Raw genomic sequence first — 144,179 nt, 5'->3', positions numbered from 1 at the left:
CGCAGCACCCCATCACTCTCCTTCATGGTCAAATAGCCCTTACTTTCAAAGTTTTCCCAATTTTTCGGCTGACTGACTGACCTTCATTTCTTAAAGTAATGATGGCCACTCGTTTTTCTTTACTTAGCTGCTTTTTTCTTGCCATAATACAAATTCTAACAGTCTATTCAGTAGGACTATAAGCTGTGTATCCACCTGACTTCTCCTCAACGCAACTGATGGTCCCAACCCCATTTATAAGGCAAGAAATCCCACTTATTAAACCTGACAGGGCACACCTGTGAAGTGAAAACCATTTCAGGGGACTACCTCTTGAAGCTCATCAAGAGAATGCCAAGAGTGTGCAAAGCAGTAATCAAAGCAAAAGGTGGCTACTTTGAAGAACCTAGAATATTACATATTTTCAGTTGTTTCACACTTGTTTGTTATGTATATAATTCCACATGTGTTAATTCATAGTTTTGATTCCTTAAGTGTGAATCTACAATTTTCATAGTCATGAAAATAAAGAAAACTCTGAATGAGAAGGTGTGTCCAAACTTTTGGTCTGTACTGTATATATATATATTCAGTGAGGTGTAAAATTGGCTACAATTTTTTGACTTGACTATTGGACTGACACTTCTGTCTATGACACTGCGGTGATGGGGCTTTTTCCTGTATCAGGGACTCCGTAGGGTGATCAGGTGGTTCCTGACACGGGGTCGTCCCTATCGGGGAAGCTATTCCGTTTTTAGGCAGAGATTAAATAGTAATAGGGAAAGAAATAGGGAAAGATATTTTCTTTTCTCAAAAATCTAATACATGTATAAAAGCAAGTGATCTTTAAGTATTTTAGTGAGTATCATTAAAAGTTATGTTTTAAAGAGGACCTTTCACTAGAATAAAAAATGTAAACTAAGCATACAGACATGGAGAGTGGCGCCCAGGGATCTCCCTGCACTTACTATTATCCCTGGGCGCCGCTCCGTTCTCCCGGTATAGGCTCCGGTAGCTTCATATGTTCAGTTCAACTGGGTGGAGCCTGCCAGCGTCTCCTTCTCCCAGGCTGTAGCGCTGGCCAATCGCAGCGCTCAGCTCATAGCCTGAGAGAAAAAAAAAACTTTCAGGCTATGAGCGGAGCGCTGCCATTGGCCAGCACTACAGCCTGGGAGAAGGAGACACCGGCAGGAGAATGCCAAGAGTGCAGGGAGATCCCTGGGCGCCACTCTCCATGTCTGTATGCTTAGTTTACATTTTTAATCTCAAAAGTTTTTTATTGTCAAATATGCATATCAAACGAGTAATATATTCTGTGGACGCAGCCACTCAGCGCGTATTTAAGACAATGCACAAGACTACAATATACAGTGGTCGCGGCCACCTACAAAAATACATCGACAAATTTTGTATATTAAGGACGTTCTACGGCACCCGCTCGGGTGCTGCCAACGTAGAACCGCGACAATTAAAAAGAAGAAAAAAGAACAAGACAACAAAACATAATGAATAACAGGGGAGAATAATAAAAAATAAAAATAAAAATAAAAATGAATAAAAGGGAATACCAATGGAAGGAGGTATATATATCGGTGTGCCTTAGTGGAATATCTGTTGAAGAACCAATCCAGCTTGTAGAGCTTACTCGGAGACAAGTCGATAAATTTCGATTAACTAGGTATAGGGAATTTAACGAGCCAAGATGACCATGCTGAATGGAAATGCTTCAACCTGCTGGTCCTCTGGGCTGAAAGATGTTCAAATATAACATGTGTGGACACTTTTTCAATGAGGTCAATACGGGAGGGAATCTTCACCGATTTCCAATGTTTAGCAATCAGGAGTTTAGCTGTCAGCAGAATATGACAGATTAAGAGTCTAAATTTCTGTGGTAACAAGTCAAGGTCTAATGAAAGGAGCGCCAATGCTGGAGAAAGTGTTATGTTAAAGCCTGTCACTTCTCTCACCAGACCCTCAACCGCACCCCAAAAGGGATAGATTCCCGCGCATTCCCAAAATATATGAAACAGATTACCAGGTGTCTTTTGGCAGCGCCAACATACATTTTCAACGTTGGGAAAGAATCTGGAAAGTTTGGCTGGGGTAAAATACCATCTAGAAAGCAATTTAAGGTAACCCTCCACCAGATTGGAACATTTTGTAGCCTGTAGAGTAATTCTAATAGCTGTTTGCCATTTATTCGTAGGATATGAGACTTTCAGATCCTTTTCCCAATTCAGAAAATGAGCTCTTTTTGAAAGGAGTTCATCACCTATAACTGTTTTGTATATTGAGCTGGTAGGTATACGCGTATCTCTTTGAATATAAAGTATAGCGTTAAGAAGAACTACTGGAAGTTTGGCAATTCTTTTTGGCCCTCTAGCTAAGCAGTGAACAATCCTAGTGTATTGATAATAATATGTGTCTGGGAGTTTGTATGAGGTTTGAAGGCTTGTAAATGATTTAAGAACATCATTGTCATAAAAATCATTCAACTCTTGTATGCCAGCTTTTCGCCAATTATTCACCGAGAAATCCGACATATAGTATTGTAGGATTTCTATAGGTAATTTTATGTTTCTCATTGGAGACGTCGGACCCACCCCATGTAGCAGCAATTTCCATGTCTGAATTGACGCTTTCAGAGTCAATGCTGTAGGTAGTGGAAAGTCGTCGTCTATGGCATGCACTAAGAGAAGAGAGTAAAGAGATCTCCCTTTGTTAAGATCCACTTCTACCTTTTGCCAGCTAGGGGTTTGTTCCTGACTGCACCAAAACTTCAACTGCTTAAAAACAAACGAATTGTAATATCCTTGGAGATTCGGAACCCCTAAACCTCCATGCATCCTATGGCTGTAAAGAATAGAGGCTGCTATTCTGTGAGGGCCTTTGTTCAAAATAAAGGAGAGCATTTGGGCTTTAAATCTTGCAAAGACCGAGACAGGAATAGGGATAGGGAGAGTGCGAAATAGATACAGAATCTTTGGAAGCACCATCATTTTATAGATTACTACCCTCCCTAACCAGGATAGGTCCAATTTGGAGTATTTATTCAGGTCGGCTTGAAGAGAGTTATAAAGCGTATCGTAATTAGCTTTGACTAAGTGTGAAAGCGGGAAGCAGATTTGAACACCCAAGTAAGTGATAAATTCAGCTGCCCATTGAAAAGGGAATTCATCTTCCAGCACTCTCCTCAATGATGGGGGGATTTTGATAGCTAATATCTGGGATTTAGATTCATTAACTTTGTAATAGGAGACCTCTCCGAATTCCTTTATAATCTGCAATGTAGCCCGAAGCGAAGACAAGGGGTCAGATATGGTCAGTATAACATCATCGGCGAATAAACCAATCTTGTGTTGTCGATTGCCTGCTGGAATACCCCGAATCTTGTCTGCCATCCGTATCATTTCCGCGAAGGGCTCCATTACCAGTAAAAAAAGGAAAGGGGAGAGGGGGCAGCCCTGACGGGTACCATTAGTAATGGGAAAAGGGGAGGAGAGGGATCCATTCACTAGTACTCTAGCGGACGGGGAAGAGTAAAGAGCAAGGATCGCGTTTTTAATAGGACCTTGAAAGCCAAATTTTTCTAATACCGCTGATGCAAATCCCCAATGAATTCGATCAAACGCCTTCTCAGCATCTAGGGTAAGAAGCAGAGAAGGCGCTGTCAAACCTCCAGCTTTTTGTAGAAGACCCAATATCCTACGAGTACCATCTGGTGCCTCCCTTCCCTTTGTAAATCCCACCTGGTCACTATGAATTAGTTCAGGTAAAATTTTCAAAAGTCTATGGGTCAATAGTTTTGCATACAGCTTTACATCGCAGTTGAGGAGGGAAATAGGGCGAAAATTGGCAGGTGAATCGGTTGATTTTCCCGGTTTTGGTATAGTGACAATCGTAGCTTGCAGCATTTCAGATGGAAATTGATCTCCATTTAACACCTTATTGAAAAGTTGCAAGAGATAAGGTTGCAATATCGGGGCAAATAGATGATAATACTCATTTGAAAACCCATCAGGGCCGGGTGATTTATTTGGTTTAAGAGATTTAATTGTGGTTTCGACTTCTAAAGCCGAGATTGGGGCGTTCAGACCCTCCAGTTGCTCAATATTCAAAGCAGGTAAGCTAACTTTTTGTAGAAAGGCAGCAATGCTCTCTATAGATGGTTGTAACGTGGTGGGATCTTTGTCAAGGTTATATAACTTTGAGTAATATTGGTTGAAGGATTCTGCTATCTCATTAGGATGAGTGATTCTAGACTTTTTATCGGGAGCAAGCACATAGGGAATGTTAATTTTTTGAGTCAGGGGTTTGACTTTCCTCGCCATTAGCCTACTCGGTTTATTGTAGGATTTATAGTATAACAGTCTCATGGAAGTTAGTTGATGATCATATTCTAACTGGAGAGTGGCGTGAATTTCATTTCTCAAAGACATTAATTTCCTATGAAGCATGACAGATGGATCTAACCTTATTTGTTCCTCCATTTTTGCCTCCTCTTCCAGGAGAGATGAAAGTTTGGCCTCTCGTGTTTTTTTATAGTGTGAGCTCTGTTTTAGCAGTTCTCCCCTAATAGTCACTTTATGGGCTTGCCAGAGGGTAAAAGCACTGATATCTCCTGTATCATTGATAGAGAAGTATTCCTGAATAGCAGCTTCTGTGCGCGGCTTATATTTCGGGTGACGGAGGAGAAAAGTGTTATTTCTCCATGTTTTTTGAGCACCCGTTGGCAATAACTGGGAGATCGAACATGAAATTGGTGCGTGGTCAGACCACGACGTAAGTCCTACTAAGGATCTAGATATCCTAGATAATAAAGATCTGTCCGCGAGAAACAGATCAATTCTAGAGAACGATCTATGCCTAGCGGAGTAAAAGCTGTATTCTTTCGAATTCGCGTTTAAACAACGGAATGTATCATATAATTGATTTTCCCTCAGCCATCGCCCCAAGGATGGAGCCAAAGTTCTGCCTGAACTTGAAGAATCCATACACCTATCTGGAACTATGTTAAAGTCTCCACATATCATTAGGTGACCCTTTTGCACACTACGCGCTTTCCTCAGAACTTTGTTTAGGAACCTTACAGGAGATTTGTTGGGGGCATATATGTTAACTAGGGTCAGCGCGACTGATCCAATAAGAGCTACAAGGATAATGTATCTCCCACCCACATCAGTTATCACTTTCTCAACCTGCATAGCCAAAGAATCTCTGATCGCAATAGCTACCCCAGCTTTCTTTTTGTTAGAATTAGCAAGTAGAACAGTAGAGAAACCTTTGTTGGAGAGATCTGGATGATTATCCTGCATGAAATGTGTTTCCTGAACACATATTATATCAGTCTGTGAGGACCGCACATCTTTCCAAAGTGAGGATCTCTTATAGGGGGAATTTAGTCCCTTTGCATTAATGGACATTATTCTAACCGCCATCATAAATACTAGTACTGCGATGTTGATTGCATGCTATAACATCTACAACCCAAGACCTTGGTGGTGGACAATAGATTGACCCGGGACCATTGGCAAAAAGAAAAATAGAAATGAAGGGGACAAAAACATCAAATAACAATTCCAATGTAACCTGTAGAGAAAACATAGGTTATTCAATAATAACTGGGACTGTCTGGTCTAAGAGGTTCTTAGAAGAAACCTGTACCAGAGAAATTGGGGGTGAACAGTCCGGCCTTACACCGCCATCCCTTCTAATGATAGCAACTTGGCTAAAGGGAAATAAATGCAGTCTAGGTGCTTTTTTTTTTTTTTTTTTTTTTTTTTTTCGCATCAGTCACCCACTGTGGACCAATCCGGGGTCACATGGGTAGAGGATTTCTGTCTAGCTGGAACCGGCGATGAAGATCTTCCAATGTTCCACTTTTTAAGCAATAACTCTCCTTCTTCAGGGTTCCTGATAATAAAAGTTTTCCCATCTTTATGAATCAGGAGTTTCAGCGGAAAACCCCACTTGTATGGGATTTGGAGATCCCTCAGAACTTTGGTTATTGGTGAAAGCTTCTTCCGAGCTTGTAATGTCACCTGTGACAAATCAGAAAATATTTGAATGTCCTGGAACGGCTCTGGTAAGCTACTATTTTTCCTGATGTAGGAGACCAGCTCTTCCTTAATACAGTAGAAGTGAAAGCGTGCAATGACATCTTTGGACGCAGAAGCTGGAAGATGTTTAGGTTTAGGCAAATGATGCGCCCTGTCAATCAGGAGCATTTGTGGATCCTTGTCTGGGAATATCAATTTGAGCATTTCACCCAGATATTGCTGCAAATTAGCCGGAGCAATGGATTCTGAAATCCCTCTGAACTTCAGGTTATTTCGCCTGTTTCTGTCCTCCAAGTCAGCTAACTTAGCTCTCAGCCCTGCTACTTCATCTTCCAGGGTATAATGTGCATCTATTAACTCATTATGGGAGTTGGTTAGCTCCCCCATCTTATGCTCAATATGATTCACCCTGGAGCCCAGGGCATCCACTGCAGATGTAATGGAGGAGGCTACTTGTTGCAGCTGTGAAGTGAGGGATTGATGTACAGCCGTCATCATAGCTTTGAGTGCGTTTTCAGACACAGTCTGATCCGAGCATACAAAGTCCTGCAGGGGATCTGATGTCGCGACCCCCGATGTGGGTGTTGTGACTACTGCGGTGTAACGCGTTATATTTGCGGGGGAAGTATCGCCACTCCTTGGGCCGGCTATGGAGTCACTCACCGGCAGCCTGGTCATCATGGCTTCCCCTCGGTCTGCATCGTCACGGAGCTCACTCCCTCTGGGATCGGGTCTGTACGGTGTGTGCACACGCTTACCTCTCGTCTCTGTGTCTCCCCGGCTAGCCGTAGGAGGAGAAGAGGAACCCTTGGTTGCAGGCGCTGCCGCTGAGCGGTCTTCCTTCTCCTGTCGCGCTGGAGGAGAGACGGGTCTTTGTGGCGGGAAACCGCCATCAGGCTCCTGGGCTGAAAAAAATTCAGTTAAACGTCTGAGACCCGGGCGAGACGCTTTCTTCCTGGTCATCATGTCACTGTGGAGGTAGGAGATGAATCGGTGACTCTAAATCTCCTCTGCCAAGATGCTTGAGGTCGCTTTGCAGGGATGGTGGAGCGGAGCTCTTTCACTGAGCAGCCATCTCCGTCGGCCTTAGTTTACATTTTTTATTCTAGTGAAAGGTCCTCTTTAAGTGGTGATCTCGGCGATACTCAAGAACATATTTGTCAGTAATCAGACTTTGTGTGCCTTTATGTAACAGGGAAAGCACCTGTGAATCCCACATTTTCAATCACATTTCCTTAAAGGGGTTCTCCAGGAATTAAAGGGTTGTTCGAGTTATGAAAAAAAATAATATAGCACTGAAAATCTGATATATAACTGAGCTAAGCAAGTTTTATGCAAAAAAATAAAATATATTTCCTCATTTCCCTGATTCTTTTCTGGCCCTTTGTTTACATGCAATAAAAACATCTCCTCCCCTCCCCCTGCACTGCTAAGGGAGTGAATACAAGTGCTGCCTTGAGTGACATGTCTGCCTGCTGGGAGACTCTGCAGCATGTTGTATGTGTAGGACTACAAGTCCCACCTGTATAATGACACTACTAAGGGAGTGAATACAAGTGCTGCCCTGAGTGACATGTCTGCCTGCTGGGAGACTCAGCAGCATGTTGTATGTGTAGAACTACAAGTCCCAGCTGTATAATGACACTGCTAATACACACAGGATCTTCCCTCTACCTTCTTGTGCAATACTCTCTCTAGTATGTCAGCTCCAGTGCCCAGCATTGTCTCCTCACTGCCTGCAGAGGAAGGGCAGCTGAAGGGGTTAAGAATCCTAGCAGAGAGTAGACGCAGTGAAGGGGGGCGTGGCCAGCGCAGTGACTTCTCATTTACAGGCTTGTAAACGACCTTTATCAGAGCAGGGAGAGAAGCTGACATCACAGGTCATGTGACCCTCAGTGAAATCTGAGAAACCAGCCACTGGAGATAAAGTGAGTTATTGGAAAGCTGTTACATTTGCTTAGTTAGGAACATAGAAAGAACAAAAAAATAACTCAGACAACCCCTTTAAGAAAATGAAAATACTTAAAGGGAATCTGTCACCTATTTTGACCCTATTAAACCGTTAAAATAGCAATGTGCAATAAAGAACCTTCTTACCTACATGTCTTCTTTCTTCTATTCAACTATTCATTCTTATAAAAAAGCGATTTTTCTGATATGTAAATGAGGTTCCAAGGTGCCCAGAGGGGCGTTATTACTCTGCTCTGGTGCCCAGTAACGCCCCTCTTTAGTGCCCAGCCGGCCTTTCTTCCAAGCCCAGCACGCCTCCTCATAAATAAATGTCCTCCCACATACTGGCCGAACGGCGCCGCCCCCTCCCCACTACGTCATTTAATTTATTCATTGCACCATCTTGCTTCCTCCTCTCTTAGCCTACGGCGCCGCCCCCTCCCGATTACGTCATTTAATTTATTCACTTCATCGGGCGTTCCTTCCTCCTCTTTTGGCCTACGGCGCCGCCCCCTCTCATTACGTCACATGTATTCAGAGCACCGGCCCTCCCTTCCTCCTCTCCTGTCCTCAGAAATCCTGCGCAGGCGCAGTATCGGTGAGTGTCTGCGCCTGCACGATTCTCCTGTTCCAGAGGGCAACAGCTTCAATATTGTCACTGGGCATGCGCCGAGCCCAGTGACATAATCCGAGCGCTGTTGCCTCTGAGACAGGAGAGGAGGAAGGGAGGGCCGGTGCTATGAATACATGTGACGTAATGGGAGGGGGCGGCGCCGTAGGCCAAGAGAGGAGGAAGGAACGCCCGATGAAGTGAATAAATTAAATGACGTAATCGGGAGGGGGCGGCGCCGTAGGCTAAGAGAGGAGGAAGCACGATGGTGCAATGAATAAATTAAATGACGTGGTGGGGAGGGGGCGGCGCCGTTCGGCCAGTATGTGGGAGGACATTTATTTATGAGGAGGCGTGCTGGGCTTGGAAGAAAGGCCGGCTGGGCACTAAAGAGGGGCATTACTGGGCACCAGAGCAGAGTAATAACGCCCCTCTAGGCACCTTGGAACCTCATTTACATATCAGAATGAAAAGTTGAATAAAAGAAGACACATGTAGGTAAGAAGGTTCTTTATTGCACATTGCTATTTTAACGGTTTAATAGGGTCAAAATAGGTGACAGATTCCCTTTAAATATTACTTTATTTGTACACTGTGACTTGTTTCTGTTGCAAGGTTCATTACAAAGCAGCTGAGAATATACTGTGATAAAAAAAACAAATTCTCTCTTCTCCATGGTGTGTAATTAGGGTGTGGCTGTCTAATTAGGAGAGGGTAAAAAGCCAGCCTTGAGAGCAGCCCAGTCCTTTTAATCCAGAGGAAACAAAACAGGCTGGTTTTGAGAGCTCCATTTATATAAGCAGGAATATAATGCGAGTTTGCACGTCGCGTGTTTGATTTAAAGGGATTCTGTGATCTCTTTTCAGGTTATAGAGATGCGGACATGTAAGGCTAGATTGCTGCTAGCATGTCCGCAATATACCTGTCCTATAGGGCTGTGTCCTTTTATTTCATTTAAAAAATGATTTAGAGATATGTAAATGAGTCTTGTAAGGTGCCCAAGGGGCTGTACTAACCTTCTTGGTGCCCAGCCACACCCCCTGTGAAGGAGCCCCGTGCCGCCTGCGTCCTCCGAATCTCCTCCTTTCTTCACAGTTAGATTGCCGTAATCTCGCGATTTACATATTTCTAAAATCATTTTTTAAACAAAATAAAAGGACACAGCCCTATAGGACAGGTATATTGCAGAGATGCTAGAGGCGATCTAGCCGCGCATGTCAGCATCTCTATAACCTAAAACGAGGTGACAGAATCCCTTTAACCTCCTCAGGACCGCCGTACGCAGGATTGCGTCTTTGCGGCGGTCCTGTTGTTCTGGGTGGACGCGCCGGTGCGTCCTCTCGCGAGACGCGAGATTTCGTGCATTGCCGGCCCGCGCATGCGCATCGCGGGCCGGCAAAAGTTAAAGAAGTATTTCGTCACCAGCCTGCCAGCAACGATCATTGGCTGGCAGGCTGGCGATTTTCAAAAAATCAAATCAGAAGCCAGATAACAGATCATATTAGTAAATATGATCTGTTATATGGCTTCTCTGCTCCTCTGCTGGTCCTTTTCGTCGGTTGGATCCAGCAGAGGAGCAGACTTCACTGTGAGTACCCACCAACACTACACCTTAGCCCCAGATCACCCTCCATCACCCCCATCACCCGAATTAACCCCTTGATCGCCCCCTGTCAATCACTTAGTGAAAGACAAAAAGTGATCAGTGTAAACTGTCACTTTTTTTTTTTCACTAGTATTGGCTGTTAGGTTTTAGGATTAGTTTAGGCCCCTTGGTTAGGTAGTTAGCGTCAGTTAGCGCCCAGCCCACCGCACCGCAGTCACTTTTATTCGCTGATTAGCGTATCGCTAATCAGCATTTGTACTTTTATAGTATCTGTAAGTGATCAAAACTGATCACGGTCAGATCTATAATAGTATTAGTGTCACTTTAGTTCGCCCTCCACCCAAAACGCAGTGTTTGCCCGATCAGGCCTGATCGGTCGCCCACACGTGCGTTCACCCACGCCCGCCCCACCGCAGTGACAAAAAAAATTTTGTTTTTTGATCACTGCACATTCACTTTACACGCACTGCGGCGATAAAAAAAAATCCGTTTTGATATTTTTTATCAACCGCAGCAGCCTCCGGTACTTCGCTAGCCTCCCCTTTGTAAGACAGGTTTGCTTTTTTTCTTGGGTAGTCTCAGGGAATACCCCTAAATTTAGTAGTCCAAATGGCAAACAGGGGGTATTCTTCTGAAGAGGCCTACAGGATTCTGACCCAGTCGGATGAGGAGTGGGAACCCTCATCTGACGAATCTAGCAGGTCAGAATATGAACCTGTGGAAAGCAGTGGTTCTCTGACCCAAAGTTCGGACGAGGAGGTTGAGGTCCCTGGCAGCACCAGGCGTACCCGGCCCCGTGTCGCTAGACCACAGGTTACGCAGGATCCGCTTCAAGAGCAGCAGAGTGGGGCTGTCGCTGCCGGATCACGTGGTGAGGCATACACCAGCAGCGCAGCCCTTCCTGGACCTAGTACCAGCACTGCCGTACAACATGGTGAAGTGGCGAGCACCAGAAGGGCAGTTGAAGCTGGTGCGGTGGCACGTGCACTAGTTACCCCGTCGCAGCCACCGCGCAGACAGGCCCGTAGAGCCCCTAGAATCCCTGAGGTGCTGGCAAACCCTGATTGGCAGTCACCAACTTCAGCCGCACCAGTAGTTCCCCCTTTCACCGCCCAGTATGGAGTTCGGGTTGAGACGGCTAAAATCGGTTCGGCCCTGGGATTTTTTGAGCTGTTCTTGACTGCGGAACTCTTGGACTTAGTCGTGGCAGAAACAAATCGGTATGCCACACAATTTATATCCGCCAACCTGGGAAGCTCTTATGCCCAGTCTTTCCGGTGGAAACCAGTCCAAGTTTCCGAACTTAAAATTTTTTTGGGCCTTCTCCTCAACATGGGTCTAACTAAAAAGCATGAATTGCGGTCATATTGGTCCACGAACCCAATTCATCACATGCCCATGTTCTCTGCTGCTATGTCCAGGACACGATTTGAGACCATCCTACGTTTTCTGCATTTTAGCGACAACACCACCTCCCGTCCCAGAGGCCACCCAGCTTTTGACCGGCTCCACAAAATTCGGCCCCTCATAGACCATTTCAACCAGAAATTTGCAGATTTGTATACCCCCGAGCAAAACATCTGCGTAGACGAGTCCCTAATACATTTTACCGGGCGCCTTGGCTTCAAACAATACATCCCAAGCAAGCGTGCCCGGTATGGGGTCAAATTGTATAAGCTCTGTGAAAGGGCCACAGGCTATACCCACAAATTTCGGATCTATGAGGGAAAAGATCAGACCCTGGAGCCGGTCGGTTGCCCTGACTACCTGGGGAGCAGTGGGAAGACAGTCTGGGACTTGGTGTCACCCTTATTCGGCAAGGGGTACCATCTTTATGTGGACAATTTCTACACAAGTGTGGCCCTCTTTAGGCATTTGTTTCTAGAACGGATTTGCGCCTGTGGCACCGCGCGAACTAGTCGCGTGGGCTTCCCCCAACGGCTTGTAACCACCCGTCTTGCAAGGGGGGAGAGGGCTGCCTTGTGTAATGAAGAACTGCTCGCGGTGAAATGGAGAGACAAGCGTGACGTTTACATGCTCTCCTCCATTCACGCAGACACGACAATCCAAATTGAAAGGGCAACCCGTGTCATTGAAAAGCCCCTCTCAGTCCACGACTATAATGCGCTCATGGGAGGGGTGGACTTCAATGACCAGATGTTGGCTCCCTATTTAGTTTCCCGCAGAACCAGACGCTGGTATACGAAGGTGTCTGTATATTTAATTCAATTGGCTGCATATAATAGTTTTGTTCTCTACAGTAAGGCTGGGAGAACAGGATCCTTCCTCAAATTCCAGGAAGAGATCATCGAGAACCTCCTTTACCCAGGAGGTTCCGTGGCCCCATCCACCAGTGTAGTTAGCCGTCTACACGAGCGACATTTCCCCAGTGTCGTTGCTGGTACCTCAACCCAACCGCCACCCCGAAAAAAATGTCGTGTCTGTAGCAGGAGTGGAATAAGGCGTGACACCCGCTATTTCTGTCCTGACCACCCTGCCCTATGCTTTGGTGAGTGTTTCCGGAAGTACCACACACAGGTACACATAGCATAGGGATTGCATCTCACAGGACAGGCACACAGGGCTATTAGGGCCCTTTTACTCACAGCTGCTGCAAACCTCTCCTTTCACCTGGGATAAAGTGCATAACGTACTTCGCCACATCTTTGGGCGATTTGCGCTTTGCACATTGTCCCATGGGGAAGGAGAGGTTTGTTCTATAAAGGTAAAAAAAACTAAACAAAAAAAATTACCGGTAAGTAAAAAAGTTAAACGTTCAGTTAAAAAAGTTTCTATGTTCTCTTCAACAGTTAATAAATTTATTGCGTTGCGGCCTGGTTTTTTCTTTTTTGTTTTGTTTTTTTTACCTTTCAGGTGGACCAACCGATCGACTAGCTGCAGCACTGATGTGCATTCTGACAGAAGCATTGCGCTGCTGTCAGATTACACGCAAGTCGGTGTATGCGGCGCTGCAAGACGAGATTTCTCCTCTGCAGTAAAAGATACGTTTGCCGAGGCATATGAGCTGAGGAGGTGGCGGTGTTCATATACTTTGGCAAACACTTTGTATATATATAAAAAAAAAAAAAATCCCGGCAATGATTTATTCATCCACATCGATTGATGTGAATGGAGAAATCGGGTTTGCCAGGGCATACGAGCTAAGTGGGTATGGATGTTGGGCGGAGCTCCTATGTCCTGGCAGACGCCTTTCCCCTCCTTTTTCTTTTTTTGGCAGAGATTTTTTCATCCACATTGATCGATGCGAATGAAGAAATCTGTGCCGTTAATTTTTTTCTTTCAGCCCAGAGGCTGAACGGAAAAAAAAAATCTCATTACCCGTATGCTCAATATAAGGAGAATAGCAGAAACTCCTAATGCTGGCCATACATGTAATGATTGCGGAGACCCTCAAATGCCAGGGCAGTACAAACACCCCACAAATGACCCCATTTTGGAAAGAAGACACCCCAAGGTATTTGCTGAGGGGCTAATTGAGTCCATGAAAGATTGAAATTTTTGTCCCAAGTTAGCGGAAAGGGAGACTTTGTGAGAAAAAAATCCAAAAAATCAATTTCCGCTAACTTGTGCCAAATTTTTTTTGTTTCTATGAACTCGCCATGCCCCTCATTGAATACCTTGGGGTGTCTTCTTTCCAAAATGGGGTCACATGTGGGGTATTTATACTGCCCTGGCATTTTAGGGGCCCCAAAGCGTGAGAAGAAGTCTGGTATCCAAATGTCTAAAAATGCCCTCCTAAAAGGAATTTGGGCCCCTTTGCCCACCTAGGCTGCAAAAAAGTGTCACACATGTGGTATCTCCGTATTCAGGAGAAGTTGGGGAATGTGTTTTGGGGTGTCATTTTACATATACCCATGCTGGGTGAGATAAATATCTTGGTCAAATGCCAACTTTGTATAAAAAAATGGGAAAAGTTGTCTTATGCCAAGATATTTCTCTCACCCAGCATGGGTATATGTAAAATGACACCCCAAAACACATTCCCCAACTTTTTCTGAATACGGAGATCCCACATGTGTGACACTTTTTTGCAGCCTAGGTGGGCAAAGGGGCCGACATTCCAAAGAGCACCTTTCGGATTTCACAGGTCATTTACCTACTTACCACACATTTGGGCCCCTAGAATGCCAGGGCAGTATAACTACCCCACAAGTGACCCCATTTTGGAAAGAAGACACCCCAAGGTATTCCGTGAGGGGCATGGCGAGTTCCTAGAATTTTTTATTTTTTGTCACAAGTTAGTGGAAAATGATGGGTTTTTTTTTGTTTTTTTTTCTTACAAAGTCTCATATTCCACTAACTTGTGACAAAAAATAAAAACTTCCATGAACTCACTATGCCCATCAGCGAATACCTTGGGGTGTCTTCTTTCCAAAATGGGGTCACTTGTGGGGTAGTTAGACTGCCCTGGCATTCTAGGGGCCCAAATGTGTGGTAAGGTGTTTGAAATCAAATTCTGTAAAAAATGACCTGTGAAATCCGAAAGGTGCTCTTTGGAATATGGGCCCCTTTGCCCACCTAGGCTGCAAAAAAGTGTCACACATCTGGTATCTCTGTATTCAGGAGAAGTTGAGGAATGTGTTTTGGGGTGTCTTTTTACATATACCCATGCTGGGTGAGATAAATATCTTGGTCAAATGCCAACTTTGTATAAAAAAAATGGGAAAAGTTGTCTTTTGCCAAGATATTTCTCTCACCCAGCATGGGTATATGTAAAATGACACCCCAAAACACATTCCACAACTTCTCCTGAGTACGGAGATACCAGATGTGTGACACTTTTTTGCAGCCTAGGTGGGCAAAGGGGCCCATATTCCAAAGAGCACCTTTCGGATTTTACTGGTCATTTTTTACAGAATTTGATTTCAAACTTCTTACCACACATTTGGGCCCCTAGAATGCCAGGGCAGTATAACTACCCCACAAGTGACCCCATTTTGGAAAGAAGACACCCCAAGGTATTCCGTGAGGGGCATGGCGAGTTCCTAGAATTTTTTATTTTTTGTCACAAGTTAGTGGAAAATGATGATTTTTATTTATTTTTTTCATACAAAGTCTCATATTCCACTAACTTGTGACAAAAAATAAAAACTTCCATGAACTCACTATGCCCATCAGCGAATACCTTGGGGTCTCTTCTTTCCAAAATGGGGTCACTTGTGGGGTAGTTATACTGCCCTGGCATTCTAGGGGCCCAAATGTGTGGTAAGGAGTTTGAAATCAAATTCTGTAAAAAATGACCTGTGAAATCCGAAAGGTGCTCTTTGGAATATGGGCCCCTTTGCCCACCTAGGCTGCAAAAAAGTGTCACACATCTGGTATCTCCGTACTCAGGAGAAGTTGGGGAATGTGTTTTGGGGTGTCATTTTACATATACCCATGCTGGGTGAGAGAAATATCTTGGCAAAAGACAACTTTTCCCATTTTTTTATACAAAGTTGGCATTTGACCAAGATATTTATCTCACCCAGCATGGGTATATGTAAAAAGACACCCCAAAACACATTCCTCAACTTCTCCTGAATACAGAGATACCAGATGTGTGACACTTTTTTGCAGCCTAGGTGGGCAAAGGGGCCCATATTCCAAAGAGCACCTTTCGGATTTCACAGGTCATTTTTTACAGAATTTGATTTCAAACTCCTTACCACACATTTGGGCCCCTAGAATGCCAGGGCAGTATAACTACCCCACAAGTGACCCCATTTTGGAAAGAAGAGACCCCAAGGTATTTCGTGATGGGCATAGTGAGTTCATAGATCTTTTTATTTTTTGTCACAAGTTAGTGGAATATGAGACTTTGTAAGAAAAAAAAAAAAATCATCATTTTCCGCTAACTTGTGACAAAAAATAAAAAGTTCTATGAACTCACTATGCCCATCAGCGAATACCTTAGGGTGTGTACTTTCCGAAATGGGGTCATTTGTGGGGTGTTTGTACTGTCTGGGCATTGTAGAACCTCAGGAAACATGACAGGTGCTCAGAAAGTCAGAGCTGCTTCAAAAAGCGGAAATTCACATTTTTGTACCATAGTTTGTAAACGCTATAACTTTTACCCAAACCATTTTTTTTTTACCCAAACATTTTTTTTTTATCAGACATGTAGAACAATAAATTTAGAGCAAAATTTCTATATGGATCTCGTTTTTTTTGCAAAATTTTACAACTGAAAGTGAAAAATGTCATTTTTTTGCAAAAAAATCGTTAAATTTCGATTAATAACAAAAAAAGTAAAAATGTCAGCAGCAATGTGTCACGGAACCATGAACCAGACGTACAACAAGAGATAAGTGAAAATAAGAAGGCTTTATTGAAAATAAAGCTGTAAAGCAAAAGTCCAAACGGATGGTGAAACCGAGCAGAGTCTTTGCGAAGCCAGAGGTCAGGAACCAGAAGGGTAGTCAGACGAAGCCAGGATCAGGAACCAGCAGGGTAGTCAGACGAAGCCAGGATCAGGAACCAGCAGGGTAGTCAGACGAAGCCAGGATCAGGAACCAGCAGGGTAGTCAGACGAAGCCAGGATCAGGAACCAGAAGCAGCAGCAGTCTTAGAAGCATGTGAACACAAGAGGACCAAGCAAGGAACTGAAGCCACAGACCTCCTATATATATGAGCTAGGCATCCAGCTCCTCCCAGGGGAAGGAGGAGCCGCAGGGTGGAAGGCTACAAGAAACCCAGGACCCAAGATGGCCGCCAGCACATGTCAAACGAAGGAGAGCAGCAAGCAGGTAAGACCATGACAGTACCTCCCCCTCAAGGGCCCCTCCTCCGCGGAGCACAAAACGGTTTCTGAGGGAAGCGTGCGTGGAAGGCTCGGAGCAAGGCAGGAGCATGGACATCTGCGGAGGGAACCCAGGAACGCTCCTCTGGACCATAACCACGCCAATGGACCAAAAACTGCAACCGACCGCGGACCAGGCGTGAGTCCAGGATATTGCTCACCTCATATTCCTCACGATTGCCCACTTGGACCGGACGAGGCCGAGGAACCGAGGAAGTGAAACGATTACACACCAGTGGCTTCAACAGGGAGACATGAAACACGTTGGAGATCCGCATGCCAGGAGGAAGCGCAAGGGCATAGGCTACCGGGTTTACCCTGCGAAGCACTCGGAAGGGACCAACAAAGCGAGGCGCCAGCTTGGGAGTGGGCACTCGAAGGTTGAGGTTGCGGGTGGACAACCATACACGGTCTCCGACCTGGTAGGAAGGAGCAGGCGCTCGTCTGCGATCAGCCTGGAATCTCTGGCGCTGCGCAGAGACCTCAAGGGACTTCTGGATCTGTACCCAAGAAGCACGTAGGACGGAAAGGTGATCCTCCACAGCCGGAATATCCTGGGGAGAGAATACCTCCGGTAACACGGCAGGTTGGAACCCATAATTGGCCATGAAGGGAGACGTCCCAGAGGAAGAGTTCACCGCCGTGTTCCTGGCAAACTCAGCCCAAGGCAGGAGGTCAACCCAATTGTCTTGGTGATCGGAGACATAGCAACGAAGGAATTGCTCCAAGGCATGATTGGATCGTTCTGCGGCCCCATTGGACTGAGGGTGGTAGGCCGAGGAGAAGGAGAGATGAATCCCCAACTGGGAGCAAAAGGCGCGCCAGAACCTGGACACAAACTGACTCCCCCGATCCGACACAATCTCCTTAGGCAAACCGTGCAACCGGAAGACCTCCCTGGCAAAAATCGTGGCCAACTCTTGTGCAGAGGGTAACTTCTTGAGAGGAACACAGTGGCACATTTTGGAAAACCGATCCACAATCATGAGAATGACCGTATGGCCTCGGGATGCAGGGAGGTCCACAATGAAATCCATCCCCAGGTGTGACCATGGGCGCTCCCCGGTGGCTATGGGTTGCAGAAGGCCCAACGGAAGGTGCCGAGGGGACTTACTCTGGGCACAAACGGAGCATGCCGCTACATATGCGGCGATGTCGGAACGTAGGGAAGGCCACCAGAACAGACGTGAAACAGCCCAGGACAGCTGATTCTTTCCAGGATGCCCCGCGGTCTTGGAGTTATGGTAGGTTCGCAACAACCGAGTGCGCAACTCCTCAGGCACAAAACATCTGCCGTTGGGTCTCCCAGAGGGAGCACCAGATTGAGCCGCCAAAATCTGCTCACCCAGGGGAGAGGTCAGGCTGGTGCGAATGGCGGCCAGGATCTGATTCGGAGGTATGACCGAAGTCGGAATCGACTCCTCCCTGGACAGCTCGGAGTACTGCCGTGATAAGGCATCCGCCCTGATGTTCTTGGAACCGGGTAGGTAGGAGACCACGTAATTAAAACGTGACAAGAACAGAGCCCATCTGGCCTGACGTGGTGTCAATCTCTTGGCCTCAGAAAGGTAGGTCAGATTCTTGTGGTCCGTCAGGATGAGAACCGGAACCACCGAACCCTCGAGCAAGTGCCTCCATTCTTTAAGGGCCTGCACGATGGCCAATAACTCCCTGTCACCAATCTGATAGTTGCACTCCGCGGAAGACAGTTTCCGGGAGTAAAACCCACAAGGAAGCAGAGGACCCTCTGGTGTTCTACGCTGAGACAGAAGGGCGCCTACTCCCGTCTCAGACGCGTCCACCTCGAGGACAAAGGGCAACCCAGGGTTGGGATGCGACAGAATCGGAGCCGACACAAAGGCGGACTTTAGGGCCTCAAAAGCTCGGATGGCCTCGAGCGGCCGGATCTGGGAATTACTGCCCTTCCTGGTCAGATCCGTGAGAGGCTTGGCCAGCATGGAAAAGTCCCTGATGAACTTCCGATAATAATTGGCGAAGCCCAAAAAGCGCTGCAGGGAACGAAGACCACTGGGCTGGGGCCACTGTAAGACAGCCGAAACCTTCTCAGGATCCATGGAGAACCCCTCAGCGGAAATGATGTAACCTAAGAAGGTTACCTGGGATCGGTGAAATTCGCATTTCTCAAGCTTACCGAACAGCTTGTTCTCTCGTAACCGTTGCAACACTCGTCTGACATCCAGAATGTGGGCCTCCATGGATTCAGAATATACCAAGATGTCATCCAAATAGACTACCACACACTGCTGCAACAGGTCACGGAAAACATCGTTGATGAATTCCTGAAAGACTGCGGGCGCATTGCACAACCCAAAGGGCATAACCAAGGATTCGTAATGACCGGTCCTGGTGTTAAACGCGGTCTTCCACTCATCGCCCGCCTTGATCCTTACCAGGTTATATGCCGCCCTCAGGTCGAGTTTGGTAAAGACCGTGGCCCCTTTAAGGCGATCGAACAGCTCGGAAATCAAGGGTATCGGGTAAGCGTTCTTGATCGTGATGCGATTGAGACCCCTGTAATCGATGCAAGGCCTCAACTCACCGCCCTTCTTTTTCACAAAGAAAAATCCAGCCCCTGCCGGGGACGAAGATTTGCGAATGTGTCCGCGTGAAAGCGCCTCCCTCACGTACTCCTCCATGGCCTCATTCTCCGCTACCGACAGTGGATAGACTTTGCCACGAGGAGGAACGGCACCAGATTGTAACTCTATGGCACAATCGTATGGGCGGTGCGGAGGTAGGGCAACCGCGCGCACCTTATCGAATACATCCCGGTACTCCTCGTATTCAGGAGGCAACAGAGAGTCCGAGGAAGTACACAGCAACTTGACAGACCCATGGATGCAACTAGCCCCACACTGCGGTGACCACGAGAGGATCTCGACCGATCTCCAATCGAAAGTCGGATTATGCTTCTGGAGCCAGGGGTACCCCAAGACCACCGAGTAGTGTGGAGACGAAATAACCTGGAGGCAGACCGACTCTCTGTGAACGGCACCAATGGCTATCCCCACTGGAAGGGTCTCATGAGTCACGTGTGGCGGCAGAAGGGGTCTGCCGTCTATCGCCTCAAGAGCCAGTGGGGAACCTCGAGCCTGCAGAGGAATGGAATTGGCGGCAGCGAACACACTATCAATGAACAAACCACCAGCACCAGAGTCCACCAACGCCTGGGTCGTCACCGAGCCCCCGACCCAGGAGAGGACAACAGTGATCAGTGGTTTGTCAACACGGGAAACCGGGGACGAGGAGACTCCACCCAAGATCTGCCCCCGACAGGATCTCAGGGTACGAGCGTTTCCCGGACGGTTCGGACATGCCAACCGAAAATGCCCACCGAGACCACAGTACATGCATCGGCCCTCGCGTCTCCGGAGTGCCCTCTCCCCCTCGGACAGGCGAGCAAACCCCAGCTGCATGGGTTCACCCCCAGACAAGTCATCCCCAGGAGGCGTGGGAGGAGAGGGAGGCACGGGTGGGACAGCAAACGTAGGCACCAATCTGTTAGAAGACCTCCGCAGGTTCTCCTTAAAGGAAGGTCTCTCCCTGAGTCTGGTGTCAATCAAAATCAGGAAAGAAATAAGAGACTCGAGCTCAACTGGTAGGTCCTTAGCTGCAACCTCATCCTTCAAGGCATCCGAGAGACCATGAGAGAAAGCAGCGACCAGAGCCTCATTATTCCAGCCCACCTCTGCTGCCAGGGTACGAAACTCAATGGCGTATTCAGCTACGGATCGTGAACCCTGTCTGATGGACATAAGGAGCTTCGCAGCAGAGGCAGCACGAGCCGGCACATCGAATACCTTCCGAAGAGAAGCAACAAAACCGGAAAACTCGGCAACCACCGGATTGTTGTTCTCCCATAAAGGGCTGGCCCAGGCCAAGGCCTTGTCCGAGAGCAGCGAGATCAAGAAGCCCACCTTTGATCTCTCAGTAGGAAAGGCATGTGGCAGCAACTCGAAATAAATGCCCACCTGGTTAAGGAAACCTCGGCACTGAGTTGGCTCTCCCCCAAAGCGCTGTGGAAGAGGGGCAGAACCGGTCATACCCCGAAACACCGCAGGCGCAACAACAGGTGTCGGGGTAGACTCTGGCGCAACAACCGGAGCGGCAGTAGGAGCGAGCCCAGGAGCGACAACCGACCCATCGGCAACGGGAGCGAAATGAGCCGTGCGTTCAAGCAGGGTTTGCAACGCCACAGCGAACCGACCCAACAGGTGATCCTGCTGATCAAGTCTGGCAACCAGCGTGGGTAGCGAGGATGGCCCTGTACCGTCAGAATTCATGGCTTGGTCCTAATGTCACGGAACCATGAACCAGACGTACAACAAGAGATAAGTGAAAATAAGAAGGCTTTATTGAAAATAAAGCTGTAAAGCAAAAGTCCAAACGGATGGTGAAACCGAGCAGAGTCTTTGCGAAGCCAGAGGTCAGGAACCAGAAGGGTAGTCAGACGAAGCCAGGATCAGGAACCAGCAGGGTAGTCAGACGAAGCCAGGATCAGGAACCAGCAGGGTAGTCAGACGAAGCAAGGATCAGGAACCAGCAGGGTAGTCAGACGAAGCCAGGATCAGGAACCAGAAGCAGCAGCAGTCTTAGAAGCATGTGAACACAAGAGGACCAAGCAAGGAACTGAAGCCACAGACCTCCTATATATATGAGCTAGGCATCCAGCTCCTCCCAGGGGAAGGAGGAGCCGCAGGGTGGAAGGCTACAAGAAACCCAGGACCCAAGATGGCCGCCAGCACATGTCAAACGAAGGAGAGCAGCAAGCAGGTAAGACCATGACACAATGAAATACCACCAAATGAAAGCTCTATTAGTGAGAAGAAAAGGAGGTAAAATTCATTTGGGTGGTAAGTTGCATGACCGAGCAATAAACGGTGAAAGTAGTGTAGGTCAGAAGTGTAAAAAGTGGCCTGGTCTTTCAGGGTGTTTAAGCACTGGGGGCTGAGGTGGTTAAGTGTGTGACTTTAGATTAAGTGACTTCAGATTCAGGGATTGCAGTGTGGGACTGCAGTAAATCAGGTACTTATTACTGCATTATATTGTATTTTTCGCTTTTTATTGTGTAATCCCCATTAGTATGTGTTCCATAATTGACAGCGCAGTCCAGTGCACATCTTGTCTGATGTATGCAGTCCTGGAACAGCTGTTCGAGGGTGTATATCATTGTTCAAAATGTGAGGAAATTACCCATTTGAAATCGCAAATTGAGTATCTAAAAGGGCGAGTTTCAACACTGAGAGGCGTTAACAATTTGGAAAAGAGTTTGCTGCTCACTGAGCAAGCACTCTATGGGGTAGATGATTGGGAGGGTGACAGAGAGGAGGCTGAGGAAAGTGAGGGCGCTAGCTGGGTAACAGTTAGAAAACGGGGTAGAGGGAAGAGTGCCAGGGAGGCTAGCCCTGATCTGACACACCCAAACAAGTTTGCACGGTTGGCAGATGAGGGGGATGTCGGTTCAGGGAGAGCACTGCTGCAGCCAGACACTTCCTCTGCCAGTCAGGGGAATGTCAGCTCCAGTAAGCAGGAGAGCAGGGCAGGCCAGACAGGTGCTGGTAGTGGGAGACTCTATTATTTGGGGTACAGAAAGGGCAATCTGTCACAAAGACCATGATCGCCGAACAGTGTGTTGTCTTCCTGGCGCTAGAGTTCGACACATCGCGGATCGGGTTGACAGATTACTGGGAGGGGCTGGAGAAGATCCAGGGGTCATGGTCCATATCGAAACCAATGACAAAGTTAGAGAAGGTGGAGAGTCCTTAAAAATGATTTTAGGGATTTAGGTCAAAAGCTTAGGGCAAGTACCTCAAAGGTAGTGTGTTCTGAAATACTGCCTGTACCACAAGCCACACAAGAAAGGCAGCGGGAGATTAGGGAGGTTAACAAGTAGCTTGAGAACTGGTGTAGGAAGGAGGTGTTTGGGTTCCTGGAGAACTGGGCCGACTTCTCTGTCAGCTACAGACTCTATGATAGGGATGGGCTGCACCTCAATGGGGAAGGGGCAGCTGTGTTGGGGGGAAAAGATGGCTAGAAGGATGGAGGAGTGTTTAAACTAGGGACTGGGGGGAGGGTAATTACGTTATAGGATAGGAAGATAGTGCAGATAGAGACCGGGGGCAAGGTAATGGGACTGCGGGAGGAATGGAAGGAGGGACTACAACAGCTCAGAAGGAAAGGTGTAGGGTAAAAAAATATCCATAAGCCTCTTAATTGTATGTATACTAATGCCAGAAGCCTGACTAATAAAACTGGTGAACTGGAATTAGTGATGTGTGAGGAGGACTATGACATAGTGGGAATAACTGAGACATGGCTGGATGATAGCTATGACTGGGCAGTTAATGTACAAGGTTACAGTCTGTTTAGAAAGGATCGTCAAAACCAGAGAGGGGGAGGGGTCTGCCTTTATGTAAAGTCTAAAGCCCACAGTCCGAGAAGATATAAGTGAGGGACATGAACATGTGGAGTCACTGTGGGTAGAGATACATGTAGCTAAAAACAACAATAAATTACTAATAGGAGTTTACTATAAACCACCTAATATACCAGAGTCCACAGAAAATCTACTACTAAACGAGATAGATGAGGCGGCAAATCATAATGAGGTGGTTATTATGGGGGACTTCAACTACCCAGATATAGACTGGGAAACTGAAACTTGTATATCTCATAAGAGAAACAGGTTCTTGGCAATAACCAAAGACAATTACCTTTCCCAACTGATTCAAGACCCGACTAGAGGGATGGCCATACTGAACTTAGTATTAACCAATAGACCTGACAGAACAACAGATGTGCAGGTTGGGGGACACCTGGGAAATAGTGACCATAAAGTAATAACCTTCCAATTATCCTTCAAACAAGCGTTTCTACAGGGAGGAACAAAAATACCAAACTTCAAAAAAGCTAACTTTAGCCAATTAAGAGAGGCCATAGGTCTAACTAACTGGGACAAAGTCCTCAAAAATAAAAATACAGTAACAAAGCGGGATATTTTTAAAAGCATCCTAAAATCTAATTGTGAGAGGTACATACCTTATGGGAATAAAAGGTTAAGGAACAAGAAGAAACCAATGTGGGTAAATAGAACTGTAAAGAAGGCAATAAATGACAAAAAGAAAGCATTTAAATCACTAAAACAGGAGGGTAGCGAGGAAGCACTGAAAAACTATAAGGAAAAAAATAGAATATGTAAAAAACAAATAAAAGCCGCCAAACTAGAGACCGAGAGATAAATTGCCAAAGAGAGCAAAACAAACCGCAAAATGTTCTTCAGTTATATAAATGGTAAAAAGTATAAATCTGAGTTGCAGAGAGCGACGAGGAGAAAGCAAAGCTATTAAATATTTTTTGTTCTCCACTGTATTCACTGAGGAAAATAAACTGTCAGATGAAATGCAGAATGTAAAAGTAAATTCCCCATTAAAAGGGCCCTGTCTGACCCAAGAAGTACAACAGCGACTTAAAAATATTAAAATAGACAAATCGCCAGGACCAGATAGCATACACCCCCGTATCCTAAGAGAATTAAGTAATGTCATAGCCAGACCCTTATTTCTGATATTTACAGACTCTATACTGACAGGGAGGGTTCCACAGGATAGGTGCATAGCAAATGTGGTGCCAATATTCAAAAAGGTGTCAAAAACAGACCCCAAAAACTATAGGCCGGTAAGTTTAACATCTGTTGTGGGTAAACTGTTTGAAGGTTTTCTAAGAGATGTTATCTTGGAGGATCTCAATGAAAACAAGCAAATAACATTATATCAGCATGGCTTCATGAGGGATCGGTAATGTCAAACTAATTTAATCAGTTTCTATGAGGAGGTAAGTTCTAGACTTGACATCGGCGAATCAATGGATGTCGTATATCTGGACTTCTCCAAAGCATTTGACACTGTACCGCATAAAAGGTTAGTATATAAAATGAGAATGCTCGGACTGGGAGAAAACGTCTGTATGTGTGTAAAGTAACTGGCTCAGTGATAGAAAACAGAGGGTGGTTATTAATGGTACACACTCAGATTGGGTCACTGTCACTAGCGGAGTACCTCAGGGGTCAGTATTGGGCCCTATTCTCTTCAATATATTTATTAATGATCTTGTAGAAGGCTTGCACAGTAAAATATCCATTTTTGCAGATGACACTAAACTGTGTAAAGTAATTAACACTGAAGAGGACAGTATACTGCTACAGATGGATCTGGATAGATTGGAGGCTTGGGCAGAGAAGTGGCAGATGAGGTTTAACACTGACAAATGTAAGGTTATGCACATGGGAAGGAATAATGCAAGTCACCCGTACATACTAAATGGTAGAACACTGGGTAACACTGACATGGAATAGGACCTAGGAATTTTAATAAACAGCAAACTAAGCAGTGAAAAACAGTGTCAGGCAGCTGCTGCCAAGGCCAATAAGATAATGGGTTGCATCAAAAGGGGGATAGATGCATGTGATGAGAACATAGTCCTACCACTTTACAAATCACTAGTCAGACCCCCCCAGGCGTTCCCATGGTGACGGGGACGCTCGTCAGGGAGGAGTATGCAAATATAATGAGGCAGTAAGGTGTCCAGAGCGGTGTTAGGTAGGCGGGGTTATCGGCTACTAGAGACGTAACCGGGATGGGGGGGCGTGACAGCAATGGCAAGGCTGGGGGCTTTTGAATGAAAATTACGCCTCACCGGCAAGCGTCCCTGTCGTCAGCGGAACGCCTGGGGGTTAGAATATACAATCGGATCTGAGTTTTCACGATCTCACTGAGATCGTGAAAACTCAGATCCGATGGTATATTCTAACCACCAGGTGTTCCCCTGGCGACGGGGACGCTTGTCGAAGAGGAGTATGCCGGAACAACTGTACAGGATAAAAAATAAATAAAAAAAAAGACGAATATTCTAAAAAACAAATATATTCGATATAGTGCTATATACTGTATATTCGTTTTGTAGAATATCCTTCATTTTTTTCATCTGAAGTCCTGATTCCTCCCTGCTTAAGTTGCTTGTGGGCCAATGACTCATTGGCCCACAAGCAAGAAGAAGGGAGGAATCATGTGTTCAGATGGGAAAAAATGACGAATATTCGCTATAACAAATACTGTATTTTTCGCTTTATAAGACGCACCTGATGATAAGACGCACCTATGTTTTTAACCACCTCAGCCCCCAGTGCTTAAACACCCTGAAAGACCAGGCCACTTTTTACACTTCTGACCTACACTACTTTCACCGTTTATTGCTCGGTCATGCAACTTACCACCCAAATTAATTTTACCTCCTTTTCTTCTCACTAATAGAGCTTTCATTTGGTGGTATTTCATTGCTGCTGACATTTTTACTTTTTTTTGTTATTAATCAAAATTTAACGATTTTTTTGCAAAAAAATGACATTTTTCACTTTCAGTTGTAAAATTTTGCAAAAAAAAACGAGATCCATATATAAATTTTGCTCTAAATTCATTGTTCTACATGTCTTTGATAAAAAAAAATGTTTGGGTAAAAAAAAAATGGTTTGGGTAAAAGTTATAGCGTTTACAAACTATGGTACAAAAATGTGAATTTCTGCTTTTTGAAGCAGCTCTGACTTTCTGAGCACCTGTCATGTTTCCTGAGGTTCTACAATGGCCAGACAGTACAAACACCCCACAAATGACCCCATTTCGGAAAGTACACACCCTAAGGTATTCGCTGATGGGCATAGTGAGTTCATAGAACTTTTTATTTTTTGTCACAAGTTAGCGGAAAATGATGATTTTTTTTTTTTTCTTACAAAGTCTCATATTCCACTAACTTGTGACAAAAAATAAAAAGTTCTATGAACTCACTATGCCCATCACGAAATACCTTGGGGTCTCTTCTTTCCAAAATGGGGTCACTTGTGGGGTAGTTAGACTGCCCTGGCATTCTAGGGGCCCAAATGTGTGGTAAGGAGTTTGAAATCAAATTCTGTAAAAAATGACCAGTGAAATCCGAAAGGTGCTCTTTGGAATATGGGCCCCTTTGCCCACCTAGGCTGCAAAAAAGTGTCACACATCTGGTATCTCTGTATTCAGGAGAAGTTGAGGAATGTGTTTTGGGGTGTCTTTTTACATATACCCATGCTGGGTGAGATAAATATCTTGGTCAAATGCCAACTTTGTATAAAAAAATGGGAAAAGTTGTCTTTTGCCAAGATATTTCTCTCACCCAGCATGGGTATATGTAAAATGACACCCCAAAACACATTCCCCAACTTCTCCTGAGTACGGAGATACCAGATGTGTGACACTTTTTTGCAGCCTAGGTGGGCAAAGGGGCCCATATTCCAAAGAGCACCTTTCGGATTTCACTGGTCATTTTTTACAGAATTTGATTTCAAACTCCTTACCACACATTTGGGCACCTAGAATGCCAGGGCAGTATAACTACCCCACAAGTGACCCCATTTTGGAAAGAAGAGACCCCAAGGTATTTGCTGATGGGCATAGTGAGTTCATAGAACTTTTTTTTTTTGTCACAAGTTAGTGGAATATGAGACTTTGTATGAAAAAAAAAAAAAAAAAAAATCATAATTTTCCACTAACTTGTGACAAAAAATAAAAAATTCTAGGAACTCGCCATGCCCCTCACGGAATACCTTGGGGTGTCTTCTTTCCAAAATGGGGTCACTTGTGGGGTAGTTATACTGCCCTGGCATTCTAGGGGCCCAAATGTGTGGTAAGGAGTTTGAAATCATAAAGATATTTATCTCACCCAGCATGGGTATATGTAAAATGACACCCCAAAACACATTCCCCAACTTCTCCTGAGTACGGCGATACCAGATGTGTGACACTTTTTTGCAGCCTAGATGCGCAAAGGTGCCCAAATTCCTTTTAGGAGGGTATTTTTAGACATTTGGATACCAGACTTCTTCTCACGCTTTGGGGCCCCTAGAATGCCAGGGCAGTATAAATACCCCACATGTGACCCCATTTTGGAAAGAAGACACCCCAAGGTATTCAATGAGGGGCATGGCGAGTTCATAGAAATTTATTTTTTTTGGCACAAGTTAGCGGAAATTGATATTTTTTATTTTTTTCTCACAAAGTCTCCCTTTCCGCTAACTTGGGACAAAAATTTCAATCTTTCATGGACTCAATATGCCCCTCATGGAATACCTGGGGGTGTCTTCTTTCCGAAATGGGGTCACATGTGGGGTATTTATACTGCCCTGGCATTCTAGGGGCCCTAAAGCGTGAGAAGAAGTCTGGAATATAAATGTCTAAAAAATTTTACGCATTTGGATTCCATGAGGGGTATGGTGAGTTCATGTGAGATTTTATTTTTTGACACAAGTTAGTGGAATATGAGACTTTGTAAGAAAAAAAAAAAATAATTCCGCTAACTTGGGCCAAAAAAATGTCTGAATGGAGCCTTACAGGGGGGTGATCAATGACAGGGGGGTGATCAGGGAGTCTATATGGGGTGATCACCCCCCTGTCATTGATCACCCCCCTGTAAGGCTCCATTCAGATGTCGTATGTGTTTTGCGGATCCGATCCATGTATCCGTGGATCCGTAAAAATCATACGGACATCTGAATGCAGCATGACAGGGGGGGGTGATCAATGACAGAGGGGGGGTGATCAATGACAGGGGGGTGATCAGGGAGTCTATATGGGGTGATCACCCCCCCTGGAAGGCTCCAGGGAGACGCCTGTATGTGTTTTGCGGATCCGATCCATCTATCAGTGGATCCGTAAAAATCATGCGGACGTCTGAATGGAGCTTTACAGGGGGTTGATCAATGACAGGGGTGTAATCAATGACAGGGGGGTGATCAGGGAGTCTATATGGGGTGATAACCACAGTCATTGATCACGCCCCTGTAAAGCTTCATTCAGACGTCCGTATGCGTTTTGCGGATCCGATCCATCTATCAGTGGATCCGTAAAAATCATGCGGACATCTGAATGGAGCTTTACAGGGGGTTGATCAATGACAGGGGGGTAATCAATGACAGGGGGGTGATCAGGGAGTCTATATGGGGTGATAACCACAGTCATTGATCACGCCCCTGTAAGGCTTCATTCAGACGTCCGTATGCGTTTTGCGGATCCGATCCATCTATCAGTGGATCTGTAAAAATCATGTGGACATCTGAATGGAGCTTTACAGGGGGTTGATCAATGACAGGGGTGTAATCAATGACAGGGGGGTGATCAGGGAGTCTATATGGGGTGATCACCCCCCCTGGAAGGCTCCAGGGAGACGCCTGTATGTGTTTTGCGGATCCGATCCATCTATCAGTGGATCCGTAAAAATCATGCGGACGTCTGAATGGAGCTTTACAGGGGGTTGATCAATGACAGGGGTGTAATCAATGACAGGGGGGTGATCAGGGAGTCTATATGGGGTGATAACCACAGTCATTGATCACGCCCCTGTAAAGCTTCATTCAGACGTCCGTATGCGTTTTGCGGATCCGATCCATCTATCAGTGGATCCGTAAAAATCATGCTGACATCTGAATGGAGCTTTACAGGGGGTTGATCAATGACAGGGGGGTAATCAATGACAGGGGGGTGATCAGGGAGTCTATATGGGGTGATAACCACAGTCATTGATCACGCCCCTGTAAGGCTTCATTCAGACGTCCGTATGCGTTTTGCGGATCCGATCCATCTATCAGTGGATCTGTAAAAATCATGTGGACATCTGAATGGAGCTTTACAGGGGGTTGATCAATGACAGGGGTGTAATCAATGACAGGGGGGTGATCAGGGAGTCTATATGGGGTGATAACCACAGTCATTGATCACGCCCCTGTAAGGCTTCATTCAGACGTCCGTATGCGTTTTGCGGATCCGATCCATCTATCAGTGGATCCGTAAAAATCATGCGGACGTCTGAATGGAGCTTTACAGGGGGTTGATCAATGACAGGGGGGTAATCAATGACAGGGGGGTGATCAGGGAGTCTATATGGGGTGATAACCACAGTCATTGATCACGCCCCTGTAAGGCTTCATTCAGACGTCCGTATGCGTTTTGCGGATCCGATCCATCTATCAGTGGATCCGTAAAAATCATGCGGACATCTGAATGGAGCTTTACAGGGGGTGGATCAATGACAGGGGGGTAATCAAGGACAGGGGGGTGATCAGGGAGTCTATATGGGGTGATCAGGGGTGATCAAGGGTGAATAAGGGGTTAATAAGTGACAGGGGGGGGGGTGTAGTGTAGTGGTGCTTGGTGCAACATATTACTGAGCTACCTGTGTCCTCTGGTGGTCGATCCAAACAAAGGGGACCACCAGAGGACCAGGTAGCAGGTATATTAGACGCTGTTATCAAAACAGCGTCTAATATACCTGTTAGGGGTTAAAAAAATCACATCTCCAGCCTGCCAGCGAACGATCGCCGCTGGCAGGCTGGAGATCAACTCTCTTACCTTCCGTTCCTGTGAACGCGCGCGCCTGTGTGCGCGCGTTCACAGGAGATCTCGCGTCTCGCGAGAGGACGCGCCGGCGCGTCCACCCAGAAGAGCAGGGCCGCCGCAAAGACGCAATCCTGCGTGCGGCGGTCCTGAGGAGGTTAAGGAGGAAAATAAGAAATAAATATTTTGAACCAAAAGGTGTGCTTTTGGTAGGTTTTGAACTAATGGTGGTCTGTGGATGCAGCACTGTTATGAGGGATTTGTGGATGACGCACTGTTATGGGGGATCTGTGGATGACTCACTGTTATGGGGGGGATCTGTGGATGATGCACTGTTATGGGAGGATCTGTGGATGACGCACTGTTATGGGAGGATCTGTGGATGACGCACTGTTATGGGAGGATCTGTGGATGACGCACTGTTATGGGAGGATCTGTGGATGACGCACTGTTATGGGAGGATCTGTGGATGACGCACTGTTATGGGAGGATCTGTGGATGATGCACTGTTATGGGGGGGGTCTGTGGATGATGCACTGTTATGGGAGGATCTGTGGATGAAGCACTGTTATGGGAGGATCTGTGGATGACGCACTGTTATGGGAGGATCTGTGGATGACGCACTGTTATGGGAGGATCTGTGGATGACGCACTGTTATGGGAGGATCTGTGGATGACGCACTGTTATGGGGGGATCTGTGGATGATGCACTGTTATGGGGGGGATCTGTGGATGATGCACTGTTATGGGGGATCTGTGGATGACGCACTGTTATGGGGGATCTGTGGATGATGCACTGTTATGGGGGATCTGTGGATGATGCACTGTTATGGGGGGATCTGTGGATGATGCACTGTTATGGGGGGATCTGTGGATTACACTGATGGGTGATCTGTGGATTACACTGATGGGGGATCTGTGGATTACACTGATGGGGGATCTGTGGATTACACTGATGGGGGATCTGTGGATGACACTGATGGGGGATCTGTGGATGACACTTATGGGGGATCTGTGGATGACACTTATGGGGCTCTGAGGAGGACACTTATGTCATCCACAGATCCCCATAATTGTCATCTACAGATCCCCCATCAGATGCATCAGTGTGGAGGGAGGAGGCGGAGACACTCATGGCGGGGCCTGGTGCAGTGATTCTACTCTAATACACTGGGCCCCGCAACTGTTAAATACATTCAATCCGAATGGGTCCGCAATTACTGTACTTACTGTAGCACCTTATGTATAGCATTAAGACGGCACAGACCGGCAGCTCCCTCGGTCCTGCGCCGCATGCACCGCCTGCCGCAGCTCCCTCCTCATGCGCCGCCTGCCCGCTTATCTCACTTTATGAATGAACAGGCAGGCGGCGCATGAGGAGGGAGCTGCGGCAGGCGGCGCATGAGGAGGGAGCTGCGGCAGGTGGCGCATGAGGAGGGAGCTGGGTCTGGCGGCGCATGACTGAGGGAGCTGCAGGTCTGCGCCGTATTAATGTTATACATAAGGTACTACAATAAGTACAGTAATTGCGGACCCATTCGGATTGAATGTACTTAACAGCTGCAGGGCCCTGTGTATTAGAGTCAGAGTCACTGCACCGGGCCCCGCCATGAGTGTCCCCTGCCTCCTCCCTCCACACTGATACTTCGCTGGCCGCGCTGTGCAGCATAGCGGCCAGCAAAGTATCCGCTTTATAAGACGCATGGCCATTTTCCCCCCACTTTTGGGGGGGGGAGAAAGTGCGTCTTATAAAGCGAAAAATACGGTATATAGCACTATATTCTAAATATTCGCGAATTCTCGAAGTTGCGATATTCGCAAATAATATTCGCTATTCAAATATTCACGCTCAACACTACTGACAAGCAGAGCAGAGAAGAGGATGAGGCAGCTCTTTATCTGAGTATTGTAAAGTAACTTGTCCTGCTGTATGATTAGGACAAGTTTTGTGTGTACTAATAGGACGGCAGCCATTTTGTTTCTCCTAATGATTGCTCTGGACGGCGCTGCCATTTGGCAGATTCACTTACCCTTTCTGGTCTTCTTCCTGCCGCGCTATACTGTGACCTGGCAGGGGGCTGCCAGAACATATTGCTTTAGTCAATGCTCAGAAAAAGTGCTTTTATTCTGCTGAAAAACAGCTTCCAAGTGCCCAAAGCAAACCAGACTTAAAGGGATTGTCTCACCTCAGCAAATGGCATTCATGATGTAGAGAAAGTTAATATAAGGCACTTACTAATGTATTGTGATTGTCCATATTGTCTCCTTTGCTGGCTTAATTCATTTTTCCATCACATTATACACTACTTGTATTCAGGGGTTACGGCCACCACTGCAGCACAGATACGAGGTGGATGGGATGGAAGCTGCTGTGCATGTGTGACTATGGGTACTCCCATGGTCCTGGCCGGCCCTTTCTCCTACAGTGTGCAAGCATTTTTCCATCACATTATACAATGACCGTTTCCATGGTTACGACCACCATGTAATCCAGCACTGGTGGTCATAACCATGGAAACAAGCAGTCTATAATGTGATGGAAAAATGAGTCAAGCCAGCAAAGGAGGCAATATGGACAATCACAATACATTAGTAAGTGCCTTGTATTACCTTTCTCTACATGATTAATGCCCTTTGCTGAAGTGAGACAACTGAGGGGAGGGCTGCTTTAGCTGCTTATATCTTGGGATTGGTAGAAGCTAAAGATATGGTCTTGTTTAAAAGCTGGCATTCCAAGCTTTCAAACAATACCCAAATCACAGCATTGTATCCACTACAACAGAAGATATAGCTGTTAGAAATTAAGTTGGGAGTGAAAGCAGTGAAACCTGTTTTTACTTTCACTTTCAGCTGTATTCACTGTCATCCCAATTTCTAACAGCTTTATCTTCTGATAATACACTGCTCAAAAAAATAAAAGGAACACTTAAACAACACATTGTAACTCCAAGTCAATCACACTTCTGTGAAATCAAACTGTCCACTCAGGAAGCAACACTGAGTGACAATCAATTTCACATGCTGTTGTGCAAATGGGATAGACAACAGGTGGAAATTATAGCAATTAGCAAGACACCCCCAATAAAGGAGTGGTTCTGCAGGAGGTGACCACAGACCACTTCGCAGTTCCTATGCTTCCTGGCTGATGTTTTGGTCACTTTTGAATGCTGGCGGTGATTTCACTCTAGTGGTAGCATGAGACGGAGTCTACAACCCACACAAGTGGCTCAGGTAGTGCAGCTTATCCAGGATAAGGTTTGCTGTGTCTGTCAGCGTAGTGTCCAGAGCATGGAGGCGCTACCAGGAGACAGGCCAGTACATCAGGAGACGTGGAGGAGGCCGTAGGAGGGCAACAACCCAGCAGCAGGACCGCTACCTCCGCCTTTGTGCAAGGAGGAACATGAGGAGCACTGCCAGAGCCCTGCAAAATGACCTCCAGCAGGCCACAAATGTGCATGTGTCTGCTCATATGAGGGCCCAACGTCCACAGGTGGGGGTTGTGCTTACAGCCCAACACCGTGCAGGACGTTTGGCATTTGCCAGAGAACACCAAGATTGGCAAATTCGCCACTGGCGCCCTGTGCTCTTCACAGATGAAAGCAGGTTCACACTGAGCACATGTGACAGACGTGACAGAGTTTGGAGACGCTGTGGAGAACGTTCTGCTGCCTGCAACATCCTCCAACATGACCGGTTTTGCATTGGGTCAGTAATGGTGTGGGGTGGCATTTCTTTGGAGGGCCGCACAGCCCTCCATGTGCTCGCCAGAGGTAGCCTGACTGCCATTAGGTACCGAGATGAGATCCTCAGACCCCTTGTGAGACCATATGCTGGTGCGGTTGGCCCTGGGTTCCTCCTAATGCAAGACAATGCTAGACCTCATGTGGCTGGAGTGTGTCAGCAGTTCCTGCAAGACGAAGGCATTGATGCTATGGACTGTCCCGCCCGTTCCCCAGACCTGAATCCAATTGAGCACATCTGGGACATCATGTCTCGCTCTATCCATCAACGTCAAGTTGCACCACAGACTGTCCAGGAGTTGGCAGATGCTTTAGTCCAGGTCTGGGAGGAGATCCCTCAGGAGACCGTCCGCCACCTCATCAGGAGCATGCACAGGCGTTGTAGGGAGGTCATACAGGCACGTGGAGGCCACACACACTACTGAGCCTCATTTTGACTTGTTTTAAGGACATTACATCAAAGTTGGATCAGCCTGTAGTGTGTTTTTCCACTTTAATTTTGAGTGTGACTCCAAATCCAGACCTCCATGGGTTAAAAAATTTGATTTCCATTTTTTTAAATTTTTGTGTGATTTTGTTGTCAGCACATTCAACTATGTAAAGAACAAAGTATTTCAGAAGAATAAATGTGGGGGATTCAGTCAGCACAACCCTGTATGCAGGTGCACATCGCTATGGCGAAATACACATACAAAAGTAAAAACACAAATGCAATAGCACTCTGCAACCAGCACTCTGCCCTGCCTCTATGCTGGATGTTGAATGAGGCATTGGTGTACATTTTGGCCAAAGCGTAATAAGCCACTCACCACGTCAAGGTCGCCTCTATGAGTGGTCCCTAACATTAGTACCTACCTGTTATGGGCCATGATAGCCACACAAAATCCACGGAGCGCAGGTACAGCTTGCACACCAGGCACACTCTGCTTTTAACCCGGTCCGGTGCCATTACAGCTTTCATCGGATCCAGGGATGCAAGTACTAACATGCATGCTGAGCCCACTATATACTTCTCCTGGAGCCAAATGGCTACTGGTAGGCGCTGTAGCAGTAGACTCAGTTTTATACTGACTTTAAAACCAGCCTCCAGGGCAGACTAACTGGTCAGGTGTGCATGACTGCATGGAGATCGCCACGCCTCCAATATATACTACAAAGAAAAAATGTGGGGGATTCAGTCAGCACAACCCTGTATGCAGGTGCACATCGCTATGGCGAAATACACATACAAAAGTAAAAACACAAATGCAATAGCACTCTGCAACCAGCACTCTGCCCTGCCTCTATGCTGGATGTTGAATGAGGCATTGGTGTACATTTTGGCCAAAGCGTAATAAGCCACTCACCACGTCAAGGTCGCCTCTATGAGTGGTCCCTAACATTAGTACCTACCTGTTATGGGCCATGATAGCCACACAAAATCCACGGAGCGCAGGTACAGCTTGCACACCAGGCACACTCTGCTTTTAACCCGGTCCGGTGCCATTACAGCTTTCATCGGATCCAGGGATGCAAGTACTAACATGCATGCTGAGCCCACTATATACTTCTCCTGGAGCCAAATGGCTACTGGTAGGCGCTGTAGCAGTAGACTCAGTTTTATACTGACTTTAAAACCAGCCTCCAGGGCAGACTAACTGGTCAGGTGTGCATGACTGCATGGAGATCGCCACGCCTCCAATATATACTACAAAGAAAAAATGTGGGGGATTCAGTCAGCACAACCCTGTATGCAGGTGCACATCGCTATGGCGAAATACACATACAAAAGTAAAAACACAAATGCAATAGCACTCTGCAACCAGCACTCTGCCCTGCCTCTATGCTGGATGTTGAATGAGGCATTGGTGTACATTTTGGCCAAAGCGTAATAAGCCACTCACCACGTCAAGGTCGCCTCTATGAGTGGTCCCTAACACTAGTACCTACCTGAAGAATATTTAATTAATTCAGATCTAGGATGTGTTATTTTTGTGTTCCCTTTATTTTTTTGAGCAGTGTATATAATGCTGTGATTCTGGAATGCCAGCTTTCAAACAAGAAGCCCATATCTGTAGCTGCAACCAATCCCAAGACATGAGCAGCTAAAGCAGTCGCCCCCCTCCTCTTCAGTCTGGTTTGCTTTGGGCACGGGGAACAGCAAAGTCCGCCATGGGCACTTGGGTGCTGTTTTTAATCAGAAAAAAAAGCACTTTTACTGAACATGGAATAAGGACACAAAATACACACAGGTATGTTTATAATGCATTTGTAATCTAATGCGAGGCAATGCAAGTTAGGGATCATGCACACGACCGTATGTATTTTGCTGTCCGCAAAACACGGATCCGAAAAAAATATGGATGACGTCCGTGTGCATTCCGTATTTTGCGAAACGGATCAGCTGGCCCCTAGTAGAACAGTACTATTCTTGTCTGTAATGCGGACAATAATAGGACAAGCCCAATTTTTTTTTGCGGAACGGAGATACAGAAACTGAATGCAGACTGAGTAACTTTTTGCGGACCCATTGAAATGAATGGTTCTGCATACGGAAAGAAAATACGTTCGTGTGCATGAGCCCTTATATTGGTGACAATGATGTGACACTCCATTGCTTATCACAAAACTTCTCGGAATCTCTCAGATGTTACAAGTCAGAGGTAGTGAAGCATGGTGTGTATATAGACATACAGGTGAAACTGGAAAAATTTGTTTATTTATTTTAGTAATGCAACTAAAAATGTGAAACTGACATATGAGATCGACTCTTTACATGCAAAGCGAGAAATTTCAAGCCTTTATTTGTTATAATTTGGATGATTATGGCTTTTAGCTTATGAAACCCCAAAGTCACAATCTCAGGTACCCTTTGCTCAGGGGGCATGGATTAATTAGCTGACTAGAGTGTGACACTTTGAGCCTAAAATATTGAACCTTTTCACAAAATTCAAATTTTAAGCTGCATTAAGGCAATTCCTTTTAATTTGCATTACCGAAATAAATGAACTTTTGGACGATATTCAAGTTTTTCGAGTTTCACCTGTATGTGCTCTACGGTAGCGAGTGTACGCCTGTCCCATAAGTGTTACGGCTCTTTCACAAGTCAGTGATTTCTATTTATGATTGAGAGCCAAAACCAAGAGTAGAGCCTACAAAGAGGTAAGGTATAATGGAAGGCTTTGCACCTCCTCTTTGTTTTTTACCCGCCACTTGATTTTGACTCACAGTCACTGATGGAAATCACAGATGGGTGAAATAAGTCTACAGGTGCATGCACACGGCCGTATGTGTTTTGCGGTCCGCAAACTGCAGCCCTACAAACCACAGATACCGCCAGTATGCACCTCGCATTGCGATCTGAACCCATTGACTTCAATGGGTTGGAGGCCCATATGTCCTATCTTTTGCTGCACAGATGCAGAAGCAAGGGGCTTCCGTGTGCTTCTGCACCCATGGCGTCAATTCCGCAGACAGGACATGTCCTATACTTTGCCGCAACATGCGGACCACAGACCCATTGAAGTGAATGGGTCCCCATTGTGATGCATTATGCACATGGCCGGTATCCATGTTTTGTGGATCTATCGTTAGCGGAAAGCAAAACACTTATTGTCGTGTGAATGCCCCCTTAATGACAGGTACTCTGGTTTACTCCCATACTCCATAAACAAATCAATAGGTTTAGAGGCTCTAGTGGGATTAACTAATAATGTCTAATATTTTTTTACACAGAGTAAACAGACTAGACAGTCCTAAAATGTGCCAGATTTTCCGTTTACGTTCCTGCAGATTCCATTTGCGGAACCATTCAATTTAATGGTTCCGCAAAATAAACCGAATGTACTCCGTATGCATTCCGTTCCGCTGATAGAACTTGTCCTATTATTGCCCGCAAAAACGATCTGTGGCTCCATTTAAGTCAATAGTTCCGCAAAAAAAACTGAATGCATCCGTATCCATAAAATTTTTGCGGATCTATTGAAAATATTATGCCCAGCCTAATTTTTTTTTATGTACTTACTGTTTAAACATTATTGTATGTATAAAACGGAACAGAAGCGGAGACACTAATGAAACAAAAAAAACAAATCCGTTTAAAATGGACCGCAAAACCATACGGTCGTGTGCAAGAGGCCTTAGGCCTATTGCACACGGACGTTTTTTTTTCCCGTTTACTGGACGTTTTTTTTGCGTTCCGTATACGGAACCATTCATTTCAATGGGTCCGCAAAAAAAAACGGAATGTACTCCGTATGCATTCCGTTTCCGTATTTCCGTTCCGTTTTAACATAGAACATGTCCTATTATTGCCCGCAAATCACAGTCCGTGGCTCCATTCAAGTCAATGGGTCCGCAAAAAAACGGAACACATACGGAAATGCATCCGTATGTCTTCCGTTTCCGTTCCGTTTTTTGCTGAACCATCTATTGAAAATGTTATGCCCAGCCCAATTTTATCTATGTAATTACTGTATACTGTATATGCCATACGGAAAAACGGAACAGAAACGGAAACACAACGGAAAAAAAAACGGAACAACGGATCCGTGAAAAAACGGATCGCAAAACACTGAAAAAGCCATACGGTCGTGTGCAATAGGCCTTAGACTTTCTAGTCAGTATATACCACCTATTAGTTGGCTTTCTACACTGCGTGCAGAATTATTAGGCAAATGAGTATTTTGACCACATCATCCTCTTTATGCATGTTATCTTACTCCAAGCTGTATAGGCTCGAAAGCCTACTACCAATTAAGCATATTAGGTGATGTGCATCTCTGTAATGAGAAGGGGTGTGGTCTAATGACATCAACACCCTATATTAGGTGTGCATAATTATTAGGCAACTTCCTTTCCTTTGGCAAAATGGGTCAAAAGAAGGACTTGACAGGCTCAGAAAAGTCAAAAATAGTGAGATATCTTGCAGAGGGATGCAGCACTCTTAAAATTGCAAAGCTTCTGAAGCGTGATCATCGAACAATCAAGCGTTTCATTCAAAATAGTCAACAGGGTCGCAAGAAGCATGTGGAAAAACCAAGGCGCAAAATAACTGCCCATGAACTGAGAAAAGTCAAGCGTGCAGCTGCCAAGATGCCACTTGCCACCAGTTTGGCCATATTTCAGAGCTGCAACATCACTGGAGTGCCCAAAAGCACAAGGTGTGCAATACTCAGAGACATGGCCAAGGTAAGAAAGGCTGAAAGACGACCACCACTGAACAAGACACACAAGCTGAAACGTCAAGACTGGGCCAAGAAATATCTCAAGACTGATTTTTCTAAGGTTTTATGGACTGATGAAATGAGAGTGAGTCTTGATGGGCCAGATGGATGGGCCCGTGGCTGGATTTGTAAAGGGCAGAGAGCTCCAGTCCGACTCAGACGCCAGCAAGGTGGAGGTGGAGTACTGGTTTGGGCTGGTATCATCAAAGATGAGCTTGTGGGGCCTTTTCGGATTGAGGATGGAGTCAAGCTCAACTCCCAGTCCTACTGCCAGTTTCTGGAAGACACCTTCTTCAAGCAGTGGTACAGGAAGAAGTCTGCATCCTTCAAGAAAAACATGATTTTCATGCAGGACAATGCTCCATCACACGCGTCCAAGTACTCCACAGCGTGGCTGGCAAGAAAGGGTATAAAAGAAGAAAATCTAATGACATGGCCTCCTTGTTCACCTGATCTGAACCCCATTGAGAACCTGTGGTCCATCATCAAATGTGAGATTTACAAGGAGGGAAAACAGTACACCTCTCTGAACAGTGTCTGGGGGGCTGTGGTTGCTGCTGCACGCAATGTTGATGGTGAACAGATCAAAACACTGACAGAATCCATGGATGGCAGGCTTTTGAGTGTCCTTGCAAAGAAAGGTGGCTATATTGGTCACTGATTTGTTTTTGTTTTTGAATGTCAGAAATGTATATTTGTGAATGTTGAGATGTTATATTGGTTTCACTGGTAAAAATAAATAATTGAAATGGGTATATATTTGTTTTTTGTTAAGTTGCATAATAATTATGCACAGTAATAGTCCCCTGCACACACAGATATCCCCCTAAAATAGCTAAAACTAAAAACTACTTCCAAAAATATTCAGCTTTGATATTAATGAGTTTTTTGGGTTCATTGAGAACATGGTTGTTGTTCAATAATAAAATTAATCCTCAAAAATACAACTTGCCTAATAATTCTGCACTCCCTGTATAGACTAGAATTGTGCGCCTTGGAGTGTTTTTGGCACCTCTTTCCACAACTGGACCACACCTAAGCCACACTATATTGTTGAAAAAAAGTGTCTGAAACACTTCATAAATGTGGTGCAAAGCATCTTCTGGTGCATTTTTATTTGTAAATGTACCCCAGTGTGTGTATGACAAAGGGAAATTGGAGGCACACTGAAGGCATTTTATAAGCAACATGAAAAAATATGTGCGAGTTACATCTCCATTTGCTTCCAGAAGCTTCCCATTTATAGGCTGCCGACTTTAGCTGTAGTGTAGTGATAGACCCACGGATTTAATACTTTGGAGAACTTGCATGTTAAAGAGGTTGTTCATCTTCTGAGGAAGGGGGGAGGGTGTGCCGCTGTGTCCCGGCGCCTTCACTCCTCCAGCGCTCAGGTTCCTCGCTGTCAACATCCGGTTTGATGCAGCTGCAACAGTGACCTGCCCCCATGGTGTCATGTGACAAATTGATGTTGACAGCAGGGAACATGAGGGTTGCATCAGCAGTGGGGGAGCGAAGGTGCTGAAATCCAGCGGCAGGGAGCAAGTAAATATGTTCCCACCTCAGGGTATCTGTCAGCAGATTTGTACCCATGACACTGGCTGACCTGTTCCATGTGCTCTTACCAGCTGAAGGCATCTGTGTTGGTCCCTTGTTCATATGTGCCCGCACTGCTGGGAAAAATGTTTTATATATGCAAATGACTTTCTGAGCACCTGTCATGTTTCCTGAGGTTCTACAATGCCCAGACAGTACAAACACCCCACAAATGACCCCATTTCGGAAAGTACACACCCTAAGGTATTCGCTGATGGGCATAGTGAGTTCATAGAACTTTTTATTTTTTGTCACAAGTTAGTGGAATATGAGACTTTGTAAGGGGAAAAAAAAAACAAAAAAAAACATAATTTTCCGCTAACTTTTCCGCTAATTTTCTTTCCAAAATGGGGTCACTTGTGGGGTAGTTATACTGCCCTGGCATTTTCCAGGGGCCCTAATGTGTGGTAAGTAGGTAAATGACCTGTGAAATCCTAAAGGTGCTCTTTGGAATGTGGGCCCCTTTGCCCACCTAGGCTGCAAAAAAGTGTCACACATGTGGTATCGCCGTACTCAGGAGAAGTTGGGCAATGTGTTTTGGGGTGTCTTTTTACATATACTCATGCTGGGTGAGAGAAATATCTCAGCAAAAGACAACTTTTCCCATTTTTTATACAAAGTTGGCATTTGACCAAGATATTTATCTCACCCAGCATGGGTATATGTAAAATGACACACCAAAACACATTGCCCAACTTCTCCTGAGTACGGCGATACCACATGTGTGACACTTTTTTGCAGCCTAGATGCGCAAAGGGGCCCACATTCATTTTATGAGGGCATTTTTAGACATTTGGATCCCAGACTTCTTCTCACGCTTTAGGGCCCCTAGAATGCCAGGGCAGTATAAATACCCCACATGTGACCCCATTTTGGAAAGAAGACACCCCAAGGTATTCAATGAGGGGCATGGCGAGTTCATAGAAATTTTTTTTTTTTGCCACAAGTTAGCGGAAATTGATATTTATTTATTTTTTCTCACAAAGTCTCCCTTTCCGCTAACTTGGGACAAAAATTTCAATCTTTCATGGACTCAATATGCCCCTCACGGAATACCTTGGGGTGTCTTCTTTCCGCAATGGGGTCACATGTGGGGTATTTATACTGCCCTGGCATTCTAGGGGCCCTAAAGCGTGAGAAGAATGCTGGAATATAAATGTCAAAAAATTTTTACGCATTTGGATTCCGTGAGGGGTATGGTGAGTTCATGTGAGATTTTATTTTTTGACACAAGTTAGTGGAATATGAGACTTTGTAAGAAAAAAATATATAATTTCCGCTAACTTGGGCCAAAAAAAATGTCTGAATGGAGCCTTACAGGAGGGTGATCAATGACAGGGGGGTGATCAGAGAGTCTATATGGGGTGATCACCCCCTGTCATTGATCACCCCCCTATAAGGCTCCATTCAGATGTCCGTATGTGTTTTGCAGATCCGATCCATGTATCCGTAAAAATCATACGGACATCTGAATGCAGCCTGACAGGGGGGTGATCAATGACAGGGGGGGTGATCAGGGAGTCTATATGGGGTGATCACCCCCCCTGGAAGGCTCCAGGGAGACGCCTGTATGTGTTTTGCGGATCCGATCCATCTATCAGTGGATCCGTAAAAATCATGCGGACGTCTGAATGGAGCTTTACAGGGGGGTGATCAATGACAGGGGGGTGATCAGGGAGTCTATATAGGGTGATCACCACAGTCATTGATCACGCCCCTGTAAGGCTCCATTCAGACGTCCGTATGCGTTTTGCGGATCCGATCCATCTATCTATCAGTGGATCCGTAAAAATCATGCGGACCCCTGAATGGAGCTTTACAGGGGGGTGATCAATGACAGGGGGGTAATCAATGACAGGGGGGTGATCAGGGAGTCTATATGGGGTGATCAGGGGCTAATAAGGGGTTAATAAGTGACGGGGGGGGGGGGGGGGTGTAGTGTAGTGTAGTGTAGTGGTGTTTGGTGCTACTTTACTGAGCTACCTGTGTCCTCTGGTGGTCGATCCAAACAAAAGGGACCACCAGAGTACCAGGTAGCAGGTATATTAGACGCTGTTATCAAAACAGCGTCTAATATACCTGTTAGGGGTTAAAAAAAATCACATCTCCAGCCTGCCAGCGAACGATCGCCGCTGGCAGGCTGGAGATCCACTCGCTTACCTTCCGATACTGTGTGCGCGCGTTCACAGGAAATCTCGCGTCTCGCGAGAGGACGCATATATGCGTGACTCTGCGCAGGGCTGCCGCCTCCGGAACGCGATCCTGCGTTAGGCGGTCCGGAGGCGGTTAAACTGTGCAGCACCCAGCCAGCACTCCAGCAAGGAGTGTAATGATTTGCCGGTTCCTCCCTCCAGCAACTGATTTTATTCAATGCACAGTAAGGGCTCATACACGCGAATGTATTTTTTTTCCATGTCCATTCCGTTTCTTTTGCGAACCGTATGCAGAACCATTCACTTCAATGGGTCTGCAAAAAAAAAAACTGAAGTTTCTCCGTGTGCATTCCGTTTACGTATGTCCGTATTTCCGTTCTGACAAAAAAAAAAAAGGACATGTCCTATTATTGTCCGCATTACAGACAAGGATAGTACTGTTCTATTAAGGGACAGCTTTTCCGTTCCGCAAAATACGGAATGCACATGGATGTCATCCGTATTTTTTGCAGATACATTTTTTGCGGACAGCAAAATACATGCGGTCGTGTGCATGAGCCCTAATGGAGAGAAACCTGTCAATCAGTGGCTGTAAGGAGAAGAGGCCCCCATATCATCGGACTCCTTTCTGCAGCGTTGCCCACATTAACATGCAAGTTCTGTAAAACTACTACATAAAGACACATACATAACAAGTGACTGAAATCATCTTGTCTGTCACTACATTATTCTGCCAGCAGAGAACATAAGGGGGACCTCTTGAAGGTGTGTCCACTTTGTTCTATATAATTTCTCTGTAGATAGGATCAAGAGTTCTCTCCACCCTTGTATAATCTGTTCATTGATGCACTGGGGTGTGCAGGTACATGTGTAAATTACCATAGGTCTATATTACAATGTTCTCCAAAGCCCAAAGTGAATTTGGGAAAACATGAGTAAAGCAACGGGGTGGTCATTTCATTTATTAAAATAGGTTTGTTCCTTTTTTCGCAAACACTTGAAGGCATTTGAAAAAGCATGATCAACCCTATTAAACTAGACATATAACCAGGTAGGGTTGATCATGTTGACAAAAACAATACCCTGTGTATTTTTGGTTTCCCATTCCCGAAAAAGCACATCTTTAGTGATATGTAAATGAGCTTACTGGAGCACTGAGAGGCTGGCCGGAGCCCCCCCCCCCCGCCCCTTCTCCCAGATTAACTGAATCTGCTGCTGCTCTACAAGAAGAGCAGATTCCAACTGAGCAAGCGCAGAGACTGGGAGACACGGTGCACGTACACGAAGAGAGAGCTAGACCAGATTCTAGCCTCGTCAATCCAGGAAAAGGGGTGGTACTAATTGGTGCTCCAAGGGCTCTGGCTCGCCCCTCGGTGCTTCAGTAAGCTCATTTACATATCAATAAAAACACACTTCTCTTCACAATGGTAAACCAGAAATACATAATCAGGATATCGTTTTTGGCAGCATGATCAACCCTACTAGACTATATGCCTGGTTTAATAGGGTTGATCATGCTGACATATGCTCTTTAAGGAAAGAAAACAAAAAATGGAATGTATCAGTGACATTCAAATGCATAATAAAGTTTAAAAATGAGAGAGGTCCGAATGTCCTGATATCACTGTCAAGAAACAGAGACTTCCCAAAATGGCAGCAAAATTACCACAAAAAATTAAAGTCATTGCTTGAACTGTGTGAACTGTCCTGGAGTGTATGTCCCATATCTGTTGGCAACATTTGTAAAACCAGTCCTCAAACCCTGTGTGCTGCCAATGCCAGGCACTCCAAGTCCTTGGGTAAACGTGGCACCATATGGTGCAGAACCATACTGAAGTCCTAGGCCATATGGCCTTGCTTGTGCATTTGAAAGAATGACAGGATGGATATTTTTGCCTGGCGTATTAAAGGCAAATTCAGGAGGTGGGCTGCTGGGTTTTGAGGGTGTTGAAGTCAAAGGACTTAATTCATCAGTTACAGACTTCAGAGACGGCATCTGAATTACGTGATGGTCTTTGTTCAGCATGTTTGGTGGCATAGGACTAGAAGACAAGACAGGCCTGGCCCATTCGTCCTTGAAGATCTGAACCGTCAGGGTAGAGACCAATGTACTGAGTCGGTTTGTAACATGAGCCAGCACCAACTGCTCGTTGGCGTCTCTTCTAATCCGGACATGAACTGATCCAGCCTAAAATGAACAAAAAAAAGATAGCTAGTAACCATAATTGTAAATTTTGATAAACAATTAATAATAAACACAACCTCTGTTCATAGACACTTACAGCTCTGCCTAAATTAAATACTAGGTAAAGCGAAGAAACGGAGCCACCAGCTGCCCCCACAGTTCTCAATGGATACCTCCTTCTCTTGTCATATATCCCCATTTCATAATAGTGGGAGAAAGAGATGAGAAAACTATTTGAATGGATTAGGGTTTTAAAGGGTTGTCTGGGAATAATTGAAAAACTGCCTGATAGGAATGTTAAAATAAAATATTTTATTTTAACATTCCTATTTTAACAATCCTATCAGGCAGTTTTTCAATTATATATCCAGGGACATATACACACGTACAATTGTTGAGTATTTCAGACTTACCTGCTCCCCATCACTATCAGCACAGCAAAGGCATAGTCAAGTTCTCTGCTACAGCCAATGGCTGGTTTCAACGGTGACATGGCCACAACTGGCACATCACCACTGAAGCAGTCATTGGCTACAGTGGAACATGTGACCATGTCTATGCTGCACCGGAAGTAAACAATGCTAGGGGCCAGAACATGGACATAGCGAAGTGCTGGGGAGCAGGTAGTTATAAATCTTCTGTCTACTGAGGCAGGCTACTGGCATTAGCTAAAAATTAATCATTACCGGACAACCCCTTTAAAGGGGTTGCCCGAGTTATTTTTTTGTTCTTTGTATGTTTCTAACTAATCAAATGTAACAGCTTTACCATGCACTTACGGCATCGACAGTTGCTGCTTTCTTAGATTTCACTGAGGGTCACATGACCTGTGATGTCAGCTTCTCTCCCTGCTCTGATAATGTTTCGTGCACAAGCCTGAGAGAGCAGATATATGCCTGTACATGTCACTGTGCTGGCCACGCCCCCCTGCACTGGCTGAGCTGCTGCTGTCTGCCCTGTGTCTCCCTCCTACTGGATTATTCAGGAAAAACTTTAACCCTTTCAGTAGAACAGACTCGGGGCTAAAGGCTTTACTGAGTAGCTGCAGTCAGTGAGGAGACAAATGCTGGGCACAGGAGCTGACAGACTGGAGGAGTTCTGCAGATCAATGCACAAGAACAGGTAGGAGGAAGATCCTGTGTGTATCAGCAGTGTCATTGTACAGCTGGGACTTGTAGCCCCACACAAACAACATGCTGCTGAGTATCCCAGCAGGCAGGCATGTCACTCAGTGCAGACTTTTATTCACTCCCTTAGCAGAGCAGAAGGAGGGGCACAAATATTCATGAGGAAAACCTCAGAGATTGTTGTTATTGCGGGTAAACAAAGGGCCAGAAGAGAACCAGGGAAATGAGGAAATATAAAAAAAAAATTTGCCTAAAACTTGCTTAGCTTAGTTATATATTGTTGACCATCAGATTTACAGTGCTATATATATATATTTTTTTTATGTCTCGGACAACCCCTTCAAAGCCCCACTAGGAGTAAATGGGGCAGGGGACGCTCATGTGCTCTACCACTCTATTCTCATGTTGCAGTTCGATGGGACTTGCAGACCCCCGTTCTCGTGATTGCTGGCAGTCTCAGAGGTCATTCCCCCAATGATTCAACACTTATCCCCTATCCACGGGACAGAGGATAAGTGTTAATAGTGGCACAACCCCTTAAAAACTGACCCCTATAGAGCATATAAAGTGAGCCTGTCTGAAATAGCAAAACCCAATCTAAAAAAAAAAAAAAAATAGCTAAAATATATTTTTGTAAATAACACATATCCCAGCATCACACGTACCATGGTCCCAAATCCCAGAGTCCAAAAATGCTCATTTCTGACTTCAAGAACACCGTCTAATGTAGACACCTAAGTAATGACAACACAAAGATAATGCATATTATAAAAACTTCATTACAGATATTAAAGAGGACAGGTCAGCTTTACTAAGAACAAATAATTGTGTTCCTCATGAAATTACAATTCTGGGGCATCTTTTCTTTTAACTGTGTGTTGTGCAATCAATCTCTTATTTATTATTTCTTCTAAAAAATGTTCTATAACTAGTAACATATAAAAAGTGTTTTCCAGGAGAAAAATATTGATGACAGGATAGGTCATCAATATCTGATTGGAGGTACCGGGTGTTGGAACCCCACCATCAATCAGCAGTATGAAGAGGCTGTGGTGCCTACACAGCATACTAAGCACAGTGCCATTTATTGTATAGTGGCTGTGTTTGGTATTGCAGCCCAGGCCAATGAATGGGGTTAAGCTGCACAAAGGTCATATGACTGGTAAAGTGACATCATTAGCTTAGGAAGACGCTGCAACACTCGCTATAGCATTCCCACCTCTTCAAACAGCTGATCGGCATAAGGTGCCGGGAGTCGGACCATCAAGCATCAGATATAGATGACCTATCCTGAGGAGGGGGTCATGAATATTTTACTTCTGAAAACCCGTTTTGTTTAAATACATTTTCTAGTCCAGTGGGAGGGCCTACTTAGTGACTGATCTCCGTATGCACACTCATACAGCAACGGCTATCAATCACTGTATAGGACCGTCAACTGGACTCCTTTGCCAGGCTGGTTAATGCGCAAAGAGGGGGTGGGCAGGATATCAGCACTGGGTGGCTTTGCTACCCAAAGCAACCAGCAGAATTGTTCACCAATGCAAAAATTTTACTTTAAATGGGTATTCTCATCTAGGATGATGATGGAATATCACTAGGGCAGGGATGGCCAACCTGCGGCTCTCCAGTTGTTGCAAAACTACAGCTCCCAGACTGCCTACAGCTATCAGCCTACAGCAGGGCATGAAGGGGATTGTAGTTTTACAACAGCTGGAGAGCAGCAGGTTGGCCATCCCTGCACTAGGGTATGCCATCAAAGTCAGACATTTGCGAGTCCCACATCTGGGACAAGCTCCTATCTTTAGAACCTGACCTCACAAGTGAACAAAGTACAGCTATTTCGAGCACTTCCATAGCAGTGAATGGAGAGGTGGGCGCGCTCAGAAAAGAGCAGCGCATGCTCACTTGGCCATTTTCAGTACTTCAATAGCAATAGATGGAGAGCATCCTGCGCAGTGTGCTCTCCTTCACTTTGGGGAGCCGTTCTCTAGACAGGAGCAGGTCCCAGATGGGCCAACCCCTTAACCACCTAACTGTTTTGCCCCAGTCCAGCTCCAGCAGAGGGAAAAGTAGCTAACTGGAGGGGGGAGGGCAGCTTTAGATGCAGATATCTCTTGAATGGTAGCAGCTAGAAACATGGTCTTGTTTGAAAGCTGACATTCCAGGCTTTCAGACAATACCAGAATGGCAGCAATATGTACAGTACAGGGGAAGATATCACTGATAGAAATCGGGATGCTGTGGATGCAGCTGAAAGTGAAAGTAAAAACAGGTCTTACCTGCGATTTTTCCCGACTCTATTTCGAACAGTGATTTCTCCCCTGTTGCTTGGACTTTAGCTGTCATTTTGGTCTTGTATAAAAGCCTGGAATGTATGTCAGCTTTCAAACAAGACCAGTTGCTATCTTTCCATTCAGGAGATAGCATCTAAAGCAGCCCTCCCCCCTCCAGTTAGCTACTTTTCCCACTGCTCGAGCTGGACTCAGACAAAACAGTTAAGTGGTTAAGAAGCCCCTCTTATACAAACATTTTTCCCTCAGTGATCATTGGCTCATATGTACACTTTTCAAAAGAAAAACGATTTATGTGAATAACTCAAAGTATGATTTTTTTTATTTATTTTTTCTTACCTCTCGAAGCAGTTTATCCAGTTGGCCAATGACATGCGGTGGTGTAGTCTGAGGGAAAACAGAAAAACACAAAGGCATTTGTTATATAAACACATGAACAGTTCACCAGCATGTCCTATAGACTGCAGAAGGATGGTGACACTCAGACAATATTACATAAGTGGCAATATCCAGAGGCCACAATATACAGAAGTGCAGATGTGCCAGAATCTGATTTATGTGCTCTTGTGCTGTATTTGGCGACGTTTCACGTGAGAAGTGTCTGTCAGACCTATCAATTACTGCTACAGCTAACTACACCAACAAGTGATACATAGTTGTGCTGGACACAGAAGTACATGTGACATTAACAACTCGTTTGGAACAGTAGTTATACCTTGAATTTAAGAGATTTCCATTGTGAGAAATACAAAGTTTACTAAGGTTACCAGCCACTCAGGACACTGCGGTGGAATATACTGTACTAGTCAAACACACAGGCACACCTACCTATATACAGGGTCATTTTTTAATTTCTTAGATTCAGTGACCAAAAAAGGTAATTCAAAACTATGTCACATTTTAGATTCTGCAAAGTAGTCAACCACTGGCATTCTATTAAAGGGGTCTTCTGGACTTTTCTTTTCTCTAACATGTGGAAGAAAGATCAACAGGGCCAGGCAGTGAAAGCATCATAATGCTGGGCCCTGTCAATCAAAGTGGAGAGGGTGCGGCAGTTGCAGAGAAGAGGAGCCTCAAAGTGGAGAGGGTGCGGCAGTTGCAGAGAGAGCAGCGCCTCTAGTTGTAACAGCAACGCCCCAGTTGCTCCTAGAAGCTCATTTGCATATATTAAAAACTTCATTTTTCTCAGCAATGTAGGCACATATGAAAATAGGACCAACATAGATGCCTTCAGCTGCCAAGCGCACATTCAGCAGGTCAGCCAGTGTCATAGGTACAAATCTGCTGACAGATGCCCTTTAAGGGGTTAAATTCACTTTTGAGCAGCTAGAGTGAGGTCCGAGCACTGGAGTTCTGGTGGTAACCCCCTTCAACGGATAACCGACATAGGAGCCGGCAGTGCACGAATAACAAGGACCCAGGGGGCACACACATCACTGAGGGAACTTCAGCCCTCGGGTCCTGTTGTTGCTGAACAGCGATTTTATGAAAGCTACAGCGTGAAAAAAAAGGGATAGACCCGATGTCTGAATCAGGGTCTCTGCCACTAGTTCATGCTGCCCAAAATCTGGTGACACACTGAATTTAAAGGGATATTCCCATGCTGAATTTTATGGCATATCCTTCACTTCTGTACAAATCCCCAACAGTGTCACCTGCAAACCACACATCACAGCCTCTCCCCTATGCTTCATGATGGGAACCACACTTCCAGACATTATCCCTTCATCTTATATATGTCTAGTGTATACACGGCAGAGACAAAAACCTTAAACTTTGACTCAACAGACTAAAAGACAGATTTCCATGGGTCTGATGTCCACAGCCTGTGTTTCTTGACCCAAGTCTCTTTCTCCCCTAGAAGAGGTTTTCCTTTCAGTCCTTCATCTTTGAAGGCTTGTTTCATGGAGTGTCCTCTGAACACCTGATGCCAAGATCGGTCTGCAGCCATGTGTCATTGGAGGTAATGTATCAAGTGCACTGCACTAGAAAAGTGTAGTGACTGTCTGTTTTATCGACAAATTTATGATGTATTTGCGCCCTGCAGTTTGCATTTACTAAGGGGGTGGCCAGATGTTTTTTTTAAAGAGGAGCTACATTTTTAGTCAGATTTATTATTGCAACTTTTTGCAAAAAGTTGCAAGTGTACTCGGGTACAAACTCGAGTACAAACTGCCGAAACCTTTTTACATTACCCGCATTTGGCTGGTCTACAATCTGAGGGGCTGTTCGCTTATGATTTCTGAGGCTGATGACACCAATATACTTGGAACTCTAGGTCTACCTTTCTTAGGGTTGATCCTCAATAGAACCCGTTTCAAAATAATGCTTAATGAACATTACCACTGCCCTTGATGAATTTTTACAATTATCTGTATTTCTTAAAGCTGGCTATACACATTAGATATATGTGTGGCAGATGTCAGGGGAGAAAAGGATTGGGCTGTTGGACCTCTACATGCCTGATCCTTTTGTGCACAGATCGGGCCACCACCAGATGACTCTCCCTATTGAGACAACCATGCTCGGCCAAGCGGAGCATGCATGTGTATGGCGGTGATAGCTTGTTCAGCTGAGAGCTATGTAATATGTATGTAAGCCTAAATGTAACGAAGGCTTGTGTCTTCTCTACCTAGTGGAGTTGTGTCATCCATATTGTGGGCTACTACAAAGACCCAAACAGGACTATTTTAGACCCACCCATACTTGTAGACACAGCCGATTGGCATTAGACATGAACGAAGTGAAGACATTCCACAAATTTGGAATTACAAATTATGTACACACTTATCAAGCAAGTTATACCTAGATTTATGATATACATTAGGGACACACTTTTCTACACTATTTATGCACTTATGATGTGCCGTATATTTTGCATATTATACGTATACTTATGTGAGCCAATGGATGCACTAAAAAATATTCAACATTTTTCTGATAAAATTTTGTTCCTATGTAGGCAATTACATAATTTCCTTTGTTTTGTTAAAAAAAAAAAATTGATTTTTTGTACTCACCGTAAAATCCTTTTCTCGTAGTAGGCATTGGGGGACACAGCACCATGGGTATATGTCCAACTACCACTAGGAAGCGACACTAGACATAAAAAGTGTTGGCTCCTCCCCGTTGGGCTATACCCTCTCCACAGACACTAGGCAGCTCAGTTTGTACCAAAAGCAGTAGGAGAGAGAAGAAAGGCAAGGAACCAACAACTCCCGTACCGGGAAAGATCAAGAGACCAGCCCGGAGAAGCTGAAGTAAAACAACATAGGGAGGGATCTGTGTCCCCCAATGCCTACTACGAGAAAAGGATTTTACGGTGAGTACAAAAAATCCAATTTTCTCGTGCATGGCATTGGGGGACACAGCACCATGGGACGTCCCAAAGCAGTCCCCGAGGGTGGGAAGAACAACCATGCCACCTGTGGGCATACAGGTGCGGAAGAACCATGTGACCCAACAGGAGAAAAGCACGGAATAGGCAGGAAGCCTCATAACAAGGGAGAAACTCCAAGGAGGCCACAGTGACGACTGCCAGCACCCCAGGACAAATGCCTGGGAGAAGGTCCCAAATGCAAGAAGAAAGCAAAGGAACACCCAGCTCAGCCGAAGGCTGGAGGGAAAGTAGGACAGCGTCGCGTATCGGATCTACCAAACATCCCAATTGCCTCAGGCGAAAGCACAGACACCCTGAGGAGAACCCCTGAAGGGCCAGGGGAGCAAGGGAAATTGGAATCACTGAAGGCCAAACGAGAGAGTGAAGCCATAGCAAGGCTCACATGTGAGTGGAGCGGGTCTCCTCTCACCTCAAAGCAGGTGAAAAAAGTTAAGCGCCCTATTGAAAGGAAAAGATCCTAAAGGCGCTAAGGGAAACCGCCAACCCCTTGAAGGGGAGGGGGTTGTAAGTAAAAACCAGGAAAAGAGAAAAGACAAGACCTGAATCCCCAACCAGGAGACGAGGAACGAGCCTCTGAAAACAAAATATCGCTGAGAAGTGCAAGGCCGGAGAAACTCTGGCGAAACTAATTATCAGGGAAGAAGGAAACCAGATGCAAGCCCAGGAAATCTCAGCAGGGGCACACTGGAGTGAGGGAAGCCATAGCAAGGCTCACATATGAAGGGAGCAGGACTCCCCCCACCGCAAAGCAGGTGATGAAGTTAAACGTCCTATTGGAAAGTGAAAACCCCCAAAGGCGCTAAGGGAAACCACCAACCCTTGGAAAGGGAGGGGGTAGGAAGTAAGGGCCAGGTAAAAAGAAAAAAATAAGAGAAGACCTGCATCCCAAAACCAGGAGACGAGGAACGAGCCTCTGAAAACAAAATATCGCTGAGAAGCGCAAGACCGGAGAAACTCCGGCCAAATGAAGTATCAGGGAGATGCAGGGCAAGGAAATCTCAGCAGGGACACACTGGACTGAGAGACATGGGAGGAGAAGGAGAGTACTCCCAAAAGTCTAAGGAGGAAGGCTCTACAAACAGGAGGAGTCCCTTCCGAAGGATACCATAAGGTGGAAATGCAAACCACTAGCACTAAACCACTCAACACCAGGTACTTGAAGTGGGAGGATGGGAAGACAGACATGAACCCCATGAGGTCCAAAAGGCTATTTGAACCCGCAAGGGGAACAATCAACCCAGGCCCCTCCCAAACAATGATAATCCTACAGAATCTGTGTGGTCAAATGAACGGGGACAGGGACTCCAGAAAGGAGTACCCGCAGTGGGCTCACAAGGAACCGAACCACCAGAGGACAACAAAAAACAGAATATCCAAGAAAAAATGAAAAGAACCACCCTATGGGAAGGAATTGGCCATGGACAACTAGCCATTCAAAGAATAGTGGCTAGCAATCAGCATACATTGTCCCGGGGAAGGCAAATACAGCGGCTTGGGTTGTACCACTAAAACAACAGACACCCATATGCATAAGGAATGGTGAAGTCGCTATAAAAGAAGCGGGAATGACTACACAAAATGTAGAAACCAGCTGAACCAGGATGGCCGAAAGGGGAAGTAACCAACATCCGCAGCACAGATTAGAGCCCGGGGAAGGAAACACTCAGTAATACAGAAACTGTATGGGCCACAGAGTGTCCCATATGCATAAGGAATGGTGAAGTCGCTATAAAAGAAGCGGGAATGACTACACAAAATGTAGAAACCAGCTGCGACCGACATACAGAAGGCTCCCAGGGGGAGAGAGTACCGGATGGGCGCAGACAATAGCAAGGTCCCGATGGACTGCCCTCTGTTAGATAGTTCAACTAAGCAGAGAATATAAGGGAACACCCGGACCCAGAAGGAACTACGGAACCCTGTCCTATGTCAGAGCAATCAGCAGAAAATTCACCTACAAGGCAGGTGTGTGGCGCTCAGCGGTTCTGTCCCCGACTCATCAGAGAGGACGGCCAGCGAGGATAATGTCGCTGACCCCAGGAGGATTCCGTGTGGCGGAGGACATCCAGTGATGGCCGAAAACTGCTGCAGCGGCCGGTGCTCAGCAAGCTACGTATCCCAACAAGGAGAAGATCCAGTGGAGATCACTGTACTCCACCAGGAATGGTCCGCCCTGTAATAGAAAACAACGCGGAACTCCTTTATAATATGGGGAACGCGGAGTGCAGCCGAAAGTAGTATTTGATAGGGATGGCAATAGCAACCCTAGCACAAAAACCAACAACCACCAGGCCATGGTGTAGGGAGCGTGGTTGTATGTGGACCACCCACCAGATCAGAACAGATCAGTCATATACTGGGTACACCAGAAGTAGTAATAGACCGACAAGGAGGAGGTTGGGCTGGCCCACCCCTGCCAGATATGGCTACCATGTTCGTGCTGAACCAGGATGGCCGAAAGGGGAAGTAACCAACATCCGCAGCACAGATTAGAGCCCGGGGAAGGAAACACTCAGTAATACAGAAACTGTATGGGCCACAGATTGCACCATAGGGCCCAGCACGTGGGTACTAAAAATACACACCCAAAACCAAGGTAAAGTGGCTGCATGTTGCACACTAAGGAGGGTGGAAACAAAGCCACAGCATCCATGAATGCGACCGCATTTGGAGGGTACAGGTCCTCAACCTGTAAGGTAGAAATAAGGCTGTGTAGTGCAGAGATACGACCAGAGAGGTGCAATGGGTACAGAATCTGGAGATGGCAGAGGTACTAGGTCTAAGATTAGAGCGAGGTGGCCACATGGAGCACCCTAGGACCAGAGAAGTGCAACGGCTGCCACGTATATTTCGCTCGGGAAGGGAAAAATAGGGCCGCACGGTACCACAAGGAACGACAGGTGCACACCACAACTAGGTAAGTGCAATGGCAACTGAAGAATGCCCTCTATTTCACCTAAAAGAGGGAAACAGGGCCGCATGGCACACCATAGAGCCCGACAGGTGTAATGGCTGCAGCATCAGAGAAAGTGCAGGAACTCACCCAAGAAGGGAGTAAGATGGCTGTTTGGTGCACACTAGATGAGGTTGCAGTGGCAACGGCACTACAAAGTGGCCTCAATATCTTGTCCAGTAAGGGAGAAATAGTGCAGCAAGGTACACCATAAGGCCAGACAGGAGCAACAGCAACAGCCCCTGGAGGTAGAGACGGTAAATAAAAATGAGGGGCACAAGGTGGCAGCCTGGTGCCCACTAGAACCAAACAGAGGCAATTGCACAACAATTGAGAGTGGCCTCTAAATCTCGCCGAGAAGGGAGAAATAGTGCCGCACGGAACACAATAGAGCCCGCCAGGGATATTGGATACAGCATCAGGAGATGGTGTAGGGACTCTACCCATGAAGGGAGCAAGGTGGCTGGAAACAGACAGGTGCAATTGCTACGGCAATTGAAGGCGGCCTGTGTATTTCGCCCGGTAGGGGGAAATAGTGCCGCATGGAACATCTAACCAGTCAGCAGGAACTCTACCTATGAAAGTAACAAGGCAGCTGGAAACAGACAGATGTAATCGCCACGGCATAGAAGCCGGCCTGTATTCTCTGGTACAGGCACTACAAAAGAACCTTTAGAGGCCGAGAAGGGGAGCCAACCCTACAAGTGGCGTTTGCCTGAATTATCAGCTTGCCTAGAACATAGCCCCTGGATAGGGGAACCAGGAAGGTCTGTCGCGCACAGCCTACGAGGGCGTACATACCAGAGACACCGTGTAGGTGTCCCAGTTGCTAAGCATGGTGACGGCTGCCTTACCAGTGCGGAAATTACCTGTGCAGACAGGAGAGCGCCATCCGAAAGTCCACTAGAGGGGCACCAAACCTGGTAGGGTAGGTACCACCATGCACGTTTGACTTGACCACGCAGAGGGATTCTGCACGGTGGAAGACCGCCTGATGCTCTGTTCCGAGGGAATCGGTGCAGAGGTGTCCCCAGAGGCAACTGACAGAGAAGGCTTCGTCACCAGCCTCCGGCCTGTCCTGGGGGACCCGAGGATGCCGAGGAGGGGTGGAAGCTAGTTGAGACCACCCGAGGTTGGTCCATGGGCTACTCCTTGCGTGACCCTGTATCTGAGCGTGAGCGTGGTTCAGGGGGGGGAAGGAGACCGCAATTTGTAGGTAGACCTCCAGCGACTCCGCCAGGGATTGGGCGAGTCAGGCAAGGTTCCCATGGAACGACATGGAGGGAGCCCACTCAGGGGGGACCTACACACAAAAGGGTGGGAGGGGGGACAAGGCGACCACGTGGAAACCTCTGAAGACAACGGACGCACGAAAAATACGTGGCGATCCGATAGGGAGGCTGGGAGAGGAGGCCCCATAGAGCAGCAGGGCTGTCCTATCTGACCCCGGATGTCACGTCCCCCAAGAGGTGCTGCAGCAGCTATAGAGCAGTGGAAGGGCTGCAGGAGAATGCAGCAATAGAGAGGGGAGGTAAGGAAAAGAGCCTGTGGAGAAATTCAGCCAGAGGCTGCCTACCAGACCCCAGTAACTGTGCAGCGCACCCCAAGCTGGAGACCAGAAGATGGCGACCGGAGAGTGCAGGAGCCGACAGCCGGAGGAAGAAACGCCCCTCAGAGAGAGAGAAGGAACCTGGGGCTGGACTGGCAGGCAGGCGAGGCCCCTCCCAGGCTCCCCCCACGGAGCGGAGGTGACAGAGTAAGCCCGGGAAGGTCAGAAAGTGGGCGGGAAGTTGCGGCCTAGTAGGCCCGAAAAGCCGAGGACTAAATTAGTGGAGCGCGGCCCGAAAAAACGGCCGCGATCGCGCCCCAGAGAAGCCGCGACGAACGGGGCCAGGTGGGGGGGGGGGGGGGGGGGGAGAACAGAAGAAGCGACCCCCGGAGAGAGAAAAACGGAAGGCCAGGGGGCTTCTGGGGCCAGGATACAGCAGAGAGTTAAAAGTGACTGTTGGGGCCTGAACCTACAACCTGCAGTATCAGAGGCAAGGCACTTAACTCACTTAACAGAGGCAAGGCAGTGTCCCACACAGCAATGGAGCTGTATCAAATATGGGGGAAGGGGAGAGAGGAGGGAATGCGCCCAGTCCCGGGAGGGAGGGTGGGAGACCCTAAACTAACATACTCACCCTCAGACGTCTTCAGGCGCAGCAGTAACCACCCCCTCGGCGGACTCAACACGGGAACCGTGGGACTACCGGAATTCCACTGCGGAAGCAGATTTGGGGACTGGGTGGCTGCCAGGTACCTGAGTACGCGCACGCAGGGGGGCAACTAAAGTGGAACACGATGGAGCCACCCCTGCAGCAGGCCGAAACCTGCAGAGAAAGAAAAAATGATTAAAGAAAAAATAAAATAAAAAAGTAGCAGGATGACCTGCACAAAAAAGCAGGTCAGGTCTGCCTCCTACGGACACTAGAACAAAACTGAGCTGCCTAGTGTCTGTGGAGAGGGTATAGCCCAACGGGGAGGAGCCAACACTTTATGTCTAGTGTCGCCTCCTAGTGGTAGTTGGACATATACCCATGGTGCTGTGTCCCCCAATGCCATGCACGAGAAATGATAATTTCAAGCAAGCCGGTCAAATGGTCTCTGAATCAAGAGAAGCCAGCATCCAGTCAGCTGTGTCCAAACTGAAAAATGGTCCTGTATTAGTCGTAAAGACAAGGTCACATCTGAAATGTCTGTTTGATAACGGTGTTCCACATGAGTTAATTATGGAACATCTTTTCTTCTTGCTGTTCCTCTGTTATTCTTCCAAGAAATGTATGCATAAATTGACATCTGGGCGTTCACTATTGGGGGGGTGTCTCTACAAAGTCTAAAATCCGATTAGTGGGCCAGTATCAGACAATGTAGGGACATAACTGTTTGACAAGGGGAACGGCAACACCAAGTCTCCAAATTAATCATTCATTTGCAGGAGGAATATGTACCAATGCATAGTTCTAAGAAAAGATGCTCCAAAATTTTTATTTTATCAAGCATGGGTCCAGAGAGTGACAGATCCTCTAATACTGAAACATCAGTATGTTTGAGTCAGTCAAAATGAAGTGACACATGCCCATCTATTTTCCTAATCTGAAATAGGTGTACATATACAGCACAACCCAGCCAGGTACATAGGAAGGAAATAACCCTTTCAGTATTTACTTCTAAAAGCAGGAGGAAACTGAAATACATGTAAGTAACTAGAGTAAGCATGGGCATGCGGATGTCTACCCACTCCGATTCCAACCCAGGACCTGCGCGTCAACACTACTAACCACTGACTCTGGCAATCTACACTTCATATGATTATAAACATGTCTTAAAGGGGTTGTCTCGCTTCAGAAAATGGCCTTTATCATGTAGGGAAAGTTACTACAAGACACTTACTAATGTATTTTGATTGTCCATATTTCTTTCTTTGCTAGAATCATTCTTCCATCACATTATACACTTCTCATTTCCATGGTTACGTCCACCCTGTAATCCTGCTTCGGTGGCCGTGCTTGCACACTGTAGGAAAAAGCGCCAGCCTATGTGCACTCCTATGGTCCGGTCCACCAGAGAGGTGCGTGCTTTATTTCTATATTGTGCAAGCATGACCATTGCTGCTGGATTGGAGGGTGGTCACAACCATGGAAAACAGTCCTGAAAACTGTCAAAGATGGTGTCAGCCTTAGTTATCAAATAACTGTGCCACTGTCACCTAAGACGCTGAATTTTGTCTTTAAGGTTTGTTATGTTCGTCACCACCGTTCAACATTTTAAAAAGGGAATCTGGCACGTTTTACACCCTGGTCTTAATAACCCCTATAACTGACGGTGGATCCACAGAAGCTATAAAGTGGCGCCGGCCTCTCCATAACTTCCGCATATTCAGTGCCAGTCTAAATGTGAGACAGCTTCCGAGCGGTCTTACATTTAGACCTTTTTCTAAAACAGGCGTAGAAAATGCGCCTTTTTTAGACCTGGTGTGAGCGGGGAAAAGTCGCAGATTGCAGGGCAAAAGGTTATTTTAATATACGGCTAATATAGGCGTATTTCTGGGGGGGGGGGGGAGAGATTTATGAAACTGATGTAAAGTAGAATTGGCTTAGTTGCCCATAGCAACCAGATTCCACCTTTCATTTTTCAAAGCTCCTTTGGAAAATGAAAGATGGAATCTGATTGGTTGCTATGGGCAACTAAGCCAGTTCTACTTTACATCAGTTAAAAAAAAAAATATAATAATAATTATCACCCCCTAAATGAACCCCAATGTCTTGTAGGGCTAGCTCACCTTAATGTAATGATACCTGTCACTTAGTGATCCACTACTTCATTCTGGATAGAAAGCAATTTTAATCCATATGCAAATGAGCATTTAAATGCACTGAGGGTGGGCCCAAGCCAGGATCAGGTTCCTGCAAAGTCACCTCATTTGGCGCTGCCAATCAAGGGGGCGGGGGGGGGGGGGGGGGGGGGAAACAGGAGCAAGGGTGCACGGAGTGGCTTGGTCCCACCATCTGTGCACCTAAATGCTCATTTGCATAAGAAGTGCATCCGACACCGATTTCACCCTTTAGATTGCAATGTCTGGATAAGGTTAAATAAACTCTCAACTACATGCGACCATGACAGGATTCATCAATCTGAAGCATAAAGAAAGCAATATTACCATTAGACCACCGTAGTAGCCAAGTGTGTCTATATGTGAAAGAATTACCGTACATTTTTACTGCAACACCACCATTCATACACACTTTTCTTTAATCAATGATACTGTAAAATATCTAGATTTGATTCGCTCTTTTCCTGCAGGTTAAACGTTTCTGGCCCCGTTTGTGACCCCTCCCCCATTGCAAAATGCAGCTACACCAAGGAAGGTAGAATGTGAGAATGTGCAATCCAGCCAAAGATTCTCCACATTCTGCATAATAATAATAATTTCTTACCGTAGATGTTTAACAGACACCCCCTACCCACGTTTCCTATTTTGGAAGTAATAGAAGAGACCCCTGACTATTAGCCATAGAGGAGAACTACTGCAATCTCAGTCTAGGGGGACCCTACCTCTTCATGGTTTTACCTAGGGAAAGTATCTCAGTCTTCACATATATCAGTTGTGCCCGGCCGGGAGCCAGATACAACTAATTTAGATATAAGTGTACCTCACTTCAGTGCACCGGTCCAGCATCTATAGGCTGATCTACAGTACGGACCAAAAGTTTGGACACACCTTCTCATTCAAAGAGTTTTCTTTATTTTCATGACTATGAAGGCATCAAAACTATGAATTAACACATGTGGAATTATATACACATAACAAACAAGTGTGAAACAACTGAAAATATGTCATATTCTAGGTTCTTCAAAGTAGCCACCTTTTGCTTTGATTACTGCTTTGCACACTCTTGGCATTCTCTTGATGAGCTTCAAGAGGTAGTCCCCTGAAATGGTCTTCCAACAGTCTTGAAGGAGTTACCAGAGATGCTTAGCACTTGTTGGCCCTTTTGCCTTCACTCTGCGGTCCAGCTCACCCCAAACCATCTCGATTGGGTTCAGGTCCGGTGACTGTGGAGGCCAGGTCATCTGGCGCAGCACCCCATCACTCTCCTTCATGGTCAAATAGACCTTACTTTCAAAGTTTTCCCAATTTTTCGGCTGACTGACTGACCTTCATTTCTTAAAGTAATGATGGCCACTCGTTTTTCTTTACTTAGCTGTTTTTCTCTTGCCATAATACAAATTCTAACAGTCTATTCAGTAGGACTATCAGCTGTGTATCCACCTGACTTCTCCTCAACGCCACTGATGGTCCCAACCCCATTTATAAGGCAAGAAATCCCACTTATTAAACCTGACAGGGCACACCTGTGAAGTGAAAACCATTTCAGGGGACTACCTCTTGAAGCTCAACAAGAGAATGCCAAGAGTGTGCAAAGCAGTAATCAAAGCAAAAAGGTGGCTACTTTGAAGAACCTAGAATATGACATATTTTCAGTTGTTTCACACTTGTTTGTTATGTATATAATTCCATATGTTTTAATTCATAGTTTTGATGCCTTCAGTGTGAATCTACAATTTTCATAGTCATGAAAATAAAGAAAACTCTTTGAATGAGAAGGTGTGTCCAAACTTTTGGTCTGTACTGTATGTCCTGCAGGACAGGAAAATGTAGCATGTACTAATTTTCTGTCCAGCGCTGCTTGACATCTGGAATCCAAAGTGATCCTTAGCACAGGTCATCAATATTAGATTGGTAGGAGTCTGACTCCCAGAATCCCCACCATTTTCCTGTGTTCACAAGAGTCATAACTACAAGGCTTTGTACACGGTGCAGTGGTGGTGCCTGTTTACTGCAGCACTGCTCCCATTCTCTTGAATGGGAGCTGCGCTAGAGTAATCAGGCACAGCTACTACACAGTGCATAGAGCTATGCAAGTCCAGCTTGGAAAAAAGTTAATTTGGGCGCCAGGGAGTAGGACACTGGCCAATCTATCCTAAAGATGTGTCATCAATTAGTACCTTATGTTTCCGACTAGAAGACGCACTCTTTTCCCCGAAGGTGAGGGAAAAATGGCAGCGCATCTTATAGTCCAAATGTTAATGTTGACTGTTTCTATTACGGAAGCAGTCATTAGTATAAATCTGCCGGCACTCGACCACGGCGTTCGCGCTGCAGCGGGAAGGAGTACAACGTGTAATTCAAGAAGGGATCCCGGCAGCCGGCAGTTACTATTCAGAGTATTCTTTTATTTTTGTCATAATAGTATGTCTTATGACGCGTTTTGGCTCAACAGCCTTTATGAACAAAGTTACATGCAAGTGTTCCGTACTTTTCTTATATAACAATTGCAAGTGATACACTGGTGACGTCAGACGCCCAGCTACGGGAGCGAGTGAAATAGCACCAATCAGCAGCTTGGTTTCACTATGTGCATACAAAAAAGTACTGACAAATCAATGAACAAATAGACAAATAAACTGAAAATTAAATAAACGGAGATACAGTGTCATTCATCCGCAGGGTCAGCGAGAAGATGATGTCTATAAAACAATGATACAATGATGAGAATCAGGGATCGAAACAATGTTACAAACGCATAATCTCCTAATCACGATTCAAACCTCTAGGGTGCAGGGTGTCCAAGGTATGAATCCAGTATGCTTCTCTCTGTAAAAGGAGCTTTTTAATGTCACCACCTCTCCTAGGTCTCTTGATTTGCTCTAATACCTGAAACCTTAATTGTGACACTGTGTGTCCGTATTTGTCAAAACGATGCGGTAATGGTGATTCTGTAATGTTAACTGTTAGGATGGATGAAATGACTGATAGGTTCATTGAGAGGGGATACCCCAGATCAGTCTTAGAAAAGGTGAAATCAGACTTACAGTCCCCAACCACGGCAAGGGTTAAACAAAAAAGGATCCCATTTGTGCGGAAATTCCATCCATTCAATACAGGCTTTGACAGAATAGTGAGAAAACACTGGCATATACTGACTGAAGCATACCCAGGGTTTGAGGAATTTAAAAATCCTCCCCTGATCCTCCCCTGATTTGCAATAAAAACAAAAAGAAAAAACAGTTTTTGCGACAAATTGGTACGTGCGGATCTGGGCAGTCCCAGAGGGACTACGAGATAGAGCACATTGGGAACAGTGAGGAGGGGCACGTTCCCCTGGCTCCACTGTTTCCAATGCTCTAATATTATGAAGGGCACAGAATTTTACCATCCACATACAGGACAAGCCTTTAAAGCAAGGGGCTTCTTTACATGTGAATCCTCTACCGTTATTTATATGATAAAGTGCCCTTGTGGTCTAGCATATATAGGCGAAACTATACAGGCAGTCAGGGATCGGATAGGGAAACATAAGTCCACTATTAGAACAAAGAATTTATTGTTACCATTACCACATCGTTTTGACAAATACGGACACACAGTGTCACAATTAAGGTTTCAGGTATTAGAGCAAATCAAAAGACCTAGGAGAGGTGGTGACATTAAAAAGCTCCTTTTACGGAGAGAAGCATACTGGATTCATACCTTGGACACCCTGCACCCTAGAGGTTTGAATCGTGATTAGGAGATTATGCGTTTGTAACATTGTTTCGATCCCTGATTCTCATCATTGTATCATGATGTTTTATAGACATCTTCTCACTGATCCTGCGGATGAATAACACGGTATCTCCGTTTATTTAATTTTCAGTTTGACTATTTGTTCATTGATTTGTCAGTACTTGTGTTTTGTATGCACATAGTGAAACCAAGCTGCTGATTGGTGCCATTTCACTCGCTCCCGTAGCTGGGCGTCCGACGTCACCAGTGTATCACTTGCAATTGTTATATAAGAAAGGTACTGAACACTTGCATGTAACTTTGTTGATAAAGGCTGTAGAGCCGAAACGCGTCATAAGACATACTATTCTGACAAAAATTAAAGAATACTTTGAATAGCAACTGCCGGCATCCCTTCTTCAATTAGTATGCATTAGGTAAGGGGAGCGTTGAGGGAAGTGCTGCGCTGGCTGTACTCATCCCTTCCAACGGTCTACTTCCAGGCGCGGCACTGCACTGTGACCTGACTTCGTACAGCGCCAGGACGTAGTGCATGTAGGCGTGTACTATGACCTGACGCTGTGGATGGTCAGGTCACAGTGCAGCGCTGCCTGGAAAGAGGAAAATAAATAAAGGGGGGCGGGTGAGTGTTGAATCTGCAGGGTAGCGGTGTTGTCCAGAGCAAGCGAGGTACTGCTCTACCAGAGGTAACCTTTAAACTCTTAACTCAAATTTGAAAACTCATCATGATATCCTGTAACAAAACTCAATGAAAAACAATTGAAGGTGTCGGCTTAACACAACTAGTTTAGCTAACGCATCTAGTTAAGCATGTTTGTTAACTCTACTACATCTGCAAGTTTAGGTTATTTTTTTTAATGTCTTGCTTGCGGTCTGATCTGAAGTGTGATGGAGCTTGGGGGCCTGATCTGAAGTGTGATGGAGCTTGGGGGCCTGATCTGAAGTGTGATGGAGCTTGGGGGCCTGATCTGAAGTGTGATGGAGCTTGGGGGCCTGATCTGAAGTGTGATGGAGCTTGGGGGCCTGATCTGAAGTGTGATGGAGCTTGGGGGCCTGATCTGAAGTGTGATGGAGCTTGGGGGTCTGATCTGAAGTGTGATGGAGCTTGGGGGCCTGATCTGAAGTGTGATGGAGCTTGGGGGTCTGACTTTAGAGTCTGATGAAAAATATATATATTTTTTATTTTCCTCCTCTAAATCCTAGGTGAGTCTTATAATCTGAAAAATATGGCAAGTCCTGGAAAACCCATTTAAAAGGAATTTTCCAGTGTAACAAATTCTTTAAGAGATGTTCTACCAAACTCTCCACAGCAGTCCATGCACCAAAAAGCACTACAGATATCGGCTGATGACAGCCACACGCAGCTTTATACCTACTCCACTATTTTCCCAAGATGGCTGGACCACTGTATAAAACAAACACTTTTACCTTTTGTGTCACCCCTTTCCCCTCATAGATTTTTAGCTCTATCGAGCAGGACTTGTCTGTTACTATGTTATTTATGACTGTTTGTACATGAACCTCTGAAAGCGCTGTTGGCGCAATATAAATAGATTATTAAGTGTACCGTTATTTTTTTTCCAAGTCAGCTAAGTCCAACATTCTGTGGTGAATAATGTTATAATGTGGGTGATTGAGTCAGCACAACCTGTATGTAGGTGCACATCACTATGGCGAAATACATATACAAAACGCAAAATACAAATGTGATAGCACTCTGCATCCAGCATTCTGCCCTGCCTCCATGCTGGATGAGGCATTGGTGTACATTTTGGCCAAAGCGTAATAAGCCACTCACCACGTCAAGGTCGCCTCTATGGAGTGGACCCTAACAATAGTTCCTACCTGTTTATGGGCCATGATAGCCACACAAAGTCCAGGGAATGCAGGTGCAGCATGCACGCCAAGCACACTCTGCTTTTAACCCCGTCCGGTGCCATTACAGCTTTCATCGGATCCAGGGATGCAAGTACCAACATGCATGCTGAGCCCACCATATACTTCTCCTGGAGCCAAATGGCTACTGGTAGGTGCTATATAAGCAGACTCAGTTTTATACTGACTTTAAAACCAGCCTCCAGGACAGATTGACTGGTCAGGTGTGCATGACTGCATGGAGATCGCCACGCCTCCAATATATACTACAAAGAAAAAATGTGGGTGATTGAGTCAGCACAACCTGTATGTAGGTGCACATCACTATGGCGAAATACATATACAAACGCAAAATACTGTTATAATGTGTCTTTAGATGGGTCTCTGTTTCAAATCCCAGCTTAACCTCAAATAGCTACAAATTTCACTAAATTCTGTAGTCTATGATTTAAAGGGTAATAGTTTATCAAGAAAACACTCCTTTAAATGGACCATTAATGAATGTCCAGATGCTTTCTATTGGACGGTGGCTGGATCCAACTGAATAAATCATGCAGAGCAAAAATCGAAAAATCCAGCTTAGTTGCCCGTATAGCTCAATTTATCTCTACATACAGCCCATATTGCTGGGGGATGTGGGGAGAGGGGAACCCCATCACATATGTGGTGGAATTGTCCTACCATATTTCCCTTTTGGAAGGAAGTCTTTGACCTTATGTCTAAAGTTGCTGGATTTCCCTTTCCCCCCGTCGCCGGCATTAGCTATACTCTATTAGGTTTGCGACCCTCCCATGCACCCATCCTTGGGTAGTAGCAGGGATATTAACGGCGGCAAGGAAACTAATTGCTACCTATTGGAAATTACCTGTCACTCCTAGTTTTTCAGAATTGATAGCCTTTGTTAATAAATATATGCAGCATGAATGTATATATGCTGCTTCACACCGCAAGTGTTGCAGAGAGGGGATTTATGGTGCATGTCCTCGTATGCATCCCATATTCCACAGACCGTCTTATGAGAAATATATCATACAAAAACAAATGAAGAGTGTTTGGGGGAGAGCTAGGTGAGCGGTTCTGGCATATCACGATTACTGGGGTTGTTCCTTAGTAAAGTGCCTTGTAGCACAACAACTATGTTCACTATTTTCTCATGGATCACCGTGTCCTATTATCTGTTAATAATATTGATTGTTTAATATAGCTCTTAACATTGTACAAACTAAAAAAATGCTAAATGCTTTCTCTTTTGTTCATTGTAATGTTTGAAACAGCATCTCGTTAATTGTTGTACTGAAAAAAATAATAAAAATCTAAATCCCAGCTTTCCCTCAAAAATCTGTCCACCAAGAATTTTGGTGTGGCTTAGTGGAAAGAGGAGTGGTTTAATTGTGTGCGTGTACAAAAAAAAAAAAAATGCAACAAAATTTTGGCGTAAAACAAAAACGTGGTGTAAAGTTAGACTAGACAGTCTATAGCAAGGATGCTCAACCAGCGGCCCTCCACCTGTTGCAAAACTACAAATTCCAGCGTGCCCTAATAGCTGTAGGCTGTCCAGTCATGCTGGGAGTTGTAGTTTTGCAACATCTGGAGGGCCGCAAGTTGAGCATTCCTTGTCTATAGGTACACTAGATTTATCATTCAGCATCAGGCACTGTCAAAAGGCTACTTTCACATATGCGATTTCCTTTCCGGTTTTGAGATCTGGCAGAGGGATCTCAAAATCGGAGGAAAACGATATGCCCACATTGTCTGAGATAGGACAACCCCTTTAACAAAATTAGATAACCCCTTTAACACAACATATCTAGAAACAAAAGAGTAAAGTAACACAATGTTATAACAATCTGTATATTGTAACAAAAGACAAAACCTTACTTGAAGCAGAACTTTTCCACTGTAAACACTCATTGGATACATGGTGCCAAACGTCATGAGAGCAATGGCGACAGCGGATGCAGTGTCCACCGCAAAGTAGTTGCTGCAAACACAACATGAGTATTAATACTTTGTAATATTATCCATATTTATTATATCATTTATTATTGCCAACAAGTATTTTAATCAATGAAATGAAGGTGCTGTCCCACTTACACAGTCTCTTCATGACAATAAGTACAATTCCATTTTTCTGGCAGCCACCAATTTTAGATAGAGCATTAAGGTCAATATTTAAAGAAGCACTCAAGATTTTTTATTTATTTTTTTGTCTGTATAGTGCAGGATAGGCAAATATTAAAGAATAAGATAGAGCAGGGATGACCAACCTGCGGTTATCCAGCTGTTTCAAAACTACAACTCCCAACATGCCTCTACTGCCTACAGCCATCATCCTACAGCAGGGCATGGTGAGAGTTGTACTTTTAAAACAGCTGGAGAGCCACAGGTAGGCCATCCTTGAGATAGAGGCTCTTGTGTATGCCTTGTGTATACCTGTTTTATTTGATGTGCCATTTCTAGGTTGCCTGCCATCTTGATTCCTTCTTTCCCTTAGATATGGTTTTGCTAATGAATCCTACATTTCCCATCATGCCTGGCTTTGCAAACACATACTCCTATAAAGTGTGTAAGGACAGCCATGACAGATCAGTGACTGCTGTCCCCTCAAACAACAGGGTTTCCATGTTTTTCTATGTGATACAGTTTGAGCCTATCTGCCCTCTCAGCTCTTAAATGCAGAAGGAAGGGAGACCAGTGGGTAGCTATATCTCATAGGACTACACTGGAGAGTCAGCACACACAGAAAGTACAGGCAGTGTGAGTAAAGGCTTTCGCACGAGCGGATTCCGTGTGGGTAATCCGCTGCGTGAAAAAGAGCCAAGCCAAGCCAAGCCCTGCGTGAAAAAGAGCCAAGCCTCCTCTCTGTGACCTTTTTACTGCAAAATCACAGCAACATAAAGTTGTCACTGTGATTTTGTAGTAAAAAGGTCACAGAGAGGCACGGATCATTATTAATCATATTAAAGCTCTCTGCTGTCCAGAACAGGGCTTGGCTCTCTTTCACGCAGAGGATTCCACGCACGGAATCCGCTCGTGTGAAAGAGCCCTAAGGAGGTTTATATAACTGCATCTAATCACTGTATGCACTTACCTGCTATATATATGTACTTCTTGTCCTTTAGATAGAGGACACACTATCTTCATCTTTAGAGGTTATATTAGGGGACTGCATAACTACCAAATAAAATTATCAGAATAACTCTGGGCGATCCAATTAGAACTCAGCCGTTCCCCTATATGTTCACATAATGCTCGGCCCAAATGTCACACTTTTGTATATCATAAAAGTGATTGGATACCATTTTAATGGTACGGAACAGCATAGCCTACTTGCTATAAAATGTGACAATGCTTTTATTTGGATTACTTTTTTGGAGTAGACATCAATGGGCTGGTTGATTGTGTTTTTTGTTTTTAACAAGCAGCATACTTACTTCATTTCAATCAACATGTAAGTAATGCAAAGGGACAGCGCTCCAGCAATGTCAATCAGCACAAAAGGGTTCATCCGAGGTAAGAAAACACTGCTCAGTCCTGGGATAATTCCGCATAAACTGCAGGAACACAATAAAATAGGGAATTGCTGGTCGATCTGTGCTATTCCATATAAATATATAACAGGTATATAAAAATGCTAAACAATTATTTCAGCTTGCACTGTGTTTCAGCTGCCATCTAGAAAGGTACTGATAAAAACACTATATAAATATTTTTTATACCTATATATTAATATTTTATCTACATAAATCAGTCTGTATATCTATACAATTCATATGAATGAAACTGACCGTAAAATTATTGATACACTTCTGGCACCCTGAAGGGACTGCGGTGCTCCTGTAAGTGTGGTGTGCGAGTGTCTATTGTAGCGGTGGTGCAGTGTAATTATCTGTTTGTCTCATTCACTTGAATGGGAGAGAAAGCTGTAATTACACTGTTCCACTGTGACAAGGACGACCTGCGTGCAAGGTAAACATTTAGGCCTGGGCTACACCGCGACTTGTTGCAGCGCGACTGATTGATTTTAACTATTGAACTACAGCTGCAGTCTAAATGAATGTATTCAGTGGAATGCAATTTTGTGGACTGCAGTTGTAGTTCAATAGTTAAAATCAATTAGGTCGCACTACAAAAAGTTGCAGTGTAGCCCAGGCCTTAGGGGGCGAATCGCTCGCAACAGCACCGGAATCCCTTCAAACAGATGATCAGGGGGTGCAAGAGTTGGATCTGAAATTGATGACCTACCCTGAAGATAGTTCATCAATATCTGTAGCTCAGTCCCATTAACTCTGCAGTCTCACTAAACCCTCAAACTGATTTTAAAATTGAGAGATTAGTCAACATGTCCTACGGTGTACAGGGAGTGCAGAATTATTAGGCAAGTTGTATTTTTGAGGATTCATTTTATTATTGAACAACAACCATGTTCTCAATGAACCCAAAAAACTCATTAATATCAAAGCTGAATATTTTTGGAAGTAGTTTTTAGTTTGTTTTTAGTTTTAGCTATTTTAGGGGGATATCTGTGTGTGCAGGTGACTATTAATGTGCATAATTATTAGGCAACTTAACAAAAAACTAATATATACCCATTTCAATTATTTATTTTTACCAGTGAAACCAATATAACATCTCAACATTCACAAATATACATTTCTGACATTCAAAAACAAAACAAAAACAAATCAGTGACCAATATAGCCACCTTTCTTTGCAAGGACACTCAAAAGCCTGCCATCCATGGATTCTGTCAGTGTTTTGATCTGTTCACCATCAACATTGCGTGCAGCAGCAACCACAGCCTCCCAGACACTGTTCAGAGAGGTGTACTGTTTTCCCTCCTTGTAAATCTCACATTTGATGATGGACCACAGGTTCTCAATGGGGTTCAGATCAGGTGAACAAGGAGGCCATGTCATTAGATTTTCTTCTTTTATACCCTTTCTTGCCAGCCACGCTGTGGAGTACTTGGACGCGTGTGATGGAGCATTGTCCTGCATGAAAATCATGTTTTTCTTGAAGGATGCAGACTTCTTCCTGTACCACTGCTTGAAGAAGGTGTCTTCCAGAAACTGGCAGTAGGACTGGGAGTTGAGCTTGACTCCATCCTCAACCGAAAAGGCCCCACAAGCTCATCTTTGATGATACCAGCCCAAACCAGTACTCCACCTCCACCTTGCTGGCGTCTGAGTCGGACTGGAGCTCTCTGCCCTTTACAAATCCAGCCACGGGCCCATCCATCTGGCCCATCAAGACTCACTCTCATTTCATCAGTCCATAAAACCTTAGAAAAATCTGTCTTGAGATATTTCTTGGCCCAGTCTTGACGTTTCAGCTTGTGTGTCTTGTTCAGTGGTGGTCGTCTTTCAGCCTTTCTTACCTTGGCCATGTCTCTGAGTATTGCACACCTTGTGCTTTTGGGCACTCCAGTGATGTTGCAGCTCTGAAATATGGCCAAACTGGTGGCAAGTGGCATCTTGGCAGCTGCACGCTTGACTTTTCTCAGTTCATGGGCAGTTATTTTGCGCCTTGGTTTTTCCAAACGCTTCTTGCGATCCTGTTGACTATTTTGAATGAAACGCTTGATTGTTCGATGATCACGCTTCAGAAGCTTAGCTGCATCCCTCTGCAAGATATCTCACTATTTTTGACTTTTCTGAGCCTGTCAAGTCCTTCTTTTGACCCATTTTGCCAAAGGAAAGGAAGTTGCCTAATAATTATGCACACCTGATATAGGGTGTTGATGTCATTAGACCACACCCCTTCTCATTACAGAGATGCACATCACCTAATATGCTTAATTGGTAGTAGGCTTTCGAGCCTATACAGCTTGGAGTAAGACAACATGCATAAAGAGGATGATGTGGTCAAAATACTCATTTGCCTAATAATTCTGTACAGGGTGTAGAATGCCAACCTGTCTTCTTAGTTTGTATATATAGAATCCTGGAGGTGTATAAACTCCAATTTAAATGTGCCTGTTTTCCATTTACAGGCCACATCTAGGTGCACCTGTAAAGCCTGGGACATATCAGCCAGTCTTGAGTGGGACTTGCAGACTCCTCCCTCCTCCCATTGCAAGCATGGCTACATGCTGGAGATAACTAGGTGAGCTGTTTGTGAGTCGGCCTGATGCTCCTGTAATTTGCCCACTGGCTCCTGGTATTGCCCAAACGGCTCAGGTAGGAGAGTGCTAGGTCCCGGGCTACTTGAGAAACCTTGGCGTGGTGCCCGGGCTTAGACATGTTCTACACCGTAGGACATGTTGACTAATCTCTCAATTTTAAAATCAGTTTGAGGGTTTAGTGAGACTGCAGAGTGCACCTATCTTTGTTATTTTGTTATATTAATTATTATCACATCCGCACTTGTTACCTTGTGTAGGATGTCTATTGTGGTACTTGTGGTTCGCCGCGGACCTCCTCCACCGTATGCATTTTGCTGGGGATTGCCATTAGCAACGGGCCACAAGTGCAGGATTTGCTCCCCTATATATATGCACAACTGCATGTGGGTTTGAGCACCTCTTGCGAATGCCAATCTGTCTTCTTAGTATGTTTTTTGCCTGCCTTTATTTTGAGGCAGGTTAATCACTCTTGCACTGGGTGGGGCTGGGGTACCTGGTATGCTGGCTGCTCAGTGCACTAATGCACACTGACTCTGGGACTGGGGCCCAGGCTGACACTGAGGAGGACAGGAAAGTACAGGACACTCAGGAGGAGGCTGCTCCTGCCGTTCGCCGAGCTCACTAGCTCAGACGGCGCAGCAGTTTATTCCCTCCCCCATCCCTTCTCCTGCTTTAATTAGCCGCACATTCATTGGTGGCAGTGGTGTGGGCAGCTTCAGAGCCCACTCTTTTTATTGGTTTCAGTGGCGGCCGCGTCATAAGAGGGAGGGACTCCCTCCCTCCTTCTCCACTGTCTCGCCGGAGAGAACATAACGCGCACTGAGTGCGGCACACGCCATGTTCTCTTGTAAGAGGCCTAGTATCGCAATAATGCAAATCCCAGTACCGAATCAATAATGGCACAAAAGTATCGATTGGGTATCGAAATTTCGATACCAGATGCAACCCTAAGGCTAATTTCACAGTAGCGTTTTAATTTTGTCCCCATTCATTGCCAATGGGGACAAAACTGAACTGAACAGAATGGAATGCTCCAAAATGCATTCCATTCCGTTTAGTTGCCTTCCCATACTGGAGAGCAAACCGCAACATGTTGTAGTTGGCTTTCCGTCCCGGGATGCAGAGCAAGACGGATCCGGCATGACCCCCAATGCAAGTCAATGGGGACGGATAATTTTTCTCTGCCACAATAGAAAACTGATCCGTCCTCCATTGATTTTCAATGGAGTTCATGATGGATCCGTCTTGGCTATGTTAAAAATAATACAACCAGATCCGTTCATAACGGATGCAGACGGTTGGATTATCAGTAACAGAAGCTTTTTTGATGGATCCTTCCAGATCCAGTAAAAACGCTAGTGTGAAAGTAGCCTAAAACAGACGGGCAGAAGCGTACAGCCGAGCAGTGTGCCCCTTTGTTTCCATTTTACTGTCCTCGGGGAGGGAGGTATAGGAATTTAGACAAAGGCTATGGATGTTTTAGGATCATGTAGAATACCCCACAGATTGACAAACAGTATCGGCAAGTTCACCCACTGCTTACTTTCATCCTTAATTGGCGTCAAAGCTAGTTTTGTCCTTGATGATAGGGTGATTTTATTTTTTTATTTTTAGGAGGGGGGGGGGGCTTTTTGAGAGCCATAACTCTTAAGTTGACATTGCTGTAGGGTGGTTTGTGTTATGGTTGGTTGGTTGAGCTGTATTTTTAATTCTGGAAGGTGCCAAGCGTATTCGCCCCTGTATGGTTGGAAATAATAGGGCAGTAGCCCTAGAAGACCCTATGTGAGGGACAGGGGATATTACGCCCTACCTATCTATACGAGGAACTTGCCCCACAAGGGGCGTCCCCGTCCGAATACCTAACCCTATGGGGGCGGAATCCCTGATAAACCCTATATGAGTACTCCCGACGTGTCACGTTTCATTCCGTGAGTGAAATCTTCAGGGGAGAGTAAAGTAATAACAAGACTATGGATGGGGCTTGTATTACAAAGAACGATGGTAGAAGGAGAGTTTGCTTAAGGTCAGTCACTATAATCGCAGGTGGAGGTCAGTCAGACAAAACACCAATGAGTGGCCGTAGCAAACCTCTTAGCTAGCTAGAGTACAGGTTCACCAGTGGGTGATACCTGTCAGAGTCAAAGTCTGACCCCAGGATACATGTGATCCAGTTGGGCTGTCGGCAGGGAATGCCCACCTGTCAGCGCCTTTTAAAACGTGCCTAAAGTCGCGCCAGTTTACCTGTGCCGCCCCACTTCCGGTCACGTGACGCCGGTACTAGGAAGTCACGTGTCCGGTGAAACGCACGGAAGTGAGCCAGCGTACCACGGCGATGCGATCCGTTGTGTGCGGCGCCAGGCAATGACGTCACACATCACGTGACAGGGCACATGATCGGAATACAACCGACTGTAGAGCGCATCACCCACAGCACGCCAAGCCCACAGACAATGCGGCATAGAGGGAGCGGTGAAACGTATCAACAGGGGGCGGGACTAGGCACTAAGCGACCACAGTGTCATATGGTAAAAACAGACAGCAATGGCAGCGGTTGGGGCCCTTAGTTGGAGGGATCCCCTGGTAACAACATAATAAATAGAACCAAACTATTAGAGGCAGGCTTTATGAGACACCAGCCACAGGAGGAGATGACTGGCTAGATGCCAATAGAGCATAGAGATAAGGAGTTGAAACAGGGGAGAAAAAAAAGAGATGAGAAATTTATATAAAGCAGCCAAAATGTAACTGCTCATTTAGGCCCAAAGGGGCCATGGTTTTTAAATAGTATATCCATCGTGTCTCCCGCTGTAGGATGGCACGATCCCAATCTCCCCCACGTTTTGGGGGTAAGATCCGATCAATGCCCATCACCGAAATGCGGGCTTTTCCATTGTGATAATTATAGATATGGTTAGCCACAGGAGTGTCTTTAGCCTTGGCTATATCGTTTAGGTGCTCCCCAATACGTCTGCGGAGCTCACGGATGGTTTTGCCCACATACCCCCTGCCACACTCACATGACAGGAGGTATATGACACCGTTAATGAAGTGATGTATACGGTATTCCTTGCCCGTGACTGCACTGCTGAAGACCTTCCCAGATTTCACGTAGGGACAGGCAATGCAGCCACTGCACCTGTAAAATCCATTGTTGTTTGTCACAGAGGTCCATCCTCTAGCGCAGGGGTAGGCAACCTCCGGCACTCCAGCTGTTGTGAAACTACAACTCCCAGCATGCATACTTTCTCTGCTCTTCTAAAAACTCTTATACAAATGGATGGAGCATGCTGGGTATTGTAGTTTTACAACAGCTGGAGTGCCGAAGGTTGCTGATCCCTGCTCTAGCGTCTATTATTTCAGAAGCAACTATATTAAATGTTAGGTTTTACCCCTTTGTCCCCTAGGGGATCAGTACATTTATCATAGCCCAGCACTCGCCACCAGGTTAGGATAAATCTGCCCCTGTGATCGACAATAGGCACCATGGCTCGATGTGGTGGAATCATAAGTGCTGTACCTTCGGCTCAGATCTGCTACATGTTCTTGAAGCCAGCTTGTGCTAGCAGCTGCAAAATATAGAAGGCAAAATATTAATAACATACAATAAGAAAAATGAAAGGTGTACTAAATTGTTCCTAGAATAAAGTTCTTCTCTTTTGCTTTTACAACATAACTGAATATATAAATGCATGATACATACAAAGTGACACACTGTGGCAGATTTACAGTCTAACACTAAGACACTGTAAACTAAGACAGACAGTTTAAAAACAGATGAGTACCTGATGCTGGATGATAAATCTGGTGCACCTTTGGACAGTCTAGTCTACGTTTATACAGCCTATAGTTGGCTTACTTCACTTCATAATTTTAGCGCACATTAAAGGCTATGTACACCTTTGGTGCATTTTTTTAAATTATTGAATTTGTTCTCATTTTGAGCTAAAAATGTTTTAAATTGGTCTTTATTAAAATTATGGCTTCCTTTTTATGTACAGAGCTGACATGCTGTTGCAGCACCCTTTGGATTTTCTGTCTTTTCCGTCAGACCAGACTTTTCTCTGCTCTCTGACCTCCTAAACACTCATTATAGCTCAGTTCTTATATTACTGATAATAATGCGGCTTAAATAAGAGTTTATGACCTCTTAGTAGTTTAGAGATAAGGTTTATTAGATGACCGGAACAAAGTGAAAGTACCAGTCACACAGTTAGAAAAACAACTAACCATTTGTGACAGAATGGCTCAATATTTTTTTATAAAGGCCAATTGAAAAAAATAAATAAAATGATTTTAGCCACAAAAGAGTAAAATGCAATTATAACAAAATTGCCTCTGAAGGTGTACATAGCCTTTAAGCCACTCACCTTATATGAAAACCACCCCCATTTTTCAATAAGCCCTGTCCTTTGTAATATGAGGCAGAAGATGGCTCTAAAAGTGTCTAAAATACCTAATAAATATGGTGTAAAGCATGTATGCCAGCTTTCTGGTGCATTTTGATCAATCTCCCATGCTACATAAACATATCCAGTCTCATGAAACATTAGAACTTTCAACAAGATAAAACTAAAGTACTAGAACAAAGAACAGATGAGGATGGAAAGAAATCTGAGAATTACCGAGAACTTTACAACATTTTTATGTGGCATACAGTGGCTTATTTTATTGGACCCGGATGGTCTATAATACAGTAACAGTATTTTAGCCATGATACACTGAAATCAAGAGTATTTCAACTAAATGCACAAATGATAAAAGGTTTCTAAACAGTGTGAGCATCTTCATCCTTAGTTGTAGGGCTGTATCAATACCTCCTTCTCTGACCCAGATGCTCACAGCTGCTCAAAGGAGAACTGCAGGTAGATATTAGACTTACCTTCTGAAACATAGGCAAACGGTTTATTCCTGATTGAAAGCATAGTGAATAAATTGAAAAACAGGGCAACAAAGGTTCCCACAAGCAGACGACCCCTGAAAGAAAGAAAAATATGAAAAAAAAAAAAATATATATATATATATATATATATATATATAGTATAGCCCATTGTGTACAGAAATACCAAATGTGTATATGCCTAAGAAATCGCTTACGTGTGAATCTCAGGTTGTTCCAAAAATCTTTCAGCACTAAAAAAATAAAATAAAAAAATTACACATATAATGCAGATGATTTTTGAAGACAACACTGACATGCAATATGAATGACTTGAATTACTGTATTTTTCACTTTACAAAATGGAAAAGAGCGGGCTAAATGGCAGTGCGTAAAGCGAATATTAAAAGGAATTAAAGGGATTCTCCGGGAAAGATAAAAATGAAAATAGTGAAAAAAACACTTGTAATTATAAATAAACTCTTAAATGCCTTTAATTATTTAGAAAGGCTCGTTTAGTCTAGTGTAAAATCAGTGAAGGAGCTAAAATGGCGGCTCTTAGATTTATGATCATAAAATCCGTCCTTCACGTGACACGCAGAGCACAGAGCCCTATGTAAAGTCTGCCAGTCTCAGCACTGTGAAGCTGTATACTATGGGCAGATGACAGCAAAGATAACTGCTCTGCTGTGTCCCTGTGCTTCAGAAAGGAGTTTACCTCACCCCATATTCAGAGGCTGAAGGGTAGGAATGAGGACCAGACGCGCTGCTGTGGGGGAGAAGCATCATTAGAAAACACTTTAGCCTGGGAGTACGAGCTGTCATCTGCCCATAATACACAGCTTCACAGTGCTGAGACTGGCAGACTTTACATAGGGCTCTGTGCTCTGCTTTATCACACCGGCTGTCCTGCAGGGTCACGTGAAGGACGGATTTTATGATCATAAATCTAAGAGTCACCATTTTAGCTCCTCCACTGATTGTCCCCAAGACTAAACGAGCCATTCTAAATAATTAAAGGCATTTAAGAGTTTTTTGTAATAACATGTTTTTTCAGTATTTTCATTCTTATCTTTCCCAGAGAACCCCTCTAATGATTACTGTAATCGCTGGCTGTACTCACCCGCTCCCTTGTCCTCTCCCTGGTGCCGCGCTGAGCTGTGCCCTGACTGCATATGTCAGGACGTAGCGGGTGTGGGCGTGCACGATAACCTGACACTGCGCGACATCATATCGCAGTGCAGCGTGGCGCCAGCAGAAGATCAGGGAGTAGCGTATGCAGGAAGAGCTGGATCTGCAGAGTGTCATCACCATCCAGCGTAGGAGAGACAAGTAGTTTATTTATTTTACTGTCTGATCTGAGGTCTGATGAGGATTGGGGGTCTGATTTTTTTTCTAATTTTCCTCAAAAAGCTATATACGTCCTACGATCAGCGAAAAATACAGTAACTAAAACAATATACAGTCTGCATTGTGCCTTCAAAGTAAGTATATCACAGGAACACTTAATACCCTAGGAATTAAGCAGGTTATCTGTGAATTAATGAAATACAATTTCTGAAAATACTTAAATATTACTTTAATATAAATATATTCCCAAATACCTTTCATTAGTTATAGTGGTTCGTTTTGTCTAGAGAGCAATCATTAGGAGAAACAAAAAGGAGATTTTTGTATAACTTACAAGTAAAATCTCTTTCTCGCTTTTCATTGGGGGACACAGGAACCGTGGGTATAGCTATGTCCTCTAGGAGGCGTTGACACTAGTAAAAGCTGTTAGCTTTTCCCCTGGCAGCTATACCCCCTACAGCCTGGAGAGAGAGCTTCAGTTCGTGAACACGCAGTAGGAGAAGCAAGCTAATTAAGAAAAAACATGGAATACCAACCATGCCAAAAGACCCAACAGGCAACTGCCACACTGTGGCCGAACAACAATACTGGGTGGGTGCTGTGTCCCTCAATGAAGAGTGAGAAAGAGATTTTTCTGGTAAGTTATACAAAAATCTCCTTTTCTCGCCCATTGGGGGACACAGGAACCGTGGGACGTTCAAGAGCAGTCCACGGGGAGGGAAAAACCACAGACCCATGGAAGCAAGCGTCCCTGCTGGTATCTAAGAAACTGCCGCCTGCAAGACCATGCGGGCTAAGCAGCGGCCGCCGATGCATAAGAATGCACCTGTTAAATTTTGTGAATGTGTGTAAGGAGGACCGGGTACCCGCGTTACACAACTGCGCAGCCGAATCGCGATGCCTCAGAGCCCAAGAAGCGCCCACCGCTCAGTGGAGCATGCCGTGACACCTAAGGGCGGAACCCCGCACCGGGTGCGGAATGGTACAGCATTTGCAGACCAAATCCATAGTGCAATTGCCACCTTGGAGGCCGCCAATCGCTTGCGTGGAACCTCCAGATGACAAAAAAGGGGTTCCGCACGCCGGAAGAGACTGGAGGCTGCCAATAATGATCAGAGCCCTGACGTCAATGACGTAACTCCCTTCCCTAGGGAGTGAGGAGAGGGACAGTGAAGGAAGGACAATTTCTACATTGAGGTGGAAGACAGACCACCTTCGGGAGAAAAAAGGAATGGGCCTGAGAACTGCCTTATCCTTGTGAAGACCCAGGAAGGGTTCTCTGCAAGAGAGCACCCCCAACTCGGACACCCGTCTGATGGATGTTATAGTCACAGGAAAAAACTACCTTCTAGGACAGGAGCCGGAGAGAGATCTCCCCAAGGCTCAAAGGGAGAAGACTGGAACGCTGAGAGAACTATATTCAGATCCCAAGGCGGTAAAGGACGGTGCGGAGGAACCGTATGTGCCACTCCCTGAAGGAAAGTTTCCATGGGCACCAGAGGACACTGGATAGAAGCGCCAACACCTGATCCATCAAGAAAACTAAGGGCTAAACCAAGGTCCACCCTGATTGTAGAAAGGATAGGACCGTGGAGAGAGAAAAAAAACGGAGTGAGGGAATGTCCCGTCTTTCACAGAAGCCCAGGAGGACCGCCAGGTCCTATAAAAGATCCTGGGCGGTGCAGACTTCCCGGCCTGAATCATAGTGCGGATGACATCCGCCGAAAAAACGTCCTCCACCTCAGGATGACGGTTTCAATAGCCAAGACCCTAAATGCCGATGCAAGACCGGACCCTGAAAGAAGGTCGTCTGAGTGGCAGTGACAAGGGACATTTTCTAGAAGGCGAACGAGATCGGCGTACCACGCGCGACGGGGCCAATCCGAAGCGACTAGGATTTGTCGGAATGCCCTTCATCTGATCCTCCGTAGAACCCTGGGTAGGAGAGAACAAACACGTAAGGAGGTAGAACTCCCGCCAAGGAGATGTCAGGGCATCCATGTCGTATGTTTCCGGATCTCCTGCTCAGGAGAGAAAGGTGGGAAGCTTTCGTGTAGATACCGTTAGAACACCCAGACCAATGGAAGGAGTCCCCATAGAAGGAGGGATGTGGAGGGCGCCACAGCCCACCAGCCGGACCGGAGCGTGTCTAGAATGGAAGGCCACCAAAAGAATACCCTGTGCAGATGCAGATGAGGGAAGGTAGTAACATAGGAACTACCAAGGCATGCGGGGTGTTTATGAATCATGATCCAGTGGAGGAAAGAGAGACAGGGGAAGAATAGGCTAGGTCCAAGCCCATTTCCCGTCTGAGACTGGCGCTATACAGAAGTAGCCAAGGATTAAGTGGCTGCGCAAAAAAACTCTGCCTGAGGAGGAAGCCAGGCAAGGGGAGTCACACTGTATTGCTAGCCCCATACCCCAGCAGAGGAGGGGGCCACCCGCAAAAGCCACCGAACTCCGTTGTAGAAGAGTCCATCACCTGACGAAAGAGCTGAACAGATAGAACCCAAGTATGTAGTGGTACGCAATACTGCTCCCACAGTAGTAGCCAGCACTCACCCCGTCAGCGCAAAAAACTGAGGGGGAGGCCTGAGACCATCCGTAGAAGCCACGTACCATACTGCCCCAGTTTATGTAGAGCAACCTTAAAAACTCTACCTGGAACGGCACTGAACAGGAGCAACTGCCAAGCTGGCGCCAGGGTAGGGCCCCTACTTGAAGGGATGTCCCACTGCAGCGATCACGAACTCTAGCATTAGCGAAAGGCTGCGCCTGTGGAGGAGAACACGCTGTAGCTGCTACCAGAGTGCCAGCATAACCACTTTCCCAGAGAAGGAGGAGTGGTGGATAGAGAATACAGTCAGTGAAGCACTTGACTCGCTGGAACGTACTCACCATATATGTCCAATGGTGTACGCACTACTACTGATGCGGACAATATCATGACCGACTGGAACAATAAAGGCCCATTGAGATGGGAGTCTCTAGGACACAAGTGATGCTAGTAAACCCCCTGAGAAGACAGAAGAGTTATAATCATGACCAAAACCAGCACCAAAAGAACACAATGAGAATAGCCACCGTATCCACTGGCGGCACTCATATAGCACTAGAGTAAGAGTACTCGGCACAGTCGAGTGCCGACTGTTTAATTGCCGTATCTGAAGATATTCAGTTATTCCCCCGCTAGTGATGTGCAACACTCCGCCTATGGGAGGATAGCGCGACAGTCGGACCGTATCCAATGGTGGTGCAATTACCCTACCTATGGAAGGTGGAATGCGTACAGAGTACTTAAGCCAGTGGTAGAGAAAATACCCCACCTAAGAAGGGGGGTTAATGCCATATGCACTAGTTCTCGCCGTGGGCGAGTCCTGTACCCTGTAGGAGTGCAATTAGCACCTAAGTAAGGTGGTAATGCATACAGCACACCTTTTATCCAGTGATAATGTCATCCTGCCACCTGTGGAAGGAGCTATTGAATACGGCAGGTACTGAATCCAGTGGAGATGTAATTCGGCCACCTACAGAAGGGGGAATGTATACGTCCAGCACTGAAATCAGTGTTATTGTACTTAGTCCACCTATGGCAGGGGACAATGTATAAGGTCAGTACTGTATCCCAAAGTAGTGCAATTACTCCGCCTAAGTAAGGTGGTAATGCATACAGCACACCTTTTAACCAGTGATAATGTCATCCTGCCACCTGTGGAAGGAGCTATTGAATACGGCAGGTACTGAATCCAGTGGAGATGTAATTCGGCCACCTACAGAAGGGGGAATGTATACGTCCAGCACTGAAATCAGTGTTATTGTACTTAGTCCACCTATGGCAGTGGACAATGTATAAGGTCAGTACTGTATCCCAAAGTAGTGCAATTACTCCGCCTAAGGAAGGGGGTAATGCCTACGACAAGTGCTGCTGGCCACCGTAGACACCGGAGATTGCTTCGGATTCATGTCAGGGTCTGAATCAGTGATTCTCCTCCCCCCCTCCCTCGGATGGACCCGCTCCTGTGAGAGAGGGTGCGCCTGAGCGTGACCCAGGGAGGAAGGAAGGGAGGGGGTGTGGAGATATTCGAGGAGAAGATGACCTGCTGTGGTCCGCTAGCTCGCAGGTCTACCCCTCAGAATCTCGCCCCTGGCAGATACGGACTGCACAGGTGGGGGCTTATCAACCAAACTACCCAGGGGGTGGAATGGGAACAGAGGTCCTGTATAAAATTGCGCCGGCTGAGAATCATCAACCAAACGACCCGGGAGGGTGGATTGGGAACAGGGGTCCTGTACAAAATTGCGCCGGCGGAGAATTACCAACCTAACGACATCAGAGGGTGGATTGGGAAGTTCCAGTTGTCTCCCACTGGAATTGCACAGGTGGGGAATTATCAATCAAATGACCCAGGAGGGTGAACTGGGAATGTCAGAGGTCCCTTATTGAATACGCTGGTAGAGAATTATCAACCAAACGACCCCGAAGGGTGGATTGGAAATTCCAGAGGTTCTCCACTGTATGGCGCAGGTGGAGAATTATCAACCAAACGGCCCCGGAGGACGGATTGGGAATCCTGCGGAGATCCTTCACTGAATTGCGCAGGTGGAGAATTATAAACCAAACGACCCGGAGGGTGGGTTTAGAATACTTCAGCTGTCCTCCACGTGATTTACGAAGGTGGAGAATTATCAACCAAACGACCCCGGAGGACGGATTGGGAACCTGCAGTGGTCAGTCACTGGATTGCGCAGGTGGAGAATCATCAACCAAAACGGCCCCGGAGGGCGGATTGGGAACTATGCGAGGTCCCCCTTTACCCGAGATAGGACACGGGCCCAGTGTGGGACCTCACAGACCGGGTGGCCCTGCGGCTGAGGAGGGGGACCCGTATGGACGCACATTTCCTTTATTAATTATTATTATTATTTTTTTATTTTATTAGGAAGATGACCTCAATGACAAGAGGCAGGAAGGGTTTAAATCCTCCACTCATGTACAGTGTACTTAGGGGAAGAACCCCAGATAATCAGGTGCCGGCCCAAGAATGGTGGGTGGTCATGAAGGGTTAAGGCAGTCTCAAGACCGGCTCAGCAGGTGACTGGGGGAGGGGGAGAAGGGCGGGAAGAATTTGCGCCAGAGTGCCCCCACCCCCTCGGGACGAAGGCTGCGGCCCAAGCAAGCGTCTGAACGGCTTTTCACAGAGTGCCCCCCCGATGCAGTTAACCCCTTCCGGAGTGGCGCGCCGGCGTCCGCTCCAAGGGGTGTAAATGTGGGAGGTGTCGGGGAGCGGGAGTCTCCTCTGCATGCGTAACCAAGCGCCTCAGACCAGCAGTGCGCTCGGTCCCTATATGCCCTGCTTGCTGCCATATTTTAAGCGGGGCGGCAAAAATCGCAGCCGGAGCACCGAGCGGTGCCGGCCGAACGCAGGGAGGTTAACCCATGCCGGAGCGACGCGCCCGGCGTCCGCTCCCAAAGGGGTGAAGGGTAGATGCCTCGGGGAGCGGGAGCTGCATTAACCCCCTATGTCCTCTGAGGAGGAGGTCCTTAAAACATCAAGGGGAATACTTTAGGGGTGCTGGAATGGCTGCAGGTGCTGGGCTATGCTGAAGCCCTGTCTGTTCGCAGACTATTGCCACCACGAGGGAGGGGGAGACCAACCCAGAGTGTTAAACATACTTACCTAGTCCCGTGTACTCGCCTCTCTTCTCTTCTCTTTCCTGCCGCCATCTTCACCCCTCCTCTGGTCCAGCAGGGTCACCCCTTCAGCTACTGGCAGGACGCTGGAAAAGGGGGGCTTGGATGGGTGACCCCTTGGCTGGCGGGATGCAGGGGAGCGAGGCTGCCCTGGTCCACCTTGTCTTCTGTGGGGGAGGCAGCAGTGCGGGTGACCGGCACTGGCGCAACGCGACCCCGGGAGAACAGGGAGGCGAGGCGTCCACTGTTTTCCCCATCTGAAAAAGAAGGCAAAAAATAAACTAAACTAAAAAATCTTCAGGAGCTTCCCTGCAGGGAGGTCTTGCCTTCTATTGACACTAGAAAAAACTGAAGCTCTCTCTCCAGGCTGGAGGGGGTATAGCTGCCAGGGGAGGAGCTAACAGCTTTTACTAGTGTCAACGCCTCCTAGAGGACATAGCTATACCCACGGTTACTGTGTCCCCCAATGAATATGGGCGAGAAATGGCCGCCGTCCTATTAGTACACACAAAACCTGTCCTAATCACACAGCAGGACAAGTTACTTCACAACACGGAGGTAAAGAACTGCATCGTCCTCCTCTCTGCTCGTCAGGGATTATGATCCTGAATACAGCTGATAAGATCTTCAGCTGAATCTCTGTAGGAATGGAAATCATGAGGAGACATGAAGTACAGAGAGGACAGATCGGACAGACTGTGGTGATGTGGGGCTGTGGTAATGGAACCGACTGCATACAACTGCTGCTGCTCATTAGACACATCCCTACCAGTCTGTCCTCTCTGAACATCAGTATTTTCAGTAATTTAGGATAACTCCTTTAAAGAGGTATTCCGGTAATATCAAATAATTCCATACCTACTGGGTGAATAGGTCGGATCCCTTGGATCAAAGAGGTCCCAAGTCTGACCTATGTATGGAGCAAGGGTTTAGAATGAGCACCACTGCACCATTCACTGTCTATGGCACTGTATGCTGCTATTTTCATCAGTCCCATAGACTGTGCCTATGCTCTATGCTCGACAGCTGCTCCAGTCAAATGATGGACGGGACTCAATTCTTGTGGACCTCCAATAATCTACCAGTTATCCAAAAATCCAGTGGACAATAGATCATTTGGTATGACAGGAATACCTCACAGCTTCTCTATAAAGAGAAGTGAAGCTGCTGAAAGACCAATCTACTTCTGCTCATCGCCCATTGGGAAGGAAGAATCATACAGGATATCGAATATTATCCAACTGTCCTGACCATGCAGCAGCTGACCGGATGAATATTCGATTGTAGGCCGATTGTGACATAAGGGACAGGACAAGATCTGCTAATGAACATTTCAAATTCAGACAATAGTGGTGGCACTACAAATCCCAGAGTTCCTGGATCTGAGACACAAATGTATTCGGGTGATCACTGAGAAGCAGCAACAAGTGGTGCTCAGCCATGTAGGTAAAGATACAAATATCCGATGAATAACGATGAACGGCGGCACTCACCTAACGTTGCAGAATGTCCTTTTATTTCAGCAGAGGGGAGGGATACAAAACATGATACAATCGCAGGTTACATAGCGACGGCCGTTTCGCGTTGTCCACGCTTCATCTGGCTAATAAATGTCTAACATGCATGACCAGCTCTACTCAGGGTTTTTTTCATCACTGTATATGTCGAAGGCTAAGAACACTTCTGCAACTAAATTCTTTTTATTGCTCCAGTGCAACATGAAAACGCCACAATAGTCCTCATAAAAAAATTCCTACCGCAGTCCACAGCTGCTATGCCGACCTACATGTATCTGACCTATTGGTTGTGTTAGCCAATTTCCAATGTAACTGACCAAAATGCCATACACAATCCCCCAAATGTCATGTGCTGGAACATTTCACGCTGCGGAGGTTAGAACTAAGAATCTACATTTGGATATTTGACGCACCTACCTTTCTTTAAGAATGAAGAGCGCCCCCAATTGTGCTAGAACTGTGGATGCAAAAACTGCTAAAACTTCAAATCTTTCAAACCTGAAAAAATAAACATGAAAAAAAAAAAAAAATATTGAAAAATTAAGTTTGCAATCATTATTAAAACAAATAGTAAACAAGAGGGTTTTTAGGCTGGTTTAGGTCTGTGATGTTATGTTCTACTGAATTTTAGGAGATGATTCAAAAGGGTTCTCCAGAGTTTAAAGGGGTTATCCCACCTAATTTCATCGCAGCGTCTCCTGTTCGCTCTGTACTAACGCTTATTTCCTGGGGCGTTGTCCTTTCTATTGATGCGCAGCTCGTCAGCGCTCTGCTGATCAGTTGACTCCGCCTCCTTTACTTGAGTGTGCGCTCCCGTTATAGCCGAACTTCATTCTGGGAGACGCCGCAGCGCTTTCTCTACCCTCTCACGTCCTGCATTCTGTGGCTCTGTTTCAGAAGCAGCACAAGGGCGTGCGCGTTCATGGAAGAAATGCAGCCACACACTGGAAGGTGGTTCCGCTCGCCGCGCATGCGCGGCCATTGCATTCGGCCGGCGAAAGGTGGCCGTAACTAAGGGAGGACACAGTACAACAACGAGGTAAAAGGGGGAGGTTTTTAGCGAGAAGGGTAGGAATTGGCTTAAACATTATATTTAGGAAAAAGGAGACTTTTGTATTACTTACCAGTAAAGTCTCTTTCTCGCTCTTCCTTGGGGGACACAGGAAACCATGGGTATAGCTCTGCTCCCTAGGAGGCGTGACACTAAGTGAAAGCTGTAAGCCCCTCCTCCATCAGCTATACCCTTCAGCCTGGAGAAGAGACTGCCAGTTGCGTGTCCAAGTAGTGAAAGATAACCACCAACCGGAAAAAGAACTGTCGAGCCCCAACGGGGGCAACCAAGCCGGAACCACAACTGTAACCCAATGAAGGGCGGGTGCTGTGTCCCCCAAGGAAGAGCGAGAAAGAGACTTTACTGGTAAGTAATACAAAAGTCTCCTTTTCTCGCCCATATTCCTTGGGGGACACAGGAAACCATGGGACGTTCCAGAGCAGTCCCAGAAGGGAGGGACCAGAACAAACTAGACCAACACCAGAGGCATCAATCAACTGCCGCCTGCAACACCAGACGGCCTAAAGCAGCGTCAGCCGACGCATGAGTATGCACCCTGTAGAACTTGGTGAAGGTGTGCAAGGAGGACCAAGTGGCCGCCTTGCAAATCTGCTCCGAAGAAGCCCGATTTCTCTGAGCCCAGGAAGCCCCGACCGCTCTAGTGGAGTGAGCGGTAACACCAAGGGGAGGAACCCTGCCCATGGCGAGATAAGCCTCAGTAACAGCCATCTTGACAAAACGGGCGATAGCAACTTTGGATGCCGCCATCCCTCTGCGCGACCCTTCCGGGACCACAAAGAGCGAGTCAGTATGCCTGAAAGAGCTGGTTACTTCCAGGTAAATCTTGAGCGCCCTGACAACGTCCAGGCGATGAAGCTTCCTCTCCCGCGGATGGGAAGGGGAAGGACACAAAGAGGGGAGAACGATGTCCTCGTTCAGATGAAAGGCGGAGACCACCTTAGGAAGGAAGGAAGGGACCGGACGAAGAACCACCTTGTCCTGGTGGAACACTAGGAAAGGTTCCAGACAGGAGAGTGCAGCCAATTCGGACACCCTCCGAAGAGAGGTGATGGCTACAAGGAAAATAACCTTGCAGGACAGAAGTCGCAAGGAAACCGTCCGCAGAGGCTCGAAAGGAGAAGCCTGGAGCGCTGAGAGAACCAGGTTCAGGTCCCAGGGCGGTACCGGAGGGCGATACGGGGGAACCGCGTGAGCCACGCCCTGAAGGAAGGTCTTGACAGGACCAAGGGGGGCCAGTGGGCGCTGAAACAAAATGGACAGCGCAGATACCTGACCCTTCAAAGAACTAAGGCCTAGACCTTGGGCCAGTCCGCTCTGCAGGAAGGACAAAACGGTGGGGAGAGAAAAGCGGAGCGGAGGAATCCCCAGATCGGCACAGAACCCCAAAAAAGTCCTCCAGGTCCTATAATAGATCCTAGAAGAGGACGGCTTACGGGCGCGGATCATGGTGCGGACGTCCGCAGAAAAACCCCTACGTGTCAGGACGGTGGTTTCAACAACCACGCCGTCAAACGTAGGGACCCTAAACGCGGGTGGAAGATCGGTCCCTGAGAGAGAAGATCTTCCCTGGCGGGCAGCGGCCAGGGCGCGTCTGCCAGGAGCAGCATGAGGTCGGCATACCAAGACCGGCGGGGCCAGTCCGGAGCGACCAGAATCACCGAGACGCCTTCCGCCGCGATCTTCCGAAGGACCTTGGGCAGGAGAGGGATGGGAGGGAATATGTATGGGCGCGCGAAGCCTCACCAAGGAAGAACGAGGGCGTCAGCTCCGCAAGCTCCCGGATCCCTGGCCCTGGACAGATAGGCGGAGACCTTGTGATTGAATTTTGAGGCCATGAGGTCCACGTCCGGTATGCCCCAACGAAGGCAAATGGCCTCGAATACCTCCGGGTGAAGAGACCACTCGCCGGGGTCGACGGTGGTGCGACTGAGGAAGTCCGCCGCCCAATTGTCCACCCCTGGAATAAAAATTGCAGATAGGGCCGGGACGTGGGCTTCCGCCCAACGGAGAATGCTGGTGACCTCCCGCATCGCTGCAGCGCTGCGAGTGCCCCCCTGGTGGTTTATGTACGCCACGGCCGTGGCGTTGTCTGATTGTACACGAACTGGATGACCCTTCAGCAGATGAGTCCAGTGTCGTAGAGACAGAAGGGCCGCTCTCAGTTCCAGGACATTGATCGAGAGTTTGGACTCCGATGGAGACCAAATGCCCTGGACGGATCGGGGAGGAAACACGCCTCCCCAGCCCGAGAGACTGGCATCGGTTGTAACCACCAACCAGTTGAGTGGCAGAAAAGACCTGCCCAGAAGAGGGGACTGTAACCACCAGCGGAGAGATGACCGCACCGGAGGCGAAAGATGGAAGGGATGATCCAGAGACTGCTGCGATTTGTCCCAGGAGGAGAGGATCGCCCGTTGGAGAGGGCGGGAGTGAAACTGCGCAAATGGGATCGCCTCGAAGCAGGCAACCATCTGCCCCAATACCCGCATGCAGAAGCGGAAGGACGGTCGACGGTGGAGAAGGAGACCCCGAACCGCCCCACGGAGGATCAGACGTTTTTCCGAGGGAAGACGTACCTCCGCCGCTCCCGTGTCTAAAAGCATTCCCAGGAAGACGAGTTGTCTGGAGGGGGGAAGGGAGGACTTGGGGAAGTTGATGACCCAACCGAACCTCGCCAGAGTCTCTAGAGTGAGATCCACGCTGGCAACCGCTTGAGAAAGGGACGGAGCCTTGATGAGGATATCGTCCAAGTACGGTAGCAGAAAAACACCCCTGGAACGGAGTAAGGCTAAAACCGGGGCCAGGACCTTGGTGAACACCCGGGGGGCTGTTGCCAGCCCAAAGGGAAGGGCGACAAATTGGAAGTGGAGGTCCCCCACGGCGAATCGAAGGAAGCGATGGTGACACTGGGCTACCGGAACATGGAGGTAGGCATCCTGTATATCGATGGAAGACATAAAATCTCCCTGCTCCAGGGAAGCCACCGCGGAGCGGAGGGACTCCATCCGAAACCGTCGAAGGAGGAGAAAACGGTTGAGCTTTTTGAGGTCCAAAATGGGCCGCACCGAACCTCCCTTCTTGGGAACTACAAAGAGGTTCGAGTAGAACCCTTGGAATCTTTCCTCTAGAGGAACGGGGGTAATCACCCCCCTGTCCAGTAAGGCTTGAACGGCCGCGGAGAACGCAGCCGCGCCTTTCGGGTCTCGCGTGGGGCGGGAGCGAAAGAACCGATCCGGAGGGAAGGATGCAAATTCGATTTTGTATCCGGAGGACACAATTTCGAGGGCCCAGGCGTCGGAGACGTGAGCCATCCAGACGTCCTTGAAAAGGAGGAGCCGGCCCCCCACCCGGGTGGGTGGGGGCGCGCCTTCAGGCAGAGGACTGTTTTGCTGCGGGTGTGCGGGCAGCCTGCGGCTTGCGCCAGGAGGGCTGCGCCCGAAAAAACGGCTTCCTACGCTTGTCCTGGGGAGGAGCCGAAGCGGCAGCTGTGGTGGGAGCCCCAGAGGCCCTGCGGGAGGACCGAAAACGAGACGCACCAGGGCGTCCGCGGGGGGCGCCCCTGGCTTGGGGTTGAGGAAGATGGGTGCTTTTACCACCCGTGGCCTCTGAAATAAGTTAGTCTAAGCGGACCCCGAAAAGGCGGGAACCCGCAAACGGTAGCCCCGCCAAGGAACGTTTGGAGGCAGCGTCCGCTTTCCAGACCTTCAGCCAGAGCTCCCTCCTGACGGCAACTGCCAGGGCGGAGGAGCGTGCAATAAGGGCTCCCGCATCAAGGGAGGCCTCACAGACAAAATTCCCGGCCCGAATAATAAGCTGGGCCAAGGAACGTAGGTCCTGGATGGGGATGTCCGAGTCCAACTCCTGTTCCAGCTGCGCACCCCAAGCAGAGATTGCTTTCCCTGCCCAAGCAGAGGCAAAAACCGGTCTGAGGGCAGAACCGGAGGCAGCAAAAATGCCCTTGGACAGGGTCTCCATGCGACGGTCCTCCGCTGACTGAAGAGAGGACCCGTCGGGAACAGGGATGGCCGTGTTCTTTGACAGCCGGGCCACAGGGGGGTCCACCTTGGGTGGGGAAGACCAGGTGGCCACGACATCGGCTGGAAAAGGATAGCAAATGTCCAGCTTCTTTGGGTTGACAAAACGGGCGTCCGGGCGAGCCCAAGCCTTAGACACCACGGAGGAGAAATCAGAGTGGATTGGAAAGACTTTTGAGGCCTGCCTGGGTCTGATAAAGGAGACGCTAGCTGCGTCCGAGCTAGGGGGGTCATCCTGCACCTTAAAGGTGTCACGAATATCAGAGATGAGTTGACCCATCGCTGAGGCTAGCTTGGACGGCAGGGCCGAGTCCATTTCCAAATCTGAAGCCGCCAATTCACCTTCAGAGAGCGAATCCTTTGGAGAGGAGAGGCCCGTCTGGGTGCGCACGCGTGGCGGAGAGAGCGAGGCCTCAGAGGAGGAGGCTCGCTCTACTCTAATACGCTTCTGAGAGTGCCTAGCTCGGGAGGGGTCACTAGGAGAGGGTGAACCCGCTGCAGCGGCAGAAGCAGTGGACCCGGAGGGCGCGACAGTCAGAGTGGCGTCCTGCGGGGTAGGTGGCCTGTCTATTAGGCGGCCCACGACATGAGTGAGGCTTTCCACGGCCTGGGACAGGGATCTAGCCCAGTCAGGCGGGTCAGAGGAAGCAGGGAGCGACACAGCGGGCGACTGAGGCTGCGGTGGAGCTCGGCATGCAGTACAGTGCGGATCAGACTGCCCCCGGGGAAAGGGTTCCCTACAGGCAGTACAGGCATGGTACCATGGCTTGGCGGCTGCAGAAGGGTCTGACATGGTGGAAAGATGTTGCACTTAAAGTGAGAACCAAGCAACAGTACTGTGGCACGGAGGGGGTTAACAGTCCTACCAGACCCGGATGATACAAGCGGCAGCTGTAAGGGGAACAGACTGAGGAGGCTGTGGAGGAGAGGCAGCAGCACGGAGCTGAATGGCTTCAGGATCGCACGGCAGAGAGATGAACCCGGAAGTAGCGGAGCGCAGCAGCACGGAGCTGAATGTGTAAGGAAGCTCCGCCCCCCCTCTGCCGCGCTGAAGCCGAAGCAGAGCCGCGCGCGCGGCAAAATGATTTTAACCCCCAAGGATGTTGAAGTGCCGGCCATGAAATGGCGCCGTTCATGCCAGGAAAACGGCTCCCACCGCGCCTAGATGTAGCAGACGGCTTGCTTGTCTGCAGCCGTCCCCTGTAAGGCAGCGTTCTAGGACTTGCCCAGATAAACTGCCCTCCAACTAAGCCCGGTAACGTCCCGATATGCGGGGGGGGGGGTGGTCGGTGTAGCAGTGGCCATGTAACAGTGGCCATGTTGGTAGCAGCGGTGGGAGGGAGGAAGGGGAGGCTGGAGCAGCCACTCTCACCATACGCTGTCTTCGCCCTCAGTCCATCCAGCGGGGGTCGCCCCTTCAGCTCCTGGCACCGCAGTGGCAGGAAGCCGGGGGAGGGACTTGGCGTGCGGGCGACCCTGAGCTGGCGGGACGCAGGGAAGCAAGGCTGCCCTGGTCCACCTTGTCTTCTGTGGGGGAGGCGGCAGTGCGGAATTACCGGCACTGGCGCAACTCAACCCCGGGAGAAACAGAGGGGTCTAATGCGCCTCTGTTGTCCCTGTAGGTAGAAAAAAACCGAATTAAAAACAACAAATAACGCAAAAATAAAAAATCATAGGAAAACAACCCTGCATAAGCAGGGGGTGTCTTGCCTCCTTGGACACTAAGCAAAAACTGGCAGTCTCTTCTCCAGGCTGAAGGGTATAGCTGATGGAGGAGGGGCTTACAGCTTTCACTTAGTGTCACGCCTCCTAGGGAGCAGAGCTATACCCATGGTTTCCTGTGTCCCCCAAGGAATATGGGCGAGAAATGATCATTGTCGCAGCGTGGACAAATTAAACTATGATCCTTTTGATGGGATAACCCCTTTAACAACTGATGACCTAACCCTAGTTAAACCCTGGAGATCCCCTTTAAATGCATCTCATATGACAGTAAAGTCTACAGTTCATTAAAATCTTGTCATCAATATCAGATTGGAGGGTGTCTGATACCCCCCAATCAGCTGTATGGGAGTAGCTAAGGTGCTGGAGACAGACACCAGAATTACACAGCTCCATCCGCTGTGTCGAGGATGAAGCCGATTACTGGAGCGTTGCTCCTATTTAAGTGAATGGGTACAGTGCTATGGTGGAAGGCATTACGTAATTTCGGTACCTGTTTCTTGCGTCAGTGCTACCCACGGACAGCTGATCGGTGGAAGTGCAGGGCATCAGGCCCCTACTAATCTGACACTGATATCCCACGCTAGGGGTAGGTCATCAATTGTTAAATCCTGGAGAACCCCTTTAATGCTCTGTTCATTTCACATTTAGAGCATGTAGAGAATCTCCAAATCATAATGCAAATCACAAAAAAAATATAGACAAAGGGAACACAGACATATTTTGGCCTCAGTCTGGTGAACGGAGCCCTACAAACACGGTTGGTGTAGGGTCTAAAGGTGATGTGAATAGAGCCTTACAGATTATTAAACCTTAACGTTGGCTAGTCATGTCAGATCCACTTATTGAGCCCTAACAAACGACTGGAGACATTGTACATGAGGGAACCAGTAAAGAAAAGCATTTGTCAGCAAACCCAGATACAATGCCTGGTAGGGCTGACCCTGCCTAATAAAAACACTGAGGGTGGGCCATACCCACTATGTCTACCTTATCTTCTCACTGGACACAACCCCTCCACCTGGACACCCGGTTCTGGCAAGGGAAGTTAAACAGAGGAGCTACGGAGCTGCCCTCGGTGCAATATAGCCCTAATTTGCACATTTACATTTTTAAAAACACTTATTGCTCGTAAATGCAGATCAGGGAAAGAAAGGTAGGGTAGGGTCATCCTTATTAGGTATTATAGGGTCGGATCTTGCTGACAGATGCCCTTTAAAAGGAGTTTTCCCAAAATCCACAGGACACGGGATGACTAAGATCGCTGGAACCTCAAGCAATTACTGGCTTGTCCGGTTCCCATTTCACCCCATCCTCCTGATCAGCAACCAAGAGTGCTGCCAGCAAGATCAGAGGCAATTACTGTGATATGCCATACCGTTATAATATGAGAATACCCCTTTAAGATGTTCAGAAGAGAGTCCCCTCTGCTTACGGGGAGTACATTTGTGGTAACTTGCGCAGCGGTTGCGCTGAGGTCCATTAAAACAAGCATGGTAATAACAAGCAACGAGTACATACCCAAAGGAATAGGTCGGACTTTGTTTTTTCATCATTACCCAATAACTTAGCAAACATGTCAGTAAACTGCAAAATAAAGACAGAAAATAGTTTTAGCGCCAACAGGAAGTGACCAGGATTTACAGGAAAGATATATTTGACATTCAATATCATGTATAAGGCTCAGCAAAAATCAAACATGAAAATCAGACACTGACGGCACAGATTGGGCAGTGTGAGAGCGTAGAAACACATCCCAGCTGGTAAAGTAAATTAATTCCGAAATTTCTAGTAGGAAAAATAAGAGCAATGACACAATGTCGAGTTATAAGAAAAAAATGCTGCAGAATTGATATTACAGGGGGAATGCAAGTACTTACTAAAACAGTCATGTCAGGAGAGGCGACAGCTCCTCTTATTAAAAAATCCTCTTATAAAAAAAGGATTTATTTTCCCTGGTTACGAACACCATGCAATCCAGCAGTGGTGGCCGTGTTTGCACACTATAGAAAAAAAAAATCACCAACCTCTCTGGTGGCCGGGACCGTGGGAGTGCATATAGTCTAGTTCTTTTTCCTATAGTGTGCAAGCACGGCCACCACTGATGGATTACAGAGTGGTCGTAACCATGGAAACGAACAGTGTACAAGAATAAATCCAGCCAGCAAAGGAAGCAATATGGATAATAAGAATACATTAGTAAGTGGCTTGTAATAATTTTCTCTACATGATAAATGCTAGTGTCTGATAGCAGGGATTCTACCGATGTGATTGGAGGGCCCCCCCCCCCCAAGAATGGGGTCTGATAATCCCTCTATTTGAAAGGAACAGTGGTCAGGCATGCATGCTACCGCTCCACTCAGCTATACGAGGCTGCAGGAGAAAGCTGAGCATTTGTACTCGGCTGTCTCTGGCAGTGAATAAAGAGGCAGACGCACATGTATGTATGCCGCTCCATTCAAACAGGGAGCACTAATTGCAAGAAAAGAGACCCTAACGGTCAGATACCACTCAAATCAGATGCTTATCCCCTATCCTGTGTGTAGGGAGTAAGTTGTCTTAGGCCAGACACACACACACACACACACACACACACACACAACACGTGAGGTCCGGTTAAAACCTCCGCTCCTCTGACAGGATCGCACAGCATTATAATGATTTATAATGCTGTGACCCAGGGAGTCCTGGAATCTATTGGATTACAATGACACCAATACGTCAGAGGAGAGGAGGTCAGAAGAGGACCTCACAGTGACACACTCTGGGAGTTTCTCGCAATGAACTTGCTTGTGTGTGGCCTTAATGGCATAACCCCTTTGTCTCACGTCAGGCGGATAACATGATATTGATTGCATTGTACTGTATAAAGGCCAAGTTCACACTTCAGTTATTTGATTAGTTATTTCCAGTAAGGGTACATTCACACGACCGTATGTGTTTTGCGGTCCGCAAATTGCGGATCCGCAAAACACGGATACCGGCCTTTTGAATGTATCCGGCCCCATGATAGAAATGCCTATTCTTGTCCGCGATTGCGGACAAGAATAAGACATGCTCTATCTTTTTTGCGGGGCCGCGGAACGGATCTACGGATGCGGACAGCACATTGTGTGCTGTCCGCATCTTTTGCGGCCCCGTTGAAATGAATGGGTCCGCACCCGCTACGCAAAATTGCGGAACGGATGTGGAGCCAAAAATACGGTCGTGTGAATGCACCCTAATTGTGACCCAAAAGCAGGTGCAGGTCCAAAAAACACAGAACGAGTTTAGAAAAACAAACACATGGGTCCATGGGTGTCTGTTTGCCTGGGTTTCACATGTTTGACATTCCAAAAATTACTAAGATTTCAATTAGCTTTCAAGGAGTTTGGCCTTAAAGGGGTTAGCAGACTCTTTGTACTGATGACTTATGCTCTAGATAGGTCATCAGCATCTGATCGTTGGGGGGTCTGACACCCCTGGGAGCGCAGCGGCTGTCTCGCTGTTTACCTTAGGCAAGTAATGTCATGACCATGAGTCATGTGGCCTGTCACTGGCCTAGGCAAGAAGGCTGTGGAGCTCACAGTATCATGGTCTTCTCTAAGAGCTGACTGGTGGGAATCTCAGGTGTCAGGCTCCCACCGATCAGATGCTGATGACCGATCCAAAAGATAGGTCATCAGTTACAAAGAGTGGGATAACAACCCCTTTAAAATGTGTGTGCCTAACATAGGGAAATCGGACAAGATCCCTACAAATTTAGAAAACAGTCACATGAGTGGTTATAGCTGTACACAGTATTAACGAATATCTTGTTTTTTTTATAGACATAGTATAGAAGTAGAAATGACAAGTAGCCATTCAGACTTTTGATGCAATATGTCAAATTGCTGAATAAACGGAAAGTTCATTAAAGACTTACCTGAAGAGGTCAAAAATTGTAAGGTAGGTATAAGCGGTCAAAGCTGAAAAAAAAAAAAAATCAAGTGTATCACAATGGACTGGTTTAGTTTAGAGCTGAAAGACTGCATTGAAGAATTTTTTTTATTTAACCAAAATACTTTTTATTTTTTTATTTTAGCACAAATCATGTCAGAATGATAAAATATATTCTGCACTACGAGAAGGTGATAGTGTTCCTATACATCACACTAACAGGGTTTTTTGCGGGATGAGGTGACTGTTTTATTAGTACCATTTTGTGGGACATACGCGTTTTTGATCACTTGGTGTTGCACCTTTTGTGATGCAAGGTGACAAAAATTGCTTGTTTTGACAGTTTTTTTTTTACGGTGTTCATCTGAGGGGTTAGCTTATGTGATATTTTTATAGAGCTGTTTTTTACGGACGCGGCAATACCTAATATGTATACTTTTTTTATTTGTTTCACTTTAACACAATAATAGCATTTTTGAAACCAAAAAAATGATGTTTTAGTGTCTCCATGTTCTAAGAGCTATAGTTTTTTTATTTTTTGAGAGATTTTCTTATGTAGGGGCTCATTTTTTGCGGGATGAGGTGACGGTTTTATTGGTACCATTTTGTGGGACATATGCGTTTTTGATCACTTGGTGTTGCACCTTTTGTGATGTAAGGTGACAAAAATTGCTTGTTTTGACACAGTTTTTTTTTTTTTTTTTACGGTGTTCACCCGAGGGGTTAGGTCATGTGATATTTTTATAGAGCTGGTTTTTACGGACGCGGCAATACCAAATATGTCTATTTTATTTTTATTTTTTCTATTTTTAACATTCTTTTTTTATTCCTTACTTGGGGACTTTTTTTTTTTTTACATGTGAAACTTTTTTTTATTTTATTTATTCAACCCTTTATTTTTATTTTTTTAATTTTACACTTTTCGTCCCCCATAAGGTCATACAAGACCTCTGAGGGACATTTGCTTCACTTTTTCTTTTTTTTTTCACTGTTGATTTCTCCTGTAACTGGGGCTGACATAGTAGCCCCAGTTACCGGAGAAATACACCCCCCAGAGAGGCTGTACAGCATAATTCTGCGCTGTACAGCCTCAAAGCAGGGCTGATCGAGGTCTGTGAAAGACCTCACACAGCCCCTGCACTCTCCGGTCACGGCGGTCACATGACCGCCGGGCCGGAACAGGAAGCGCATAGCGCTTCCTGCTCTGCATACACAGCGCTCGGTGAGCGCTGTGTCTGCAGCGATCCAGAAGGCAGGGACACCTGGGCACTGTCCCTGCCTTCTCTCTAAGTTACCCTGATGTCACTAACAGCGGGCAACCCGATCAGCAGCTGCACGATTAGCGTGCAGCTGCACTTTCTGAACGGACGTTTTAAAACGTGCGTTCAGAAATAGAGATCCACCCATAGGAAGTTTATATCCTATGGGCGGACGGAAAGTGGTTAAAAAAAATAATAATAATCTGGATTTTTTTTATATAAAATGCTTTTTGAGGAAAATATATTACCATCCAAAGGTTATTCCATCATGAAATAAAGATTAGTTTTTTAATTATGTAGAATAAGGCTGTATATGTTTAATGTTTTTGGTAAATAAATTCCATTAATCCATTCACAATGTCATGCTCTTTCAGAGGCTTTTGTAAGATTATTGGGCAGTTTCTCTGCCTACAAGATATTATCACAGATGCTTGGTTTACTTTTGCAGTTTTCAAAACTGAATTTGACTCGGCAGAGATCACATGCCTCTTCTTCACAGCAAAAATGTTATAACATGAACAGAGTTGAGAAAAAGACCTTAAAGGGGTTCTGCACTTTGTTTAAACTGATGATCTATCCTCTGGATAGATCATCAGTTTCTAATCGGCGGGTGTCCCGATCAGCTGTTTGAGAAGGCAGCGGCGCTCCAGTAGCGTCGCGGCCTTCTCACTGTTTACCGCCGGCCCACTGACGTCACGACTAGTATCAACTAGCATGGGCGGGGCTAAGCTTTGTTCACTTTAATGGAGCTTAGCCCCGCCCACGCTAGTTGATACTAGTCGTGACGTCAGTGGGCCGGCGGTAAACAGTGAGAAGGCCGCGGCGCTACTGGAGCGCCGCTGCCTTCTCAAACAGCTGATCGGTGGGGGTCCAGGGTGTCGGACCCCTGCCGATCAGAAGCTGATTATCTATCCAGAGGATAGATCATCAGTTAAAACAAAGTGTAGAACCCCTTTAATCCTAACTTCTACAAACCTATGAATACAGAATCAACCTAATCAAACTAATATGAAAAGTTGTTATTCTAAAAACCTTCATCTACTTGCATATTCTAAGTTATACTAGCAAGAATTAGTCTTTATATAGAAAACTATGATTTAAATCAAGCCTTACTGACAAGTGATTTAAATCATGATTTAAATCAAATCCACCCTGCACTGTAATGACCCTTAATCACAACGGTCACTCATTAATAGTGATTAAAGGCTATGTACACCTTTGGAGGCAATTTTTGTTTGATTGCATTTTACTCATTTTTGTCTAAAAATCATATTTTCAATTGGCCCTTATTAATATTGAGCCATTCTGTCACAAAGGGTTAACTGTTTTTCTAACTGTGTGACTGGTACTTTCACTTTGTTTCTAATAACCCTTATCTTTACACTACTGAGAGGTCATAAACACTTATTCAAGCCACATTCTTATCAGTAAGATAAGAACTGAGCTATAATGTCAGAGAGCAGAGATAAGGAGTCTGTCAGATTAGTTGGCTGACGAAGCAGAGAGGAAATTCAGATCCCTCTATTAGAGCATGTCAGCTCTGTACAGAAAAAAGGGCTCCATATTTGTAATAAAGATCAATTTAAAAAAGTGATTTTAGCTCAAAATAGGTACAATGCAAAAATAAAAAAAAATGCCCCCAAAGGTGTAAATAGCCTTTAAATGGTCAAAGAGGTTTCACAAAGCTTTTGATATGTCATACCGAATAGTAAAGGTTTCGAAACCCCGCTGATATCTAGAATGAAGAGAGAGAAGCGCTTGCAAAGCAACCTGTTCTCCTCGCACTGCAGGGGAAGAACGAGACAGACTCAATAGAAAGTTTATGGGCCCATCTCACTTCCGTTGCAGGGAAGGTGGGGATCTCACCACTCAGACCTCCACAGATAAAAATCTGTGACATCTCAAATGCTTTGTGAACCCGAGTGACCCTTCAATGATTCTGCCATATAGAATACATAAATCCGCAGCTTCCTCTACAAGGTGACAGCAGACTGACCCATTATGTGACTTCCTATTAATTCAGGGCACTAAAACATTTGAGATTTAAAGGGGTTGTGCACCTTTTAGATATTGATGACCTGTCCTTTGAATAGATCTTCAATATCAGATTGGTAGCGTTCGGCGGCCATCACCCGTACAGATCAGCTGTTTGCAGCAGCCACCAATTCTGGAAACGTAACAGTGGACGGACTGTGAAGATGAAGACCCTGTCCACTGTGGTGGCATACTGCAGCTCAGCCCCCATTAATATTATATGCGAGTACCATCCGATGGGATAACAGACAATTACATGTAATTACATACCCATACTGTTTGTAGAGCTGCACCATGTGAGCAAGAATCCTGTGCAAACCACATTTATGGCACCAAACAGCAAGATCTTCCAAGACTGCAAATAGAAAGTCCAAAATGATTTAAACCAGTATAACTAGTACAGGAAGGTTTCAATTCATTCAGAAATTCTGCGTTAACCAATACAACAGTCATTCTGTCACTGCCCCTCCAACTACTAGCGATAATACGTTTTACTTTACTGTAAAGTTCTCTCTGGTTTACTTACTGTTCTAAAGTGTAGACTGATGCGCCATCTAATGGCCAATGTGACAACTGCAACATTGACATTTCTAAATGGAGAGATACAATACACAAAAGCAATGGATGACTAAGGTAAAAGAGGCTGACATATAGCACAAGTGTGATCTTCTGGCATATGCTCAGGCGATATAGGTCAGTATACCTTTTATTTTTACTGTATTAAGTGTGTAGTTGACAGTATTTACTGCTGCCTTTAGAGGGAAAAATCATGGCATTGAAGGGATGTCTCATGAAGACAATCCCTTCTAATAGAAGCAGCTATTATGGCCAGGGGGAGTTATGCCTGATGATGCATTCCCCCTGCCATCCATTCAAATAACAACCTGCAGGGTCTGATAGAGTGGGAGCAACTCTCGGGCGCCTGCACACAACCGTAGACTGTTTTCTCTCCGGGCTCCTGCAGTAGTGGTAGCTGCAAATACAGTGAAGGAGTTTAACCACCTCCGGACCGCCTAACGCAGATTCGCGTTCCGGAGGTGGCAGCGCTGCGCACAATCACGCATCTACGCGTCATCTCGCGAGACGCAAGATTTCCTGTGAACGCGCGCACACAGGCGCGCGCGCTCACAGGAACGGAAGGTAAGAGAGAGTGGATCTCCAGCCTGCCAGCGGCGATCGTTCGCTGGCAGGCTGGAGATGTGTTTTTTTTTAACCCCTAACAGGTATATTAGACGCTGTTTTGTTAACAGCGTCTAATATACCTGCTACCTGGTCCTCTGGTGGTCCCCTTTGTTTGGATCGACCACCAGAGGACACAGGTAGCTCAGTAAAGTAGCACCAAGCACCACTACACTACACTCCCCCCCCGTCACTTATTAACCCCTTATTAGCCCCTGATCACCCCATATAGACTCCCTGATCACCCCCCTGTCATTGATTACACCCCTGTCATTGATCAACCCCCTGTAAAGCTCCATTCAGATGTCCGCATGGTTTTTTACGGATCCACTGATAGATGGATCGGATCCGCAAAACACATACAGGCGTCTCCCTGGAGCCTTCCAGGGGGGGTGATCACCCCATATAGACTCCCTGATCACCCCCCTGTCATTGATCACCCCCCCCCTGTCATGCTGCATTCAGATGTCCGTATGATTTTTACGGATCCACGGATACATGGATCGGATCCGCAAAACACATACGGACATCTGAATGGAGCCTTACAGGGGGGTGATCAATGACAGGGGGGTGATCACCCCATATAGACTCTCTGATCACCCCCCTGTCATTGATCACCCCCCCTGTCATTGATCACCCTCTGTAAGGCTCCATTCAGACATTTTTTTGGCCCAAGTTAGCGGAATTATTATTTTTTTTCTTACAAAGTCTCATATTCCACTAACTTGTGTCAAAAAATAAAATCTCACATGAACTCACCATACCCCTCACAGAATCCAAATGCGTAAAAATTTTTAGACATTTATATTCCAGACTTCTTCTCACGCTTTAGGGCCCCTAGAATGCCAGGGCAGTATAAATACCCCACATGTGACCCCATTTCGGAAAGAAGACACCCCCAGGTATTCCGTGAGGGGCATATTGAGTCCATGAAAGATTGAAATTTTTGTCCCAAGTTAGCGGAAAGGGAGACTTTGTGAGAAAAAAATAAAAAATATCAATTTCCGCTAACTTGTGCCAAAAAAAATTAATTTCTATGAACTCGCCATGCCCCTCATTGAATACCTTGGGGTGTCTTCTTTCCAAAATGGGGTCACATGTAGGGTATTTATACTGCCCTGGCATTCTAGGGGCCCCAAAGCGTGAGAAGAAGTCTGGTATCCAAATGTCTAAAAATACCCTCCTAAAAGGAATTTGGGCACCTTTGCCCACCTAGGCTGCAAAAAAGTGTCACACATCTGGTATCGCCGTACTCAGGAGAAGTTGGGGAATGTGTTTTGGGGTGTCATTTTACATATACCCATGCTGGGTGAGATAAATATCTTGGTCAAATGCCAACTTTGTATAAAACAATGGGAAAAGTTGTCTTTTGCCAAGATATTTCTCTCACCCAGCATGGGTATATGTAAAATGACACCCCAAAACACATTCCCCAACTTCTCCTGAGTACGGAGATACCAGATGTGTGACACTTTTTTGCAGCCTAGGTGGGCAAAGGGGCCCATATTCCAAAGAGCACCTTTCGGATTTCACAGGTCATTTAACTACTTATCACACATTAGGGCCCCTGGAAAATGCCAGGGCAGTATAACTACCCCACAAGTGACCCCATTTTGGAAAGAAGACACCCCAAGGTATTCCGTGAGGGGCATGGCGAGTTCCTAGAATTTTTTATATTTTGTCACAAGTTAGTGGAAAATGATGATTTTTTTTTTTTTTTTTCATACAAAGTCTCATATTCCACTAACTTGTGACAAAAAATAAAAAAACTTCCATGAACTCACTATGCCCATCAGCGAATACCTTGGGGTCTCTTCTTTCCAAAATGGGGTCACTTGTGGGGTAGTTATACTGCCCTGGCATTCTAGGGGCCCAAATGTGTGGTAAGGAGTTTGAAATCAAATTCTGTAAAAAATGACCAGTGAAATCCGAAAGGTGCTCTTTGGAATATGGGCCCCTTTGCCCACCTAGGCTGCAAAAAAGTGTCACACATCTGGTATCTCCGTACTCAGGAGAAGTTGGGGAATGTGTTTTGGGGTGTCATTTTACATATACCCATGCTGGGTGAGAGAAATATCTTGGCAAAAGACAACTTTTCCCATTTTTTTATACAAAGTTGGCATTTGACCAAGATATTTCTCTCACCCAGCATGGGTATATGTAAAAAGACACCCCAAAACACATTCCTCAACTTCTCCTGAATACAGAGATACCAGATGTGTGACACTTTTTTGCAGCCTAGGTGGGCAAAGGGGCCCATATTCCAAAGAGCACCTTTCGGATTTCACTGGTCATTTTTTACAGAATTTGATTTCAAACTCCTTACCACACATTTGGGCCCCTAGAATGCCAGGGCAGTATAACTACCCCACAAGTGACCCCATTTTGGAAAGAAGAGACCCCAAGGTATTTCGTGATGGGCATAGTGAGTTCATAGAACTTTTTATTTTTTGTCACAAGTTAGTGGAATATGAGACTTTGTAAGAAAAAAATAAAATAAAAAAAAAATCATCATTTTCCGCTAACTTGTGACAAAAAAACGAGATTTTTGTATAACTTACCAGTAAAATCTCTTTCTCGCCCTTTCCTTGGGGGACACAGAAGACCTTGGGTATAGCTCATCTCCATAGGAGGCGTGACACTAAGTGAAGACTGTTAAGCCCCTCCTCCACAGCTATAACCTCAGCTTGGAGAGAGAGACTGCCAGTTGCGTGTCCAAGCAGTGAGAAAAGGCAAAGTCCAACAAGGAACCAACAAGCCAACTACCCAACGGGTAACAAAAAACTCGGAAACCGTACAGAGAAAAAACAATGAATGGGTGGGTGCTGTGTCCCCCAAGGAAAGAGCGAGAAAGAGATTTTACTGGTAAGTTATACAAAAATCTCGTTTTCTCGCCCAGTTTCCTTGGGGGACATAGAAGACCTTGGGACGTTCAAAAGCAGTCCAAAAGGGGGAGGGACCACAGCACCAAGGTGAAGCACCCGAAAGGCATCAATGAACCGCTGCCTGCAGACCCAGGCGGGCCAAGGCAGCATCTGCCAAAGTCAGAGTATGCACCCTGTAGAACTCTGTAAGGAGTGCAAGGAAGACCTGTGGCCGCCTTGCCCAAATGCATGGCCGAAGCCCAATGCCTCCGGCCCAGGAGGCACCGACCGCTCTGGTGAAATGAACGGTGACACCAAAGACAGAATCCTGCCCTTGGTGCGGTAACCTCAGCAATAGCCAATCTGATCAAGCGGAGGAAAACCACCCTGGAGTCAGTCAACCCTATGCATGGACCTCCTGGAAACCCAAGAGGCCGAACGTCGACAAGAGTCGGAGATCTCCAAGTAAAAAACGGCAAGGCCCAAACAACGTCCAAATAGGTGAAGTGTTGAAGCGAAAGGCAAACACCACCTTCAGAAGGAAGGAAGGAAGGAAGAAACGGGATGTAGAACAGCCCTGTCCTGGAAAAGACAGAAGGCTCGTAACAAAAAAAGGGGCCATTCAGGCACCCGTCAGAGACACGACTGATACGGAATACAACCGTACAGGACAGAAGGGGTAGAGAGAACTTCTGTAACGGCTCCAAGGAAAAGATTGGAGTGCCGAGAGCTCAGTATATAGTCCCCAGGGCGGTACCGAAGGACAGTACAGAGGAACCAAAGAGCCACTCCGAGGAAGAAAGTCTTGACAGGCCCAGAGGGCCGGGGAACGCTGGAAGAGGAAGAACAGCGCCGACATTTGACACCTCAAGTAAAGGAGTCCCAGGTCAAGGCCGGACTGGAAAAAAGACAGAACCATGGGGAGAGAAATTCAGAGTGGGGAATGCACAGCTTCCCACAGAACCCCAGACAAAAAAAAAAACAAAAAAAAAAACAAAAAAAAAACCCTAAGTCTTACGACAGATCCTGGACGAAACACAGCCAGGAGCGGACAGTAGCGAGCCCGCTGGAGTCGCCTGGCAAGCGGGCGAAAACCCAATGTGATCAGGCGCAGACCAGTAACACGGGCAGAAGGGTCGACAAAACTAGTCCCGTCGGCCCTCGAACAACGTTGTCTCGTATCTACCCGAGTGGGGGAGCAGAAGGACAGACGGAAAGAAACCAAAGGATCCGCCAGATGCCAGGACAAGACAGGCTAAAGTCCATGCTGATGTAACCACGTTGTACAGTCCCGGTGTGGGAGATCAAAGGACAATCTGGACCGAAAGGTTGTCCCCCCAAGTTACCGAGAAGGTAAGTCTACAGCAGGACCATTGTCTTAGAATGGACCACGCAATCTGCACTCAGCGGGAGGACAGAACGCGGTAGACTCTGTAATAGGCACACAGCTAATACAGCCAGTGTGAACAAGGGAGACAGTACGAGGCCAAAAGGAACACCGGAACCATCCACATGAACAACCGTGCTCTCCCCAGAGGGGAGGACAGTGAAAGAACAGCCTCTGAAGTCTGGCGGGAAGCCACATCGGAGTGATCTGTACCGAGCAGGAGCCAAACAAAGCCGGCGAGATAAGGTAGTCGAGACAGAGGCCGGCATAACACCCTCCAACCGAAAGGAGGAGGAGTGGGCAACAGGGAAGCCATAGGACAGCTCAAAAGCAGAACCCGCTACACTGTGAGACGCCCGGTTCACTGCCTCGCAGAAGGCGAATACCCTGAAGAACCCAAGGCGGAGGTCCTCCGGACCTGGGTAATCGAGCACCCAAGAGAAGTTGGGTGACCTTCCCGAGAATAGCGGCCCGAACCTGGTAGCAGATCAGACAGAAGCGTAGAGGCGCCAAGAGGAAGGACTCATACCACACTGCATCCGAAGAGGAGGAAATTGCAGCAGGCAAGGGAACCGCAGTCCTGCCAGAGCCAACGAAGAATTCGAGAGGTGCTGCAGACAACAGCACTCTCGACCATGTGACCACTAGCGCAGGGAAGCAATGCCGCGGAAGGACGAATGGGCATGCATCTAGGACCCACGAACACTCCATGGAATGAAAGGCCAACTAAATGAATGAGTACCACCCAGCTCGGTGCAGCAGAGAGCAATAGAGCCTGACCGGTCAGGTGGACAGAATGAACTCCTTAGAGACGAGTGCAAGGCTTGCGGCAAGCATCGTATCCCAAGAAAACAAAAGTATGCCGCAGGAAGCAGGTGAGGCATACGTACGAGCAGCCCCGTAAGCAGCGAGAAGGCCAACCCACCTAGAAAAAGGGGGGCTCGCCCCAGAGTGCCACAGCATGTATAGAATTGCAAAGTGCAACCTGAAAGGGAGTTATGCACAAACCTAGTATAGCATGCGATGGAACGCAAGCAGTCCGCCCCGAAAGGGGGAAATTGTACCTGGCAAACTGCAGTCGGCAAGAGTGCAAAGGCCGGTCCCAAAAGGGAGTGATGCCTAGGGCCGTACCTACTTCAGAGAAGAAGGACATACCCTATAATCCAGCATGAACGCAGGAGGTCCACCTAGTGAAAGGGGAACATGCACAGGGTTATCCTAGCATTAAGTGAGTGTGCAATAATACACCCAACACTGAACTTAGCGAGAGTGCAACTACTCTGCCAATGAAGGGGGACATGTACAAGTCCAGCACAGCCATACAAGGACAGCCGTGAATCTCATGAGCGTGCCAAATTCTGCCCATGGAATGAGGGGTGGTCACGCACAAGGCCAGCACCGTATCCAATGGGAGTGCAAGCGTTCCACCCATGTTAGAGGGCCATGCTCATGGCCAGCAACGTATCCGGTGAGAGTGTAGCATGCCGCCCAGAAAAAAGGGAGGGTAATGCACATGGTCAGCATCTCATCCAGGGAGAGTGCGAGCACACCGCCATGCATGGGAGTCATACACATGGCCAGCAATGTACTGGCGAGAAACAAACACAGTCAGTAAGAATGTGTGTATGTCGCCTGAGGAAGGAAGGCATGCCCCTGGCTGGCAGCGAATCCAGCAAGAGTGCGTACACCGCCCACGGAAGAGGGGTCATGCATATGGCCGACAGCGGATCCAGCGAGAGTGCAAGCACCCTGCCATGTATGGGGTACATGCACATGGCCAGCAACGTACCTGCGAGGAAACAACCACAGACAGAGGGATGTATGTATGCTGCCTGAGGGAAGGAAGCATACCCAAGGCCGGCAGGGAATCCAATTAGAGTGCAGCATACCACCTATGAAATGGCCGGCAGCGAAAACCAAATGAGAGTGCAGCATAGTAACATAGTACATAAGTACATCATAGCACATCAGTGAGAGTGCAGCATTCTGCCTATGGAAGGGGGTCGTGCACATGGCCAGTACCGTATCCGGTGAGAGTGCAGTATTCCGCCTAAAAAGGGGGTCATGCACATGATCGGCAACAGATCCAGTGAGAGTGCTGCATTCCGCCCAGGAAGGGGGTCACACACACATGGCTGGCTCACGCACATGGCCGGCAGCGAATCCAGTGAGTGCTGCGTTCCGCCCATGGAAGGGGGTCACGCACATGGCCGGCAGCAAATCCAGAGAGAGTGCAGCGTTCCGCTTATGGAAGGGAGTCGTGCACATGGCCAGCACCGTATCCGGTGAAGGTGCAGTATTCCGCCTAAGAAGGGGGTCATGCACATGGCCAGCCGGCAGCCAGGGAGAGTGCAGTATCCCGCCTAGGAGGGGGGGGGGGGATGCACATGGCAGGCACCATAACTGGAGAGAAGATGAATGCTGCCTACGGAAGGGCCGCATGCACTTGGCCAGCGCCGTATCCTGGAAGAGGCAAGAAAAAACGCCTAAAAGGGGAAATGCCCTAGCAGCGACGCAGGCTGGGAGCGCAACACCATGCCGCCTGTGGAAAGATGTCATGCAGACATGCAGCACTACTGATGAGGCTGCAGCGTCCTGCGCAGTCCAATAGAAATCAGTGATCTATTATTATTTATTTTATTATTATAATTTTTTTATTTTTTTTTATATATATTTAAACACAGCCTCTCTGAGGCTAAAGGGGAGCCACCATATATGGGCACCTGAGGAAAAAAAGGGGGGCCAACTATACAGACCCATTTGGGAGACGGCCTGTACCCAAAGGGTTAACAGGGATCCGGCCTGGAGGGCGGCGTGCGATCCCCTGGGGGCGGAGGAACCTCCAGGCGGGAAGAATTCGCACCTGGAGAGGTTCCCGCCCCCTCCACCAGAGACCGGAATATTGCGGCCTAGTAGGCCGCGAAGCCGGGGGCTAAATTTGCGGCGCCCGGCCCGTTATACCGCCGGGACCTGAGGCGGAATGGCGCTTTAAACCGGCCGCGGGAGCCCACCCCGCGGGCCGGTCGGAATTGCGGCCCAGCAGGCCGCGAAGCCTAGGACCAAATTTGCAGAGCCCCGCCGACCGGCACCGACGGTCGGACGGGGCCTGCTGGGGCATAGTCAAGCCCAATGCCGGCCGCGGGAGCCCACCCCGCCGGCCGGAAGAGACAGGGACCCGAAATGGCGGTTTGCCGGCCGCGGAAGCCCACCCCGCCGGCCGGAAGAGACAGGGACCCGGAATGGCGGTTTGCCGGCCGCGGGGGCCCACTCCGCCGGCCGGAAGAGACAGGGACCCGGAATGGCCGTTTGCCGGCCGCGGGAGCCCACCCCGCCGGCCGGAAGAGACAGGGACCCGGAATGGCGGTTTGCCGGCCGCGGGAGCCCACCCCGCCGGCCGGAAGAGACAGGGACCCGGAATGGCGGTTTGCCGGCCGCGGGAGCCCACCCCGCCGGCCGGAAGAGACAGGGACCCGGAATGGCGGTTCCGGCCGCACCGGAATATTAGTGCTGGCCGGAGGCGAGGCCTTACTCCACTGCAGCGTCCTGCACACTCCGGTAAGGCCCAATGTGATCAGGCGAGATGGAGGGGGGGGACCCAGAGACGGGTTGCCCGTGAGGAGAAGGCAGGCGACGGCTGACAGCCAATAGCTGCATGTACTATGAGGGCTAGGAAAAAAGGGGGGGGGGAGGCAGGGAGCAGATTGCCGCTCTGCGGCACCCCAGGAGCCAACCTAGGTCCAGAGGCCCAGTATGGGGGGTCAGGCACGCAGGAGACCATTGGGTGGGGGGTGGGGGACGTAGGGCTGGAGAAGCCTCTCTCTTACCACAGCCGTCTTCACCCTCGGTCCATTCCAGCAGGGTCGCCCCTTCAGCTACTGGCACCGCAGTGGCAGGACGCTGGAAGAGGCACTTGGCGTGCGGGCGACCCTTGCGCTGGCGGGATGTAGGGGAGCGAGGCTGCCCTGATCCACCTTGCCTTCTGTGGGGGAGGCAGCAGTGCGGATGACCGGCACTGGCGCAGCTGAACCCCGGGAGAACAGAGAGGTCTAGTGCATCTCTGTTGTCCCTGATGATCTGGAACAAAAAGAAATAAAAAAGTAAAAATCTAAAATTTAAACAAGGAGAAAACAGCCCTGCAGAGCAGGGAGTGTCTTGCCTCCTTGGACACTAAGCAAAAAACTGGCAGTCTCTCTCTCCAGGCTGAGGTTATAGCTGTGGAGGAGGGGCTTAACAGTCTTCACTTAGTGTCACGCCTCCTATGGAGATGAGCTATACCAAGGTCTTCTGTGTCCCCCAAGGAAACTGGGCGAGAAATAAAAAGTTCTATGAACTTACTATGCCCATCAGCGAATACCTTAGGGTGTGTACTTTCCGAAATGGGGTCATTTGTGGGGTGTTTGTACTGTCTGGCCATTGTAGAACCTCAAAAAACATGACAGGTGCTCAGAAAGTCAGAGCTGCTTCAAAAAGCGGAAATTCACATTTTTGTAAACGCTATAACTTTTACCCAAACCATTTTTTTTTTACCCAAACATTTTTTTTTTATCAAAGACATGTAGAACAATAAATTTAGAGCAAAATTTATATATGGATCTCGTTTTTTTTGCAAAATTTTACAACTGAAAGTGAAAAATGTCATTTTTTTGCAAAAAAATCGTTAAATTTCGATTAATAACAAAAAAAGTAAAAATGTCAGCAGCAATGAAATACCACCAAATGAAAGCTCTATTAGTGAGAAGAAAAGGAGGTAAAATTCATTTGGGTGGTAAGTTGCATGACCGAGCAATAAACGGTGAAAGTAGTGTAGGTCAGAAGTGTAAAAAGTGGCCTGGTCTTTCAGGGTGTTTAAGCACTGGGGGCTGAGGTGGTTAAGAATGCATGGGATAGGCATAAGGCTATCCTTCATATAAGATAGGGCCAGGGACTATTCATACAGTCCTGATAAAAAGTTTAAGACCACTTGAAAAATGGCAAAAAATCATATTTAGCATGGCTGGATCTTCACAAGGTTCCAAGTAGAGCTTCAACATGCAACAAGAAGAAATGAGAGTGAGACAAAACATTTTTTGAGCATTCAATGAGATGTTTTCTATGCGCCACAGTGGAGGGGCGCCATAATGGTCTGGGGTGCTTTTTCCTTCAGTGGAACAATGGAGCTTTAGGAAGTGCAGGGGCGTCAAACGGCCGCTGGCTATGTCCAGATGTTGCAGAGAGCTTTCCTCATGACTGAGGGCCCTGGTCTGTGTGGTAACGACTGGGTTTTTCAACAGGACAACGCTACAGTACACAATGCCCGCAGGACAAGGGACTTCTTCCAGGAGAATAACATCACTCCTGCGTGTTTCCCTGATCTAAATCCAATTGAGAACCTTTGGGGATGGATGGCAAGGGAAGTTTACAAAAATGGACAACAGTTCCAGACAGTAGATGGCCTTCCTGCGGCCGTCTTCACCACTTGGAGAAATGTTCCCACTCACCTCATGGAAACGCTTGCATCAAGCATGCCGAAACAAATTTTTGAAGTGATAAACAATAACGGCGGAGCTACTCATTACTGAGTTCATGTTTGGAAGTTGGATTTCTGTTTTGAGGGGGGTCCAGTTTTTTTTTTTTTTTAGAGGTGTGGTCCTAAACTTTTGATCAGCTGAAAAACTGACTTTCAGTTTATTTGTTGTTTTCATTAAATTGAATGCTCAAAAAATGTTTTGTCTCACTCCCATTTCTTCTTGTTGCATGTTGAAGCTCTACTTGGAACCTTGTTAAGATCCAGCCATGCTAAATATGATTTTTTGCCATTTTTCAAGTGGTCTTAAACTTTTGATCAGGACTGTAATATTCAGTATATTGGGCAGACTAGATGGGCCAAACGGTTCTTATCTGCTGACACAGTCTATGTTTCTATGTTTTGCAGTCCGCAAATTGTGGATTCGCAAAACCCAGATACAGTGTCTGAAAGGTGTGGGTCCCTGTTATCTCTAGAATCGGGGTCCCCTGAGCCCCACCCACCGGCTGCAGCATCCTGGCTGCCAGGGGTGGCTGGGTTTAAGGATAGAGGTGAGCTCACTGCGCTGCGCTCTTTCAGAAATGAATGGGAGTTACACAAAAAGCATCTCACAGGGTTTCCATAACTCGCATTCACATAACAGAGTTGCACAGTGAGCTTGGAAGTTTCCATAAACCCAGCTTACATCCTGGACGAAATGACCAGCAGGATGGGATTAGGTGGGACAGGGTCAGGGACCCCCATTCTAGAGACAGGTCTGTGTCCCAGTGGCAGGAGCCACATCTTTCAGACATTTATATCATATCCTGTGGAAATGAGAAAACAGCATTAATGCATATAATCATAGACAGAATTTTTATTTTTATTGACAGCCCTTGATAGTATGGAGACTTCTAAGCTGCCCATACACCTTCAATAGCTGTTGCTCGGCTATCTCTCCCGGCACCCCCATACGTATACATGCGCTGTCAATGGGAAGAGGCGTCCGGCAGTGGCCACTCCTTGGAAATCAAAATGATCAGGCAAAAAAACTTCAGTTTGCCCAAAACTTCTCTCTCCCCATACACATTAGATTGTCAGATGAACCTGCCGTTCTCAGCAGGGGGTGTATAGGGGCCTCAACAGCGTAGGTACATTATTATGTCCGATACCACCGAGTAACAAAATTTTAACCATCGCCCGATGACAAAAAACTGTTAAAACGGAAACCAAGTCATTCACAACCTGAATCTTCTGCAGAGAGCCTCACAATCTGGAAGCTCTGAACACCCAAATATCAAAGTAAATTAGGACCATACATGTGACAAGTGCAACTGTCTGGCCTCTGTGCCTTCTTCTTAGGTTAGCTTACATGGATAGCTTTCATGCATATTTTGCTTTTTAACTTTTTTACATCCATGCTGAAAATGACTAAAAGTTACATGTTCCAACAGAAAATATGCACGTAGCCAAGTGAAATGAAGAAGCAGTACAGCAGCTTTGGTGGATCCGTTGTCAGAGCTGCATTCATCCACATCTCCAATGGATTCATCGTGCCATATAAAAGCTGTGTAGTCTTAGGCCTCTTTCACACGAGCGAGTTATCCGCGCGGGTGCAATGAGTGAATGTGAACGCATTGCACCCGCACTGAATCCAGACCCATTCACTTCTATGGGGCTGTGCACATAAGCGGTGATTTTCACGCATCACTTGTGCATTGTGTGAAAGTCACAGCAAGCTCTATATTGTGCGTTTTTCACGCAACGCAGGCCCCATAGAAGTGAATGAAGCTGCGTGAAAATCACAAGGATCCGCAAGCAAGTGCGGATGCGGTGCGATTTTCACGCACGGTTGCTAGGAGACGATCGGGATGGGGACCCGATCATTATTATTTTCCCTTAGAACATGGTTATAAGGGAAAATAATAGCATTCTTAATACAGAATGCATAGTACAATAGGGATGGAGGGGTTAAAAAAATAAATAAAAAATAATAATTTAACTCACCTCATCCACTTGTTTGCACAGCCCGGCTTCTCTTCCGTCTTCTTCTTTGATTCCCAGGAGGAAAAGGACCTGTGGTGACATCACTGCGCTCATCCATGGTGATGGACCATGTGATGAGCGCAGTGACGTCACCACAGGTCCTTTTCCTCCTGGGCATCAAAGAAGAAGACAGAAAAAAAAGCCGGGCTGCGCAAACAAGTGGATGAGGCGAGTTAAATTATTATCCTTTTTTTTTTTTAACCCCTCCATCCCTATTGTACTATACATTCTGTATTAAGAATGCTATTATTTTCCCTTATAACCATGTTATAAGGGAAAATAATAAAATCTACAGAACACCTAACCCGAACTTCTGTGAAGAAGTCTGGGTTCGGGTACCAAGCATGCCGATTTTTCTCACGCGCGTGCAAAACGCATTAAAACGTTTTGCACTTGTGCGGGAAAAATCGCACATACTATCCACCCCTCAGACGCGACGCCCATGTGAAAGAGGCCTTAGGGCTTGTTCAGACGAACGTGCCGTGTTTTGCGGATGCCGCCCACGTGCCTTCCGCATTTTGCGGAATGGATGGCCCTTTATAGAAATGCCTATTCTTGTCCGCAAAACAGACAAGAATAGGACATGATCTATAATTTTTGCGGGGCCACGGAACAGAGCAACAGATGTGGACAGCACACGGAGTGCTATCCGCATCTTTTGCGGCCCCATTGAAGTGAATGGGTCCACAGCTGTGAAACCAAACCACGGTCGTGTGAATGAGCCCTTAGCCTTATATCAGGGTTTCTCAACTCCAGTCCTCAGGACCCACCTACCGGTCATGATTTGAGAACATCCCACAGAATGAATACCTGTGGTAAGTCCTGATGCGCTGACACTAATTATATCACCTGCTCAATACTAAGGAAATCCTGAAAACATGACCGGTAGGTGGGCCCTGAGGTGAGAAACCCTGTACTAGATGCATTAAATAAATGATTGGAAAGTGAGAACAGGCAAAACGTGATTATAAATAGTGTTGAGCGAACTTGTGTTTTAAGCTCGGCGTCTAAAGTTCGAGGTTCAGGTTATCGAAGAATCCCGTTATGGATTCTAAATTCCGTTATGGTCCATGGTAGCGGAATACATAACGGGATACTTGGATGACCCGAACCCGAACTTTAGACGCCGAACTTAAAACACAAGTTCGCTCAACACTAATTATAAATGTTCTACCCTTACCAGCTACTTACCCTCCGATCAGATGTCACTAATCGAAACTCCTGCGTTAATTTGCCCAAAAGTGAGCGCTGTGTCTTCCGGAAAAGATGGATGGTCCCCTTTATGGAAGAAAAAGCATAAAAAAGTGTCTTCTGAATAGGGTGAGAGACACAAAACAGATGAATATGCTGCAGAAAGATCAATGACCTAAAACATCCAGAATAAAGCACAATCTGGTCTCCTGGAGGTATGTGGTCCAGTAAGGCGTATGGTACTAATGAGGCTGAGGGCTGATATATGAGCCATGGGGGTCTCATCTGAGGTCTCAATGGGGGTCCTTCACATTGGGGTCTGAGCTGAGGTCTGATTGCTGGTCTGATCTGAGAGCTAATAAAAAAGTATTTTTTTCTTATTGTCCTCCTCTAAAACCTATGTGCATCTCATGGGCCGGTGCGTCTTATAGAGCAAAAAATCCGGTAATACAACCCACAGCTGTAGGCTACAACATATCTAAGCTATTCCTTCACAGCTCTACTGTCACCAAGTACCAACCCGTCTGAGGTTCTGAAAAGAAAAAAGGGAGAATATTTCCATATCACAAATTCATCAATCTGAGGAAATAAGTCTATGATGTTGGTGCATGTAATGCAGTTATGGGGTGCATATGCCGCAAATTTGGTAACTACCTAAATAACCCTCTCACCCAGTGGGACCTGTCAATGAAAGCATGCTTACCTGCTCCATGGGTCCATCTTTGTCTTCCCTGTGCTTTAGTCCCTGCAGGTAAACCTCCAGCACGGACAGGGTCACGTGTGCTGCAGCAGCCAAGCAGTGATGTGTCCCTCAAGTGACCACAATGACATGCTGCTGTTGGACATGTCACTGCTGCAGCGTACAGGACCCCAGTCTGTGCTGGAAGCTTACATGCTAGGACCGTAGCACAGTAAAGACAGTAGTGGACCTACACAGAGTGTTGGGGGGCAGGTAAGTACGCTCCCCTTGACAGGTCCCACTGGGTGGGTATATAAAATCCACTAAGAAGATTGACAAATGTTTTTTTTTTTTCAGACCATAAAAACCTGCTGTTACATGTTGGTCAATAAAAAACCCTAAAACGTCCTGCAAAGGCCTCATGCACAAGACCGTATGGGTTTTGCAAACCGCAGATCTGAAAAACAGATACAGAACGCGCCGTGCTCCCTGCAATTTCCCATGCTGCATTCAAAATATCTACTCCGTAAAGCGGACATGTTCTATAATACTTTTTGACATGCGGCCAAAAGGTTGCGGTCAGCACACGGATGGAATCTTATACGGCCCCATAGAAACGAATGGGTCCACAAATGCGGATGTGGCCAAACATGGCATTTTTTGCGTGGCGTTTTATACAGTTTCCTGGTGTTCTTTTTTTTCAGATCGCAGCAAGCTCTTGGTGTGGCCTTTTTTCAGGCGTTTTCATATAGACTTCTCTACATGAAAAAAAAAGCAAGTAAACTGACCAAAAAAAAAACAACGGCCAAAAAAACTCTTTTAAAGGGAACCTGTCACCGGGATTTTGTGTATAGAGCTGAGGACATTGGTTGCTAGATGGCCGCTAGCACATCCGCAATACCCAGTCCCCATAGCTCTGTGTGCTTTTATTGTGTAAAAAAACGATTTTATACATATGCAAATTAACCTGAGGTGAGTCCTGTCCCTGAATCATCTCATGTACAGGACTCATCTCAGGTTAATTTGCATATGTATCAAATTGTTTTTTACACAATAAAAGCACATAGAGCTATGGGGACTGGGTATTGCGGATGTATTTGCAGCCATCTAGCAACCCATGTCCTCAGCTCTATACACAAAATGACAGGTTCCCTTTAAAACAACTCATGAATTGCATGCTGTTTTTTTACATGGCAAAAAATTAGCCCTGTCCCCTAAAAACTAAGCATGGCTGCACCTAGCAAGGAAAGTGATCAGATGCACAAGACCGGACTGTCTTCTGTTAGCGGTTATCGCCACGTCTCACCATATAGTCTCCCTACAGCAGCCGCTAAGCACCATGAAGGAGGCTGAAAACACATTGTTGAGACCACTATGGAGGACAAATCTTGGATGTGACTACTATGGGGAGGATGGGGGAGACAAGACCCTGCTGGGAGTTCAATGGCTAATATGAAACTTGTGACCATCGACATGCTAAGGTCATGGGCATTGTTCAAAAAAATGGTGCAAAAAACCCAAAGCTGATCACATCATGGATGATCATTGAACATTGGATGGATGCCGGGCACTGCAAATACACTAAAATCTTAACAATGCTAAGCTGACAGTTGGCAGACTTCACCTAATGGAGATGCCCAGATTTAGGGTTGGAGAACTTTTACTATGGTCATACAGTGGCATTACGATGGCCATACAGATGAGGTCCAGGCAAGAGGACAATCTAATGTGGGTGACAGCAGGCCCTCTGTCCTCAATAGCAGATACTTTCTACAAGACATAAGCGGCTCCCATCAAGGTCTACCAAAAGTTTATCTTCCTCTCCCCAGCCGAATAAATGGGCTCCCACCAAGTCCTACAAACTAGGAGCCGCTCTCACCTTTTGGGGGTGCTTGGGCAGACCCCACCGGGCATACTAACCTTCTCCCTACCACTGGGTCTTATCTTATTCGCTCAGGCCCAACACTGTCAACATTTGCTTCAAAGCCAATTTGTTGCTCTTGCGGATATTCGCAGTTTTGCACAGTACCGGCAAGGAATCTCACCACATGATATGTACAAAAACATCACTGTAAGGCTACTTTCACACTTACGGCAGCGTGATCCGGCGGGCAGTTCTGTCGCCGGAACTGCACGCCGGATCCGCACGCCGGATCCGCCGATCTGAGTGTGACTGAAAGCATTTGTGAGACTGATCCGGATCTATCTCACAAATGCATTGCAAGAACGGATCCGTCTCTCCGCTTGTCAGACGGATGCGTCTTGTATTTTTTTTCACATTTGTACCGGTCTGCGCATGCGCAGGCCAGATCCGGTATTCTGGTATTTTGAATGCCGGATCCGGCACTAATACATTCCTATGGGGAAAAATGCCGGATCCGGCATTTAGGCAAGTCTTCAGTTTTTTTTTCCGCCGGAGATAAAACCGTAGCATGCTGCGTTTTTCTCTTTTGCCTGATCAGTCAAAAAGACTGAACTGAAGACATCCTGATGCCTCCTGAACGGATTGCTCTCCATTCAGAATGCATGGGGATATACCTGATCAGTTCTTTTCCGGTATTGAGCCCCTGTGACGGAACTCTATGCCGGAAAAGAAAAACGCTAGTGTGAAAGTACCCTAAATTGACCTGCGGGGAGGATTTGAGATCTGCAGCATGCCGTGCTTCTCCCCAGTGGATTTCACACCTTTGTAATAGGGGAGGGTGGAGTCCGCTGGCTTTACTGTGGAAAAAACCGCATGTAGTGCATGCCGCCAAAACCACTGCAGACTTTTCCCGCTACAATTTCTGGTATGTGTGAACGTTCCCCAAGAGAGGCTAGTCACAATCGGGGGCTCGCCTCTAGGATACCCTAATAGGACATACTGATGGAGTCGTCCTCCGGGCAGCATAGAATTTCTATGAAAACCAGGGAGTAGATTTATGAAAACCAAACCGGCTTAGTTGCCCAGAACAACAAGATTCCACCTTTCATTTTTCAGAGCTCCTTTGGAAAATAAAAAGGTGGAATCTGATTGGTGGCCATGGGCAACTAAGCCAGTTTTCCTTTACAACTGTTTGATCCCCCCCAGATCTTATAAGCGGACATAGACACATGGATCCCTACATTCATGAATGAGACAACTTACTATAGGTAATTATGCAGTATTATGTATTAATGAGGATGTCCCACAACATTACCACCTGAGCTAATGTCCCCCCCCATCTAGATCACTGTTACATCCATGATGAAGCCTGGAGGTGTCTGATCACACAGCACCAGTGGTGGCCCTCAGGGGGGCTATGTACTGTAAACTGCCCCAGGACGATAACTCCTTACAAACATAAGGGACACTCAAGGACATCACAGCATGTCTCAGCAGATGTCCTTTTAAAGGGCCACTGACAGTCACACAGAAGCTTAAAGGGAAAGTATACTCCACCACGTGACGCCAGCAATTCAAGAGTCTATGCATGAAGAAAACACTGCTCTACCATTTATTCCATATACTGTCGCCGACATCCGATATTCGTCCGCATCCCGACAGACGCATCCCCGACCCCCTGTCTCCATACCGGGACACACAACACTTACCATGTTTAGGAACCCGGGGCCGGAAAAGCCACTGGCCGGTGGGCGGACCACGTTGGCATGGAGACCGGCTTGACATTCATTGGTTGGTTGGAAAGAAAGCGTCAGGTCAGCGTCAAGTCACGTGACTATTTTAGCTACGTGGCCGGAAGCCATCTTTACTTTGGGAAAGTTTTAATGTTGCTGCAGTATGTATAACGGCGACTCGTCGGTAGGGGGCAGTAAATGACCGGCATAGAAAAGAAAACGATTTGTGATAGCTGTAATTGTCAGGTTATCTTAGATAATTGAAGGCTGAAGTCAGTTTCTTATTCATATCATTTTTATTTTTTTAAAGAATTTTGAGGACACCTTTTCAATAGTAACAGAAAAAGTTGCAGTGAGCAGTCCTTAACAAAATCAGTAGAAAGTGGCATTAAAATACAAAAGATGGGCACAAAATGGGCATCTACGTGGGCACAAAGAAGCAATTAAATGAATTGGGGCCACTGCCAACATACAGAGGGTGATGCCTAGCATCAGATATAGTGGAGATCAGCCTGGCCTCTTCGGGGCATCACCCTCTGTATGTTGGCAGAGGCCCCAATTAATTTAATTCCTTTTTGTGCCCACTTAGATACCCATTTTGCGCCCATCTTTTGTATTTTAATGCCGCTTTCAATTTTAAGTAAGTTGCTATATTTTTGTTAAGTGCAATGGTTGAGTGCAATCATGAAAAACAGTGCATAAATCACATTGCGGCACCTAGAAGGATAATACACACAATGGGCATGTTATCTTAAACGTTACATAACATGTAAACTGGTACTTAGTGCAAAATTATTACAATATGAAATCACAAAGAGCTCAGGTATCATTTGAGTCTTTTCTTTGGGTGCTTGACTGGGGACAGGAACAAAAAGTCCATAAGGCCTCTTTCACACTTGCGTTGTCCGGATCCGTCGTGCACTCCATTTGCCGGAGGTGCCCGCCGGATCCGTAACACCGCAAGTGAACTGAAAGCATTTGAAGACGGATCCGTCTTCAAAATGCGTTCAGTGTAACTATGGCACCCAGGGCGCTATTAAAGTCCTGGCTGCCATAGTAGTAGTGGGGAGCGGGGGAGCAGTATACTTACCGTCGGTGCGGCTCCCGGGGCGCTCCAGAATGACGTCAGAGCGCCCCATGCGCATGGATCACGTCATCCATGCGACACATCATCCATGCGCGTGGGGTCGCCCTGACGTCACTCTGGAGCGCCCCGGGAGCCGCACGGACGGTAAGTATACTGCTCCCCGCTCCCCACTACACTTTACCATGGCAACCAGGACTTTAGCGTCCCGGCAGCCATGGTAACCATTCAGAAAAAGCTAAACGTCGGATCCGGTAATGTGCCGAAACGACGTTTAGCTTAAGGCCGGATCCGGATTAATGCTTTTCAATGGGCATTAATTCCGGATCCGGCCTTGCGGCAAGTGTTCCGGATTTTTGACCGGAGCAAAAAGCGCAGCATGCTGCAGTATTTTCTCCGGCCAAAAAACGTTCCATTCCGGAACTGAAGACATCCTGATGCATTCTGAACGGATTTCTCTCCATTCAGAATGCATTAGGATAAAACTGATCAGGATTCTTCCGGCATAGAGCCCCGACGACGGAACTCTATGCCGGAACACAACAACGCAAGTGTGAAAGAGCCCTTAGTCACTTGTAATCCAAACAAGGTAGTGGTTAATTGCTATAATGGGTAGTTTTCCTCACAGGAAAGTCTGGAAAACACCCTCCTGGGTCCCATATCTGAGGATACAAAAGCTCTTTCTTAGGCTACTTTCACACTAGCGTTCGGAGCGGATCCGTCTGATGTTTCATCAGACGGATCCGCTCCGATAATGCAGACGTTTGCATCCGTTCAGAACGGATCCGTCTGCATTATTACTTAGAAAATTTTCTAAGTCAGAAAGTAGCCTGAGCGGATCCGTTCAGACTTTACATTGAAAGTCAATGGGGGACGGATCCGCTTGAAGATTGAGCCATATGGTGTCATCTTCAAACGGATCCGTCCCCATTGACTTCCATTATAAGTCTGGACGGATCCGCTCGCCTCCGCACGGCCAGGCGGACACCCGAACGCTGCAAGCAGCGTTCAGGTGTCCGCTCACTGAGCGGTGCGGAGGCTGAACGCTGGCAGGCGGATGCATTCTCAGTGGATCCGCCTCCACTGAGAATGCATTAGGGCCAGACGGATGCGTTCGGGGCCGCTCGTGAGCCCCTTCAAACGGAGCTCACGAGCGGACACCTGAACGCTCGTGTGAAAGTAGCCTTAACCTGGGTGCTCTCAGCAGCTGTAGTGGTGCACCACTGCCCTCTTGTGGTGTCTTTAGGAATTAGCTGAGCAGTCAGCCTGGTGAATGCAGCTGTGACATGCTGCAAGCCGGGATCCATTACTGGTGCAGAGGTGGACCAAACCTCCGGCTGAAGAGGCTCTGGTAGGCAAACTGAGAGTGCCTGTGGAAGCTTCCAGGGCAGAATGTAGGGTTGCACTCTGGGATTGAAAGTCAGGACAGAGTTATTTATTTGCCCCACCTGTAGAGTTGGAGCCGCAGGGATTTCAGGGCTCATTATGGGGACCTCAGGATTGAGACATGCCGCTCTGGCAGTAGTAGCAGCACTGGGCGGTGGAGTGGAAGTTCCGGCCACCTCCGCCGCACCAGTAAGTGTCCTTGGCGGAGCAGGCTTAGGCCTGTTTGGGGTATCGGGACCCTCAGGGAGCGGTGCAGGGGCAGGTACGGACCGGGCCTGGGCCTGGGCCTCGGGGAGCGGGTCTGCTCCTACCTGATGTCGCAGCCGGGCGGTTCCGGTGCCTCCTGGTGGTCATCGCGGGGTCCAATCACCGTCTGCAGTGCAGGCTGGTCTAAAGCCTGGGCGACTGTATCAGCGGCATCCTCCGCGTGAGCAGGCTCAGCATCGGCGGCCATCTTGGTTTCCGGGTTGGCGGCCATCTTCTTTTCCGTCATGGTGCATGCAGGAGGTGAGGGTGGAGCCCAGAGGGAGGAGTCTGCACTCCCTTATCTCACAATGTAAAGTTCGTGGTGGGCAGTCTTTAGTTTTCCTGCTCCTAGGGGGGCGTATTCGACATCTTCGCTCTCTTGAGAGGGCGTTCTTGTCTTTTCCCGCCTCCGACAAGCATGGAGAGGCAGCGCCATCTTGCGAATACGGTGAATTAACCCCCTGAGTACTCGTGGGCACCGCATGGTGCTTTCTTGCACAGCAACAAGGCAATAAAGTCAATAAAGTCAATTTTCAGGGTTTTGTACAAACTGCAGCTCTTGCAATACTGTGAAATATGCGATGGGATCCGTTTTAACACAGGATTGGATCCGGTTCTGTTGGACAAGGATGGCACACAATTCAATCCGATCCTGTTCACAGTGACGCCAAAATATGCAGTAAGCCGGATTGTGACTAATGCACACTGGCGCAAAATTAATGGTTTATAGTTTGTGACGCCAATTGCAATGTGCGCAGGTTATAGTCTCAGGGCCCTTTAGGATGTTATAACTCACATACCAGGTGAGGAATGACAGAGGGGGATAATGTCTCTGTGTAGTAGGTATTGTGTCAACGGTATCTCCTACCTTGGTAGGGCTGGACTCCTGGATCCTGGTTCACTTGCAATAAAGTGAGTGTGGTCAGTAGGAGTAATTGAGGAATGAATGCAATCCAGACAGGAAATATAATCCAACTTGTCTTTACTTAATGCAGCTTTGAATCCATACAAGATACAGCAATAGTCCTTTAGGTCCCAGCAGGTATTGGCAATATGTGGCAGGAATCTATATATATTCTGCTTCTTGTCATATGCCTAGTAGAACTGGCAGGTATCTATCTTCTGCTCTGTCTGTAGTCTGCTTGATATGGGCCTGACTAGCTGAAGGAGGAATTTGGCTTCTCCTGGTCTTTGGATAAGTACTCACAGGACTGCTTGCAGGGTATGATGGCTTCTTCCTAGAGATCTTTAGTTCTGGAGATGGCTGCTTGCTTGTCAACCAGCTGAGGAAGATGACTCAGGCTGGGAAGGGTGATCTTGGGCCTTAGCCGAGGCTTGGATCCTAGGTTGGGAGCCCTGTTTCTGGGAGCTCCTACTAACACAGCCTTCCCCAGGCAGGGGGCTGGTACACACACTGCTTAGAACTTTCCTTCCTCCCCCTGAAGTAGGATGTGGGAAAGGGGGGAGCTAGCCTGGAATGGTCTATTCCAGCCTAGAAGCTAACTCTGACCTGCTGCCACCTGCTGGTGTACATTAAGAATTACAGCATATATATAAAACACAGGCATAGAAATATATATAAAGGCAAATGCACAGTTATGTTACACTAGATGACAATACACATATACACTTAACATTATGAAGCAGGGTGAAAGAAGTTTAGTGACATACTTCAGGATGTTACACATGTACCCCCTTTTGCCGTGAATGAACCCCTGCTCTGCATTGCTGACAGGGGCCTAAATCTCTCCAAATCCTCTGTTGTATTGCCAGGTGACATGTACCCCCTTTTGCCGTGAATGAACCCCTGCTCTGCATTGCTGACAGGGGCCTAAATCTCTCAAAATCCTCTGTTGTATTGCTGGGTGACATGAACCCCCTTTTGCCGTGAATGAACCCCTGCTGTGCTTGGGTGACATGGGCCTAAATCTCTCAAAATCTGCATGCAATAGATCTCTCAATTTTTCAGGAGCCTCCTGAATATTCTTATTTTTTCTTTTATTTTTGCTTTTTATCCCAAATACAGAATTAAATTAAACATATAGCAAAACAAGTTAAATACAAAAGCAGAGAAATAAAAATTTAGAAAATTTAGAAAAAGAGTCTCTTAATGGCTTGGATAATTAAAGCATCCCAAAGTTACAGATTTTTTAAACTAGGCTCTGTCAGGAAGGTGAAAAATAACAGGAACGGGATAAAATTCATCTAGTGGGATTAATAATAATGCTTATTTATGGCATAGTGAAATAAAAAAAATGTTTTCCTTTAACCATATGTACCTTGCTATAAACAAAAAAGTTGAGGTATTTCAGGGGGAAAAGAGCAAAAGTATGGACACTAATGGGAAATGTAATTTGCATCAGCCCTACCAACACTTTGCTATGGGGGTAATAATTGGTCCTTTAATCAAGAACATGCAGTCCACCTCGCAGTCGCACACATCGGTTGTGCTGCACTCAGGGCTCGGGCTGTTGTGTGCTCCTCCAGTCCCAGGCTGTAGAGAACAGAGAGCTGCTGATTGGTGGATTAGAATCTGATCAACCAATCAGCACTTTCCCTCAGAAACATGAATGATAATTGCTGTTACCAACTGTCATTCCTGGTTGCCGGCTGCAGGAGGAGGAAGATGTCTCCCAGCTCTGCTGCATCACCCCCTCTGTCTGCAAGAGAGAAGCATCCGTGTGTCTGTAGTGAAGTCTGCGACCCCTCTTTAGATCATGGTAAGTTCTCAGTCAGACATTACTGGACCAGGGAACTGTATGGGATGATTTAAGTGTATGAGGAGGTTCATCTAAACCTCTGCATAAGACGAGTGGAGCTGTTCATAGCAGCCAATAAAGTTACAGCTTTCAGACTATTTGGAAAGTGCCTTTGGTTCATCTATTCACTGCCCCCTTCATCGTACTGGTCACTTCCCACCCTAATTTACAGATCACTGCCTTATCTTACAATTCACTTCCATATATTACTGGTCACTGTCCTAACTTACTGGTTATTACCCTACCTTACTGGTCTCTATCCGCCCTATTTTACTGCTAACTGTCCTATCTTCAATTCACTGAGATTGATGATATAGAACACCAAAGAAGATATGTTGGGAATTATGGGTTATCTCAATGTCCTGTTTTTGGGTATGGTCACGAATCAGTAAAATCCGTTTTTTGATACTACAATTGGGGTTATGGATGATATTTATTGTGGGTGACTCTCACAACTTACCCATTATTAAGTGTTCTTGCATAGCAAGACCACTTAATGTTATCTCACATATATATTCTTATTCTTATTATAGCCAAATTTGCCACCCTAACTCCTCCCACAGTTTTTACACTACATAGACAAAAATTTACCAAAACGTGCAGATTGTTCCCGATCGGATTGCTATTACTTTGTGGAGCGATCCCACCCCCGGGGCCCCCGTGGCGGGCCCCGGAAGCCCCCTTTTTTCCCATAGACTTTGACAGGGTACATTTTCAAATCGCTCCCACTCGCCAGGCTTTGACGCTAAAGTCACCAAACTTGGGTCACTTAGTCATGGGGTCAACCCGAAAATTTTTGGCACATTTCGGGGACCCCAAAATGTGGGCGGGGCCACACAGAACCAATCAAAATTTCCCCATTGACTGTAATGAGACTTTCAAATTGCTACTCCTCCCACATTTTTAGGAGTACAAATTCCAAACTTTGCAGACTTGGTCGGCACCCACCCGAGTACCTTGCTTGTGCTTTGTTAACCGAACCCACCCTCCGGGCCCCTGGGACGGGCCCCCAAAATCCACGTTTTTCCCATTGACTTTGACAGGGAAAATTTTTAAATCTCTCCCATTCGCACAGATTTGAAACTAAAGTTACCAAACTTGGGTCACTTAGTCATGGGGTCAACGCGCAATTTGTAAGAACATTTCGGAGACCCTAAAATGTGGGCGGGGCCACACAGAACCAATCAAATTCTCCCCATTGACTATAATGAGACATTCAAATTGCTACTCCTCCCACAGATTTAGGAGTATAAATACCGAACTTTGCACTCTTGGTCGGCACATACCCGAGTATCTTGCTTGTGCTTTGTTAACCGATCCCACCCTCCGGGGCCCTGGGGCGGGCCCCCGAAAACCTCTTTTTTCCCATAGAGTTTTATTGGAAAAATGCAAACGTTTGTCACTCATACAGCTTCGGAGTGAAACTCACCAAACTTGGGTCACTTAGTCATGGGGTGAAAATTTATGTCACATTTTGCGGACATTAAAAAGTGGGCGGGGCCACAAACAACCAATCAGATTTTCCCTATTGACTTCAATGAGAAAATTTAAAATTGCTGCCATTTCAACATTGTTAATGGCAGGGTTGTTAAACTTAATATATTCGGTTAATAGGTGACTAGAATTCAAATGTTTAAAAGTGGGCGGAGTCTACAACGGCCAATCAAATTTCAGCCATATGTTTTAATTGGAAAATTTAAAACTGCCGCTGCCCTTAGAGGGTCAATGGCAAAGTCACTAAACTTGGAACAGTTGGTCAATGGGGGACTGGGATTCAAATTTGAAAAAGTGGGCGGAGCCTAAAATAGCCAATCAAATTTCAGCCATTTAACTTAGACCACCAGGAGACCCCCCCCCCCCGGAATACCAGGTGACTCCTTGGTGCCCCCGCCCTAGCCCTTATGTCCACCCACTCCGACCCTTAGGTGCCCCCACGTGGACCCTTAGGTGCACTCACCCTAGTCATTAGGTGCACCCACCCCAACGATTAGGTGCACCCACCCCGACTCTTGGGTGCACCCACCCTGACCCTTATGTCCACCCACTCCGACCCTTAGGTGCCCCCACGTGGACCCTTAGGTGCACTCACCCTAGTCATTAGGTGCACCCACCCCAACGATTAGGTGCTCCCACCCCGACTCTTAGGTGCACCAACCCTGACCCTTAGGTGCACCCACTCCGACCCTTAGGTGTACCCACAACGGCCCTAAGGTGCACCCACTTCGACCCTTAGGTGCAACCGATCCGACCCTTAGGTGCACTCACCCTAGTCATTAGGTGCACCCACCCCAACGATTAGGTGCACCCACCCCGACTCTTAGGTGCACCCACCCCGACCTTTAGGTGCAACCACCCCAACGATTAGGTGCACCCACCCCGACCCTTAGGTGCAACCACCCCGACTTTTAGGTGCAACCACCCCGACCCTTAGGTGCACCCACTCCGACCCTTAGGTGCAACCACCCCAACGATTAGGTGCACCCACCCCGACTTTTAGGTGCAACCACACCGACTTTTAGGTGCAACCACCCCGACCCTTAGGTGCACCCACTCCGACCCTTAGGTGCAACCACCCCAACGATTAGGTGCACCCACCCCGACCTTTAGGTGCAACCAACCCGACTTTAAGGTGCAATCACCCCGGCCCTTAGGTGCACCCACTCCGACCCTTAGGTGCAACCACCCTCAATGATTAGGTGCAACCACCCCAACGATTAGGTGCACCCAACCCGACCCTTAGGTGCAACCACCCCGACTTTTAGGTGCAACCACCTCGACCCTTAGGTGCACCCACTCCGACCTTTAGGTGCAACCACCCCGACTTTAAGGTGCAACCACCCCGACTTTTAGGTGCAACCACCCCGACCCTTAGGTGCACCCACTCCAACCCTTAGGTGCAACCACCCCAACGATTAGGTGCAACCACCCCGACTTTTAGGTGCAACAACCCCGACCCTTAGGTGCACCCACTCCGACCCTTAGGTGCAACCACCCCAATGATTAGGTGCACCCACCCCGACTTTTAGGTGCAACCACCCCGACTTTTAGGTGCACGCACCCTGACCCTTAGGTGCACCCACTCCGACCCTTAGGTGCAACCACCCAAACGAATAGATGCACCCACCCCGACCCTTAGGTGCAACCACCCCGACTTTTAGGTGCAACCACCCCGACCCTTAGGTGCACCCACTCCAACCCTTAGGTGCAACCACCCCAACGATTAGGTGCAACCACCCCGACTTTTAGGTGCAACAACCCCGACCCTTAGGTGCACCCACTCCGACCCTTAGGTGCAACCACCCCAATGATTAGGTGCACCCACCCCGACCCTTAGGTGCAACCACCCCGACTTTTAGGTGCACGCACCCTGACCCTTAGGTGCACCCACTCCGACCCTTAGGTGCAACCACCCAAACGAATAGATGCACCCACCCCGACCCTTAGGTGCAACCACCCCGACCCTTAGGTGCACCCACTCTGACCCTTAGGTGCAACCACCCCAACGATTAGGTGCACCCACCCCGACTTTTAGGTGCAATCACCCCGACTTTTAGGTGCAACCACCCCGACCCTTAGGTGCACCCACTCCGACCCTTAGGTGTAACCACCCCAACAATTAGGTGCACCCACCCGACCCTTAGGTGCAACCACCCGACCCTTAGGTGCAACCACCCCGACATTTAGGTACAACCACCCCGACCCTTAGGTGCACCCACTCCGACCCTTAGGTGCAACCACCCCAACGATTAGGTGCACCCACCCGACTTTTAGGTGCAACCACCCCGACTTTTAGGTGCAACCACCCCGACCCTTAGGTGCACCCACTCCGACCCTTAGGTGCAACCACCCCAACGATTAGGTGCACCCACCCCGACCCTTAGGTGCAACCACCCCGACTTTTAGGTGCAACCACCCCGACCCTTAGGTGCACCCACTCCAACCCTTAGGTGCAACCACCCCAACGATTAGGTGCACCCACCCCGACCCTTAGGTGCAACCACCCCGACCCTTAGGTGCACCCACTCCGACCCTTAGGTGAAACCACCCCAACGATTAGGTGCACCCACCCCGACTTTTAGGTGGAACCACCCCGACCCTTAGGTGCACCCACTCCGACCCTTAGGTGCAACCACCCCAACGATTAGGTGCACCCACCCCGACCCTTAGGTGCAACCACCCCGACTTTTAGGTGCAACCATCCCGACCCTTAGGTGCACCCACTCCGACCCTTAGGTGCAACCACCCCAACGATTAGGTGCACCCACCCCGACCCTTAGGTGCAACCACCCAACTTTTAGGTGCAACCACCCCGACCCTTAGGTGCACCCACTCTGACCCTTAGGTGCAACCACCCCAACGATTAGGTGCACCCACCCCGACTTTTAGGTGCAATCACCCCGACTTTTAGGTGCAACCACCCCGACCCTTAGGTGCACCCACTCCGACCCTTAGGTGCAACCACCCCAACCCTTGGGTGCAACCACCCCGACTTTTAGGTGCAACCACCCCAACCCTTAGGTGCAACCACCCCAACGATTCGGTGCACCCACCCCGACCCTTAGGTGCAACCACCCCGACTTTTAGGTGCCACCATCCCGACCCTTAGGTGCACCCACTCCGACCCTTAGGTGCAACCACCCCAACGATTAGGTGCACCCACCCCGACCCTTAGGTGCAACCACCACGACTTTTAGGTGCAACAACCCCGACCCTTAGGTGCACCCACTCTGACCCTTAGGTGCAACCACCCCAACGATCAGGTGCACCCACCCCGACTTTTAGGTGCAATCACCCCGACTTTTAGGTGCAACCACCCCAACCCTTAGGTGCACCCACTCCGACCCTTAGGTGTAACCACCCCAACAATTAGGTGCACCCACCTGACCCTTAGGTGCAACCACCCCGACCCTTAGGTGCAACCACCCCGACTTTTAGGTGCAACCACCCCGACCCTTAGGTGCAACCACCCCAACGATTATGTGCACCCACCCGACATTTAGGTGCAACCACCCCGACTTTTAGGTGCAACCACCCCGAACCTTAGGTGCACCCACTCCGACCCTTAGGTGCAACCACCCCAACGATTAGGTGCACCCACCCCGACTTTTAGGTGCAACCACACGACCCTTAGGTGCACCCACTCCGACCCTTAGGTGCAACCACCCCAACGATTAGGTGCAACCCCCCCGACTTTTAGGTGCAACCACCCCGACCCTTAGGTGCACCCACTCCGACCCTTAGGTGCAACCACCCCAACGATTAGGTGCACCCACCCCGACCCTTAGGTGCAAACACCCCGACTTTTAGGTGCAACCACCCCGACCCTTAGGTGCACCCACTCCGACCCTTAGGTGCACCCACTCCGACCCTTAGGTGCAACCACCCCAACGATTAGGTGCACCCACCCCGACCCTTAGGTGCAACCACCCCAACTTTTAGGTGCAACCATCCCGACCCTTAGGTGCACCCACTCCGACCCTTAGGTGCAACCACCCCAACGATTAGGTGCACCCACCCCGACCCTTAGGTGCAACCACCCCGACTTTTAGGTGCAACCACCCCGACCCTTAGGTGCACCCACTCTGACCCTTAGGTGCAACCACCCCAACGATTAGGTGCACCCACCCCGACTTTTAGGTGCAATCACCCCGACTTTTAGGTGCAACCACCCCGACCCTTAGGTGCACCCACTCCGACCCTTAGGTGTAACCACCCCAACAATTAGGTGCACCCACCCGACCCTTAGGTGCAACCACCCGACCCTTAGGTGCAACCACCCCGACTTTTAGGTACAACCACCCCGACCCTTAGGTGCACCCACTCCGACCCTTAGGTGCAACCACCCCAACGATTAGGTGCACCCACCCCGACCCTTAGGTGCAACCACCCCAACTTTTAGGTGCAACCATCCCGACCCTTAGGTGCACCCACTCCGACCCTTAGGTGCAACCACCCCAACGATTAGGTGCACCCACCCCGACCCTTAGGTGCAACCACCCCGACTTTTAGGTGCAACCACCCCGACCCTTAGGTGCACCCACTCTGACCCTTAGGTGCAACCACCCCAACGATTAGGTGCACCCACCCCGACTTTTAGGTGCAATCACCCCGACTTTTAGGTGCAACCACCCCGACCCTTAGGTGCACCCACTCCGACCCTTAGGTGTAACCACCCCAACAATTAGGTGCACCCACCCGACCCTTAGGTGCAACCACCGGACCCTTAGGTGCAACCACCCCGACTTTTAGGTACAACCACTCCGACCCTTAGGTGCACCCACTCCGACCCTTAGGTGCAACCACCCCAACGATTAGGTGCACCCACCAAGACCCTTAGGTGCAACCACCCTGACCCTTAGGTGCAATCACCCTGACTTTTAGGTGCAACCACCCCGACCCTTAGGTGCACCCACTCCGACCCTTAGGTGCAACCACCCCCACGATTAGGTGCACCCACCCCGACCCTTAGGTGCAACCACCCTGACTTTTAGGTGCAACCACCCCGACCCTTAGGTGCACCCACTCCGACCCTTAGGTGCAACCACCCCAACGATTAGGTGCACCCACCCCGACTTTTAGGTGCAACCACCCCGACCCTTAGGTGCAACTACCCCGACTTTTAGGTGCAACCACCCCGACCCTTAGGTGCACCCACTCCGACCCTTATGTGCAACCACCCCAACCCTTAGGTGCAACCACCCCGACTTTTAGGTGCAACCACCCCGACCCTTAGGTGCACCCACTCTGACCCTTAGGTGCAACCACCCCAACGATTAGGTGCACCCACCCCGACTTTTAGGTGCAATCACCCCGACTTTTAGGTGCAACCACCCCGACCCTTAGGTGCACCCACTCCGACCCTTAGGTGTAACCACCCCAACAATTAGGTGCACCCACCCGACCCTTAGGTGCAACCACCGGACCCTTAGGTGCAACCACCCCGACTTTTAGGTACAACCACTCCGACCCTTAGGTGCACCCACTCCGACCCTTAGGTGCAACCACCCCAACGATTAGGTGCACCCACCAAGACCCTTAGGTGCAACCACCCTGACCCTTAGGTGCAATCACCCTGACTTTTAGGTGCAACCACCCCGACCCTTAGGTGCACCCACTCCGACCCTTAGGTGCAACCACCCCCACGATTAGGTGCACCCACCCCGACCCTTAGGTGCAACCACCCTGACTTTTAGGTGCAACCACCCCGACCCTTAGGTGCACCCACTCCGACCCTTAGGTGCAACCACCCCAACGATTAGGTGCACCCACCCCGACTTTTAGGTGCAACCACCCCGACCCTTAGGTGCAACCACCCCGACTTTTAGGTGCAACCACCCCGACCCTTAGGTGCACCCACTCCGACCCTTATGTGCAACCACCCCAACCCTTAGGTGCAACCACCCCGACTTTTAGGTGCAACCACCCCGACCCTTAGGTGCACCCACTCCGACCCTTAGGTGCAACCACCCCAACGATTAGGTGCACCCACCCCGACTTTTAGGTGCAACCACCCCGACCCTTAGGTGCACCCACTCCGACCCTTAGGTGCAACCACCCCAACGATTAGGTGAACCCACCCCGACTTTTAGGTGCAACCACCCCGAAACTTAGGTGCACCCACTCCGAGCCTTAGGTGCAACCACCCCAACGATAAGGTGCACCCACCCCGACCCTTAGGTGCAACCACCCCGACTTTTAGGTGCAACCACCCCGACCCTTAGGTGCACACACTCCGACCCTTAGGTGCAACCACCCCAACGATTAGGTGCACCCACCCCGACCCTTAGTGCAACCACCCAGAATTTTAGGTGCACCCACCCCGACTCTTAGGTGCACCCACTCCGACCCTTAGGTGCAACCACCCCAACGATTAGGTGCACCCACCCTGACCCTTAGGTGCAACCACCCCGACTTTTAGGTGCACCCACCCTGACCCTTAGGTGCACCCACTCCGACCCTTAGGTGCAACCACCCCAACGATTAGGTGCACCCACCCCGACCCTCAGGTGCAACCGACCCCACTTTTAGGTGCAACCATCCCGACCCTTAGGTGCACCCACTCCGACCCTTAGGTGCAACCACCCCAACGATTAGGTGCACCCACCCCGACTTTTAGGTGCACCCACCCTGACCCTTAGGTGCACCCACTCCGACCCTTAGGTGCAACCACCGCAACGATTAGGTGCACCCACCCAGACTTTTAGGTGCAACCACCCCAAAACTTAGGTGCACCCACTCCGACCCTTAGGTGCAACCACCCCAACGATTAGGTGCTACACCCCGACTTTTAGGTGCAACCACCCCGACCCTTAGGTGCACCCACTCCAACCCTTAGGTGCAACCACCCCAACGATTAGGTGCACCCACCCCGACTTTTAGGTGCAACCACGCCGACCCTTAGTTGCACCCACTCCGACCCTTAGTTGCAACCACCCCAACGATTAGATGCATCCACCCCGACCCTTAGGTGCACCCACTCCGACCCTTAGGTGCAACCACCCCAACGATTAGGTGCAACCACCCCGACCCTTAGTTGCACCCACTCCGACCCTTAGGTGCAACCACCCCGACTTTTAGGTGCAACCACCCCGACCCTTAGGTGCACCCACTCCAACCCTTAGTTGCAACCACCCCAACGATTAGGTGCAACCACCCCGATTTTTAGGTGCAACCACCCCGACCCTTAGGTGCACCCACTCCGACCCTTAGGTGCAACCACCCCAACGATTAGGTGCACCCACCCCGACCCTTAGGTGCAACCACCCCGACTTTTAGGTGCACCGACCCCGACCCTTAGGTGCAACCACCCCGACTTTTAGGTGCAACCACCCCGACCCTTAGGTGCACACACTCCGACCCTTAGGTGCAACCACCCCAACGATTAGGTGCACCCACCCCGACCCTTAGTGCAACCACCCCGAATTTTAGGTGCACCCACCCCGACTCTTAGGTGCACCCACTCCGACCCTTAGGTGCAACCACCCCAACGATTAGGTGCACCCACCCCGACCCTTAGGTGCAACCACCCCGACTTTTAGGTGCACCCACCCTGACCCTTAGGTGCACCCACTCCGACCCTTAGGTGCAACCACCCCAACGATTAGGTGCACCCACCCCGACCCTCAGGTGCAACCGACCCCACTTTTAGGTGCAACCATCCCGACCCTTAGGTGCACCCACTCCGACCCTTAGGTGCAACCACCCCAACGATTAGGTGCACCCACCCCGACTTTTAGGTGCACCCACCCTGACCCTTAGGTGCACCCACTCCGACCCTTAGGTGCAACCACCGCAACGATTAGGTGCACCCACCCAGACTTTTAGGTGCAACCACCCCAAAACTTAGGTGCACCCACTCCGACCCTTAGGTGCAACCACCCCAACGATTAGGTGCTACACCCCGACTTTTAGGTGCAACCACCCCGACCCTTAGGTGCACCCACTCCAACCCTTAGGTGCAACCACCCCAACGATTAGGTGCACCCACCCCGACTTTTAGGTGCAACCACGCCGACCCTTAGTTGCACCCACTCCGACCCTTAGTTGCAACCACCCCAACGATTAGATGCATCCACCCCGACCCTTAGGTGCACCCACTCCGACCCTTAGGTGCAACCACCCCAACGATTAGGTGCAACCACCCCGACCCTTAGTTGCACCCACTCCGACCCTTAGGTGCAACCACCCCGACTTTTAGGTGCAACCACCCCGACCCTTAGGTGCACCCACTCCAACCCTTAGTTGCAACCACCCCAACGATTAGGTGCAACCACCCCGATTTTTAGGTGCAACCACCCCGACCCTTAGGTGCACCCACTCCGACCCTTAGGTGCAACCACCCCAACGATTAGGTGCACCCACCCCGACCCTTAGGTGCAACCACCCCGACTTTTAGGTGCACCGACCCCGACCCTTAGGTGCAACCACCCCGACTTTTAGGTGCAACCACCCCGACCCTAAGGTGCACACACTCCGACCCTTAGGTGCAACCACCCCAACGATTAGGTGCACCCACCCCGACCCTTAGTGCAACCACCCAGAATTTTAGGTGCACCCACCCCGACTCTTAGGTGCACCCACTCCGACCCTTAGGTGCAACCACCCCAACGATTAGGTGCACCCACCCCGACCCTTAGGTGCAACCACCCCGACTTTTAGGTGCACCCACCCTGACCCTTAGGTGCACCCACTCCGACCCTTAGGTGCAACCACCCCAACGATTAGGTGCACCCACCCCGACCCTCAGGTGCAACCGACCCCACTTTTAGGTGCAACCATCCCGACCCTTAGGTGCACCCACTCCGACCCTTAGGTGCAACCACCCCAACGATTAGGTGCACCCACCCCGACTTTTAGGTGCACCCACCCTGACCCTTAGGTGCACCCACTCCGACCCTTAGGTGCAACCACCGCAACGATTAGGTGCACCCACCCAGACTTTTAGGTGCAACCACCCCAAAACTTAGGTGCACCCACTCCGACCCTTAGGTGCAACCACCCCAACGATTAGGTGCTACACCCCGACTTTTAGGTGCAACCACCCCGACCCTTAGGTGCACCCACTCCAACCCTTATGTGCAACCACCCCAACGATTAGGTGCACCCACCCCGACTTTTAGGTGCAACCACGCCGACCCTTAGTTGCACCCACTCCGACCCTTAGTTGCAACCACCCCAACGATTAGATGCATCCACCCCGACCCTTAGGTGCACCCACTCCGACCCTTAGGTGCAACCACCCCAACGATTAGGTGCAACCACCCCGACCCTTAGTTGCACCCACTCCGACCCTTAGGTGCAACCACCCCGACTTTTAGGTGCAACCACCCCGACCCTTAGGTGCACCCACTCCAACCCTTAGTTGCAACCACCCCAACGATTAGGTGCAACCACCCCGATTTTTAGGTGCAACCACCCCGACCCTTAGGTGCACCCACTCCGACCCTTAGGTGCAACCACCCCAACGATTAGGTGCACCCACCCCGACCCTTAGGTGCAACCACCCCGACTTTTAGGTGCACCGACCCTGACCCTTAGGTGCACCCACTCCGACCCTTAGGTGCAACCACCCCAACGATTAGGTGCACCCACCCCGACCCTTAGGTGCAACCACCCCGACTTTTAGGTGCAACCATCCCGACCCTTAGGTGCACCCACTCCGACCATTAGGTGCAACCACCCCAACGATTAGGTGCACCCACCTCGACTTTTAGGTGCAATCACCCCGACTTTTAGGTGCATCCACCCCGACCCTTAGGTGCACCCACTCCGACCCTTAGGTGTAACCACCCCAACAATTAGGTGCACCCACCCGACCCTTAGGTGCAACCACCCCGACCCTTAGGTGCAACCACCCCGACCCTTAGGTGCAACCACCCCAACGATTAGGTGCAACACCCCCGACTTTTAGGTGCAACCACCCCGACTCTTAGGTGCACCCACTCCGACCCTTAGGTGCAACCACCCCAACGATTAGGTGCACCCACCCCGACCCTTAGGTGCAACCACCCCGACTTTTAGGTTTAACCACCCCGACCCTTAGGTGCACCCACTCCGACCCTTAGGTGCACCCACTCCAACCCTTAGGTGCAACCACCCCAACGATTAGGTGCACCCACCCCGACTTTTAGGTGCAACCACCCCGACCCTTAGTTGCACCCACTCTGACCCTTAGGTGGAACCACCCCAACGATTAGGTGCACCCACCCCGACCCTTAGGTGCACCCACTCCGACCCTTAGGTGCAACCACCCCAACGATTAGGTGCACCCACCCCGACCCTTAGGTGCAACCACCCCGACTTTTAGGTGCAACCACCCCGACCCTTAGGTGCACCCACTCCAACCCTTAGGTGCAACCACCCCAACTATTAGGTGCAACCACCCCGACTTTTAGGTGCAACCACCCCGACCCTTAGGTGCACCCACTCCGACCCTTAGGTGCAACCACCCCAACGATTAGGTGCACCCACCCCGACCCTTAGGTGCAACCACTCTGACTTTTAGGTGCAACGATTAGGTGCAACCACCCCGACTTTTAGGTGCAACCACCCCGACCCTTAGGTGCACCCACTCCGACCCTTAGGTGCAACCACCCCAACGATTAGGTGCACCCACCCCGGCCCTTAGGTGCAACCACCACGACTTTTAGGTGCACCCACCCTGACCCTTAGGTGCACCCACTCCGACCCTTAGGTGCAACCACCCCAACGATTAGGTGCACCCACCCCGACCCTTAGGTGCAACCACCCCGACTTTTAGGTGCACCCACCCTGACCCTTAGGTGCACCCACTCCGACCCTTAGGTGCAACCACCCCAACGATTAGGTGCACCCACCCCGACCCTTAGGTGCAACCACCCCGACTTTTAGGTGCAACCATCCCGACCCTTAGGTGCACCCACTCTGACCCTTAGGTGCAACCACCCCAACGATTAGGTGCACCCACCCCGACTTTTAGGTACAACCACCCCAACCCTTAGGTGAACCCACTCCGACCCTTAGGTGTAACCACCCCAACAATTAGGTGCACCCACCCGACCCTTAGGTGCAACCACCCCGACCCTTAGGTGCAACCACCCCGACTTTTAGGTACAACCACCGCGACCCTTAGGTGCACCCACTCCGACCCTTAGGTGCAACCACCCCAACGATTAGGTGCACCCACCAAGACCCTTAGGTGCAACCACCCCGACCCTTAGGTGCAACCACCCCGACTTTTAGGTGCAACCACCCCAACCCTTAGGTGCACCCACTCCGACCCTTAGGTGCAACCACCCCAACCCTTAGGTGCAACCACCCCAACCCTTAGGTGCAACCACCCCGACTTTTAGGTGCAACCACCCTGACCCTTAGGTGCACCCACTCCGACCATTAGGTGCAACCACCCCCACGATTAGGTGCACCCACCCCGACCCTTAGGTGCAACCACCCTGACTTTTAGGTGTAACCACCCCGACCCTTAGGTGCACCCACTCCGACCCTTAGGTGCAACCACCCCAACGATTAGGTGCACCCACTCCGACCCTTAGGTGCAACCACCCCAACGATTAGGTGCACCCACCCCGACCCTTAGGTGCACCCACTCCGACCCTTAGATGCAACCACCCCAACGATTAGGTGCACCCACTCCGACCCTTAGGTGCACCCACTCCGACCATTAGGTGCAACCACCCCCACGATTAGGTGCACCCACCCCGACTCTTAGGTGCAACCACCCTGACTTTTAGGTGTAACCACCCCGACCCTTAGGTGCACCCACTCCGACCCTTAGGTGCAACCACCCCAACGATTAGGTGCACCCACCCCGACCCTTAGGTGCAACCACCCCGACTTTTAGGTGCAACCACCCCGACCCTTAGGTGCACCCACTCCGACCCTTAGGTGCAACCACCCCAACGATTAGGTGCACCCACTCCAACCCTTAGGTGCACCCACTCCGACCCTTAGGTGCAACCACCCCAACGATTAGGTGCACCCACCCTGACTTTTAGGTGCAACCACCCCGACCCTTAGGTACACCCACTCCGACCCTTATGTACAACCACCCCAACGATTAGGTGCACCCACCCCGACTTTTAGGTGCAACCACCCCAAAACTTAGGTGCACCCACTCCGATTCTTAGGTGCAACCACCCTGACTTTTAGGTGCAACCACCCCGACCCTTAGGTGCACCCACTCCGACCCTTAGGTGCACCCACTCCGACCCTTAGGTGCAACCACCCCAACGATTAGGTGCACCCACCCCGACTTTTAGGTGCAACCACCCCGACCCTTAGGTGCACCCACTCCGACCCTTAGGTGCAACCACCCCAACGATTAGGTGCACCCACCCCGACTTTTAGGTGCAACCACCCCGAAACTTAGGTGCACCTACTCCGAGCCTTAGGTGCAACCACCCCAACGATAAGGTGCACCCACCCTGACCCTTAGGTGCAACCACCCCGACTTTTAGGTGCAATCACCCCGTCCCTTAGGTGCACACACTCCGACCCTTAGGTGCAACCACCCCAACGATTAGGTGCACCCACCCCGACCCTTAGTGCAACCACCCCGACTTTTAGGTACACCTACCCCGACTCTTAGGTGCACCCACTCCGACACTTAGGTGCAACCACCCCAACGATTAGGTGCACCCACCCCGACCCTTAGGTGCAACCACCCCGACTTTTAGGTGCACCCTCCCTGACCCTTAGGTGCACCCACTCCGACCCTTAGGTGCAACCACCCCAACGATTAGGTGCAACCACCCCGACCCTTAGGTGCAACCACCCCGACTTTTAGGTGCAACCATCCCGACCCTTAGGTGTACCCACTCCGACCCTTAGGTGCAACCACCCCAACGATTAGGTGCACCCACCCCGACCCTTAGGTGCAACTACCCCGACTTTTAGGTGCAACCACCCCGACCCTTAGGTGCACCCACTCTGACCCTTAGGTGCAACCACCCCAACGATTAGGTGCACCCACCCCGACTTTTAGGTGCAATCACCCCGACTTTTAGGTGCAATTACCCCGACCCTTAGGTGCACCCACTCCGACCCTTAGGTGCAACCACCCCAACCCTTAGGTGCAACCACCTTGACTTTTAGGTGCAACCACCCCGACCCTTAGGTGCACCCACTCCGACCCTTAGGTGCAACCACCCCAACGATTAGGTGCACCCACCCGAGCCTTAGGTGCAACTACACCGACCCTTAGGTGCAACCACCCCGACCCTTAGGTGCACCCACCCCAACTTTTAGGTGCAACCACCCCGACCCTTAGGTGCACCCACTCCGACCCTTAGGTGCAACCACCCCAACCCTTAGGTGCAACCACTTTGACTTTTAGGTGCAACCACCCCGACCCTTAGGTGCAACCACCCCAACGATTCGGTGCACCCACCCCGACCCTTAGGTGCAACCACCCCGACTTTTAGGTGCCACCCTCCCGACCCTTAGGTGCACCCACTCCGACCCTTAGGTGCAACCACCCCAACGATTAGGTGCACCCACCCGACCCTTAGGTGCAACCACCCCGACTTTTAGGTGCAACAACCCCGACCCTTAGGTGCACCCACTCTGACCCTTAGATGCAACCACCCCAACGATTAGGTGTACCCACCCCGACTTTTAGGTGCAATCACCCCGACTTTTAGGTGCAACCACCCCGACCCTTAGGTGCACCCACTCCGACCCTTAGGTGTAACCACCCCAACAATTAGGTGCACCCACCCGACCCTTAGGTGCAACCACCCCGACCCTTAGGTGCAACCACCCCGACTTTTAGGTGCAACCACCCCGACCCTTAGGTGCACCCACTCCGACCCTTAGGTGCAACCACCCCAACGATTAGGTGCACCCACCCGACATTTAGGTGCAACCACACCGACTTTTAGGTGCAACCACCCCGACCCTTAGGTGCACCCACTCCGACCCTTAGGTGCAACCACCCCAACGATTATGTGCACCCACCCCGACTTTTAGGTGCAACCACCCCGACCCTTAGGTGCACCCACTCCGACCCTTAGGTGCACCCACTCCGACCATTAGGTGCAACCACCCCCACGATTAGGTGCACCCACCCCGACCCTTAGGTGCAACCACCCTGACTTTTAGGTGCAACCACCCCGACCCTTAGGTGCACCCACTCCGACCCTTAGGTGCAACCACCCCAACGATTAGGTGCACCCACCCCGACCCTTAGGTGCAACCACCCCGACTTTTAGGTGCAACCACCCCGACCCTTAGGTGCACCCACTCCGACCCTTAGGTGTAACCACCCCAACGATTAGGTGCACCCACTCCGACCCTTAGGTGCACCCACTCCGACCCTTAGGTACACCCACTCCGACCCTTAGGTGCACCCACCCCGACTTTTAGGTGCAACCACCCCGACTTTTAGGTGCAACCACCCCAAAACTTAGGTGCACCCCTTTCCGATTCTTAGGTGCAACCACCCCAACGATTAGGTGCTACACCCCGACTTTTAGGTGCAACCACCCCGACCCTTAGGTGCACCCACTCCGACCCTTAGGTGCAACCACTCCAACGATTAGGTGCACCCACCCCGACTTTTAGGTGCAACCACCCCGAAACTTAGGTGCACCTACTCCGAGCCTTAGGTGCAACCACCCCAACGATAAGGTGCACCCACCCCGACCCTTAGGTGCAACCACTTCGACTTTTAGGTGCAACCACCCCGACCCTTAGGTGCACCCACTCCGACCCTTAGGTGCAACCACCCCAACGATTAGGTGCACCCACCCGACATTTAGGTGCAACCACCCCGACTTTTAGGTGCAACCACCCCGACCCTTAGGTGCACCCACTCCGACCCTTAGGTGCAACCACCCCAACGATTAGGTGCACCCACCCCGACCCTTAGGTTCAACCACCCCGACTTTTAGGTGCAACCACCCCGACCCTTAGGTGCACCCACTCCGACCCTTAGGTGCACCCACTCCAACCCTTAGGTGCAACCACCCCAACGATTAGGTGCACCCACCCCGACTTTTAGGTGCAACCACCCCGACCCTTAGTTGCACCCACTCCGACCCTTAGGTGCAACCACCCCAACGATTAGGTGCACCAACCCCGACCCTTAGGTGCACCCACTCCGACCCTTAGGTGCAACCTCCCCAACGATTAGGTGCACCCACCCCGACCCTTAGGTGCAACCACCCCGACTTTTAGGTGCAACCACCCGACCCTTAGGTGCACCCACTCCAACCCTTAGGTGCAACCACCCCAACGATTAGGTGCAACCACCCCGACTTTTAGGTGCAACCACCCCGACCCTTAGGTGCACCCACTTCGACCCTTAGGTGCAACCACCCCAACGATGAGGTGCACCCACCCCGACCCTTAGGTGCAACCACCCCGACTTTTAGGTGCACCCACCCTGACCCTTAGGTGCACCCACTCCGACCCTTAGGTGCAACCACCCCAACGATTAGGTGCACCCACCCGACCCTTAGGTGCAACAACCCCGACTTTTAGGTGCAACCATCCCGACCCTTAGGTGCACCCACTCCGACCCTTAGGTGCAACCACCCCAACGATTAGGTGCACCCACTCCGACCCTTAGGTGCAACCACCCCGACTTTTAGGTGCAACCACCCCGACCCTTAGGTGCACCCACTCTGACCCTTAGGTGCAACTACCCCAATGATTAGGTGCACCCACCCCGACTTTTAGGTGCAATCACCCCGACTTTTAGGTGCAACCACCCCGACCCTTAGGTGCACCCACTCCGACCCTTAGGTGTAACCACCCCAACAATTAGGTGCACCCACCCGACCCTTAGGTGCAACCACCCCGACCCTTAGGTGCAACCACCCCGACTTTTAGGTACAACCACCCCGACCCTTAGGTGCACCCACCCCGACCCTTAGGTGCAACCACCCCAACGATTAGGTGCACCCACCAAGACCCTTAGGTGCAACCACCCCGACCCTTTGGTGCAACCACCCTGACTTTTAGGTGCAACCACCCCGACCCTTAGGTGCACCCACTCCGACCCTTAGGTGCAACCACCCCAACCCTTAGGTGCAACCACCCCGACTTTTAGGTGCAACCACCCCGACCCTTAGGTGCACCCACTCCGACCCTTAGGTGCAACCACCCCCACGATTAGGTGCACCCACCCCGATTTTTAGGTGCAACCACCCTTACTTTTAGGTGCAACCACCCCAACCCTTAGGTGCACCCACTCCGACCCTTAGGTGCAACCACCCCAATGATTAGGTGCACCCACCCCGACCCTTAGGTGCAACCACCCCGACCCTTAGGTGCACCCACTCCGACCCTTAGGTGCAACCACCCCAATGATTAGGTGCACACACCCTGACCCTTAGGTGCACCCACTCCGACCCTTAGGTGCAACCACCCCAACGATTAGGTGCACCCACCCCGACTTTTAGGTGCAACCACCCCGACCCTTAGGTACGCCCACTCCGACCCTTAGGTACAACCACCCCAACGATTAGGTGCACCCACCCCGACTTTTAGGTGCAACCACCCCGACCCTTAGGTGCACCCACTCCGACCCTTAAGTGCAACCACCCCAACGATTAGGTGCACCCACCCCGACTTTTAGGTGCAACCACCCCGACCCTTAGGTGCACCCACTCTGACCCTTAGGTGCAACCACCCCAACGATTAATTGCACCCACCCCGACTTTTAGGTGCAACCACCCAGAAACTTAGGTGCACCCACTTCGAGCCTTAGGTGCAACCACCCCAATGATAAGGTGCACCCAACCCGACCCTTAGGTGCAACCACCCCAACTTTTAGGTGCAACCACCCCGACCCTTAGGTGCACACACTCCGACCCTTAGGTGCAACCACCCCAACGATTAGGTGCACCCACCCCGACCCTTAGTGCAACCACCCCGACTTTTAGGTGCACCCACCCCGACCCTTAGGTGCACCCACTCCGACCCTTAGGTGCAACCACCCCAACGATTAGGTGCACCCACCCCGACTTTTAGGTGCAACCACCCCGACTTTTAGGTGCAACCACCCCGACCCTTAGGTGCACCCACTCTGACCTTTAGGTGCAACCACCCCAACGATTAGGTGCACCCACCCCGACCCTTAGGTGCAACCACCCCGACTTTTAGGTGCAACCACCCCGACCCTTAGGTGCACCCACTCTGACCCTTAGGTGCAACCACCCCAAAGATTAGGTTACCCAGTTACTCCGCCCACTGCAGTTGTAAGCTACTGGTGGAGGCAAGAACACTTCACACAATTTCCCCAGAAATTGTAGCTTTTCTAGTTAATTTCTGTATCGCCCATTATCGTATGTATCAGTGGTCCTAATAGTCTGACATTTCCACTGTCCTGTCTTACTGGTCATTACCCTATCATACTGGTTATTATTCATCCTATCTTACTGGTCTCTGTCCTATCTTACTGCTTACCATCTCCCCTATCTTCCTGGATGCTGCTCTATCTTACTGGCCAATGTTCCCCCTATTTCACTGGTCACTGTCACTGGTCACACAAGCAATAGCAACCATGATAACACCAAGGTAAGGAGAGGCGATGATTAAGGCTACTTTCAAACTGGCATTTTGGCTTTCCGTTTGTGAGATCCGTTCATGGCTCTCACAAGCGGTCCAAAATTGATCAGTTTTGCCCTAATGCATTCTGAATGGAAAAGGATCCGATCAGAATGCATCAGTATGCCTCAGTTTGCTTTCGTTCCGTCTCCATTCCGCTTTGGTGTCCGTCTGACGAAACTGAGCCACAATGTAAGTCAATGGGGACAGATCCATTTCTATGACACAATCTGGCACAATAGAAAACGGATCCGTCCTCCATTGACTTTCAATGGTGTTCAAGACGGATCCGTCTTGGCTATGTTAAAGATACGGATGCAGACGGTTGTATTATCTGAACGGATCCATTGTGCAGATCCATGACGGATCCGCACCAAACGCGAGTGTGAAAGTAGCCTAATTATTATGTCCACTGATTTTGGTAGTCCACAGCACAAGGAGAGATGTATCATTCTTGTACACCAGAAAACTGATAAACAAAAGTTGCAAATTCTGTTTAAAATGTTTGTAAATGGTGTTTTACTGCCAGCCTCTTTATTTTTTGAAAGGGGTGGGCTTGGACATCAGCCCCAGAAGATTTACTTAACGGCCTCAGGACCGCCGTACGCAGGATTGCGTCCTGGCGGTGGCCATGCTATTCTGGGTGGACGCATATACGCGTCCTCTCGCGAGAGGCGAGATTTCCTGTGAACGCGCGCACACAGGCGCGCGCATTCACAGGATTGGAAGGTAAGCGAGTGGATCTCCTGCCTGCCAGTGGCGATCGTTCGCTGGCAGGCTGGAGATGCATTTTTTTTAACCCCTAACAGGTATTTTAGATGCTGTTTTGATAACAGCGTCTAATATACCTGCTACCTGGTCCTCTGGTGGTCCCCTTTGCTTTGATCGACTACCAGAGGACACAGGCAGCTCAGTAATAAGTAGCACCAAACACCACTACACTACACCCCCCCTGTCACTTATTAACCCCTTATTAACCCCTGATCACCCCATATAGACTCCCTGATCACCCCCCTGTCATTGATCACCCCCTTGTAAGGCTCCATTCAGACGTTCGTTTGTTTTTTTACGGATCCACTGATACATGGATCGGATCCGCAAAACACATACGGACGTCTGAATGGAGCCTTACAGGGGGGTGATCAATGATGGGGGTGATCACCCCATATAGACTCCCTGATCACCCCCCTGTCATTGATCACCCCCCTGTCATTGATGACCCCCCTGTAAGGCTCCATTCAGACGTCCGTATGTTTTTTACGGATCCACGGATACATGGATCGGATCCGCAAAACACATACAGACGTCTGACTGGAGCCTTACAGGGGGGTGATCACCCCATATAGACTCCCTTATCCCCCCCCCGTCATTGATCACCCCCCTGTCATTGATCACCCCCCTGTAAGGATCCATTCAGACGTCCGTATGTTTTTTACGGATCCACGGATACATGGATCGGATCCGCAAAACACATACGGACATCTGAATGGAGCCTTACAGGGGGGTGATCACCCCATATAGACTCCCTGATCACCCCCCTGTCATTGATCACCCCCCTGTAAGGCTCCATTCAGACGTCCGTATGTTTTTTACGGATCCACGGATACATGGATCGGATCCGAAAAACACATACGGGCATCTGAATGGAGCCTTACAGTGGGGTGATCAATGACAGGGGGGTGATCACCCCATATAGACTCCCTGATCACCCCCCTGTCATTGATCACCCCCCTGTAAGGCTCCATTCAGACGTCCGTATGTTTTTTACGGATCCACGGATACATGGATCGGATCCGCAAAACACATACGGACATCTGAATGGACCCTTACAAGGGGGTGATCAATGACAGGGGGGTGATCACCCCATATAGACTCCCTGATCACCTCCCTGTCATTGATCACCCCCCTGTCATTGATCACCCCCCTGTAAGGATCCATTCAGACGTCCGTATGTTTTTTACGGATCCACGGATACATGGATCGGATCCGCAAAACACATACGGACATCTGAATGGAGCCTTACAGGGGGGTGATCAATGACAGGGGGGTGATCACCCCATATAGACTCCCTGATCACCCCCCTGTCATTGATCACTCCCCTGTAAGGCTTCATTCAGATGTCTGTATGTTTTTTACAGATTCACGGATACATGGATCGGATCCGCAAAACACATACGGACGTCTGAATGGAGCCTTACAGGGGGTGATCAATGACAGGGGGGTGATAACCCCATATACACTCCCTGATCACCCCCCTCTCATTGATCACCCCCCTGTAAGGCTCCATTCAGACATTTTTTTGGCCCAAGTTAGCGGAAATTATTATTTCTTTTTTTTCTTACAAAGTCTCATATTCCACTAACTTGTGTCAAAAAATAAAATCTCACATGAACTCACCATACCCCTCACGGAATCCAAATGCGTAAAATTTTTTAGACATTTATATTCCAGACTACTTCTCACGCTTTAGGGCCCCTAAAATGCCAGGGCAGTATAAATACCCCACATGTGACCCCATTTTGGAAAGTAGACACCCCAAGGTATTCGCTGAGGGGCATATT

The 144,179-nt window shown here is 48.0% G+C and overlaps 1 protein-coding gene across 1 annotated transcript; it reads right to left on the bottom strand.

The window, feature by feature from the left end:
- Window positions 1-44,070: 44,070 nt before the first annotated feature.
- Window positions 44,071-117,137, bottom strand: SLC30A6 (solute carrier family 30 member 6). The gene is made up of 14 exons (XM_040429587.1): window positions 117,070-117,137; window positions 112,818-112,904; window positions 98,939-99,023; window positions 95,362-95,404; window positions 92,979-93,044; window positions 85,047-85,127; window positions 76,289-76,324; window positions 76,074-76,168; window positions 74,712-74,760; window positions 68,502-68,621; window positions 66,946-67,048; window positions 49,069-49,116; window positions 47,101-47,169; window positions 44,071-45,311 (listed from the first exon to the last, which is right to left on the bottom strand). Exons 1-14 carry the CDS (start codon window positions 117,070-117,072, stop codon window positions 44,805-44,807), a joined length of 1,392 nt encoding a protein of 463 aa, XP_040285521.1. The 5' UTR covers window positions 117,073-117,137; the 3' UTR covers window positions 44,071-44,804.
- Window positions 117,138-144,179: the final 27,042 nt, after the last annotated feature.

This window comes from Bufo bufo, chromosome 4 (genome assembly GCF_905171765.1).
Source record: "Bufo bufo chromosome 4, aBufBuf1.1, whole genome shotgun sequence".
Taxonomy (NCBI): domain Eukaryota; kingdom Metazoa; phylum Chordata; class Amphibia; order Anura; family Bufonidae; genus Bufo; species Bufo bufo.
This window is presented reverse-complemented; position numbering and strand designations above follow the sequence as displayed.

Excerpts from the sequence above, each read along its gene's own strand:
- SLC30A6 (XM_040429587.1), bottom strand. Across the intron at positions 85,128-92,978 it reads AGTCCGACCTATTCCTTTGG|GTTTGAAAGATTTGAAGTTT; the intron begins GTATGTACTCGT and ends TTATTTTTTCAG. Across the intron at positions 76,325-85,046 it reads CTCTTCATTCTTAAAGAAAG|TGCTGAAAGATTTTTGGAAC; the intron begins GTAGGTGCGTCA and ends TTATTTTTTTAG.